Genomic DNA, 140,899 nt, shown 5'->3' with positions numbered 1-140,899 from the left:
ACTCTGATGTGTTTAGGATGCATTGTCGTGCTGGTCATTCGCCACCAAACACCCTTCAACGTTTATTTCCCGAGTCCGAGTCCGTTAGTTCTTTTCAGTATTAGACTTGTCGGTTTAGTAAACATCATAGGGTTTCTTTTCCTTCTCGTATTCGTAGTCGAGTATCAAGTCCATTTGAGTTGGTTCACTCCAATGTTTGGGATCCGTGTCGTGTTTCTGATATTTCTGATTTCAGATATTTTGTTACATTCATGGATGATTTTTCCCGAATGACTTGGTTATTCTTAATAAAAGATCGTCTTGAGATTTTTCACTACTTTCGCCTGTTCTATTTTGAAGTACTGAACCAAGATCATACTCCTATTAAAACTTTACGCTCAGATAATGCCAAAGAGTATCTTGCTATCACTTCGGGTTTTCAGTTTTTTCTTGATTCTCATGGTATTATCCATCGGACTTTTTGTTCATACACTCCTCGGCAAAATGGTATTGCCGAGCGTAAAAATCGCCATCTTCTTGATGTTGTGAATTGCCTCATGTTTCACATGCATCTACCTAAAACCTTTTGGGGACATGCTGTTCTTACGGCATGTTTTTTAATTAATCGACTTCCTACTTCTGTTCTTCAAGGGGAGACACCATTCTCTATATTACATCCAAATCGTTCTCCTTTTGCATTACCTCTACGTGTTTTTGGTTGTGTTTGTTTTGTGCAAAATCTTACTCCGGATCTTGATAAGTTGGATCCTCATGCGGACAAATGTATCTTTGTAGGATACTCTCAAACTCGGAAGGGCTACAAATGTTAGTCCTAAACGTCGTCGTGTGCTCGTGTCGGTAGAGGTAACATTCTTTGAAGATCAGCTATATTATAATACTCAGATGGAACCTATAGCGACTCCTAAGAGTAGCCAATATGTCTTATCGACACTTCCCCCACTCTCACTTCCTTCAAAACCATCTACGGGATTTCAATTTGCTGATCGCACATATCATCGGCGTGGTGCAGCCCCTACTACAGTGGTACAGACTTCACCAACACATGATTCCTCTGTTCCCTCATCAATCACTGCACCATCCTCTAATCTTGATGTGCCCATAGCTACTCTAAAAAGTACACGTTCTTGTGTTGGTCGTCTTGTGGTTTGTTATGCTCCTTATTACGGTCTTTCTGATTGTCTTCGCACTCGTCATCCTATTTCAAATTTCTTGTCATATAACTGTTTATCTCCTCGTTTGACCACATTTCTCTCATCCTTGTCCTCTGCTTTTGTGCCTAGCGGTGTTGCTGAAGCTCTTGCCCATCCTGGATGGCGGCAAGCAATGGAAGATGAAATGAAGGCGCTCATTGAGAACCGTACTTGGAAACTCACTTCATTACTCGCGGAGAAACAACCTGTTGGTTGTCGTTGGGTATTCACTATTGAGGTTCATCCCGATAGCACAATTGATCGATTGAAGGCTCGGTTGCAAAGGGATATACTCGGACATACGGTGTTGATTATGACGACTCTTTTTCACCCGTTGCCAAAATTCCATCTCTTCGTGTCTTTATTTCCCTTGCAGCACATTTTGGTTGGCTTTTTCATCAGCTGGATGTGAAAAAAGCCTTCCTTCATAGTGACTTGTCCGTGAAAGCATACATGGAGCAACCACCGGGGTTTTTTGCTCGGGGGAGAATTTGGTATGCCGCTTACATAAAGCTTTGTATGGACTCAAGCAATCTCCTCATGATTGGTTTGGCAAATTTAGTAACGCCGTTATCGGGTTCGGATTAAAACGGTGTCAAGTAGATCATTCGGTTTTTAGTTGTCTCCCTAGCTAGTTGTATTCTTCCGGTGGTATATGTGGATGATATTATCATTACTAGTAGTGATTCGGATGGTATCCAACGGCTTAAGCGGTTTCTGCACACGTAATTTAATACCAAGGGTTTGGGACGTCTACGATATTTTCGTGGTATTGAAGTTGCATATTCAGAGGTAGCTATCAATTTATCACAGCAAAAATATGTACTTGACATTCTTGATGAGGTTGGATTTCTTGGAGCAAAACCAATGGATACTCCTATGAAACCCAATGTGAAACTTGATCTAGAACATGGAGAATTGTTACATGATCCAGGAAGTATAGAAGATTAGTGGGAAAGTTGAACTATCTTACTGTCATAAGGCTTGACATATCATTTGCTGTCGGTGTAGTCGATCAATTTGTTCATGAGTTCTCCCCGTACTACTCACCGGGATGCTATACTTAGAATTCTTAGAATTATCAAGTACTTGAAGAGAGCGCCAGGTAAAGGGCTACTTTTCAAGAATTACGGACATCCGGATACTATAGCTTTCTTTGATGCAAACTAGGCTAGATGTCCTACTGAAAGGAGATTGACATCGGGTTCTTGTGTGTTTCTTGGAGGTAATTTAGTTGCCTGGAAAAGTAAGAAACATGTGGTTTCCCGATCAAGTCTTTGACGAGAATATAAAGCTATGACACATATGACGTGTAAATTGCTCTGGTTGAGGATGTTATTATCAAAAAATGATTTGCCAAAATCAGATCCATCGGTAGTATATTGTGATAATCAATCGCTTATTCACATTGCAAATAATCCTGTCTTCCATGAGCGAACTAAATATATTGAGGTTGATTGTCACTTTGTACGAGAGAAAGTTTAGAAAGGGGAGATTATTCTTCAACATGCAAGGACGGAGAATCGGCTTGCAAATGTCTTTACTAAATCTCTTAGGGGGAGTAGAGTGAGTTTTTTATGTAACAAGTTGGGATTATTTGATATTTACATCCCAACTTGAGGGGGAGTGTTATGATAAGGGTAAAATAGTCATTTGATGTTGAGAGTCTTTTATTTATAAGTGTAATCCTTTGTTAATGAAATAACAATGATCTTTCTCTAAAACTAAACGAGAGGAGAAGTGCTAAGAATTTGGTATATATACCATGTTAAACCTCTTCCAAACAACTTATTCATTTGGGCAAAACAATTGTTTAAAATCTTCAGTAGCTTCTGTGTAGTGCTCTTTTATTCAGCTTTGGACATCTTGTTCTGACCCCGTATAGACTTGTGATGTTTTCTTCTTCTATTTTTCCCTTTTCTCTGTTTTTCATTTTCTAACTTTCTATACTAGTATATTTCTGGTGTACTAGTCTTTTATTTATAAGTGTAATCCTTTGTTAATGAAATAACAATGATCTTTCTCTAAAACTAAACGAGAGGAGAAGTGCTAAGAATTTGGTATATATACCATGTTAAACCTCTTCCAAACAACTTATTCATTTGGGCAAAACAATTGTTTAAAATCTTCAGTAGCTTCTGTGTAGTGCTCTTTTATTCAGCTTTGGACATCTTGTTCTGACCCCGTATAGACTTGTGATGTTTTCTTCTTCTATTTTTCCCTTTTCTCTGTTTTTCATTTTCTAACTTTCTATACTAGTATATTTCTGGTGTACTAGACTTATACTTACATAAAATCTTCTAGTAACTATTAAAAAAATTGTATGAAAGGCAAAAAGATCTTGAATCACAACCTCTTTCCTCCATCTGTAGATTTTTCTTCTTTATGGATCTTGGGCATCTATAAAATTAGCGCATGCACCCCACATGTATACGGTTTCTACACTTAACATTTTATTCATCATATAGTTCTGTGTGAGGGAGAGCGTCAAAAAGTAAAATGCATTCCACACTGTTCTCTAGCCGCTTAAACTTATAGAACAAAAACCATTGAGCACAACTTCAAATAGTTGCAAAGGAAGGAAAAGTAAGAGAAATGAGAGACAAGAAAAGAAAACCACTGGGAGAATATATCTGTCTGCCATAGCTACTTAGGTGTAAGTTATCAAAAAGGAAACGAAGGATGGTGCAGGAATTGATTCCAAGGGCGGGCAAGAGGAGAAATGGGAAGAAAAATTTCAATCTCTTTTGCCAATTGTATGCAATCAAAATGAAGAGAAAGTAACAAAGTAGCATTGAAACTCGTTAATACTGTGTTCACAGAGTTGGTAGTTCGCTGCAAGTAGTGTTAATAGTTTTTATCAGCTACTGTTCTCCCCCTTTAAAATGATACACAAGCCCTGCAATGCAAAAAATCTTTTTGTTCTCTTGCATTTATCTCGCATCCATTTCTCAATAATGGTATATCTGAAAAAAAAAATGTTCGGTCCCTTTCACATAAAAAAAGCACTAGAGAAAGCCAACATTAACCAAGAACAGGAAGAGTTAGTAATGCATGCTTTGTCCTTGATATTTCTCGTTCCCCTCCACTTCATCCAACTTTTATAAGGACATATAAACCTATGAGGGAAATTCTCAAGATCTTCCACATTTACTTCCTGAAAAGTTTCTTGATTACAGCAGAGCTTAAACAACATGACGGGTCCTTTGACATTCAAAAAAGCAACAAATAAAGACAGTTCACAATGAAAACTCGAGTTGAAGAGCGCGTAATTGATTATTCAATACTACGGCAAAAGATTTTCTAGTTGTAGTCACTATAGGTGAAAGATTTTTCTTTTTGGGCTGACTAATGTTATCTTATCCATCTGCAATTGATAATTACGTCGAAACGACATCTTTTCCAACAGACAAATTCACATTTACTACAAACAAGACATTTTACATGTGGTATGATTAGTTAGACTGCATGTTAAAAGGGCCCACTTATGACCTGAGGTGTTGTGTTTTGATGACCAAATGGCGAGAGCCAATGATGAGGAATCTCACTGTCATCAGAAAATCACATCTTGCAAGGCAACATTCTAGCATTTTTACTTATGTTTTTTCTGATTATTTGATCATTATTTCATGTAGGAGCTTATATGCTCTTGTATCAGGGATTGGAAACTCAACACAACGACTTCTTCCTAGTCTTTCTTCTCTCTCACGTTTTCTCTTCTACATCCTCTTACACCTTGCTCTACTTATAACTTATCTGCTGATCTTCCGCTTCTAAAAACTGTCTTAATCTTTATTCTTCTCTCCTTTTCTCCACTCTAATCCTATCAAGTTCTGAAGACACCCCCCACGCCAATAAAACTCCATAGAACAACACCAAAGCCCGCTAGCACTGCCAGGACTCGAGACACTACCGTCACTAGAACATCGGAAATTCACACGCAGTCACCAAGTTCATCATCAGAGAAAACAAGTGTCGGAATTCAATTGCAACCACCGATACCTTCTCTCCAGAACTCTCTGGGCTTGAGCTTGAGCAACCGAGACAACTCTCTGTTCAGAAGATCCACCACCCGCTGCGACTCCACCGGATCCAACCCTCCCTCCCCGGCACCGAGCCCGCTAGCCACGGCCTCATCCTGAGGCAAGTAATTCACGAAACTGCCACCCCGAGCCCCCGACGGAACCCACTCTCCGCCCTCGCCGGACCGAACCCTGCCGCCGTCGGAAGCATCCTCCGATTGATCCGAAGCCGGTCGGTCCCGGAGCGAGCTCGAGAGCGTGGCGACGGAGCTCGCGGCCCTGGGGGCATCGTCCTGCGACGATTTGGGGACGAACCGCTTCGGCGACCTGGCGGGAGGCCTGGTGCCAGTTTCGTGCCTGTTTTGAGCGTGCGAGTGACGATTCGACATTGGTTTTCTGGGCTTGAATGAAGAGGATTCGTGGGCTACGGAGGAGATGGGGACTCGGGGAAGGAAGAAGACGAGCGAATGCTTGGAGAAGTCGAAAAGACTGAGAGAGTCTGCGAGTGATTTAGCCGCGCGTCCACTTGAGTGTGCGTGATGCGCAAGGAGATGGTGGTAGACGATTTTTTTATAGTTTTCTTTTTCAGCTTTTTATTTAGAATATGTTTATTTCACAAAAAATAATCCATGCCATCAACAATAATAAAAAAAAAACATATTTTCATCTTTCACAAAATATTTAACTAAAAATTATTATCGATAATAAAAGGAATATATTCATTAATTATTTTAAAAAATCATATTTTTTAAATCGTTCATTTCTTACACACCAATTGCCAATCGGATTGGTCTTATTTTAATTCCTTTTCTACCAAAAAGTTCTTTCATTTAGGCTACGTTTTTTTTAATGGAATATAACTTGCAAGAAATTTTTTTTTTTAATTTTTCAATGTTTGACTCATGAAAAATAAACTAATCAAGAAAAATATTTTCCGCCAATGAAAAAAAAAACACCTCAAAGAGTACAAAAACGATTTTCTCTTTTTTGAAGAGAAGAAATCATTTTCCTTCATCTTTCTTTCACTTAAACCAAACACGTTCTCTTCTGTGCGCTCCTTTTAATTATTTTTTTCTTTTTCATTTTCATTTTATCTTTTATTTTCATCTTAAAAATTTAAACTTTTAATAAATTTTTTTTCTTTTCTTTTTCTTTTCATCTTACCAGACATTGTGGCAATAGGTGACAAACGAGCTCGACGACCTCAAGAGAGCTTGAAGCTCACCGATCTAAGACTCGCCGGCCTATGGCGAGGTTGAGTCTCCCTTGAGGCTAGCAAGCTCATCACTCGACTGTCGCTAGGCAAAAAAAAAAAAGGAAAAAAAAAAAGAAAGAGAAAGAATAAAAAAAATTGATTTATTTTATAAAAAATAAAAATAAATGAAAAAGTAATTAAAATGAGTGCATGAATGAAAATCAAATCAGATTTTTTTTATACCAAACGGCAAAAAATATTTTCTAATTCATTTTTAGATTTCAAAAAAGCACCACAAAATATTATAATTTTCCTAAAAAGTGAGTTCCCAAAAAATATTTTTAAAAAATATCATATTTTTTAAAAATATTTTTTGGGAACTCACTTTTTAGGAAAATTATATCATATTTTTTATGAAACAAATAGACCTATCGTGAGTATGAGACATATTTGGCAAATATATTCCATAAAAGCCATTTTTCAAGGAAATGACAATATTTCTCAACATTTGGCTAAAATTTGAAAATGAATAGAAAAATCTTTTGATATGAAAAATCTTCCTGAAGAAAATTACCAAAACAATGAACCTTGTATTTTAATGATTTTTAAAATTTTTTTTTTTATCTCACCTATTCCTCTGCCGGTCGCTGGTAAAATTAGACGTTTGCCTTGACATAGCAATTTGCATGTACAAACATGTTTCAAGTGTTTGACAGCCAACAAAAGTTAGATTTCAAAGACTTTATGATAAACGATGAAGATCAAAACAAAAAGTCATGTCATATTGCATAAACTCGTGAAATATTAGAATTGAGCTCGTGCCACACGAGATCGAACGCAACGCCTTTGAATATAGCAATTGTCATGGATTAATTGCCTGATACGCATAAGAATTTTCTGACCGCTAGCTTAAGCCATAAATTGAACGGCGATACAAACTGTGACAGAACCGCATAAGGAATTATAGGCATACCCCACTTACCGATTCAGCATCCCACAACTTCTAGGACAAGCAAGTGACGACACGAGTTCGTAGATTTACAGAGAGGGGGCGAGTGAAAGCGTTTCTGCTTCATCGACTCGCATGTTCTCATCCATCGAGCACGGTCTCCAACTTAACAGAAAAAGAAAGGGTCAGATTGATTTCCATGCTAAAGATATGAACAATGGCAATACAGACATAATACTAAATCGAGAAAAGATCTAGTCTGAGACACCTTCTATAAGAACTTGAACTTGATCTAGATAAAAGTACAAACAACTCCCTCCATTAGAACTTCTCTTTTCCATCCGCGTCACACGAGCAAAACATCTTGCAGCCAGAATGAATGCGATAGTGATTTCGCCAGGTCAAAAGAACAGGGAAGGATCAGTTAAAGACTTTCTTCTTCGACTGTGGGCAGCCTTCCATTCTCCCAAACATGCCGGGCCACAATAGAGACTGCTGTACCAGGGCCTTTTCAGTTCTCAATCTTCACAACATTTACAAGTGAGTACAGAAGGAAGGAAATACAATGTAACTACAAGGACATAGAATCTGAAACACTTCTATTTCTTTGTTAAGGAAACCTGACACAAGAAGTCATTCCACGTAAGAGGGAACCATAATCCTCGGAGGTAGGTAGACAAGAAGAACCCATCTTATGACCTTAAAATCCATTCATGCTGGGTATACCATCGCTTCCTTCTATTTTCCTATTCCTCAAGGGAAAGATCCAATTTTTCTTTGCAACAGTTCCTCAAGAATAATGTAAATCAACTCATATCACAGTGTTAAAATCAAAATGCAAACACGCATCAACAAAAATCTGTTCATCCATCAAAATCATGTTGCCTAAGAAAAAAACAATGTACTCAGGAAGAAAAGAGCCAACGAAGTCCACTAAATTACTATGTGCATGTACCAGACTGTTAAAACATGTGGTATATAGCACAAAAAGATTGGTGGTCATCGATAGTCTCTGCTGCACGACACGGCCACAATACTAAATCTCTTCTGCCAATTGTCAGTGGGCACTAATCCTTCTTAGTCAGAGGATCCACATGGGATATCACAAAGCAAACCTCAAAGGGCAACTATCAGCCCGGTAGCTAGATAAGAAGCCATATATATCTAAGTCTTAAAGGAAGATTCAAAACTTCTATTTCAAAAGAAAGCAGATGGTTCTTCACGTAAAAGCAGATTGCAAATATTGCCCCATTAAGTCAAACATTAACTCTTACCTCCAGCCACAGTAATGCTAGACAGTTTGCAAGCCTCAAGTATATTTTACTTTAATCAACTAGAAAAGTTCAAAAGTGTGCCATCAGATCCTGAGGACCTGAAAGCTCCCCATAAACTTAAACAGCAAGCAATCTTTAAGTTCCAGGAGTACCTGCTGATACCAGGAAGCAAAATTTTTTTCATGATGGTTGCTGTACAAGGTACAATGTACACAGAACTGGTTAAACTAATTCCCCCCACATGCTGTCGAGCATCATTGGAGCCGGATCTTATCCCTCATTCACAATGGCACAGACGATTGCCAATCCAACAGAATTTACTTTTCTGGGTAGCGCCTTTCCTCATTACAAGTCACACAAAAATGTGAAGCAACCATCTGCAAGGCATTAATGTACATGCTCTCAAACTGCCAATAACTTAATAAGATCACACCCACTCAAAGTTCGTTTCTTTCGGCAAAACCAACACAAGAAGGCAGTCGACCGGATTAGGAGCGATTGAGAGCAGAGAACAAATGTCCTGTGAATAAGGAAGAATAAACAGGAGCCTTGCCCATATAGAATTTACGGCAGGAATTTTAATAACTCCGGCACAGTCCCTCTGCTTCAAGTATGATATAAAATCCTGAAACTGAAAAACACATTGGTAAGACCTCAAGCAAATGCTTCACAAAGGGGGCACATCCATGATCAATATGGATTTCGACCACTATGTGAGGAGACACAAATAAAATGAAGGCTTGTCATCAACGAAAGGCGATGAAAGCTGAAAGACACAAATGAAATGTTAAGGATTTGCGAGAACTCGCCTATAATTGTCCAAACCACCACTTTTCAACGCTTCAAATCAGGTTTTATCTAGAGTACATTTAATTTCTCTTTTGATCAGTACAATGGATTAATTTTTCATTTTTCAGAATAGCCTAGAACAACCTGAACATGTCACTGTTAAGCAAAAAAGCTTTCAATCATTATTTAATTGTCCCTTGCTGATTTGTCATAAACAAATAGATTCTTAGGCCAGGTCCCACACCATCTTTTGTCAAAATCATATATTCACATCTGGTGATTCTAATCAGGGAAGCAGTTGAACTTCAGTGAACAGGCAAAATTACGACGGACCTACAAGCCAATAAATTTGTACCATAAAAAGGGGGTATGGATAAAAAGTTCAGTTGGTTTTCACATTTTGATCAGTTGTTAGCTACACCACTAATGAGAATATGATAAAGACAAGTGATCGACTTACGCCTTTATGGTCAGCTGCAGAAGACGGAATCAGCTGGCACACTTCTCTCTGCATCACAGGGAAACCAATGAGAATACCATTAAGAGTTTTGAAACAACCATTACAGATGTAGAAAGAAATTTCTCTTCTCTTGAACCTAATAATATGAAGGATTTTGGTAACAAGTATTGTACACTAATTATGAGGAAAGCTTGCAGTTTATAAGATATTGCTTTTTACCAAGATATCTGTAGACAATGCTTTGGAAATTGAAAACTACCTTAATAAGTATACTTAACCAGAGCACTTAAGGAACTCAAATACCTAACCCTGATAATAATATGGCCAAGTCTTAAGCAAACATCACAAAAAATCCAAAATAAGGTACCAATGCAATGATTAACTGCCCAAAGGAGAGGTTAATAAAGCACTTCCATACAAACACATCAACAATCTTAACCAGCAGCAGATCAAAACATCAAATCTCCGAGCAATACCCATTTGTGACAAACCAAATTCACCGATTAAGCTGCACAGTGGAAAACTGAAGCGCAACAGGTTTTATGAAAAAATCAAGAGCAAAAGTTGATGCTGTATATATCCTCCTTAACCCAAGGCTTCAAAATGTTCAGGGTAAATAGCCATTCAAGGAACATCAGCCACAGACAGAATTATCTAGAACAATGTCTCCCTAGCTTGGACCCAGACTTTCTGGCAACAAACTATAATTTATCCTAGCATAAGATCAGTGTACAATTCCGATCCTGAAGTGGCACTTTGTCAAACTTAAGTTTCACAGTCCAAACTACCCAGGCCTAATTATATACTCGCAGACAGTTTTGCTTATCTTGTAAGCATCATTAGAAAAACAACACTAACTAAAAATCTCCCATACTTCAAGGATTTTTCTGGCTCTATACCAAACTCGGAAAGCTCTCTACAGTCTACAATCAAAATCCAGAAGTAGCGGTTTGACAAACAAAGAAATCGCAGTTCGAACCACACAGGTGCAATTGTATACACACAATTTCTATTCCTCAACATTGAAAGCACTAAAAAATTACCCCCAAATAACTAGTAAATCCAATCTTCAAGGATTTTTTTTTTACTTTACTTTGTTCCACACTTTGTGTGATCGCAAAATCCCTCTTAGGCTAAAAGGAAAATTTTATAGAACGGCAATAAAGCCTGCAATGCTATATGGAGCCGAATGTTGGCCAGCACAGAGGCAACATGAGCATAAAATGGGAGTAGCGGAAATGAGGATGTTAAGATGGATGTGTGGTCATACAAGGATGGACAAGATCAGAAATGAAAATATTCGACGAAAAGTTGAAGTAGCACCGGTGGCAGAAAAGATGAGAGAACATAGATTGAAATGGTTTGGGCATATTCTTCGAAGATCCCTAGATGCTCCGGTAAGAACAGAAGTTTGTTATCGAGAGCATGACAAGAAGAAAGGAAGAGGTCGGCCAAAACTTACTTGGGAGAAAGTAGTAAAACAAGATTTAATGAAGTGGGAAATAGATTGGCATACGGTTTGTCTTAGGGCGGAGTGAAGGAAAGCTATTAGCATAGTGGAGAGGCAGAATTCCTATGTTCCAAACTGTCCTTTTTAGTCTTTTTTCCCTAAACGTATTTATCTATTTATATATTTTTATTTTTTATTTTTATATATTTATTTTTGTTTTTATATATTTGTTTATTTTCCCTCAATCGGTCTTGCTTTTATTTTATTTATTTTTGGGTTCATCGACCGCCAACCCCAACTAGTTTGGGATAAAGGTGATGTTGATGTTGATGTTGATGCGTTTGTTCCACACTTTCAAATCTACCCTTAGCTTTTACATCTACAATTTTAATATTTACCACATATACAAATAGATATACACAGATCTGGAACCACTAACTAAAACTGGCCAAGGATGAACCATATGATTACCAATTACTCTTGCCTTTGTTTCTTTCTTCTAGTTGATGAGGCATTTCATTTTTATGTATTTTAATGACACAATAACTACTTATTAGAGGTCACATTGTCAGAATGACCAATTATTTAAAAAAGGGATACAATTGAAACTGACAGCAAAGTCAAGGGTGAATTCAAACTTTTTGAACTTCAAGGTATTTAGGGTGGGTGGAACCATGAAAACACAGGATTTCCGAGGTAGGCCAGACAACAAGATCAGAAGTAAGATAGCAAATGAAAGAACACTCACCCTATGTGGCGGAGTACTGGTAAATGTCGTCCTTACATGCCGAAAATCAGTACGTTTTGTCATATCTAGTTTGACAGGCCACCTGCATGAAATATCAGCAAGAAAACAGCCTTAATGATAAGTTCACCCCAGAAGTTGATGTAAAATAATGATGACATTCTTACTCAGTAGGTTCAGAGAGGCCATTTGAATATTTGCACGTATTTGAATCCACTCTGAATGCATGAATTGTGCAGTAATGAACCCCACTTTTAGATAATTTTCCCAGCCACTTGTACTGAGGATCATGTCCTGACCTTTTCTCATTGGAGGATTCTCCAACAGGGGGAGGAGGCGGAGGAGGGGGAGGAGAATTTGGTGGAGGGGGGGCTGAAGGTGGTTGCGATTGAGGTAAAGGAGGGGGAGATGGAGGTAACGGAGGTGGCATATCAGGCTGAGGTGGCTGGGATGTCAAAGGCACAGGAGGGATAAAAGTTTGGTCATTCCTACCCAAGTTTCCCTGTATCTGCGCCAGAGGGGTCACAGAAGGAGGAAGATAAGGGGCAGCAACAGCGTTGGTTTGAAAATTACTTTGCACTGACCCTGTTATTGGATTCAAAGGCATGTGGTGACTAGAACCTCGTACATCCCATGGATTGGGCGGGGCAAAATACATGGGTCTCATGTATGGAGATGCCGGAATTTGCTGAGGCGGAAGAACAGGTCCTTGCACTGTGATTGGCATGCATGATATACTCCCAGGAGCTGACTGCTGTTCTGCTTCAGGCTTGTTGTACATCCATGCTCCTTCATTAGTACAAGAAACCAAAGGTGGACCTGCAAGATTGTGAGTCAATACACAGCTCCTACTTATAAATGGGAGATGAGCTAGTGCACATAAATAAGTACCACACTGTGAAGAATCGACCACCGTGTTCTGCTCAGCACCACCAGAAGCATCCCAGCGCGCAGCTTGTACAGCGGTTCCATTGTTTTCAGGTCTCAACCTTGGGGAGACTAAACCCATTGAACTACTCTCTGGATTTAATGAGACAGGAGGGACTTGTTGCTTTTCCAATTGACTGTTCAGAAATCCAGAAAAATAAGTTCGAAAGGTAGGGAATTTCCCAAAAAGCTGATATGGAAGAATTAAAAGCAGATTTTCTCATTCCAAAAGCACAAGCAGATAACAAACTGCCTCAGAAACAGATTTTCAGAAAGCATACTCAACTTGCGAGCACTTGTAACAGATTTATCCTCAAGAGATGCAAAAGTATGGTTAGCTTCTGAAACAAAAGCTACCACATTTGGACTATTTCTTTCATTTTCATCAAGTGACAGATGGAGAGACATTTAAAGACAACAGCAGCAAAGACAACAATTATAAAGATGAAGGAAAGTAGATTCAATCAGAAGAATCCAATAACACAGCTCAAACCTGAATTCAATCTGAAGGAACATCTGAGGACAGGCCTGAAGATTTCTCAAAACAGAAATAGCAGCATCAACGCTGCTGCACTCAACCACCCAGCCACATCCCACATGCGTATTATTGCGGGTTACCTGAATGATGGAGCCTACATTGCCAATAGCAAGTTTGCAAATGGCCAATATTTCATCATCCACAATGTAGGAGTTGGCATTCGGAGGATGCTGTATCCAAAGAGTGCTTGATGGCATTTTATTTTCTCCTCTCAAGGTTGCAGATTGCCAGTTTCCTACATTATATTTCGAACGCAATGAAGAGAGTAGAGAAAGTAGCCGAGACATCATAGAGCTGCCAGCAGGGCTCTGAGGCACTGTCTGAGACTGAGGTGAGCCACCGTTATTGTTAGAAAAGCTTGCATAGTTATTGCTTCTCGAAGATCCAGGAGTATCCACGGGAGATATCCTAAAATTACTTGGGCCGGGTGGCAGGCATTTGATCATTTCCATTCGATACTGTCTTAGATGAGTCATCACAGCAGAAGCTTCCTCGGGAGTTTCAAACTCCAGTAGCATCGCACCTTCATTGCCTAAATCTGTAACTGTATAAGGGCCTTTGTAAAGTGCTTTCCTTGATTCATTCAATAACTCGTCCTTCATCCACGGGCCCAAAACATTCCCAATATAAACAAAATTGCTATAACCAACTGCTACACCATTTACAGATCCACGAGTTCCTAGTCCTATATCCAAAAATTTAATGCACCATGGAAGATGTCTTCGCATATGATTCCGAGCCCTAATAGAATCCATGATATTTCTGTACTCAACCAGTGCAAACCGTTTTCTAGGATAGAAAAATAAATGTTCGACAGGACCAAATTTATCTGCCTCAAATCTCACGTGAGCTTCAGATACATCAGGACCCAAAGCACCCACCCACAGCTGCTTAGAAGCAGAGTATACATCCATAGCTGCCGGTTCACCATCTGAGAACCAAACTATTTGACTCGGAAAGGCACTTGGTGCTGCATAATTACCTTTAGGGGATGTCAACCTATTTGGTGCACTTCCTGCAGATGGTCTCATGTGAGGTGAGGCTGCCTCTGCTTTAGGGACGTGATTAGAGTCAATATTAGAGAAGTCATTCCTGCCTTTAAATGAATTAGTCCTGAAGTATAACGGGGTTCTGCTACCAGGTGAAAGCAAGTGGCGCTCGGGCACATCTCTGGGTGTGCAAGAAGATATACTACCCGAAAATTCACCATTTTCTACAATCTCAAGGCCCAAGGATTGGGATCCTGAGCGACCACGATCGCCAATCTTAAAATGATGATCCGTCTCTAGAGGAACTGCGCAAGCCTGAGGCTCTAAACGTCGATTAGGGAATTTATTGGTAATATCTTCACCGCACAATCCATTATGAGATCTTACATTGTCATCTTCCCAAGATGATTTGCTGGGGATATCACACTGATTAGAAAACCTGCGCCTCGAATAATGTCCATTAAACGATGTGGATGGATCAGAATCATCTTCATCACTCTCTGCTAGACTCTCTTCTAAGTTGACCAGTTCGCTCAGAGATTCTAAGCAGGCTTCAAAGGCAGATAATGTTTCTGACATAGCTTTAGAAGATGCCAATCTTTTTAATTTTTTGCACATCTTGACAATCCAACTCCTCAAGGATGAATCCTTGGCGATAGCCTGCATTAAGAAGCTAGTCAAGAGACGCTACCATTGAGAAGCCATAAAAAGATAATCAGCAGGCACATCATCAACTCATGTGCAAAAGATCACAACTTCATCAAACATTTGGCATATTCAACAAAAAGTTACCCTTCTCTCCAATATCTTAATATGGGGAAGTTCAATTTGAATCCGGTCTGGTTATACAATTTGCATCTTCATAAAAATATGGGTTGGACCACATTGTACAGCCAACTGAGTCAAGTGAACAGGCCAGCCGAACCTCACAGTTCCGTACTTTACATGATTTCAACCAGGATACCTTACTACAGTCCTCAGTTTTTTTAAAAAAAAAAGTTTAAGATTTTTTGGTGTTTCAAGGACTCTCTAGTCCCTGTCTAGCACGTAGCTACAAGCCCTCACTACTAGAACATTGAATTACCTTGACGACATTTATTGACCTAATCCCTTCTAACTTATTGTCGACTTCAGTTTGAACACATGCGCATTCACCTTTTGATCAAATCATATTGCTAAACCAAGATACATGCATGATCCTAACGAGATCATCCATCCTTTCGAGACAATTGTGAGATGCTGTGAACAGAGACCAGCAAGGCCTTTACAGTTATAAAAGATTTGAGCAAAATACCCATTAGTTAGCTGCAGAACGACATTAATGTGACATCATAAAAGAACCACAACATAGAACATTAACTGCATGGTGTGAACAACTTTTTATTACAGTAAGTAGCAGAATCCAGAAATTGATAGTTCTGAAGGGGCAAGACAATCATCTTTATTACCATCAAACGAAATTATGGGACATTTAAAAGTTGTAACTTGTAAGCAAGTAGCACACCCCAGACAAGGTAAAGCATTACCTATAAACACTTCGAACAAAAAGCTGCCACCAGCAAAATACAGTGAAGAGCAAGAACAAATGCTGATATAAAAGATAATGACAGGATGAACATAAAAGATCCAAGTATTACCAGTTCTAACAAGCAATTCTTTGGAACTAAAGATCCATTCATAGAAAAACTTTCGCCATCTAATGGTAGGTCCGCACTCACAACCTCATTCGTGTCTCTGCTGGTTCTAACAGAACCTGTACATGACTTAGCTTCATCACTTGAGTTATCCATAAGGCAAGCCACATCATCAGCATCAAGCCTGCTCGTTACCTGATTTAGGAAATAAAATCCTCCATTTTGAGTTCCTTCCATTATAGAGGAGTTAAGGAGCTCAAAACATGCCTCGAGCAAGTTCTTAGTACAAGCAAAGAAGATCCGAAGAGTACTCAGTGCACGAAGCTTAGACAATCTAATAAGTGGAGAATCATCTCCTTCTAAACATGTTAGCTTGAGCTCAGAAAAAATTTCATCGGAATCTGGCATCTTCAAATTTTGTTTACCGATGATCTGGATAATACTACTTCCCCCAAAAGAGGATATGAAAAAGCTGAGCACATTGTTGAAAACGGCTGTGCATATGCCTCGGATAACAGATGATGTTGATGCTGATGAAGAAGCTGCGCGGCAAACATCAACTAGACCAAGAATGCAGGCTTCAGTAGTCTGAAATGCAATTCCATCAGCATCCTCTCCCTTGGTTATAATTGTAAGGTTCCAATTGCACATGTTGACTAAGACTTTTGCTGCGGCTTCAAGAGCAGTTGGACAGTATGACGCATATCGTGGAATAAGATCAACCACAATCCGTTGCACACTCGAACAACCTGTGTAGAGGAAAAGGAGTGAAGCATTCCCCTCAACTCATCTGCCTTTAGATAGAGCAGAAAACGAAAAGGAACGATAACAACACATGACAAGGTAAGTGCATCTTCCAGGATACACACATAGATTTAATGCACCCACACTAGATCGATAAGATGGATCACTCAGAGCGCAAAAACCATAGCAACTCAGAAAATGCAAACTTGCGCAGGTTTGAGTTCTAGCAAAGAAAAATAAGATCCTCAAACAACAAAAACAACAGCCAACTAGAGGTTGAAATGAAACGAAAGTTCTTGTGACCACCAGATAAGAAACCACGACTAAACTTCCAGCCTATTAAAAGACACCGTTTTCTAAGAAATAAGTTCATAAGGGATCCAGACAAATGAATTTTGGGAAGTTTTTCATCATGTAAGAAGCTACATATATATCAAAAATTTACCAAGAATGATGTCTTGGTCATCATATTTAATTTGGATCCAGAATAGTGAGGATGTTCAACAAAACTTGCAAGAAACACAAACGTAACCTCGCTTTAAATGGTTGAGGTCATCCACATAGACCAAACTACATTTAAATTAACCCCATATATAGTTAATACAAATTACAAACCCAGTAAACTACTACCAATACTAAATTTCAAGTGATACTCACTAAAAGCCGGTCAATTTGGTCTGAATATTGAAACTTCAGATTCTATCATGATTCAAATAAGAAAGGTAACAAAGGACCCAATTGAGTTCTTTAAACGAATCAAACTGGTGAATTTCCAGCACATCTTTCAGCCAAAAACGTGTTTCCACATCTTCACAGTGGCAACATCTGTCTGCAGTGTACCAAGTTCCTGTTTATATGTTCTCTTTTTGGGTTATGACGACTGCCGTGTTACTTTCTTTGGAAAAAAATTTTCTGGACCCTTTCTAAATGAACGTACTCGGAGAAAGTTCCCATATCTATGTCTATTTTACAAAAGGATTGGCTTTTCTTACCAATTGATCCTCCAAAGGCAGCAGCTAGTTCCAACAGACAAGTCAATACAAATGTCTTGGATTTTGAAAATCAAACGACTTCTGTCCTCTTATTAGGGCGAACAAAATCAACATTATCCCTAGAGAATTTTCAACCCATGGAGAGTACGCTGATCATTCAACATAAAGTGAGAAAACAGCAGAGCGTGGATCAGAGATAGCTTAGAAGAACCATTTTTGCTAAATCAATAAGATCAAATTTTATCTAGGAGAAAGGACAAAAGAGCACATACAAATAGGATCATCACTACCTACCTCGACAACCAAACGCATAACACAATCTTCTCACTCCGACCAGTCACTACACAAACTAGAATCAATCGTAACAAACGAAGATAATTGAGAAAAGGAAATCACTCTCACCTTGCGCAGCAGTAATGATGGACAGATAAGCCTGTTCCAAGTCGGGCGCGAGGCGCGGCTCCTTCTGACCAATGCAAAACCTAATCCGCTTGTAGGCCTCGTACACGCCTCGGACCTCTTCCCTGTTCCTCCTCCTCACGATGATTTCCTCCTGAGACGGCGGTCCCGGGGGTGCAGGAGGAGCAGGAGGCGGCCGAGCGAGGTCGGGGTGAGCTAGGGTTTGGGGCGGGGGCTGCGGCGGCTGGTGGGGCGGGGGCGGCGGCGTCGAGGGCGGTTCTGGTTGGGGCTCGTAGAGCTTCCGCTTCTTCAGGGGCTGCTCGGACGCGGCCATGGCTGCAACGAGTGGTTCGGCGCACGCGCTCCGTCTTCCTTTTGTGGGAATGGAGACACTGGCGAAATTATTTCTCCGAGTTGGAGTGAAAACCGATATTGTGAAAGGACGCATATGCCCCTGAAGTTAGCCCACTGCACGTCTTGCTTGGGCTTTCGTCCCAAGACAAGACCCTACCCTATTTTGAGGAGGCCCATCTCCACATCCCAAACTTTTGCTCTCTTTTTTCCTTTCATTTTTTGTTTGGATGAGCTAAGTAGGGAAGAGCATGGTTTTAGGACCGGACCAATGGAAAATTTGTCCAGTTTCGGGGTCAAAGGTAAGTATGGTAGGTTTTAGGTTCTAAAAATTAAGGAATCTATTCTGACAGGCGGGTTCCAGCCTGTAACAAGTTTTTGTGTTTTTCTTAGTATATGTCTTCGCACGAGTATTTTATGGTGTCCGGTTATGAGTGTGTGATCCGGAACCACTAGTCTAAGCTTCCATTTCTAGTTATATTTATGATCAATATTTTTACTTTATTAATGTTTCATATTTATTCATGTATCGAAATATAAGTTATGGTCAGTGGATAATAGCAACAAATGTTAGTAATTAAAAGTAATGGTTTACTATAATAGTTCAATTAAGTATACATGTGGAATCTAGGTAGACCCCGAAACAGACCTTGAAATTATGACAGGTTAAGTTCTAGGTTACAAGTATGCATGGTAGGTTTCGAATTCCAAAAAATGAGAAACATGCTCTCATTGGTAGATTTCAAGTGAAACTTGCATGGAACCCGAAATTGCTCATCTCTAAAGCCTAGCACATACGCGTAAACACCTGTCACAAGGCCCGTGAAATATCTTGCACATCCAAAAAATCGTTTGAGTTCAACCTTTAACTTGTGCAAATGGGGGCGCCTTTTTTTTTTTTTTTTCCATTTCAGGTCGATTTCGGAAGATATTATTGCAACCGTTAAAGTTGCATCGGAAAAAAAAAATAACAATAATACGCAAATTGCAGCCATTTTTTTTGGGGGGGTCGGAATTGCAGCAAGGTTGAAATATCGCATTTACATGTAGAACATTGGAGGTGAAGTTTCGATGCGGGGCCCGCAAGGTTCTTTGTCCTCCCAAATAATTTGGATCATCTAACATTGAGATTTCCATGACATGCTTACCATTACTCAAATCAGGCCGTTTAAATGAAAATGGACAGCCAAGAATGGGTCACGTCATTTGTTGAGGGGGAGGGAAAAAATTTGGGCATAAATTTTTTTGGGATTTAAAAAATTTTGAATCCCAACCCTCTCTCAAATCAGGCCGTCCATTTTCATTTGGATGGCCTGATTTGAGTAATGGTAAGCATGTCATGAAAACCCCAATGTTAGGCGATCCAGATCCCTCAAACACTAGAAGAAACTGAAGGGAAAATGGTGTAAGTGGAGCCAATTTGACACAATTGCCCTCACGTTCCCAATTCTCCAATGTTGCGCAATCCCCGCTCTCGCGTCTCTCTTTATCTTCTTTTTCATTTATTTTAAAGTCTCATATTTCTCTCGGCCGAATTTCCTAAAAAAACTCAAACTTTAGGTCCAATCTCAATTGTACTCCAAACATTTTTTGTCTTGAAAAAAAAAAACTCTCAAACTTTAGGTCCAATCCCAAATCTACCCGAACTTTTTTTTTGTTTCAAAGAAAACCCCAAACATTAGGTCCAATTCCCAAATTAAGCCTGAGCTTCTTCTGTTTTCTATCTAAGAGAAAAATCATTAATTTTTACTGTAATCTCAAATCTGCCTCCATTAGCCCTTTGTTCAAAAATCATCATTAGTCATCTTAATTTTCATATCCTAGAATGGTTTCATTTTGAAGAGTTTCAATAATTTTTAGTGGGATATTTTTATTATCCATGTTGGTCCATACCTATGGATTCTTTTCAACGAGAAAATGACATGTCAAATTGGGATTGGACCCTAAGGTGGATTTGGGAATAGATTGAAAGTGTGTGACTCTTTTTTAGAGAAAACAAAATTGGGGGCAGTTTGGACTAGACCTAAAGTTTGGAATTTTTTTTAGACAAAAAAGTTCATGGTAGATTTGAGATTGGACCTAAAGTTGGAGGATTTTTTCCGAAAAACAATTGTTCATATTGTTTGAAATAATTAGTTAATGAATTTTTTTTTTATTATTGATAACAATTTATGTCTAAATATTTCGTAGACAAGAAAAATATTTTTTGCTCATTTATTTTTGTAGGTGATATAAGCTATTGTTTTGAAGAAAATATTTTCCAGATCATTGATTTTTCGCGAAACAAACGGAATTGAGACTCGGATTACTTTGAATGTACCGGTTTCACCGGCGGCTCAATTGATGAATTAACGAACCGACCCATTACTTTGGATCGAATTGGCCAGGTTTGCCACTGCATTGAAGGTTCGATAGACCATTTGGTTCTGAAGTTGGACTGTCACTTAGCTAGCCCACCAACAGGTTAGAAACAAATTTATAAGAACCTTGTGAAGATGAGATTCAAAATTTTTCTGTCTTTTAATAATTAAAGCTTGTAAGATTTTTTTCATGTGAGCTTTGTTAATTAGTAATGCAATAAATTAATTGATATAGGAGATAAGATTTCTTAGCGATAAGGTTTGTTAATTAGTCCAATATGGGACTGGATAGTGTGGGTCGAGTTAAACCTCATCCGTAATGAGAGGGTCGGATCACAAGAGCTCAAGTCTCTCCTCTAATCCTTATGCATAAATAACCTCACATAAAGAGCCGTTTCAAGAAGCGATACGTGAGTGGCAATCTCATTGAAGCATTCATAGGGTTATAGAGGAGAAACTCTTGAGCGACAATTCATCAATATTCCCCATCAAAAAGGCACTGCTTAAGTTATAATTGCAGAATATAGAGCTTACTATGTCGAATAAACAATTCTGAATTAAGAAATATAATTATTCTTTTTTTCTTTATCAAGAATGAACGAGCTACTATTATTAGTGCTAACTACTTGATTTTATTTGGACTATATAACTTAAGAGCGTAAGTATCGTGAACCAATAAAATAAACAAAATAAATAACTACCATATAAACATGACACGTTGTTTAGTGAAGATGATGATGTTAAATGAACCGTATTACTTGGTACAAGCTAATATTGTCTACAATTAAGAAACAAATGAAAACGAGCTAAAGAGATTTTTTGTTCATAAATGATAATAAATGTATCTAAATGGTACTAACACTCTTAAAATATTATTTTAGAGAAGCCATCATTGAGGAAAATGACAGTACTTTCGTTGTGACAAAAAAAAAAATTGATTTTTTTAAAAAAATCCCAAACCCTAGCACCTTTCTCTTCTTAGGATGTGCATGGCAATACTTCTACTTCATAAATCAATTTCTGATCAAAAGTTGATTTTTCTACTTATGCTCTAGAAGTTGATTTTTTTTTTTTTTGCTCAAGAAGTTGATTTCTAATTAGAGAAATTCATTTAGTAATTGTTGAAAATTTCTATTTTTGGAATATTATTAATACAAAATCTTCTACGACGAATTATTGTTAGCGGCTGAAAAATTTCTACTTCATTTTTAATTTTCTTTAAAAAATTATTTTCAAAAAATATTATTTACTTTTTAAAATTAAAACAAAGGTTTTTATTTTTTGCTCCGGCAGCCGAAGATGGCGACTTGGCATCGGCGGCGATGGCGGCAATGGTCCATGGTGGGCAATGGTCGGCGAGAGAGTGGTGGTTAGCGGGAGGGCGATGGTCGGCGGCTATCGGCGGAGGTCGGGGGCAAGGGGGTGGGGCGGCGGTGGGCGATGTTGGTAGGCTGGGGCGGCGGTGGTCCACGGTTGGCGGTGATGGGTAGCGATTAATGGTGGATGGTGAGCGGTGGTAGTGGGGGGTAGAGGTCGGCGGCTGGCGGCGGTGCGCTCCGATGATGGAGGCGTGGTTAGGCGAGAGAGGGGCAATGAAAAGAGGGTGAGGCGAGAAATACCTTTTGAGTTGAGAAACTTTTTTTTTTTAACTTCTCAAATTGGAGAAAAACCAACTTCAAAAGTAAAAATTCACTTCAAAAGTAAAAATTTCTGTTAGAAGTAAAAATTATTACCAAACGGATTTACGCTCCCGAAACACTTCTGAACCGGAAATCCACTTTTAGAAGTATTATCATTCGCACCCTTAATACCCTCCCCTCTCTCCCTCTTGTTCCAATTTTCTCTTTCACTCCAAGCTCCCTCAACTGGTAAATAACTATTATGAGTCGAGGGAAGCTTCATCTTCTCAACTCGAGTTGAAATTATCTCTCCAAATCTAATCCAAGAGTTTTTATTTGCTTTCATCTTTTTTTTTTTTTTGCTTTTTTCTTTGCTCGATGATGATGCTCGTCTTCGTTCGTTTGACGTATTTTCCTCTTTCATCATTAGGAATCAATTTGTTGCTTCAGATCCTCCAAATCAAGAAGCTCGATAGAATTGAAGAGGAATACGATGAGTTCACGATACATCGGAAGTGCTTATATAACTTCTTTGAGTTTTGGAAGTTCTCATCTTCTGATCTCGGTCTAGAGGGAAAATTTCAATTAAGGGCACGAAGAGTCCTTATTTTATTAAATAAGGGCATAAAGTGATATTTGTTTCAAATAAGTGCATGAAGTATCCTATTTGTTTCAAATAAAGGCCTAAAGTGGCTATATCAATATCAAAAAAGGGTTTCTCACCAGTTAGTTAGGGGTATTTTCATCAATATTTATTTTTTATTTATTCTTTAGTTATTTCTCTTTCTATTTTCTAAAAATTAAAAGAAAAAGTAAAAATAATAAACATTGGCAGCCCCTCCCTCCTGTGTTTCCTCTGTTTTGAGGTTCAAAACAAAACAAATTTTCAACAATAAAGTAGTACAACAAAGTACAAACTGCTGTAAAAAGCACAACCTCATTTCATAAGAATGGATATGTCTTAGCATTAATACAGAATGAAAGGTGACCAATGACCAAATCATGCATCGTCATCAGTAATGAGCACACACTGTCCTTCTCCAAGAGTTACAGCTTGCCTACTAAGCGGTGCGCGCCTACATTCAGCGTTCTCAACACAATTACCATACAAAGCGACCAAAATAGGTCGAACAAGCTCCCAAAATCTAACTCGAAAGAGGTAGGACGAGCACCGAAACAGATAAGAAACTTCCAAATCTAGATCCAATTTGACAAAAAATAAGAGCGTGAAACTTTCAAAAATTTCCATGAAGGGAAATATGTTGAGATGTAAACGCAATGCATGTTATTTCATCGAATTTCGAGTAAAATACTAGCTTAAATTTTTTTTGTGGTAAATATTTTTATCTGTTGTACGTAATTCCTTTTTTTCGTATGGTTGAAATCACCGCCCTAATTGGAAAAAAAAAAAAAGTCTCTAGTTTACATTTATACGTTATATAAGATCGAAGCTACTTATTTAGGTGACAGAATCTTTTTTTTTTATGAAGGAAAAGTTGAAAAAGAGGAGGGTCTGGCATAAAGTTACTTCTTAAATAACTGACAATATCCACGCTATGAAGAAGTCTCACAATTATAGCACTAACAAAATCAAAGAAAAGTCATATGAGTCATATTTCATATGGCGACAATGGTAAATGAGCTATATTAGTGGTTAGGGAAAATTATAAAGAAAATCATAAATCTAATGTAAGAATTTAATTCTTAACATTTTGATTTGACAAATTTAGTCATAAACCTATTAACGATTTGTTAATATAGTTCTTCCGGACAACTTTGATCTTATTCGCTAACGTGGATGTCAACTATCCTATGTGGCATGGTTTACGCTGGCATGGAAAATTTTTGCAATTCTTCTAAATTTTCTGAAATTTTTATTATTTTTATCTATTTTTTCTTTTTTCATTAGGGCCGATGAGGGCTTCGTGAGGTGTTGCAAGACCTCATCGGCCACAATGAAAAGAAAAAGAAAATAAAGATTAATCGAAAAATCAAAAAGTTCAGAAATTTTTTATTGCAAAGTTATTCACGTCAATGATTTTCAATCAAAATTAATCAAAAAAACAATATAGACAAATGGTCAAAAGGATTAGTTCTGAATTGGCTAAATCAAAAGATTTATGACTGAATTAAAATCCGTACAATAAGTTTCGAACTTTTTGGTAATTATCCCTTGATGATTATCTCATCCCTTGCTTACAAAATTCTCGACCCATAGTTTTGATAGATTTGCACTCTTTGCCATGAATGTTTTTCCAATTTTCTCGTTCTTCACTGGAAAGTCAAATGCAGATCCAATGGCAACTTCATCAAAACCAACGATTTGATCGTTGTGGATCCATCCATCGAAGTCATTCCAACACATTATCATATTTATCATAGTTACTCGTACATCGCCTTTTATGAGACCCTATTTTCTTTTTCTTTTCCAAAAACACAATAGACCAAGTTGTCTTCGATGCCTTCATCAACTCACCAGAATCATCGTCTATATGAAAAGGTGAGGGTTGTCAACTTCCATAATTTGTTGTGTATATATCTAAATCACTTAGCAAAGTTTCAAGGGGTCATGTCTTTTAGGAGTGAGCGGTTCCGGGATTTCTCTAGATTTATTAGGAACCTGGACCTACCTATCAGAACTGGTTCTCCAAATTTGGAACTTGATTCTTATCCCGTATAGCTTGAAACTTGTAACCTACACTATCATAGGTTTTGGGGTCAGTCTAAAGTTTACGTTGATTCTACCTGTATTTTTAATTGAATTGTTGGAGTGAATCATCACATCTATTGACTACCATTTGCTGCTACAGTTTACTTGTCACAATTTATATTTAGACACACGAAATATATGAAACATTAACAAAGTCAATGTCTCAATCACGAATATTGCAAAAAATGGAAGCTCGGACTAGTGGTTCCAGATTACACACTCATCATTAAAGGCCCTAAAATACCATTGGACAGCACGAAAACATAAAACAAGAAAAACACAGAAACTTGTCTCAAGTTCCAAGTCCTGGAATGCTACTGGAACCTGGAACCTATCATGTATGCTTTAGAACTTGGAACTAGACAGGTGAGAACCAGTCCAGTTCATCGGTACCCGGTTCTACCTTGGAAAATGCTCACTCATAATGTCTTTTCTAATCACTAATGCCATCTTCCCGTACATATATATCATCTTATCAAATACTTTACATGAGGAGGATGGACCAAACAATGCAAATAAGTTAACTAAAAATAAAGAAAAATTGCTTGAGTCGTAATCGCAGCATTACATGTCTGTTAGAATAAAGGAAACATTTGACTGGAGAAGTGATAATGCATGCTTTGAAAGGCAATAAAGCAAAAGCAATAAAATCTCATTTTATAGAGCAGTTAAGAATTAATGACTAACTCAGACCAAGCAAAAGAAAGACTATGTTTTGACAATCATTAAACATGAAGGGCAAGCTAAGTATGGGTGATACCTCCAGGTATATTCCATTCCTGTTCGAAAACATCGAACCATATGACGCCTGCCAATTCAAAAGATTGGAATCGGAAACCCGCACATTTTATATTTTGGGCTAAAGTCTCGAAACGAAATAAAACTTGCACCATTTCGCTACAAAAACATTTGTTGGTCAGGTAGTTTTGTCGTTATTTCTTCAATTCTTGATTGGTGCAAAAGGTTTATCTCCTTTCTTTAAAAAGGCTTCAAAATCTATTCCCTCATTGTGGGCCCTATCTAGGTTCAAGGAATCGGGAACCAAATTGATTCCCGAATTGAATTGGACTTAGGGCCTGTATGGCTACGATTCTAGTTCTCCGATTCTGTTTTCCGGAATAAAAAAGGATAAGAATCATGTTTGGCAATGTAAATAATTCTGATTCTATTCTCGGGAACAATTTTGGAGCAAAAAAAAAAAAAAAAAGAAATTTGTTCTAGAAAAAAGAATCGCTTTTGAGAATAAAAAAATAGAATGAAATCCTACATCTCTCACTTTTCTCTTTCAATTCTCTCATCACTTTTCCCTCTACCTAAGACAGAATGAGGTCTCATTTTCAAAGAAAAATATATAAAATAATAAAAAATAAAATAAAAAATTGGAAAAAATTCTAAAAATAAGAAAAAATTCAAAAAATTCCTAAAAATAGAATGTGCTTAGATTAGGCTAGTTTGACCTCATTTTCATAAATTTGGGCCTAGATTTCATAGATTTTGTTCTTTTTTAGGAAAATCATAAACACATTTGAAATTAAATCAGAATCACATTTCTTTAGGCCCTTAGGGCTTCATTAGGATTTTATGGTGCAATTTATCGTTGTCATGATTCCTTGATTGTACACTTGTTTTCATTAGTTGTGATTTGCCTTTAGATACTTTAGACTTAGTCTAGCTTTAGAAAATTTAGAAAAAGACAAAAACAACCTAAGTGAACACTTAGAATTGGTTTACCTTACAGGTTTAAAAATAAATTGAAAATTTGCATGAAACACGTTTAGAAAACACTCAACTTCTATACCGAAAGGGCATTGATGGAAACACTAACGTAATCAAGTTTCCAGTACCTAGATTTTGCTGGTTGTGCGGAATTGAACTGTTTCTCCCGACCGTTTGATAATGTTTCCAATTTACCTTCTTCAAAGACTGGTGACGGCTCTATTTGCATGTACACATATACATGCCACCGATCACATTAAGATCAAATTTGATATTCCCTCGTTGCGATTTGGTATAGGCCTGGGAGAGCTCGAGCTAATCTGAAATCACACGCTAACCCAATATGGTCTCTCCTTTTTTAAGCTTAAAATGACTCGTTATGACATAACAATTAAACATAATAGTACGAAAAATTTTATATGCAATATGTTATAAAAGAAAATCAATATGAATTAATCTTCAAGTAATTCGAAATGTATGATGAAATTTCACAAAGTAAATACGTAATTATTTGACTTAAATGACAAACATTGGGAAGATGAATAATTTCCGGGAATAAAAATTTTGTGCAATTACCAAACGCATTTTTATTCCAAGAACAGAAATCTTGTGCAGTTACCAAACACGTTTTGATTCTCTAAAACTCATCTAGGAAACAAAATAAAAAAAAATTAATTCTTATTAGAATCTCTTTTGCGGATTAGAATCGTTGTCATGCAGACCCTTAATCATAATGCATTAATGATTTAGCATGACATGATCACAATTTAGAATAAATTGACAGCAATAATGACAATGCTCACAGTGACCGAATAAAAAGCACCACCAGCTAGCCTGAACAAAAGGACAAAGACCAACAACTATGATATGAATTAGTCCTCAACAGAGAACATCCATTAGCAACAAAAACTGAGGGCCAATACGAGCTTTGCTCAAACTTCAAACGCTAGAAAATGACAACTTGATTCTCACCCAAGACAAAACAGAACATGAGAATTGTTATGTAGCTTTACAAAATGATCTTCATAGAAGAAACTCTTTGCTTTATCTTCAGCCTGTGTATTTATATGTTACTGTATTGGAACCGAAATCATCGATGTACTCATAAATTGTTTTCATTTTGATCCTAAAAGAATTTCACAAAAATTAAACATCTAGTTAAGGGTCATAGTTCATTTAACCGGAAGAAGTTTCGAATATAAGATAATTGAAGCTCCAATTGGATCAAATGTTTGATTTTACAATATCTGAAAATGGCGCTTATACGTTCAATTTGAGCTTACGAGTATTCAAATTTTAGGAGAGTCAAGCCTATTCTGACTCTGTAGCTCTGCCCGACATGATCACTCAGGCATAGTCTCTAGACTTTGTTTGAATTGTTCTCTCGAAATTCTTCTTTGGTGTCACATAGTGGGTTTCCAATCTATCAGCTGTTGCTTATGTATCCCTTGCCTTCGAAGCAAGTTTCTAACAGGATCGCCCAAACTGGAAATGGCCTGACCTCCGTTGCTACTATTTTTTTTTTTACTGTGCCCATTACCGAATTGGAAATGGCCCGAACTGGTTTCCCTTTTCGTCTTTCATTATCCACACATGTATATCACACGTCTTGCAATGGGCTTGCTCATTCACCCGTTACCTCAACATTTTCCATTTTTGCTTCACAGATCATGCATGAACGACCCAATTTCTCTAGTCACATGAGAATGTGATGTCCCTCCGTGAGAGGAAGTTGGGTAACGACAAGCACGGAAACAATGCAAAATGTGTGTTTTGTTCTTCATGCTTTTCGGTTTCAGGAAGTAAGTTGATTGTGTGGGTTGACCAGGCCCATTAGAAGGCCCCAAACATCAATAGAGCAAACCATCCGACAATCTTACAATCTACGCTAACGTTTCGTTTGTTAGTTTCGCAGGCAATAAATGATTTGAAAATATTTTATTTTAAAATGACCGTTTATATCGTTCACGAATATGAAAGAACGAAAAAAAAAAAATTCATCATTCATGAAAAATATTTATACAAGAATTGTTGATAATAATGAAAATATTTTTTGTTGACTAATTTTTCAAGCAATTGTTTTCAAAAGATATTTTTCAAACCATCTATTTGCGTAAAACAAACGGAGTCCACTGCTTGGTTTACGAAAGACGAATGGTTTGGAAAATATTTTACTAAAAACAATCACTTACATCACTTACAAAGATGAATGACAGAAAAATTTCTTCTTCGATTTAGACATAAATTGGTGTCGATAATGAAAACTTTTCCCATTGACTAATTATGTCAAGTGACATGAGCAATTAACTTTAGAGAAAATATTTTTCAAATCATTCATGTTTAGTGAAATAAACGGAGCTTAAGAAATGAAATTTGCCAATTATCAAACCTCACATATCTTGACCACAAATCAAATGCCTAAAGAAGGCCTCCGGATAACTCTGGCTTTTATGTAGTTTCCTCCAAGTACATGCTATCATTTTTAGGCTGAGACAATTATAAAAAAAAAGATATTTCCTTGTTCGAAAATATTTTATATTTGCCTTGAATAATTGGGTTCAGGCATTACTTCGGTGATTTTTAATCGTTTCAAAATGGCAGCAACATATCCTTTTTTCTGATTCTTTGCCATCAAAGAATCATAAACGGTTCATTCCCCCACGATACACTTTGGATCAAAAGAACTTCACTAATTCCAACAAATTTTCCTTTTCGGATTCGAAACTTGCTAACAACGCAGATTGAATTCTGCAGCAACAGATAACAGCGAAGCCATGCCACACCAAAATCATGGGATTCTTCACACACATTACAGTACACAAGGAGGAGGCACATGGTTGTCAGATCACGCGCATTTGGAGATGCTTCTACTTTTGAGTAGTTACTTCAACACTTATTGCATGCATGAGAGGACCAGGCACACCAGATCCTATAAATTTGGGACTCAGCTTATTGTTTTTTCCACAAAGCTCTCTTTCTCGCTCACTAGCCTCTTTTTAACTTGGCCATTTTGATTCTAGAAATCGACCGCAAGTTTCAGGCCAACTTGATTTCGGGCATCTTCGTGAGTGAGGAAGTGTCGATGGCAATTGTGCTCACTTGATGGTGGATGATCACGAGAAACCTGCATATATTGCACCATCCGTCCATATCGTAAAATCCTCCATGGATAGCAACGCCATTTTCATCGACACCAACATCATTTCATTTTCATTGACATTGGCCAATCCCAATTTTTTTTTTGTCAAATAGTTGGTTAGAATTTAATGTATTTCCTTTAGAATAATCTTCACAAGGGCTTAGGCCGTAATTCATTTTTAAGAAAAGAAAATCAAATTCTAACCAACTAGTTACTAAAAAAGCTAGGACCCTCCAAATGGCTATGGTAAATGAAAACTTTGTTGATGTCGATGAAAATGATGTAGCTATTTACGATGTGACGGGTGGTGCAATACATACAAGCTTCGATACGGGATCATCATCCACCATCAAATTAGCCACCATAAGAGTGTATGTATTGTTGCTTCAAGCATGGTGGCGATCAGTGCTTCCTTACTTGCGAGAACAACTGTAAGCGTGAAATGCATTACAAAGTTCTCTAAAGAGGGATATTTAATAATATCGACAATATATGTTGATTGTAAATAGATGTAGCTTATAATTCAATGTTATTCAATATCCCTCCACCTATTATAATTTGGATTATTTTCTTCTTTTCTTAAAGTTGCTGTTCCTAACACATCGTCCTGCATTGTAATTTTGGTGAATCGCAACTCTTTATTATCAAAAGCCTAATTTTTTATGGAAATCCTGAAATATAGTGAGTTATAGAGATTCTTAATGATGTCGGTGTATTGTAGTTCCCAATCTATTGCACCTACATATGATTGTTCCTTTTATTTTTTGGTTTGTTCATTTAACAATAAGGAAAATTTGGTCACTGGAAACTTTTTTTGCTCATGGAAAATGCATCCTTGTATTTTTTTTAGAACAGCATGCATTTATGCGAATAAAGGGCACTGTGAAAATAGTCCTTATCTTGTTTCCCAATCTTCACTTTAATCATTGAATTGCAATTTATTTCAATCTGATCCATATACTGTTTTACTTGACTCGATTTAGCAATTCTAGTCGATTTGATCTATTGCACATGTTAATGAAATCATAATCAAAATACAAAAAAATAAAAATGAAATAGAATGGAGGGGAAGGGAGGGTGGAGAGCCACCTGCCTTTCCTGGGACCTCGGCTAGGGCTAATAATCTAGCTTTTCTTTTGCTCTAATACCCTAAAAAATCTTCAACTTTAACTCTAGTCCTCATTCTACATTTTGTCTCATAAAACATCCTACAATTTTAGGTGTAGTCTGTATTATATCCTAAACTTTTTTTGTTCCATAAAAAACTCAACTTTAGGTGAAGTGTCAATCCCTAAACTTTTTTTCTTTTGGTCTCATAAAAAAACCCTTAGGTCCATTATCAATTCTACCATAAACTTTTTTTGTCACATATAAAAATCCCAGCTTTAGGTCCAGTTTCAATTTTACTCAAATTGTTTTGTCTCATAATAGATCGCCAACTTTTACTTGAGTCATAAATCTGCTTCTACTAACCCTCTGTCAAAATCACCCGTAGTAGTTTTGCGTTCAGTCTTCGATCTCTCGTTCTTAGGAATGCTCCATCTCTAGTGGTCGGAGAGCTCACGCTAGGATGCTCGAATAGCTCGTGCTTGGGAGTTCTCCATTGCTCGCTCGTCCACGAGAAATTTTGGAAGTGGGGTTAATGGGGCCGGATGTGTGACACAAGTAATAGCTTGTGGTATTTTATGAGACCGTAAAGATCTTAGGGTAAAATTGGGATTGAACGCTAAAATTGGGACAAGACCTAAAGTCGGGAGTTCTTCGTAGGACAAAAAAAAGTAAAGGGTAGGATTGGGATATGACCTAAGTGGAGGGTTTTTTATGGTACATAAAAAAGTTTAGAATAGAATTGGGACTGGACCTAAAGTTGAAAGTTTTTTATGAGACAAAAGATAGAATTAAGACAAGTGCTAAAGTTGGAGGTTTTTTAAGGGTATTAATGCCATTTTCTTTTATATGAACTTACACGAATATAGTCATTAACATGTATAGTCACGTCAGTTAGAAATGACATCCACAGCTAAGTTAGATTGTCACTACATACGTTAACTAAACCAAAATAAGTAGATGGCACTAAATTGGTTCAATTCAAAGAGTACATGAACCAAATTAATGTTTAAGTACGAAATTGAGTATTGACATGCCATGTGCCGTTGAATTTGCCTTACGTTTCCCTCTATGGGGCTTAAGGTTATGTTGCTGTCTGTCATTTTCTTTGAGCTGATTGTCTTTCTCATCTTATTTGAAGATTTCAATTTCATGGATTGCAATTGTTGTTTCCTAGTTTTGCAACATTCGTATGCATCCCTAGCACATACCATGGTCCAAAAGACATCGCCTTGTGGTACTTCTAAGAGTGTTGGAGAAATAGATTATATGAGTGGACTTGCAGCATCGTCGCTTGAATGACTGGAGTTCTTTGGAGTTAGGCAATGTTTTTCGTTTGGAGTGCTTTTGTTTTGCCTTCCCATTTTCCTTTTCTTTGGTGCAATGACATGCAATGTATACGCTTGCTTGTCCAGATTCTTAATGTTAATTCAATATATATATATATATATATATATATATATCAGGCTAATTGTCTTCTTGGTTTCCTCTTAAATAACTCATGATTCTCTCGTTGACTCAAGCTCTAGCCCTTGGATTAGAAAATGTACGGAAATATTCACTCCAAGAGTGGGAAATTTGTTTAAGTATATGACAGATGTGTATTCATTCAATGAATGTGCCCTTTAAATGCAGTTGGAACTCTCAAGTTATATGAATCCTTCGTGAGAACATCACCTGCAAATTAAATAAGATGCCTTTCTTCAGAACCCAATCAATATATAAAAGAACTCAAAGAGATGTGGAGATGGAAGAACATTTAATGTAGTTCCACGAACAAGACCATCTTCTCTGTGATCACCAGCTATTTGATAAGCATGTGTTTGATGTAATTTAAGCTGTTATTTATTCAGAACAAGACGTATATTAGACATGACTAAGAAAAAAATTGGTATGTGGTCGACATGTTTCGAAATGGGTGCCTAACTTTGCACCCGGAGAAGAGGTTAGAAATTTTTATGTATAATGAATCCTCGACAAATCTGCATCGCGGCGACGTCATAGTTGAGGAAAAAGAATTCTGTCCAGGCCAATGTCTTTGCCATTGTAGGCAATAGGAGCATACATCCACAGATTATCAGAGCTCAAGAGCTGGAATCAAAAGAAAAGGTCGGAAATATTAAGATTAGTCTGATGCAGAACATGCCATATCTGCAATCCAAAATGATCATGAACAGTTATTGTGATTCACGTTTCAAGAAACTCTCCACAAACCTTAATTTGGAGCTGCAGAAACTTCACATATTGCACTGCTTCTTCAAGCATTGTACTGATGTCAACCTGCCACATCAAACACAATATTGTTGTTATTGATTGGTACTAAATCATGCGCTGCTTATTTGATTTTTCCTTTGCAAGTTTTTGTTGCAATGGACGAGAGATCTTTCAGACCGAGCATGCTAGTTACCTTGGTTCCATTAGGAATGAGGTTCTGCAAGATCTTCAGTCTTTCATTAATCCTCTCGCGCCTTTTCTGCAAAGGATTCAAGAAAGAAGAAGATCATGATAATGACACCAACTAAAATTGGATCAACGAGTGCACTATCTACATCGAGTGGAAATACATAGAGATTATTTACCCTTGCATAGAGGCTCTGAGGATCAGTGGCAGCTCCTCTACTAGCTCTTGTTTTTGCATCGGAGCTGAGAGATTCGCTGGCCTTTGAATCTTTGAGGTCGTGAGAAGAGACATCATCCTCGGAGCTGCAAGTACTGGAGCTCTGTCCGTCTTCCTTGACATTCCTCTCCTCATTGTCGTCATCGAGGGAAGTGAGCTTCTGGTTCCTTTTCAATGGAGTATTCTTCTTTCGGGTTTTCTGCACCTGCCATTTTTACGTGCTTTTTAGAAAATACTCGCTGGACTCAACCACTTAAATGTCTGTGTAAAATCCCATGCAGCGTCAGAGTTGGTCTAGAGGACACCAAAACTGTTGATGCGAAAAACCTGCATTTTGCGCCGGGAAAGATGCTTACTGTTTATGCATGTATGCATGTATGACTCAGAAAAAAAAAAAAAAAAAACCTCGATCCAGACAGCTTCCATAAGCATATTCACTTATTTAGTATTTTGGATCGAATCCGCTATTTGGGAAAAACAAGAAAGAAGAGTATGCTATAGATTCAAGATTATTCTCAAGGAAGGAGGTTTTCCGTGTAATTTACTGCAAAGCAGAGGGTTTCATTGTTTTTCTGAAGACGATGAATAACTTAGTATCGATATCAACTAAACAATCACTTCTATGTACTTACATCTGACGAAAGGCGCGGTTTTTTCTTTGGCTTCTCGGGCATTTCAATGTCTGTTTTATCACTCCTTGAGGCTATCTTGCCTGACCTGGAAGGCTTCCTTTTCAGTGGCAATGCCTCGACGGGAACAGAAACTTCTTGAGACTGAACATTGTCGCTGTCCTTGAATTTGGCCTCGCCGATCATGTTCTCTCTTAAGCACAGAGTCTCTTGATCTGTGACCAAGGAGTCATTTTTCCCTCCATTCCCACAAACATCCATGAACATGCAGACTTGATCACTAGGGACTGACACATAATTAGAGTTGCCATAGTTCTCGAGGCCAGGAATGGGAACATTAAGAAAACTGTTGCTGCAAGCACTAGAAAAGCTGCTCTCTTGAGAGAAGCATTGCAGATTAAAAGAATCAAGATCAGAGACTGAAGAACAATACAAACTCTCATGAACTCCTCCAAGGTAATCCATGCCCGATAAGGCTTTATCGGGATTGTCAACAAGAGTCGACGGGATCTGAAGGTTCGGTCTATCTTCAAGGATGCTACTAGCAAAAGGGTACTGATCAGGCTCATCGTTGGAGAACAATATTCTCAGTAAGTCCAGTTCTCCATCAGCAAAGACTCCCAAGCTCTCCATTGTCTGACCTCTCTTTGCTTAATTGAGAAAAAACAGAAATTCCGTAGGGGTTGTTTAGTGGAGAAGCCACTTGCTTGAGAACTGAACAATAGATGTTCAAGACATATTTATACCCATTTAGTCATTGCCCACCAAGCACCACCCCTCAAGGAATGGTATTGAGGGATTGACTTCATTTGTAAAATGAATTCTCTTGTTCATTTCTTGTTTAATGATTTAATTGGAATGAAGGGATGGTCCTAATTCATGAAACTAACCCCCCCTCATCAGGAGTCCACTGTGGGACCGAGTACCAGGCAAAAGACAACTCAGAGATAGCCAAGTTCTTCCAATTATGCAGTTAAAATAGTGGAGAAATTCAATGACTTTTCAGCCATCTTAGACTTGCTAAGCATAAATTATATATAATGAAAAGGGTCTAATGGCAATCATTAGGAGGTGACTGAGCAAAGCTGATAATGTTGACAATGCCTGGAAAAAGAGGAGAGAAAGCATTTAAAACTTACATGATTCAGTTGATGTTTTGTGTCTTCAAAGAGAAGGCCCTTTTGAAAGAATAAGCCGAGTTTAGAGTTGAAAAAAAAAAATTTGTGTATCAAAATTAAGAGGTTTCAGTTTAAAGCATTTGTTACTGTTTCTGTGGACAGCTGGTATAGATAGGTTAAGACCAATGTGCATGGAGTGAAACCCTAATGAACTAGCATCCGTAGCCCGGCATACATAAGAAGAAGACTCAAACTCTAGCTCACTTGAACCTATTTGGTCCAAATCCAAAAATGAAATGACCTATATGGATAAGAAATCATGACTGCAATCGATGAAATAAATGCACAGATTTACACTGTCCAGACAATATGTAATATGCGACTACAAGTAACTTTACAAGGTTTCAGCTTGGTTGTTTTCTTTCTTTTTTTAACTTGGATCGAGTTTTGAAATTGAGCCAAGACCCAAAATATGTCGAAATAATGGGCGCAAGTATTTCCTTGAGAGACTAGAATTCTTTGGGGGAAACTTACTATACTCAACATGTACATCTGTATTGGTGTATGCTTGCATAACCATTGAACTGTAACTCCAGATTCGAAGACAGTTCACCACTTGCTATCATTAGTGCTAACCAACACCATTTCATCATGCAGAATTAGAGACAAAGCACGCGGGGGAGGAGACAAAAGTGTCTGCATTGGAATTTTGAGAACGTGTGAGATACTTGAATATAATACTGAAGAGATAGAGAGAGAAACAGAGGGAGAGAGAGAGATTAAAGAAGAGGGAGATTGAGGGACGGCAAGATCGTGTGAGTGAGTCGGTATTCTATAAAGAGTACTTGAAGCCCGACAGAGAGCGCAAACAACTCGCTCAATGTCGTCCCAGGATGGCTTCATCTGACAGGTTCTGATCATTCACCAGATCGATCCAAGGTTATAAAAGATCTGTCCATAGAATGCAAGAATCATAATGAAGCCACGCGTGTTCAATGAAGCAACCTTACCTTATCATCCTGACAAGTTGGTCTTGAACTCGCAATAAAGAGGGCAGTTTTATCTCCTTCATCAAAAGAAAAAACTCTCAACTCGTGCCATGTCGTATATGAAATGCGATGGATATCATTAACAAAAGAATTATTAGACTCGGAAGTCGGCCATGGCTTTAAAATTCCTAGAAAGGTTTTTAATAAGGGCACGTGTCGCATTAAAATGGGAATTCGAATTGATTTCGCATGCAGGTTATTTCTAAAAGTTAAACAAAGATGTACTGATCTTGTGTATATAATGCATGACTCTGGAAAAGAATTCATGGAGTTCAAAACGAACTTCCCAAGCTATATCGATAATCATATAAGTCTCGGCAAAGATTAGGACAAAACTTCATAAAAATGTGACTAATTAAGTATACAGAAATGCTTGTTTTCATAAGATCAGTCCTCTTAATCTTCAAAATGAAGAACTATTTCTATACCGTACTTCCACACATAAAGAGACATTAACCATTTTCCTCCTATTAGTACACGACGTGCGTGTGAATTCTCAAGTCGACAATGTTGATGTTGGCAACAAGGAAGGAGATTAATGAGCTAGGGTGACAATGTGTAACAATTCATAGGAGTGACTGTAGAATTATTTGTTCCAAACATTTTGCAAACCAAGAAAGGATATTGACAGCAAGAAAGCTAAGGTTTAGAGAATGTTGTGAGAGCAACAGACTCAATTATATAATTAGAACACTTCTCAACAGAGTCTCAAGATCGGTTGCGCCCCTTTAACTCAATCTTTTACGATCATTAAAAGGAAATAAACTTCTCATGAATTCGCTAATCCCGTCGATATACGGTAGTTTTCCCTTGATGAAGCTCCAGAAATGGGCTTACTCCATGAGCAAAGCTAGTTCGTTTGGCTTACTGCAACAATAATAATAATCATAACACTATAGTATTAGCAGTAACAATATATCGCAGAAGACAAATGATTTGTAATGGTTGCACTAGGCTTTTATAGAAGAGAATGACGTCTACCGGGTGACTTGATCGATTGACTAATCTTATCAACCTTACCACAATGTCCGACGATACTCTTTGTTAAATCCCGCTTTAGGTACATACATTTTACTTCCTATAAGGGAAGATAAAAGTAACATTTTCGTAAGTAGGAACAAGGCGATGTACCATATGTTTTATATGATCCAGGTGATAGATTTTCTTTATAATCAGAAATTGTTCCCACAATGCTCATTAAAACATTGACATTATGCTCAATATAAAAACCCCTTTGATTGATGACTCCAAATGCACCTCAGATCAAAAGGCCATTGATAGATATTCTTGGTCCCAAGACAGCATCTTCTCTAAATCTTAAACCTAGCTGTTAAATCTCCCTCATTAAGACTAAACCCTAGTCATAAGAATGTTATCTCACCTCATATCAAAAGGCCGTTGATAGATATTCTTGGTCCCAAGACAGCATCTTCCCTAAATCTTAAAACTAGCTGTGAAATCTCTCTCATTAACATTAAACCCTAGTTATAAGAACCCTACAAATAATCTTCTCTCTCTCTCTCTCTCTCTCTCAAGAACACACACTGCAGATACGATCCCTCAAGACAGAAACTCCCAAACAAGTCTGCAAAAACAACTGTCCCCTTTCTCTCTCTCTCCCAAGATTCCGGCGGTTTTCAAGCTCTTGTCAGTTCCACGCGTCTCGGAGAGACCTCGTCTCATTTAATTTTCTCGATTCTCTATTTTTGTAATAAGTCCCGGTTCTTCTCTTGGAGGAACTGTTCGATGAGATCTTCTTTGCTTCGTTTGTTCTTGGAAACCGCACCCCATAGGACCCACCATTGTATTCCCGTGTAATAAATGTGGAGTACCAACTTCAATGCTGTATATAACGCATATAAATAGTGCTAGGGTGGAGCAAGTATTGTATAAGTTACTTGTCCGATCAAATCACATTTTGAGAATAAGTGAGATTCATGCTAACTCTCTATTAGAAACACGAGACTCTCATGATTGATTTTGTCCACCATATCACTTTTAGGTTAAACCTATGTAAAATCAGTTTATTTGTTTTCATCCAACTCCCGAGACAAATGCTGAGATTCTTTTAGTAAAATTAGTCAATTATATGATGTGATATGCTCTTATTGAGGGCTTCAATATGACACACTCATTCGAAAACTCATACATATAGTTTACCACATCATTTATCAAATTTAATGTCGTTTAACCGGTCAAAATAGGTACAATATTCAGCGAATAATTGTCCAAATAAACCTCAATGCATTACTCATCAAATCATATTTTCAGGAATATGGAGGCACTCGTTAGATGTAGATGCATAAAATTTCAATTTATCCGTATATTGTTTAAACATAATATGGGAAAAGCCAATTTGTTGATTATGAAAGGTGTAAGCAAATATGACAGACACAAAATGTTTATAGCTGGTCACCCACCTTGATGAGTATTGCATTAACCTAATTGTACACGTCTGAATATTTTCAAATGGATTAAGAGTGTCATCCCGGGTATATACGAAAACAGGTTGATGAGGTTCATCGAAACCTTACATACATGTGGTCTTCCTCCACCCAATAACGTAAGTTTTTGAGTTGGACTTTCTAACTATATTGTTAGCTTGATATATGTCAAAAGGTTGACCTAATCCCAAGTTCAAGTACACTTAATTGCATATGTTATACATATGCGTGTAGCGATAGGTTGTGTCAATCAATACCACTGAGCAATGTAGCTCAACAATAAAGAGCTCACATTGTCTTAACTGAGATCGCAAGTTTGAGCCAAATTGTAAGCCAACCTCAAGCCAACCTGTGATTTAGACATTTGCTATATCATGTGAACAGAATTCCTGACTTTTCGCATGTCAATGGGACTATGTTGACGAGTTTTATACACATTCGGGTACTTGAACAATCGTAGCTCGGACATTCATAGTGGTAGTCCGGTGATAAAGAGGCCACATTGTCTCTATGAGATCACAAATTCGAGCTATACACGAGCAAAGTTCTAACCAATTCGAGTTTTAGTCATTTATTACCTCATGTGAAGAGATTTCATGACTTTTCGAACTCCAGCAGGACCATAACGGCAAGATAATAACCTGAAAATACTCTAGTAGTTATAACCAAAATTGAACACTCTAAAACATGTGTAAAACTCTCGCAATAATGTCCACAAACATAATTGTGCTGATCACCCTAACCAATTAATAAAGAAAGGCTAATCATTCATTCAAGGCCAACCCTATGAACCGCCCATGGCACGAGCACGACCTTTGGAACTGCAACTCAATTCAGGTGATGAGAAACTGGAGGTTTTGATAAAGATCACAGACAAGGCGAATAAAATCTAGAGAAGGCAATGCCAGAGAGTCGAGATTGAAAACTTTTAAAATACGGACAAAAATGAAAATCAGATTTTATTCCTCGCGGCCTGCACGATTCATTAGAGATCGCGTGTTTTTTTTTTCAGGGTTTTGTTGTCTTGTCTGTCCCCAAAAGCTGTCGCTTCGCTTCGTGTACCATTGTTGTCTTCCCCACGTTAAGCTTTACAAATAAAGAAAAAGAAACCCTAACGAGTCACAGCCTTTTTGGTGGACTCTGAGAATTTCATAGTTTTCAACCATCAACAGCAAAAAATATAATCCTGTCTTTCCACCCAACGCATGCCACGTTGCCCATCTCTTGTTTTGCCACGCCTTCTCCCTTCGGTTCTCTCTTTCGGGTGTGGGTTGAGTTGATCAAAAGAATGTTCTTAGACGGGAGTTTGTTTTTTTATTTTATTTTTATAACCGAAGTTTTTCACGTGCAATGGACTATTTCTCGGAATGGTAGGGGCCTGCCAATGCCACCGGGTAAGTTCTCAAGACGTGATCATTGGGCGTCGAACCTAGAACCTCATCGGTTTAACTGTCTAAGGCCCAAAAAACTTAACCAACTCATCCAACGTCCCATTGACGTTCTTAAACATGAGTTGTTACTTGCTTTGTTAAAGAAAGAACATAAGGAAAATGAAGTAGGAAATTTATGAGTTCAAAGTTAGGTCGGAAAGGTCATATTCACGAAAAAACGTTATTGTCATGTTGAGGAAAAATTCTTCTAAAAGTTTCAAAGTTAGTGTACAACGGTCAACTTAGTCATAAACATTTCAACAGTGACAATTTAGTTATAAACTTATTGTACGGTGATCAATTAAGTCATAAGCCATTCAATTGTATACATTTAGTTCTAAACTATACATTCTAGGGTTTCCTCTCCCCCCAAACCGCCTTCCAAACCCCCTCCTTCTATAGCGACTTCTCCGAGGGCCTCCTCCTTCCTCTCTCCCTCTCTGTTTCCCCATCTCTTTATATCATGATCTTCTTTAAGACTTTTATGTTGATTTTGCAGACAAGCTCATCAACTTCCTCCATGTGGATAGTTTTGTCTGGTGAGTTTAGAAGTTCGAAGAGCAAGCGCCTCGGATAAATCTGTTATTCTGAATCTACTTGCTCACTCCGGCTCCATTGCTTGCTCCATGCGGTTAAGCGCAACTCCTCTCTTGTTTCAGCAATCAACTTATCCGAAAGTGATTTTATGATCAACTGGTATAGTTTTTGCAGGTCTTTTCTTCCAATCTAGAGTTGGAAATAGATATGGGATTTACAATGCGTTTTCTATGCTTCTTCAACCTGTTGGTATTGTTGTTTTCTCTATACGGTAATGGTGCTTCGGACGCCGTATCTATGTGCACACTGCCTTTTAGCAAAACCGTAGTTCTTGGAGAGGAAAATTTTGGTGTGTACTTATCATTGATGTTGATGTAAGATTCGGTGATCGGCTGCCGGTTGTGTTTTAATGCTATGACAGATCCGTCTTTGTGGATCGAATGCGTCTTTACAGGCCATATCAAATTGATTTATCTTTCAAATTTACTTGTTTTGTTTGATTTGCATCTTTATTTTGAATGTACCTATCTTTCAAGTGAAATGAAAATTTTCCTTTTGATTAAAACAAACACAAACTTAACGTTCAGCAGCAAATTTAATCATAAACTTATTATACGACAGTCAATTTAGTTCTAAACCTTACAATTATGTCAATTTAGTCTTACACCTTTAATGATTTGTACCTTTTAACAAATTGCAAGCGTAGTCCTTCAACAATTTTCTACCAAAATTACTTGGAATAACTACATTGATAAATCGTTAAAAGGTTTAGACTAAAATGACAATTGATTTAAGACTAAATTTGCACAAATGAAAGGTTTGGGTTATGAATTTAATCCTAAAAATTTCAATTATGTCAATTTAGTTCTAAAACTTTTGATGATTTGCCAATTTAATACTAAACATTTTGATGATTTGTCAATTTAGTTTTTCCGGTCAATTTTAATATGAAATCGCTGATGTAGACAATTTTTTATTTATTTTCTTCTTTTTTTTCTTTTCTTTCCTAACCATAGGCTAGTGTTGATCCTTGCTTGTCACATGCGAGGGCTAACAACCCACACCTAGTTGAAACGAGAACGTCACGGATCTTGTGGTACCCGGGCAAGGGCTTCAGCATCCTCACTAAATATGAGCGAGGGCATCGTAGCCCTCGCGTACACCCTCGCCCAAATCAAGCAAGGATTGCCGGTCTTACCCCAAGTTAGTAAAAAAAGGGAAATAAAATAGAAAAAGGAAAAAAAAATCAGTAAAATTTTAAAAAAATTGCCAATGTCGGCAATTTTGATGAAAATTAGCTAGAAAGATTAAATTGGTAACCATAAAAAAATTTAGAACTAAATTGGCAAATGGTCAAAGTATTTAGGACTTTAGGACTATATTTGTCAAAGCTTTAAAAGTTATTCAAGCTCGAAATTTTGGTATACAACTGTGATCTTACGACTACCGTTTTGTAAGCTAGGGTTATTGTTGGGTGAGCTGATAGCTAAGATATTTTATAGTAAAAAAAAAAGGCAATCTGATTGTTTTGCTCATGAGAATTTGTGAGAGGATACAAAGTGGTTTGTGAAATAGAGAACGAAAAGTAATATCGAGGCCAAATGTAAGGAGGGTATTGATATTTTCTCTTCCAAAAGTTAACGGGATCATGTTAATCCAATCCCGAAACCTCGAATCACCTCCTCACATCTTGTGATTCTCTTGCTACGATTAGCATGATCTTAATAAATTCATGAAGTCTATTCATATCATAACACGTATGTAAAATCCTCGGAGGAAAAATTATCCAAAAAGTCTTAAACCTATTACAATTATGTCAATCTAATCCTAAATTTTTTTTAGCTAATCGAGTCCTAAACCTTTTCAAATTGTGTTATTTGAGTTCATCCAATCAATTTTACCCCGAAATTGATGACATAGATGCCAGCCATCATATGTGGCACCGATAGTGCTAACAAGAATTTTTTTTCCTGAATTTCTTATTAGTTTTTTAGTCTTTTTTCTTTTTATTGTTAAGAGCGAGGGCTTCTCACCGGACGCCGCGAGGCCCTCTCACTTCGCTGGGACTTCGGGACTCGCGGCAAGGGATTGCTAGCTGAGTGCAAAGGCCACGAGCCCTCAACCAATGGCCGAAGGAGATTGCTTGCTCTCCGCCAGCCCTTAACAAAAAAAAAAGACAAAAAAGTCAATTAAAAAAACTATAGCAACGTTGGTACTGCCATGTACGACTGTAGTGGATGGCCAGCGTCTATGTTATCAATTTCTAATCAAAATTTGCCAGATTGACTCAATTGATAAAATTTGAAAAGATGTAGCACTAAATTGATAAATAAAAGAAGAAGAAGTTTAGGACTGAATCGGCATAATTATAAAAAAAAATTAGGACTTTTTGTAGTAATTTTCCCATCATCGATCGATCAATCATTCGTTTAGACATTATTCTTCAATAAGTGTTGATTTTGGCTGGGGCTTCATTCGATCTAATATCGAAACTTGAACCAAACTAATAAGTGGGCTTTAAATGGTTAAAATATTGGTCAAATTTAATTCTTATTTTAATAAGCAATCAACTTGGTTTTTTTTTTTTTTTTAAGAAAAATTTTCATTTCATATTAAAGAGACATACATCACTTCAAAATAAAAATGAAAATCTCACAAAACAAGTAAATCAACTCGGTATGATGAGAAATTCGGTGATCGGCTGCCGATTGTGTTTGGATGCAATGTCAGATCTGTCCTCGAAGAGCAATCAACTTGGTCACTTCTCTGCAGTTCACGTTCTTTCTCAATCCACTTTTCTACGAATTTGTAGCCGTTTCGACAAAAATAATTGCTTAAATTGTGTAAGAAAGGTGTAACGATGCGCGTGAATGGATTTTAGTTTATGCACTAAAAGCAAATTGAGGAGTTTATAACTAAGTTATTTGCATCTACCTAAGGATAGATAAAGTCAGTCGCGCCTACAAAAATTTATGGGTCACAGCTGCATTTCCCACGTTTGAAGATGTATATGTTAGAACAAAACCATGTACATGTAAATTTTGACAAAAAATGTATACGAATATCACACAATTTTTCTGGACTTTCCAATAAGATACAAACAATATATGTACATGGGTTAGGGAAAAGTACCAAAAGTTTTCTAAGCATATTTTATTGGTGCCAATTTAATCATAAACCTTTCAGTTTGACTAATTTAATCCTAAAGCTATTCACATTGGTACTAATTCAGTTCATCCGGCCAACTTACGCCGAAATTGATAACGTGGACAATGGTCGTCCTAGGGGAACGGTTGCCACTAACATGAACAAAATTTTTTTTAATTTTTAAATAATTTGTCCAATTTTCATTATTTTTTCCTTTTATCTTCTTTTGATTTTGGTTTTCACTGCGGTTGGCCATGGACAAAGGCAGGCTCGCCCACAGCTAGAGAGGCCATGGCCGCTTCATCCATGGCTCGCGAGACCGGCTTTGCTCGCGCCCGCCTTGTCTCACCTTACCCCGACCATCCCCGGGTTGTCGCGAGTGAGGCTACCTAGTCTAGTGGCCAGCGAGCTTGTCGAAGTTCAATAGAAAAAAGAAAGAAAAGAAAAAAATAATAATAATAAAATTAAAATTTTATTAAAAAAAAATCACATACAATGGCTAGCGTCCATGTCAGCAATTAAATTGGCCGGATGGACTTAATGGATTTTAATATGAAAAGGTTTAGTTTGAAATTTGTATAATTAAAACTTTTAAAACTGAATTGGTACCAATATAATAGGTATTAGACTTTTTTGATATTTTTCCCGTATGTATTATATAGCAACTTTGGACATCAAACATAATAAAATTCCTATAAGAAAGTAAAGAAACTTATAGCACCGGGCCATATTATTATTATTATTATTATTATTATTATGAAAGGAAGGACATATATATCAAGTTCAATTACTCGCATCCCATCATCTTATAAAATTCCTATAAGAAAGTAAAGAAACTTATAGCACCGGGCAAGGCCCAGATCACCAAAATGTCGGTGAATGAAGTCGTCCTGCGACGAGAACACCTCGAGATTTTTTAGGCTTTAGATCATCAATACGAGTTCCGAAACAAGGTTTTATGCTCTTTGGAGCAAACGATGCTGCATAATTCTTAAGTTTGTCCTTCCATATACGATCAAATATGACTAATCTAAATGAACAACAATATCTCTGATTTTATATAACCATCAATATCATTACTAGATTGATAAATTAAGTCCCTCTTCATGTTAGATCGCACCAAATATACGATACTCTGAAAAATCAGTGGCGAACTTGTAACATCGGTCCAAAATTACGCGACGAGCGAGCGAGCACAGCACATAGGCAAAGCTAGAAATGGCTAAAGACTTTCCTAATATGAAATTCTCAAAGAATACATGGTGGCAAATTTTAAAACAAAAAAAGCAAAAATAGGAGAAAATTAATGTCAAACTTGAAATTAAAAAAACTCCTTCGCGTTACTATGTTCAATGGATGTCTATGATGCATAATTATTGAGGCAGAAATCATGTTAACCACACCCTACTGCTTGTTCTTCCCCATTGGCTGCAAAGTAAAATTATATTGTTTGAACCTTGAGTTGGTATTGGGAATGGGAATTGAGTATTTAGTCTAGAACGGAATATTTGATGTAGACCCCAGGGCTAAGTGAAAGTCAGACCAACGTAGTCATCGATTAGTGATAATGACGGTTTATAATAACGCTTTAAACGGTCGTGACTCATGTCCCACGAGATTCTTGATCGTGTCGAAGTGGATACTTGTCTCAATGTCTCCGTGCCACGGCCGCCCATTTTTAATTTGTCCTAAGTTTCGGGTGAAAATATGACCTTTTCTTAGTTTCTAGGGCATAAGTTCGAAATCAACGTTTTAATTGGAGGTGTTGAAATGGATCGAAGATCCGTTTTTTAACTTATATTTAGTCAACTTAATGGTATCCTGGCGAGTTCGAATGTAGAGAATGAGTTGTTATGAGTTTAGAATAACAAACCTAATTAGATAGCGGTTCCAATGGGTCTAGGTTATACCCATCTATAGTTCATGTTAATCAAAGAAAAAACAAGTTTGAAGACTTGAAAATAAAAAATAAATAAGAATCCGGGGGGGCCGCCAAAGGAACATAGGTGAGGTCTGAATGATGTGGATCACTAAAATTGTAAAGCATATGCACGGATCAATTTGGATAGGACCTATTTTTGATGGGTTAATTCTCTAAAAAAGCACCAACTTTAGATTTAATGACGATTTTGGCCCATACTTGTTTTTGTCTCATAAAAAACTACAAACTGTAACTTGAGTTCCATATCTGGCCCGAACTTTTTTTGTCTCATAAAAAATCACCAAATTTAACTGGAGTTCCAAATCTGGCTCTTGTTAATTTGGAGCCATTAGTTGTCTAATATGGCAATTTTACTTAATCATTAAATCTACGTGGCTTGCTAACGTGGATTTAAGGCACAATTTATTGTCTTCTTAGCAAGGAATCCTAAGTTGTTCATCCGTTTCACCTTGGTCACAACTTGATGGACGACAATCAAGTTATTTATCGTCTCCTTCATTTCACACGCAAGTCTCTGCCGTTTCACTGGAATATGAAGCTGTGTATTATCACCCACAGAGAGATATCATGGACGAGATCCACCAAGCTCACATTTAGAGCTTTTTTTTTTTTTAAACAAGCCCAAGCCCTCCCCTAAAGCTTCGAAATAATAACCAAGTTTTCACATTTTATTTTGTTTATTTACTTCCGTCACTATTCATCATTGTTGTGGCCAAAACAACATCGGCGCTTAGCCACAGTTTCCTAAAAAAAATATCTTTGAAAAAAATATTAACTTATTGTTTCAAAGATTCGAGGAGTGGGGGTGGCGACTTGTTAAAAAAAAAAAAAAAGCTCAGTCGTGAGTTTGGCGAATTTACTGTCTCACTAGAATCCGAAGCTGTGTATTACCACCCATCCTTAATAGTAGTCCTTCAAACTGTGACCGATGTAAAGCGGATGAACAACTTGAGATTCCGCGCTAATAAGACATGAAGAGTGCATTGAATCCAGGTCAGCAAGCTACGTGGATTTATTGATAATGTGGAATCGGCACATTGGGTAGTTAATTGTTCCAAATTAAGGGGGCCATATTTGGGACTCGAGTTAAAGTTGGTATTTTTTATGAGATAACAAATTTGGGACTTGAGTTAAAGTGAGTGATTGTTTATGAGATAAAAAAAAGATTGGGCCAGAACGAGACACAAAAAAAGTCCGAGCTAGAATTATCATTAGACTTGAAGTTGGTGCTTTTTTTAGGGAATTAGTCATATTTTCGATCCACCCAAACCTGACCCATTACGCCCTTTTGACTTTGTCTAGTTTTAATGCATCCTAAAATTAGAAGTTCCTTTCCTAGCAACATCAAATGGAATAATGAAACACGGAAGATGGCTTCAATTAGGGGTAAGGAAGTCGGACCGATCGAACCGGGTCCGATTCCCGGTTCTATAGAGCGGCGGTCTGGTTTTCGGTCCTTAAAATTGGAACCGGTGTCTGGGCGGTACGGTTCTCGATTCTAGGGCTACAGGACCGGACTGAAAGATTTTAATTTTATTTTTTGTAATTTCTTAACCATAACCCTTACGTTTCTGTAGATTTTATTTGGTGGATGATAAGTGGCATTAGCTTTCATGGAATGAGAAAAACATAAGCATCTGCGTAGTTCTTTGGGCTGCATGGTGACTTACACGACTTCTCACTTTGGTCCAGTTAGGGTGCGCATGAAAACACTTCTCCATGAGAAATCAACTTCTGATCAGAAGTTGATTTCTCTACTTTTCCTCAAAAGTAGAAGTTGATTTCTCTACTGCAGTTCCAGATTGACTTCTAATCAGAAAAATTTGTTTGATAACAGTTGAAAATTTCTACTTTTGAAACATTATTAACAAAATCTTCGGCGGTGATGGTCGATGGTGGCGGTGGTCGGTAGCGGCGGCCGGCGATGGTCGGCGGCGAAGGTCGGCGGGGGTCGGTGGCGGTAATTAGCGGCGGCGGTGGCGGTCGGCGACAACCAGCCGCGGCGATGGCAGCCGTGGTCGGTGGCCGCGATCACAAAGAACGATGGTCGACGAGGGCGGGTGTGATGCAAGAAGTCATTCTGGAGCCGAGAAGTTAAAATTTTTTACTTCTCAAAATTGGCCAAAAATCCTATCAGAAGTGAAAAATCTTGCCAGAAGTGAAAAATCCTACCATAAATCAATTTTTTTACTAAACGGATTTCTACTTCGATCAGATTTTTATCAAACACATTTCTGCGCGGGATGGGCTTACGGCAGAGAAATGGAATTTCTGAAGTGTTACCACGTGCGCCCTTACCCACCAATTATCATCCTCCTAAGACATGAGGAAATTTGCTGAGAAAGAAGATCTAGCCACGGTACAGAACCATTCAATCTGGTACCCAGGTCCCTGGTTTAATGCAGTGCTAGGGAGCACGAGCCTGTCATGGCCAATGCCCACGTTATTACCACGAAAGTGTCCAAATCCAGTGTTCTGGGGTGAAACCTCCAGATGAAAAGGTTGAATTTTGACCTATGCTATGGAGTACAGATTCCATGGCGCTATTGCTCCGTCTCTGGTATTGGAGAGGCACCGGTGTTTTTCGCATTATGGAACATTATGACTCTGTTATGCTCTTTTTTCTTTGTTGTATTGTTTCAGGATATCACAAGACATTGAACAATTTACCAATTCCATTGGACCACCTGAAAACCGGACCGGACCGAGAACCATTAGTCCGATCTTCGATTCCCAAAAATGAGAACCGAGACCACCAGTCCGATTTCCAGTTTTTGAAAAGGAACCGGATCGAACCGAAAACCGATCACCCTTAATTTAAATACTCTTTAATCTTTAATAGATGGCTAGACTACGTTTCATGGCAAATTTTGAGAACTAGACCGGGGATTTATCATCTTGACACATGGACTTACATCATCAACCAATCACTCAATTTGCTCCTACTATTTCTCTTCATCGATTTTCATTAAGCATTGGCAGGCTATGTTACACCGACACGACACACGATACGCCGACACGTGAATTCTCGGGATTTTGACTCGACGATTCAGACATTTTGAAAGGACATGGACGTATTACAATCTCACGACATTCAGCTGGTTCATCGATTTTGCTAGCGGAGTAATACAACATGCAATAATATGAGGCATGTTCTCATCTGTAGCAGAGAGATGCAGATCATGATCTAATTAAATTTCATTTGAACAGTTATTTGAAAAGGAAGAAGCTCACATCTTCAAGTTCACATAATAATTCAATCGCAAACAGAGTACAGCTGTTTAAATCGAAAGGCGAGTTTAGACCACACAATCAGACACAAATTTTGGTCATCTCCCTGGGGACTCTTGTGCATGTCCCAGGTTCCAACCTTGAGCTTCCCACAAGCTCTCATGGGAGAAAGCAAAGAGGAAAGAACAATCTGGAAAACAGAAAAGAAGGGAAAACTAGCCAAACCATACCTCCTTGCCAAAAGGTAAAGTAAAGTCTTATTACCGGCAAAACATCCACTGGATCTAGCGATCTTTAATAATCTCCAGCTCAAGAGCAGCACCAGCAATGGTTCACTGATCTGAATGTAAGTCGGTTTTTCACTGCTACCACATTCTAAATATCTGAACTTACCAGAACAAATAGTGGTTTGTTACCCAACCGATCTCGGCCCTGAAGCAAAAACAGAAGAAAAATAAAAAGAAAAACCAATACGAACAATAAACTTTGACCCTGTGTTAGGAATCATTTAAAATAAGGTTCAAAATTAGAGGGCACCCATTTGACGGCCCTAGTTGTCACTTACTTGTGACTTACAGATATTCTTTTGGTCCTTCATCTTTGCCCCTGACATTATTTCCTTGGTTCTTTTCATTATTAGAAAAGCATACAGCCAAAGAGCAACTTTTTGTTTGGGTACTTTACTAATGTGTGTGCGTGACTTATCGATACATCAAGCTTAAGGAAATATAGTTCAAAGTGGTTTCTTTTTCCTGCAGATACTGAATGTTCGAAAGGACAGGACAAATCTCCTGCATATATTGATAAGCTCTCAAACCACAGTAATGTTTTCGTTGGTTGCAGTACTACGTTCCGATTTCAAAGACCTAAATGTTCTCGCAAACTTCTAGATATAATCAATCATTAGATATTGATCAACCGTATCCTTCCCTTTTTCTTTTTTACCCAATAACCTACTAACCATATCCTTCTGTTATATGTACAAGAAAACTGCCCCCTATTTTGACAAATCTAATATAGTACGCCAAACTCCAAACGTAGAGATGAAAGATTTTTAGACTCTCTCTAAGAATTACCTTTCTGCTCAGGACCTAAAATTCTACCCCACAATCTCTCTTCATTCAGTTGCAGCAATGAGCTCCATTGCACTAAGCTAGGAATATCAACCTTTTATCAAGACATTCTGCCAGGGATGTAAAGGCATACCTTTAGCTCCGGTAATTCAATCATGCATGCACATTCAACCACGTTCGCCCCAACACGCTCTGCAAGAAAACCTCCCAGGATGAGTGCACAGACTCTCTGAAGAGAGGACAAGATTGCAAATATGCAGAAGGATACGTAAAGATACTTGGAAATTCAAGAGTATAATATGGCAGAAAACAGTGTGCATGTGAGAGTGTGCATGTGAGAGTGTGCCAAAGTTCCGGCAATTATCGTCCGCTCTCAGTAATTGGAGTAAAGACCCCCTTTCCATTCGACAAAATCAAACAAGGATAACAAAGTTCCGGCAAATATCGTCTGTGTCGATTAAAGAACAATAGAGCCAAAGGATAATACCAAGAAGCTTGATTGCTGCACACAATGTTCCACCAGTTGCTATAAGATCGTCCACTACCAAGGCGCGGTCCCCTGGTTGCACAGCTCCTACATGCATCTCCATCGTGTCTGTTCCATATTCCAATGAGTACTCCTCTGAGATGACCTCCCCTGAAGTTACCAACCAAGATACCATAAGGGAATGCCCCATTTGATGATAAATTCCGAAAAGGACAAACAATGGGATCAGCTTAGACATAAAACACAGTATGTGGTATTACACAGTGTAATGGTCCCAGATAGGTATGTCATTTTGTTGCAGTATGACTAAACATTATCCTACCACAAGGCACCAAGGCAGCAGACAAACTATGATGCCAGCACTGTTGAGGCATATTGATCAAGTAGCTTCAGAGGACAGTTTAAGGTGCGTCACAATGACCCTTGAAGCTTAAAGAGGCAATGGGGATTCTAATCAGAAGGAGAAAAGCCCATCTACATGTAACTACAAGATTGGATTCCCTCCTCATCAGAAGAAGCAGGTTCTGTAACAGTTGCTGTACACTGCCCTACGTGAAACCGATGTTATGTTTTCACTAGAAAAACTGGCAAGAACTAAAGAATATTAATGTACACGATATCCTTACCATGACCAGTCATGGTCAAACAATTTGCCAGTACATGCAGTTCCTACAGCAACGAAATTCATATTTGCATTCAACAATTTTCCAATTACTGAATTCATGACCATGCTGTAAGATGACCAATCATGAGGCATGTTCCTCCATCAAATAAAGAGCAATTGCCAACTACCAACTACTCGCAACATATGCCATTCATTTGTGAAAGCAGTTCAGTCAACGAAATATACCAGGTAATTTGTTGGGTTTTCTCATTGGGACAAATTTTGCACCAATAGCCAATGCAATGGGAGGGCCAAAAATAAATCCTCTTGCTTCAACACCTGCAGCATGTCATTCTATATAATAAAGTACTCGCATATTATCTGTAGACATTATTAACCAGCACGTAGTAGTTAATTACTCTAAATCCTAAAATGTTATACAATAACTCGATTTGTGTTAAATATAAATACAATTTAACATCACTGATGGAATCTGAGAAAGCTCAAGACATGTAAACCATCCTTGGCACAAGTGAGAGAACAGTTAAATCCATGACATGGAAACAAGGAAATTATATTCATGAAGTGCAAGGAAGCGAATATTTGAGCTGATCTGCTTCTGGAAAAATGTTAAAGAGCGCATAGCCAACCACTCCGAAAGTTCTAAGCTACGACAAAGATACCAGATTTATTCAGCTTGTCCACCTTCCATTAATTTCTTACTCCACTATGGACAAGCATGGATCAGATTTATGCTTATGCAACTAACTAATCTCCATATCTTTTCTTTGGATATGCACCACCTAATCTCCATGATTAGCCAAACAACTTTAGAGTGCTGCATCCTCCTTTTCCTCGAATTTTAGCTTTCACAGAGCATAAAGAAACTTGACGGCAGAAGCAATAATGGACATAGGCTATTTTATTGACCAAAGGAGAAGCCCTCTTTTGATGCACTCCAGCTTCACTAGAGGCAACGAGTTAGATTGACAACTCTCTCATGCATCTTTCCATTCACTAGCAATTCTGCTAATTTAAGTACATGCCCTTCTTCTACTTTCAATCAAGAAATTGATAGCAGCCATTCGAGAATTGGTAACACAAGAGAAGGACAAGAATCTCACTCGTATTATCACCTCATCAAGCAATGTTGCAATCATTTCACAATAGTGAAATAACTCATAATCATCATATATATGTTTCTGGTTTCTACTTTAATATTCCTACAATCTGTCTACGTTCCAATGCGTGAACTGGCAAAAGCTAATTGAAAGTTTGAGCGCTTAAGTACAGAAAATTTGAGATGCAAAATGGTAAACCAGCAGATCCCTTAAAGAATTCTCATCGGATGTTGCAATTGGAAGTGATCATGGGACAATGGCACTAACAGATTTCGATATGAGTGAGGCTACTATTGACTTTGCACAGCATCTGAACTGGTCTTGGTTTATTTATTAAAATGACGCAACTGGGCCTAAATTTTCTCATAGATGGAAATTCTGACTGCCCAAAAGCCCCTAGAATGGTAAACAACAATGCTCTGGAGATTATTGAAAATGTTTTACTAGACAGAGACGCGAAATGTCACAGCGGCGAAGGCAGCCCGATGTGTATCTGTAGCAGAAGTTGAACCCCGAGGCCGTCCTCTACATACTTGACTTGTGAAGCTGATATAGGTGGCGCTCGTTTTCGCTGCTTAGCAGTTGTATGCGTTTGACTCTCGACTAGAAAGAAATCAATGGTAAACGAGCACAAACATAACCTTTAATTACCTGCAACAACAGAGATATTTTTCTCTCTGTACCTCTCAACAAACAGATCAATAGTGTCCTTAAACGCCTCTGGATCAAGAAGCAAAGTCGTTATATCCTGAAACATAATCCCTGCCAAAAAGGAACCCGATCATCACAACTATGTCTTCAGACAACCTCAAGTACATTCGCCAGATTCACCGTCTTTTCCAGGTGAAAAGGCAAGTGGCCTTCTCGAGACATCAACGTTAAGAGTTCAAAAACGGAAAAAGAAAACCAAGGTCAAACGGAATAAAGGAAGAGACCAAGACCACCCATTTGCAACAAAGCTCGGCCCGTTGCGGATCATCACCAGCGAAACCACGGAATATCCAAAGTCCTTGCACATTAGAGGCCTAACCTGGCTTGGGGAAATCTGGGATGACGCGAATCGAAGACGCGATCTTGGCGAGACGAGGGTCTGGACCGCCGTCGGATTCCATGTGTTGATCTCGCGCTGGTTCGATGCAGAGAGAGACCAAAAGCAGCAGAAGAAATTAGGTTGTCAGCGACACGAAGAGAGAGAGAGAGAGAGAGAGAGAGAGAGAGTTGCTCTGTCGTCGACTGACGGCACTATTGAGTTCAAACACTAAAAACTAGAAGAGTTCGGCAGGAATTTGATCCCCCCAACGTCAATGGCAGCCATTAGGACATCTCCATTTTCCATGCCGTCTAAAAGTCAAAAAACGACGAAGCGAAAGGAAAATTACACTTGACAACCACGATGCTTGCTTTTTCCTTCGGCCAATATTTAAATTAACCTCACGAAAAATCTCAAATTGATATATTTATAATAAATTTACTTTAATTTATTTTTTATCACTAAAAATTCAAAACCAATAAATTTATTCTAAATAATTTTTTATCACAAAAAATATCAACCTGTTACATTTATTACACCTTAAAAAAAATTGAAAAATTTACTCTCTTAATTTCCGTTAAATTAAGTTAACACCGCAAAAACTCTAAATTGATACACATATGACAAATAAATGATAAAAAACCATAACTGGCATACCAATGACGGTAAATTTAAACGGAAACTCACGAAAGGTAAATTTGTTAATTTAGAATTCTTTGTTATCAAAAAATTAATTTAAAGTAAATTTATCACAGATGTAATAACTTGAAATTTTTCGTGATATTAGCCTCGATTTATACAAAGGGAACATATCAAACATTACAATAAAATATCATGCGGGAAGACCAAATTACTGTTCCTTACGGACTCATTTTTTCCTTTCCCGATTAAACATTTTGCTTAGGACTTGAGTAAATTGCTCGAATGTTTTGGGTAGGTGCGAGAATTGGGATTTAAAAACTAGTACTTTTAGAAGAAAACGACATTTCAGAAGAATAAAATGAAATTATAGGTTAACATCGTTTGAATCGTGTCGAATTCTAGTTATTTGAAAGGGGGAATTGTATTGGTTTAATCTAATTTAAGGCAATTTTCGATTCACATTTTGGCATATGTTTTCAAAAGTTAAATTTGACGTCCAAAACGGGGTATTTACTTATCCGGACCCGAGCTGTGTGAATCGCCCGATCCAGTGGATCCGGGTCCGGGAGAAGAAATTCCCGCCGGCTACCCAGTGGCCTGGCCTCGACCGTGCCAACTCAGTGAGGGGACCCGCGACTCATTTGACTCGCCGCCAAACCAGAACCAAAAGAGCCTAAAACTTACCGGCCTCGGCCCCTTTCTTCGCGCCGTTACTGCGCTCGAAGCTCGTCGCCATCCAGGAGCTCAAACTCAGCTCGCGATTCGCGAAGCGCCGGCGGCGATCGGCGGCGGTGCTGAAACAGCGCGGGGGAGGGAGTCGGGTTCTGCCGCGGGCTTCGATTATCGGCGGCGGAGGAGCGGAGAGACTCGCGAGCTTTTGAAGAGCCTGCTGCATTTTTCTCTTCTGGGAAGTGATCCGAGACGAAGAATCGGAATCGGGAACAGAGGGAATGAACCCCCGCGTGGGAACTTCGAAAATGATAAATTAATCGGAGCTTTTTTTTTTCTTTTTTTTTTTGGTTCAATTAAAAGGACTTTTGAGCGAATTTCCGGCTATTATTTTGTGTTCTTTCCATAGAATAATTATGAGTTATTGACAGAAAAATCCTAAAAATACCCTGAATTAAAGTGAAAATTACAGAAGTATCCTCGAGATTTGATTTTGTTTTAAATAATCTCCGCAATGCTCACCTTTATTGCAAGTAACCTCGGTTGCTATTTTTTTTTCGACGAAAGGAAGATAGAGATACATCGCATCAAAATAAAAATAAAAATAAAAATCCTACAAAGCAAACAAATTTGAAAAAAGCGAATCAATTTGGTACAATCTGGAGAAATTCGCTCATTTTTAAGGACGGATCCGTCGTGGCATCAAAGTAAAACCTACGGCCGATTGTTGAATCTCGCATCTTCGTCGGTGATGAGTACATATCGAGAAATCTCTCTTCAGTAGCTACGATTTTATCAAAAGGCAATACATCTCTGGATTAGGCGCCCCAACACTATCACCATACAAAAATAACCCTTAAGTTATGTCTGGAGTTTAATCTATTTACGAAACCGACTCATCGGAAGATTTTGTGTTTTTTTCAAAATTTGGTGGGCCTCCAAGCTTGCCCGTGAAAAATGCTAAGCCACTAAAATACAAAAGGAAGGGGCACATATTATATAATTTTTATTTTTTTTATCTTTTGTGGGGGGCAAAAAATTGTCTTTCTATATAAAGAAACAAAAACCTAAATCTGATGTTTTTTTTTTCCACTCTCCAAGTCTTGACATGACCACTCACCGCTTGAAGTCAAGCAGCCGTGGGTTACTTCAGTTCTAAGGTGTCAGCCGGCAGCCGCCGCACAGTGGAGGCCGAACAAAGACTCTTTCTTGGACGCACTTTCTCCACGAAGGAGCTTGTTTGTCGGCCACGCATAGGAGGAAGAACACACGAAAAATGATACGTGCTACGATTTTGGTTTTACATTAAATGAGTAATTTGCCTGATTCTCGGATTATGTTGAATTATTTGCTGCTAGCTCTTTTCGTGAATATAAGTTTCGACATTCGGATTGAAACATGTAAAATTTTGGTGCCCTTCATTAGTTGTCATTTATTTTGTCTAGCAAGACCCTTGTTAGGATTTTCGGGGTCGATTAATTACAATAATAACAGCACAGGCAGGTTAAAAAAGCACATAAAGCGCCTTATAAATTTCATATCTAGATCGAGATAGAAGGGTATTCAAATCTAGTTTCAATTCTAAATCGAGAGAGAATAGCCACAAAAAAAAAAAATACTAGTTAATTGTAAAATCACTCTTAGATAAGCCGATTACTAAAGATAGGAAAAGAAGTTTCGAAAACATGCGAAGCGCTTGACAATCTGAAGCAAGCACTCGAAGCAAGCGACCATATACGAAAAAAGGAAGATTATTTCGACGCACTTGCCCTTCAATCTTCAGAGCTCACTTTCTTAGAAAATATCGATAATTCGTCCACAAAATCAGCAAAGGGACAGAGAGAGATCTAAAAGAAGAGGGAGGAGAGGGAGAGAGTCTCTCCCTCAAGAACGAAGAAGCTGCGGGGAAAAAAAAGGGGGGGGCGGCGGCTTACCCTATGGGACAAGAGGAGCAAGAGCCAAGGAACCTCAGTTCATCGACGGCGAAAATGTTGACCGGGCGGCGAACACAAGCAAGTCAAGCTTGTGTTTTGCGCACATTGCTAAGGCTTTTTAGTTAGGAAAAATATGAGCTTTTTACACCGTACGTGTTCGATTACGAACACGTGTCTTGTTAGCAGTGTCGTGATGCGCTGTTGACCATGTCAATTGGTTGATGTTTCCATATTTAATGTGTTTATCACATGTAACACAAGATAGATGTTGAATTGAAAACGACAATCTTCTCATGTTAGTCCACGAGAAAGTGCCTTTTGTTGACGAAATCCACATGAGAAAATGTCTCCTCGCGTGCACATCAGTCCAAGATGTTCTTCCCTCTTTTGATTTTTCTTTTTTTTTAGGGATTTTGACCTAATTGCACATGATTCGGGTGCATTTAAACCGAGCATCATATTTTTCTTTTTTTGGGAAAATTTCAAGTAAGTGTTTGAGGTGGGGCTCCTCTCTCAAAAGATGGGTCAGAATGGGTATTATTTCAAATGAGGATTGAGAGATGAGTCTCATCAAGGCATGATGCGACCAAATGAGTCTCAAATAAGGTTGAGCTTGCCTGCCGCCGAGCACTTGTTTTTTTTGGCCATCGGCATAAGGTTCTTTAGTCCAATAGAAGTTATGAATATCACAAAAAATTCCGAACTTATAAACTTGAGACAAATTTATCATAGGTCGGTTTAAGTTAAATTTTACCGTCAGATTGTTGAGTTAGATAATACGTGATAGTTGACAAGTGTATCGTTTTGAGGTTTTTACCTTCCGTTTGTTATATGTGTACCGGTTTGGAGTTATTCGTGGTATCGATCCAACTTAACGGAAACTAACATATGGCAAATTTGTCACGAGTATACCAATTTGGGATTTTTGGAGGTCACAAAATTAATTTGAGTAAATTTGCTACAAGTGTATGAGTTTGGGGTTTTTTGTGATCAAAGATTAGTTTGGGGTAAATTTATGATAAATATATCAGTTTAAGATTTTTCGTGATATTAATCCAAAAGAAAAACTTTAAAAAAACAAAAAAAGAAAAGAAAAATCAAACAAGAGAAGAGAGAGAGATTGCATTTGGTTGGAGGTGCGTGCCACTGTCGTTCAGACTTCGCCGGTGACTGCTGTTAACCCCCCACTGATGATCGGCCGACGCTCGACGTCGTGACGAAGCTCGACTTCAAATTTGGCGTGGTCGAGCTCAATGCCAAGCCTTTGTGCACTCTTCAAGCTCTCTCCCTCTCTCCGACTCCTTCCTCACCAGCGGCTGCAACTTTGCCGGCGAGTGCGACCGCCTCGACGCCGCCCCACCAGCCTCCCTCGTTGAGTTCACCCCAAGCTCTGGCACCCCGGAGTTCTACCACGTGAGCATCGTTGACGGGTAAACCCCCAAAAATTAGAACCTTGAAATTAATATCTTCTCTCTTTTTCAAGTACGACTTGACGATTGAAGCTTGAAGTGGAAATGTATTGCGGTTCCGAGGGGAAGATGGAGTGAAGAATAGAGGTCAAGCTGAATGTTTTTGAATCTTTATCTTGGTTTTATTTTGGACAGAGATGTCTTGCTCCCACCGCTGGAAAAATGAAGCGCCCACCGATGGACGAAAATTTGGCCGATTGGCGAGTTTAGACCTTTATTTCAGAATAAATTGGTTACTCCACGTCATTATTTGCAAAAATGTTTACTTCAGACCTTCTTTTGACAAAGTAATCTCACTTTAGACCGTTATTTCAAATTTTCTTTATATTTTTGGACTAAGAAGCCTTTGGAATGCGCGCGGAACGCATGTGTCTACTATGGCTATGGAGAGAAAGAGAGTTGCTTCGACCACGGGAGAGTTGCTTAGTTGTTTCAGTCGGTGACGTTGGCGATCTCAATTCACTGATTGGTTGGAATTCGATTCATTCCATTTCGATGTTGGCCGACTTTGCTATGATTCACGCTGCACAAGTGGGTTGAGTTGCAGTACAGTCAGTTGAGCAACCAGCTAGAAAGGTCGTTCCTCTTAACTGTTCGGGATCAGAGTTCGTGGTGCTGACGACGACCTAACCATCATCTCATAGACCCAAAACGGGGTCGGATTCGAAGCATCCGGTTTTCGGGTCGGTCAGGCCCACCAAAGTGAACGTAGGTTTCTCCTGTCGTGTCAAACAGAGGATTAGCGATTTCCTTGGGGAATTGATCCCGATACATTCACAACCTTTCCATTTGGGTCGTCGATGAAAGCCGATTTTGCGAGTTTGGACCCACCCAACTTAGAGCACATGTATACTTTAATTTACTCGCTCATATCAATGCATATCGAGAACTGGATCTGAACTAGATAAATTTTCTCATTTTGAGTTTATAAATTTGAATAACAATGATTTGCCAGTAGTTAATTCATTCATTCGTAATAAATCTTATTAGTTCTTGGCGAACTTTTTCGTTCCAATTGATGGTACTTGAATAATAGTGTCATCTAGACATGGTCAAAATGAAATCGGGGCCCGGAACCGGCCTGGAACCGGCCCGTTGACCGGGCCCATGGTTCCTACTCATTTTTTTTTTTTAAAAGGGAGGTCCGAGGGAAAAGAGTCGTTGGGCTCGGGAACCGGCGGTTCCGAACCGAAACTGGAATCGGCCCGGAATCGCCGGTTCCACCTTTTCGTGGAACCGGAACCGGCGATTCAGTCGAACCGGCCATCTCTAGTGTCATCATATATTTCTTGGCAAAAAAAAAAGCATAAGCGGTCTCTAAACTTTGACCCAATGTGCAATATAGTTCTCGAACTTTTAATTTGATCAATATGGTCCATGAACTTTAATCCAATGTACAATGTGATTCACGAATTTTTAATTTGATCAATATAGTTCTCGAATTTTTGGAAAATGTTAAACTTAATCCCCGAACTTGAATCAATTGAATGAATACATTGAACATTTTTCTATAGTTCATAGATTAAGTTGGACATATTCCAATAATTTAGGGACCATATTTGTCAAATTAAAAGTTCGAGGATCATATTGTACATTGATTTAAAGTTCATGGACTATATTGATCAAATTAAAAGTTCAGGGACTATATTGTATATTGAGTTAAAGTTCATGGACTATTTATATCATTATCCATAAATATATTAACAATGGATTATCTTTAATAAAAAAGAATAAAAAAAGGTCCAGATGGGAAAAGGTTATTGAGGAGCGGCGCAACCACTAGCCACCATTGTCAACGGGTTTAGGATTTTTTTTAACAAATTTTCCCAATTCGAATATACACGCATGAACATAAATTGTTAGAATATGCCGGACACACGAATGGCATTGATGAATGATCGATCACACCATCATTTTGCAAATTAAATTGTTACTCATGAACTAGCTTGTAGCTACCTTAGTCCCAAGAAAGCCCCGGTTTATCAACAAAAGAACAGTGGGCCGTCGACAGATTGTGGTTTCAGCTCCGGCCATTGTTGGCGTCCATCTTGTTTTGGCAACTTTGATTGCCGAATCTGCTTACTCGGGTTCGGTCGGTCGGTCGGTCGGTCGGTCCGCGCTCTTGCAATCTTTCACATTCAAATTTTAGTAAAATTGGGTGAATTTGGCTCGCTTGAAGCACAAGTTTGCAGCCCACTTCGTATCCGGCCGAAAAAAGCAAGTGGGGCAGGCTTGGCCACCTGGTGTTTGGATTGGAAACTTCAAGCCACGTTCATGAACAGTTGAACACCTTTCGTTTCCTTCTACAAAAAAAAAAGGGTTTTAAACCTATTGGATGGATGCCACTTCCATCATAATTTTTTTAATTTGATCAATTTAGATCCGAATCTTTCGATAATTTTTCAATTTAGTTAGTCTGGACAATTTTGGCAAATTTGGGTGTCGATGTCATCAATTCTTCTTTCTCTCACTTCTGTAGAGCGCGAGAAATCGAACCCCACACCTATAATATTAGCGTCCTCACTTCCCAATCTTTTTATCAGTAGGGTCGTATGTCTATTGGCTAATTTGTCATTGAATACTATTCATTTGTAGTCGTTAATAGATGTATGTGAAATAACTTCAAGTTATTGTTTCTTCGTTTAAAAACTATTTTGCATTGAAATGATACGCCAGCAAGAACCTTAAAGCTAGTTAAGAATTCAAGAAAGCTTAGAGGCATCGCGCATGCAAACAAATCTCAAGAACCCATATTAGCATCCATTGAGTATGGTATTGACGCGCGGTGCATGTATCATGGAACGTGTAAATGAACGAATACCTTATGCTGTCCTTGGCTACCCAAATTCGATCGATCGATTTTGACGACATGATTAAACTCGAAAGATAATTGGCCACATAGTCTAAAATATATTGTAGGGCAAATGATTCGATGCTAAATCTTTTGTGCCAATTTAGTTCTAAACTTTTCGTTGATTTGTCAATTTAGTCACAACTCACAAGCCTTTAAATTATGTCATTTCAGTCTTAATCTTTTGAAATTTTTCCAATTTAGTACTAAACATATTATTTGGATAATCGTTCGAAAAGACTAGATTAACAAATTGTTAAAATATTTAGGATTAAATTGACGCAAATAAAATATTTATTAATTGAAAAATAGTCAGAATATTTAACGCTAAATTAACACAATTGAAATCTTTATAATTGAATCGAACGATCGTACAATTGGTTTATGATTTCTTGGACAATTCTCCTCAAACTCGACGGTGAACAACTGACCATTAAATAGCTAACATGGTTTTCGCGATGCACCCAACTCATTAAATTCAGTTTTGGCATAGTGTAATGAGGGTACTCTCTTTCCTTCACGAGGTCTTTGAAAAGTGTCATGAATTAAGGTGGATAATCCTAAGCCTTGGATAATCTCCTCCGGGGTCATCCAAGTACGACCAAACCAAACCGGGGGGCTGCGGATGTCCCACGTCAGCACTTTACCACGTCTCCACGCCTGTCTCCCTTCGCTTCTCCTATTATTATTATTATTGGGATTCAATTTGAACACGTAGCCCTCACTTGCCGTCCACGTAGACGCTTTCCTTGCCACGTCACTGCTGACAGGTGGTAGTGTTCCACAGAAAAGAGCAGTATTATTTCGTCCACACGTGTTCTTCTCTTTCGGTCTGGAATTGTTTGTCGGTATGATAAGTATGAAAGTTCGATGTTGCGACAGAATCCTAAAACTCTTTGGAGTTGTTCATACTTTCCCCCCCTTCCTTCCCGGAACGCGTGGCGTCTTTGAATCAAAAGACTCAAAAGCGACGGCGTTGTGTTTGCGAGGAATGATAGCCATCTCCCCCTTGCTAACGTGTTCATTGTACACGTCATCATCCGTTAATTATATCGCATAACCGCATAAGCTCTTAACGACGTAAGTAAAAATCGGTGCATCTATGTGGTCCATCCGATAAACGGACATATCCTCGTCCCCACGAGTACAAATTAACGCGCTTTTGCTGTTCGTAGCTTTGGCCTTCGCACATGTGAAAAGGATCCATTGACACGTGTTTTTAGGTGTTAGTGATCTACATAGAAGCTCTTTCTTTATATTGTTACGCTTCTTGTGTTTTTTTTTTCCTTCTCCTCTAATTCCCTTTTCGATAGATCTAATACAGCTATGAATATCACCCACGTTTATTTTTAGAGAATTCGTCACGTGGGTTAGGGTTATGTCTCTAATATAATATATAACCCACCAACCATTAATCACGGAGTCTTCACAAATCGAAATCGTGCGAAGATTTCGACCTTTTCTCGCGACGGGGTAGGGTGTTTCTCACTCGAAATTGATTATGCGTTCTTGTAATTTAGATATACACATATAATATATGTTTAATATTGTTTTTTTTTTTTTTACCTTTCAAAAAGTAGACCAACGACCAAGGACGGCGACTGTGTTTGCTTTTCTTGTGGGGGTTGAAATCGCACGTGTAGATAAAGTGACTTTCCAGATACAATGGCGAATCTGTGCGATGTTCTTCTTCTTCTTCTTCTTCTTCGTCTTCTAGAGAGAGGTGAAATTTCAGCGGGAAGTTGGAACTGAACCCACGACTCCCCCCCGGCGGAGACGCGAAACCAAAACGCAACCTTTCTTTGTCGTTTTCGCCCCCTTTACTGGTGGCATATGACGCCGACTTCATAAGTCAATGGAAGAGAACCGGTCAACTTTGCTTACCCTCCTCCAAGCCGAGTCAACTGCTTGACCTTTGACTTTTTACAGTCGCCACGGAACGAGAAGAAAAGTAAGACCGGCCGGGTGAGTTCATCGAATCCTCCCTCCCCTTCTCCCTCTCATGCTCTGCTGATTAGCATAAACTAATCATGGTTCATATACTCTAGTTGCGTGGGGACCATTTACAAAATGTGTAACAAGACCCTTAAACTTTTGATAAATTCTCGATCTAGTCTTCAAATTAACTAAAACATCCAAATTTATCGTTCCATTCATTCATATTCAATGACAACATTGAATATTTTTACATGGCGGGGAGTAAATTGAAGATGCACTAAAAATTCAAGGATCAAGTTACACATAAAGCTAAAGTTCGGGAGTCACATTAAACAAATTAAAAGTTAGAAACCACATTGCATATTTAATTAAACTTCGGGGATCACATTAAATAGCTTAAAATTTTAAGGACGGCATTATATATTTGATTAAAATTCGGGGTCTATTCGCGGCGTTTGTCCGGTTACGTAATCAGCCCGTAATAATTAGCGGGAATCCATTCACGTGGATTCCACGTAATTTTGAAGGGGCGGAGATGGATGTGCGGGCGGTGGTGGTGCCGGCGGCAGCTGCTGGGGAATCTTCCGAACCGCGTGGGGGGGGGCGGGTGAGGTTGAGAGAATTGGTACGCCCTTGTTGACTTTGAACCGGTCTCTCCCTCGCTCTTTGAAACTTGGAAACATACGGCAAGTGGTACTTCTCCCCCCCCTCCTTCGATCGATCGCACTCAATTATCACAATACTCCACCTAACATGAAAAAGGGTTACAAAAATGACGTAGTCATGAGGTGATCAATTTTTTGCCGGGCACTCCGACACGGAGTAAATTTATAGCATGTCGCCGGCGGTGCAAAAACGTTGTTGTTTACGGTGGATTCGGAGACTTTTTGTTAACAAATCTGCTCTCTCTCTCACTGAACCTCGAATCGACGGTGGATGATACGCCGGCAGCGTGCGCTCCGATTATTCCTTGTTAGTATGGGGAAAGCTTTTTCACCGTACACGTTTTGACCCGAAGAGAGAAGAAGAAGAAGCTCGGCATGGACTTTTTAGCAATTTCTGGTTATCCACCAAACTCAAATCCTCACCGCCTAAATTTCACCAACCTAAATCTCACCCATCTCACTTTTTTTTTTTTTTTTTATATATTATATAATAAATTTTTTTAATTTTATTTTCCAAAGGGGGAAAAGGGATGAAAAATGAAGAAAATGGGGTCCACTTGGGAAAACGCAAGCACAGCTCCTTGCCCACTTCACTCTCCTTCCCTCCACTTGTCACGCAACTTCCTCTCTCTCTTCCTCCTCTCGCTTTGTATAAGAATCCCTCCACAGCCTCACTTCACTCTTCACTCTCATCCTAGAAAACAAACCTTCTCTCTCTCTCTCTCTTTACCCTCCACAACCGCCGCCTCCACCGCCCAACTTCTCTCTCTTCTCGCCGCCATGGCTTTGGAAGCCCTCAGCTCCCCCACCACTCCCTCCCCGCCCTTCCACTTCATGAAGGACTCCTCCTCCTCCGCCTACGACCTCCACTTCGCCGAGCCCTGGGCCAAGCGCAAGCGCTCCAAGCGCACCCACAACCCTCCCACCGAGGAGGAGTACCTCGCCCTCTGCCTCGTCATGCTCGCCCGCAGCCGCCCCGTCAGGAACTCCTCCTCCTCCACCACCACCTCCGCAGCCGGCCACCCGCCTCCTCTCCCCTCCGAGCCCAAGGCGACCTACAAGTGCCCCGTCTGCGACAAGGCCTTCTCCTCTTACCAGGCCCTGGGCGGCCACAAGGCCAGCCACCGCAAGCTCGCGTCCCCGGCCAACGGCGTCGTATGCGGGAGCGGGGACGAGCAGCCGACCACCTCGACCTCCACGGCCACGACCTCCTCCGGGAAGACCCACGAGTGCTCGATCTGCCACAAGAGCTTCCCCTCCGGCCAGGCCCTCGGCGGGCACAAGCGATGCCACTACGAGGCCCCCGCCCGCCCCCTCGCCCCCGCCCCCGCCCCCGCCCCGGCCACCAGCGGGGTGAGCGTCTCGGAGGGCGTGGGTTCCACGCACACGCTGAGCCAGGGGCACCGCGAGTTCGATCTGAACATCCCGGCGCTGCCGGAGTTCTCCCCAAGGTTCGTGGTCTCCGGCGCCGACGACGAGGTGGAGAGCCCGCACCCTTCCAAGAAGGCCCGGTTCTTGGCGCAGCCGGTGAAGATGGAAGCGGCGTGAAATGGGTCGAATCGGAAACCCACGGAAAACAGAAAACCGGATCGGCAAAACGGAATTCGATAGATTTTCAGATAGAATTTACGGAATTTACTAGAAACGATTTGTTTGTTTTTTTTTTTTTAATGGTTCGTCTTTTCTTGTTGGTTGTGTGATGGGGAGAGAGTTCTTGGTGGGTGGGAGGTGTACATAGTACATACAGCTTCCACCACGGGGGAGTTGCTTAGTTGTTTCAGTCGGTGACGTAGGCGATGTCAATTCATTGATTGGTTGGAATTCAATTCATTCGATTTCTTTCTATATTATTCTCGCCCACTTTACTTCCACGTTTTGATTTTCGCATTAGTATAAGTATATATGGTGATCCAATTCGCTACGTATCTGAAGAAAAGTACGAAACTTCCCGAGTTGAGTTCCGTCCAGTAGCTGATCGATCAATCGACGGTTCAAGCAAAAAAGGGAGACGTGTGAATCTGACCATCCCGCGGAGAGGCTGGCGTGCTTTTGCTGCTCCGCGACGCTCTCCGGCGGTCACCAGTCAGCGAATCTCGGCAGCCGGGAAGGCGGCTTGAAGTCGCTTACGGGCACCCGATTACATCAATTTGATTGGATGAATTGTAGTTCATTCCCATTTCGATCTTTGCCGACTTAGGAGCTTTACGCGTTTTGATTTTCCGGTATTAGAGCATGGCAGCAAAGTAATTCATGCAAGCACGAGCGGGCTGAGTTGTGGTACAATCAGTTGAGCAACCGGATGAAAAGTCGTTGCTATTTAACGGTTCAAGCAAAACGGGGCGTGTGAGAGTTTGGACCCGGTCGTCCCCCCACCCGGGACGCGCATGCGGCATTGCATGGGACGGTTCCGGATCAGATCTCGTGGTGCTGACGACGACCCAACCATCTTCTCGTAGACCCAAAAAGGGGGTCGGGTTCGAAGCATCTGATTTTCTGGTCGGTCAGGCCCACCAAAGCGAACGTGGGTTTTTTCCTTGCCGCGTCAAGCGGAGAATTAGCGATTTCCGTCTTAAATTAATCCCATTCTCAAACTTGTGACCCCGGGTCATCGAAGAGAGATGGGTACTCGCAAGTTGGATCCGCCCACCTCAAAGCACACGTATACTTAAATTCCCTCGCTCACATCATGACATAGAGGGGAATAGACAACACGACCTTTGTTAAATCTTGTCATTACGAGTAAGTGAACTTGAATAACAATGACCTATTTGTAGTAAATTTTTATTCATTCATAATTAACCTTATTTATTCATGGTGAATTTTTTCCATTCCAATTTATGTTACTTGAATAAACGTTTTATCAAATATTTATATTTCATGATTGTATTGGATCATTTTCAATAATAAAAAAGAAAAGAAAAGAAAAGTGAAGATGAGGAAAGGTTAATGAGCGGTGGTGCAACCACTGGCCGCCACCGCCGGAGCAGTGGCGAGGGGTGCTTGAGAGTACGGCGAGATCCTCTCCAACCGCGGGCGAGGTCGTACGCTACCCTTGGCACAAATCAGACAAAGGTTACAAGACCCTCCTCACCAAGAAGGGCCGCGACACCCTTCCTTGCTCTCGGCAACCATGTTGCCACTCTTGCCAAATATGTGGCCATGGTCGCTTGCTCCCCTTGCCTCGACTACGATGGGTTCCTTCCTCGTTCCTAGTCGCAACTCACCACATAATTTTTTTAAATTATTTTTAAAATCAACAAATTATTTCTTAAAATATTTAAGAATTCTTTTAGGGTGCGTTTATTTCACGAAAAAATTTATGATAAACGAAAACACTTTTCGGGAAATTATTTTTCAGGAAAATGGTTAGTTTGTCTTTATTTGGTGAAATGCGGTTGAAAATGTTTTCTGGTGTTTGTATCTCATTTAGAAAATGATTTCAACTTCTTGACTTTATCTAGGGCAAAAAAAAAAAAAAAAATTCATATTTTTAAATTACTTTTTAATTTTTGAACTTCTTTATTTTTTTCTCCCTTCTTCCTCAGCTAATTGCCGGGCCTCATATGGCAGCGAGCTCGAGGCTTGCTAGATCCCAACGAGCTCGAGTCAGATCAATCTCGGCAAGCCTCTAGCTAGAGGCCGGCGATCAAGGCCAAATCCAGCAAGTTCGCCTGGCCGCGCCAATGGCCGGTCACCGTCGATCCGTGAGGGCCTGCGACCGGCCAAGGGAAAAGATGAAAAATAGAAAAATAAAAATAAACATAATACTATAAAATATCAATATTAAGTTTCTTTTGAAATCAACTTCAAATCAAGTCAAGCTTGAGCTACTCGAGTATCTTGCCGACTCGTACTCGAGTTTGTCGATTTTTAGCTCGACAGGCTTGCAAGCGTAACGGAGTTTTCGTTGTTTTTTCCAAAATATAAACACGCACCCACACTATTTGAACTTTTGTAAGATCAAGGTCAAGCTCGAGTTCCTTCACGATTTATTGTAATTGAGACGAACTCGACCATAAATTTTAATACTCATTCTAGTTCGAACCAAGTTTTGAGCATCGAGCTTGCAAGCCCAGTCGAGCTCGGCTGTCCGGGCTCGACTCAACTCAAGTACATATCTAATCTCAACAAGCACATTACTCGTTACATCTTGTCTACTCACGAGAGGGAAAATTATCTTTCATACCAGCATTCTCTCCACCACGATTCAAACATCATAAGAAGAAGCTCGTGCCGCCGCACCCGAAACTCATCTCGCCGCCCTAATCGCGTTTCATCCGCGCGCGACGATGCCCCCACACCGAAATAGGAAAAAAATTGGCCTAGCTAATCAGACATAGTACAGAAGATAGCGAGAGCCATGAGCAAACGCATGATCTAGGTGGGCTCCCAGCCTGTGTACATTTACACATGGGGAGGACACACAAAACAAATTTCCCACTTAAACGCACGTATTTGCCGGTCGCCCACATGTGCTCATCCGGATTTTTTCGATTCTTGACCACGAAACGACACTGGGAAAAGGCGCCTCAAATGAACGCGTAATCGCAGAAAGTTTCTCCTCTCTTTCCCCAGATAAGCTCTCCCACTTTTTCCAGCTCAAATGAACAAAACGACCCCACGTTTTCAGTGGCCAAAGACTGGACATGTGTGGCTGCTGGCACTGAATCAAAGTGCTGAGCTTCAGTGGCGCAATTTGGCCGACAGAAGAAACCTCGGCGGCATGAATTTGTATTATATTTATATTCGCTTGGTCGGCCGAGGAAAGAGGGAAAAAACCAGCCGTCCCCCTAGGAGGAAGTCGGCAATTTTGGGTTGGCTTTGGTAGGCCACAGGACATCGAATTGAAAAGTGAGGAGACGGTTCATGTGACCAAATCCTTTTCCGTTCTTCTTATCATCTTTTGAGATCACGTAGTAGTGTGTCTTGAACTTTTTAAAGCCGCCGATTCTGTCCCGAACTTTAGCAATTGTATTTGGACTTCCGAATTAGACGAGTACGGTGCGATTTGCTGACCGCATGAGTGGCCTATTTAGAAGCGGAAGGCACCCGGACAATTATTGTCATTCTTTTCCTTTTTAATTTGACGTGATAAACTATTATTTCATTTTTATGGGCAGGCAGGGGCAAGTTAGGATGCCCCGTCTTCGTTCAAAAGTTACTGTTGGTATGGGCTTACGGCCTTTTAATACGGATTAGGAGTTGATTTATTGATCACGTGAAAACCATAAAGAGGACCGTTAAAGTTTAACTAATTTGGCGAGTCGGTTTCTTTTGAGATACCCCGATAATAACAAAAATTAATCGAAACATATTTGACGGAACTCTTTCTCCTCCTCCTCCTTTTGACAACCTCTTATTTCTACTGTGCGAAGGTGCGGCTCCATATATGGAAAACGGCAAGAGATTCCTTTTACGCTTAGGAACCTTCTCAGTGATCAGATCCGGGCCAAGTTCTCTGTACCCTTTGACCGTACGGCGACGTCAAGACTTGACTGGCACCTCCCTTCTGGTTTGGCGGGCGGAACGCACGTTTTCCACGTCAAAAAATACACACACACACATCCACATATTAATTTCATAGTAATCTGCAAAAAAAAAAAAAAAAATTACATTTTGAGCACGTGCCAAAAACGTGGAAAACATCCCCGCTCTTTCAGAAACCTAATTCTATTTTAGAGCGGCTTCTATTTTATTCTGCCTTTTTCGTGAATTTGATTTTGATTTTCAAATGAAACACCGAAAGCTTTTGCAAATGTGCAATTAGTCACATATGCGAGCATATATTGATTTATCATATTATTTTGTTTCTAGTTTAGATGATATTTTTTAAGTTTTTGGAGGAAATTATATGTAAATTAGCTTCGAACCAAAAAAAAAAAATTCAAGTGCAAGAAGACTGTCAGCTGCTCTGTATAGTAGGACAAGAATAACATCAGGAATATCAGATGATTACCACTTTGTAAAATGGTACAACAAATTCCAAACGAGACTTGATCAAAACAACTTTATGGATTCATTTATGTTCTGTCTTCTCCAGCAAACTAAGGCCATTAAGCCTTGCAGGAGGTGTATCTTATCATCGGTCCAGAGGGCACCTTTCCTTAGTCGGCTTTACACGAGGTTGACCTCGTGAAATGTCAAATATATAGAAACGCCAGAAAGCAGACGCATCATGTAAAAACGACCCAAACCGGTAGCCAGAATTGACTGATGACCAAATGCATGCATCTGAGGGTATCGACCGGCGAAGATGTAGCATGCAAGATGTTACTCATGTCGATGGTTCTATGACATTCCAAAAGGCAATCAGAAAGGTTTTAAGGTAAATGAAAATCTATGGCCTCCGTCACGGCGAAACTACGAAGTGATTAGAACCGCTAATACAATTAGAGATTGCCTCCAAAGACTATAGGCACAACATGCTTATAGGATTGAAACTTCCCAATGGACTTACTATATATGCTTTACAAAACATGCCGAAGATCTATGAGGCAAGTTACACGAGAGAGCAGAAAAAGAAGCAACGGACTACAAGTCCGTACTTCTTCTCCATTCTTTTTCTGTTCCCATGCTGGCTCTAGAAAATGAAAGGAAACATCGCTTATATACACTTCCTTCTAACCTATAGATGATCCGTATAGAACCTAGACTAGATGTTCAAACCACTGTCCTTGCTTTGGCACGCTCATAATGCCCATCGCCACATGCCTTCTCCTTCCCAAGGATGATCCCAAAGAAAGACCAAAGTTACGCTCTTTGGTTTCAGAAGCCAAAACGGAATGTTCCATGCTGTTTTTACCCCCGAATTGCCAAATCGAAGCATAGTACTGTTATGAGATGTTAGCTTCAAAATGTATCAGCGTCACTTTTCTGCAGTAATGCTTGAGGTTGAGAGTGCACATTGTACTTGCAAAAGGTGTGTTCTGAGGCTACTTTCATTTACCTGGCAATTAACTCAATTAGTCAGTCTAGATACTGGCTAGTTTCAAAAATCAGGAAGAGGGCAAGGAGACCATAGGATTAACTCATGGTTAGTCTCTCTCTCTCTCTCTCTCTCTTTCTTCTCTTATTGTTATAATTACTCCTGCTGCGTACTATTATAAGTGCACTGGGGGGCTTGTGACATACCAATATGAGTCCAGCATCATCATCAATGTAGTTCAATTCCAAATTCCACATATAGGAAATAAAACAATTTCGACTAACATTACCTGCATGGCAGCAATCGTTGACAAGAGATCTCTACATTGATCCAACACCGCACGCTCTTGTGATGTAGCCCTCGCGAGTTCAGCCATAAGATTGTTAACATTCCCAACCTATCAACAATTTTATAATTAGACAAATGAGCACAAAAGAATAGAAAGTCATCTCATGAGTTGCTGAATGGTTGGTTTCACATGAACTTTATCTAAGCTGAAGGCCACTGCAGACGTCTGAGAAATAGCAATAGGAGAGAACCAGCCCATGACAGTGTGCGGGGCAAAATTCATTGAGCAGTTTTCATCAGCGAAGGTCCTCACAAATGTCTAGGTTATAAACAAAAATGAGAGGTCCCCTTTAAAGTGCGGGAAAGTTGAAGCTGCTTTTGGTGGAGTTGAAAGTAAGAATTGACTGTCCCTATAAGTGGATTAAGTTTTCCCAGGCACATGCAAGAGAAAAGCTCACCAAGTTTCTCAAGAGAGGTACTCAATCGGCTCAGCCAACACATAAGAGTAGATTAGCCATCCCTAACTATCAGAGATGATATATATTTTACCAAGAAGAGATCAATAAATAAGTGCTCAACTAAAGGAGCCAGAATTGATAAAATAGGTGAATTGGTATTGGTGGTCCTTCTAATTTTACCCAAAATTCAAAACCAACCTTCTATTTCTTTTTGCTCAAAATGGTCACTGTCCTATTTTAAAGTGCCATTCCTGTGACAGATTTCTTTTCTGACCCCTTAAAAACTAATACGTACTTTTCCATTTAAAAAAAAAGCTGACTTGGATTTGACCTAGATTTATGAACCACGTTTTTTCATTTCTGCGATAGCAAAAATAATAAAATAAATAGATATAAGAGCTGCATACGCCAGGCGATGCCACCATTGGTGTTGCTAGACGACCACTTCATAGTGGTCGCACAACTCAAGCTACCACCGATGCGGTGGTCTCCTCAGATTTCCGCTGGCTTTGTGCCCCCTTTTTCTGTGCGTGGCTGCTGGATTTGAGACCACTGTCACTGTGGTCGCCGTTGACAAGCGACAGGTGACACCACTATAGGTGTTGCTGGGTGACCGCGTCATAGTGGTCCCACAACTCAAGCGACCACCGTTAGGCTGGTCTCCTCAGAATTCCACCAGCTTTGTGCCCCACTTTTCTGTGCGTGGCTGCTGGACTTGAGACCACCATGGCAACACACCATGATGTTGGTCGGCCTTGACAGGCGACCACAGTTGCAATGACCGCATAGCAACCGAGATCCAGATCAAGGATCTTGATCTGCTGTGCTAGTGTCACCACTGAAACAGACGCGACAAGCACTGGCACAGTGGTCACCATGGACAGGCAACCAAGATGGTTGGCGGTCGCCGTTGGGTTGGCAGTACCAGGCTTGTCCACTGTACATGAACTTTTTTTTCACTTCTTAATTGTATGCCACATCAACAACAAACGTACCAATAAAAGCGCGACAAGTGTACTCAGATTGCCACCTCAGTTAGCTTTCCAACTGCCAGCACCCCGGTTGCCAAGTTTAATCGAGCACTAATGGTGACAATTTTTAGAAAGTAAGGGACCATTTTGAACCAGCAAAAAAATATAGCAATGCTTTAATTTGGAGCTAATGTAGAAGGACCACTGGTATCATTTCACCAATAAAAGCATGCTAATTTACCATTTCAAATAAATCACCCAATTGCACTTTACTCCACGCTACAGTGAGGAATGGAGAAAGCACTACTAATGCTGCAGTATTGAAGAAACATATTTTCTTTTCAGGTACAAAAAAAAAAGAGTCATCCTAAATTTATGCCTAGAAGTAAGCAGAATCCTCACTCTATTTATATACACTTGAACTAACCCCACCAACTAAAAGGGGGAACATGGCCAGAAGTAAGATATTACAACACAAAAACCACAATTTTGTTAAACCATAGTTGTGACAGTCATAATTTTCTAAAATGTCAACTAACTGCAGTTATGCTCTATTCTATGTTTTATGAAGAATTTGTTAATGAGTGTCCCAAATGCACTTGTTAAACAACCAATCATAGAAACTTACGGTTTCCAATGTATTATTTTTGCCTCGTGTTATGCACAATCAATGTCATGGAAAATAGAATTATTTCAAGTAAAGCATACTTTAACAAGACCGTATGTGAAATAGCAGAATGTTCAGAGGAACAAACTCCTATCACAAGAAGTTAGCAACTAAGCTAAGAAATAAGGAGAAGCATATCATGCCACTTCATATAGGAGTACTATAAGAACTAATAAGGAGGAGATCCCTCAGCACATGGACTCTCTCCCTCAGAGAGGTGAAGCACACAAACCCCAATAAATAAATCCTCATTCCGCACTAAGTACCATGTCCTCAAGATTTTCTTCTACTTCATACGAAAGCATCACCAAACAGAGACTTATATATCAAATTGGAACGCAAAATTACTTATTTTTATAAGGAACGAAAGATCACCTCTGATGAAAATAAGCAGATGGAGGACGCCATGGCCTGCATCACCTCAACTGCTGAAGAAATAGCATTCTTCACTTTCTGGATGTCAACCTGAATATCAAAGAATGTCACTAACCTGTATCAATGCCCATTTAAAGCAATGATTCTGTGAGGAGTTAGTAACAAATTTTAGCACATACCCTTGCCCCACCAATGACGGGAAGGCGAAGAGTGCTAGCCCTCAAGGCTTCAGTGGCTCCTGACAAAGAATTTGAGTAGTCCTGATCTATTGAAGCCCACTCTTCTAGATATCTAATCTGTTCTCCAGGAGCGTAAACATCAAATTAGAACTTACAGGAGACGGAGGTAAATACCAGTAAACATATCTTCTTTCCGCTCAAGCATACACAAAAGTCATTCCGTAAGTTATGCAAGGAATAGGAAACTAATATGCTTTGACTATTTCATACTAATATTCAGTTCTTTATAAGATTTATTCAGTATCCAACTAAAAGTCAAGATTCAAACGCTAAAATAAAAAGTACGAGCTAAGAGTTAATCACATAAGCAAATTCAAACACCATTTAAAGTTCACAATACTCAGTTCACCCAATACATTTTTGAAATCTGCACTAATACAACTTCTCCAAGCTAGCCCCTCCACTTTCAAGCTTGATAAATGGATCCATGTGGGCTACATTGAACCACAACAGTTATTCTACAAGTGGATCTTACTTGTCCATGGACAACAGAGGTTAACTTCAGATTTTGCCTCTGCAACTGTAACTCGATTCTTTTGGTTTTAACAGATTCTCGCAGCTTGAAGATGCTCAGCCAGGCAGTGTAGATGCTTCTCTGGTAAAACACAACATGAAAGGGACATAAGTGCTTCCTCAGACATTGAACTGTTGAGAAAACCATGCATGGTTCTAACACAACTCATAATGAAGTTTAAGAATAGAGAAGCAAGGTATAACACAATTAGGCTAAACGGACGCAGTCATTGTTAGTAGATCATGTCTCAAGTACACAAGAGGCTGGAGGAATTGCACACCTTCCAGATTCCCTATTCCAAGGTGTGTTCAGGAGAACCAACGGATGCACCACACATGAATTTCTTTAAATTACTCAGTGTCATGCCATTACATACATTAATAATGTCTTAAGACAATGGGGGGTGGACGCACATTCGTGAAAGGGACAACAATAACTCTGATACCATGCTAGAAAATCCACCCCCAAAAGCTTATGCTAACAAGTAAAGGGAGACCACATGAATATAAATAGCATATAGGACCCGTTGTTAAGCGATGTGGGACAACTTTAACAAACATCTTAAAATGGATTCCTCATTCAATCTCGTGCCCCTAATAGTGATGCTCAATAGAGGCCTTTGTTTTGTTGATGAGACGACATCCATTAAGTGACCCTCAAACATTACATTTGTAGCCAGCTTATTTGCCTATATGTGTATGTGTGCCTGTATTGTCTAAACTACATAAACATATATAGATTCCCCAAATCTATCAGCAAGATATTGGCATTACATCCGTTTAAACTTCTAAATAAGCACCATGGACTCAATCCATGGAGCAATTTCATGGACGAATCACGCATACAAGCTCAAATACTAACCAGCAACCAGTTTGCCTCACATTTTCAGAAGCTCAATGCAACCATTATGATAGATCCACCATATATCCGAGTCACAAAGGGGCATTTTTCCATGGAGAATTACGCACAAACATAAAAGAACACGGGTTTGGCTTGGTGGAGATCCAGCCTGACCAAGATATAAATCTTAGGTTTGGCTATTGTCTTCCCCTTCCATCTTGATCTTAACTTCGAACAAAAGGGGGTTGTAGGGGCCAAAGCAATCCATACAAAAGCCATCTTGCATCATCAAGCACATAACATGCCATGTCCCCTGTTTCTTCAATTCATTTTCTTCAACCTCTCTCCATACATTGCTTCCATATAATAAGTATGAAGATCCAGAAACAAAATTCTGCCCCAATCAAATTCATTTGATGCATGTCTATGGACCCTACACTTCTTATGCATGACAATCAATTAAGTTCACTTTCGACATTGCTGATAAATAATCTGAAATGACCAATCCATTACACAAAATTCAGCATAAACCAATAGCTAAAAGTTTTTAGATGTACATAGCGCCCTTTTGATTGAACCTACTAAAACCACTTACAGATGATGAAATGCGGCATTTCAATGTGTAGCAGTCCATATTAATAATCTCACCCTTTCAGGAAAAAATTTGGCTTAAGTAGTCATACCTCTGCGTGTAATGTCTGGGCAGACAGTGCTTCATCTGCTCTGGCATTCACAAAACGCCATTGCAAAAGATGGTTGTGCAGCAGTCTCAGAACAAGTGCATCAACTATACGGTTCTGCCCAATCTTCCCTCTCCTAGCCTCAGCAACAAAACTCAAGATGGAAGGTATATTGCTCGCACTAACATCAAGAGGAGTTCCTGCTGATACTGCCAAATGAGTAAGTTTACTTGGCGATGCTGGTCGAACTGCCCCATGAACGGGAGATGCCTGTCCCCGGTAACTCAAAATCCCTTTCGGAGAAGAGACTGGGCTACCGAAACCAGGCTTCTTAGGCACGACAAGTTTTGGTGTTGAGCACATTTTTAGGACAGGGCCAGTCCACAGCGGCGTGCCATCCTCTGGCTGGGGTCGCATCCGGTTAATTGTCTCTTGCCAAAACCTTGCTGGTACCACAACTCCCCTAGGCCCATGCTGCCCTTGTCCACTTCCACATTCCTGAACCTCTGAAGTGCTACCAGAAGACAAACTCTCACTATCAGAAGAACTACAGTCGGTGCGTCCGTTGGTTTGCAAACCTGAATTTCTTTCCACGTCAACCTCGTTAGCTTTTCCCAGCACGTGATCACTTGAATCAGAGTCAGGCAATCGTCCATCACGAGAAGCCCGAACATCGACCATCATTGATGTCTGCAGTGCCCCAACTACATTCCCCCTAGATCCGCCCGTCCTCCTCCTATCATCACCGAAGTCCACACTCCTGCTCATGAAATTCCCTTGCCTCGACCTTCCTGGCCACCTCTGCTTCTCTACCGGCTTCGAATTCTCCAATTGTTTTCTCCGCGGAGTCGCTGCAGCCACGGGTTTCCGCCTCTCCGGAGTCCCTTTCCCCGTGCTGCTCGGAGCCGGCGAAGGCTTCGCTTTGCTGACTGTAAGCGAGTATGACTCTCCCTGGAACGACACGGACAAGTTCCGAGCGGAGGTGAGCAGCAATTTCTGCGCCGCGGTCAACTCACCGCCCTTCGCACCGCCACCACCCCTCAAACCATCCTTGTTCAGCCGGGGCGTCGCCGGCCGCCTTTCCGCCGACTGCGAGCGCTTAGCCGCCGCGGAGCTCGGCGTCATCGCCGCCGTCCTCGAAATCAGAGGCGACGGACACCCCCTGGACGAACAAGACGACGCGGAAGAGGACGTGGACGAAGCAGACGAAGACGTGGTAGAGGAAGCTGAGGACAAGTAGCGAGAAGTGACCTCTCGGCCCATAGGTCGGCGAGCGGCGAGCGCATTGTCCGGCTCGGAAGGCAACAGAGGAGGCCTCGAATGGTTCGCACGAGCGCCGCCGCCTCCTCCTCCTCGAGCCGTCGCCCTCCTCGTCGTCGCCGCCGGCGCCAGCGCCGCCGCTTTATTAGGGTTTACCGGGGCGGATACTGCAGCTACCATCGCGTGCGATCGAAGCCGGCCTCGGTCGGAATCACACGCGAAGAGAAACCACAATTTCCTGCAATTAAACCGCCATTAAAGGAGAGCTGAACCGACTCCAGCGCGAAAGCCAAAAGCCATTAACGCGAGGAATCCTGCCAGAATGTCGGTGTTGAAGAGAGGAATTTCCTCACGAGGATCGAGGTAAAATCGCGTTCTAGAGAGAGAAAGTGGAAGATCGGAGATGACCGTTACGACTGGCCGGGAGAGGGAGGGAGAGAGAGTGTGGAGTGAAGTGGTTTTTTAAGGCGAGATTTTGAGAGCACAACTGTCGAGTTTAAGGACCGAGATCATGCCGCGGGTGCTGCTGACGCACGGGAGCAGGGGCAAAAGGGGGAATTCAGGTTGGCGCCCGAGAGCGGCGAGGTGCGTAGGTAAGGGTAGTTTCGGGAAGTTAGGAAGAAGCCCGGGGGCAGAAGGACACGTGGCGAATAGTGTGTGGCTGCACGCTCGCGGAGGGAATGGGATGTCGTCGAGTCGTGTGAATCTTCGGAGAGACGTTACGCTATCGAGTAACGACAACCCCCATGTCTTTAAAGCACGATTCCTTTTTCTTTTTCTTTTTGAAAAAAGAGATTGATTTTCATCAATTTCCTTGATTTCATATATTAAAATAAATCATACAATTTAGACTTTAAAATAATTAACTGTGATCTTACAAAAACTCGTATAATATCAGAGCCGAAGATTAATAGTGGTTCCATAAAATCTATCACTATGCTAATAATTTTTTATTCATTTGATTTAAGTTTATGTTATGTATATATCCCGCAACGGAGTGTGAACTTTAAAAAAAAAGTAAAAACAAAAATATTCACGAGAAAACAGAAAGTCTAAATTCCGTTGCAAAATGAGATCAAGGGAGGGCTTTTTGCATAGATTGGACACCGACAAAAACGACCCAGCTTTTATCTTCTTTAGCTTGTCGTTTTGGGGGCATAGTAGATCCCAATTAAGCAATTTCATGAGATTTTGATCTTTCAGCATTTAGCTTTCGTCTTATTTTCAGAAAAAAAAATTATAAATATGCTAAATTTCTAGTTGCATTGGTTGAAGCTTGTGGCATCCTAATGGTGATTGGAATTATCAACACAGACATAATGAGATATGACAAAAGTGCCAACCTACAAAAGTGCTCGATGTATAGTCAATAATAGCTTCAATTTTATTTTCGTGGGTCAACACTAAATATTTTCCTTACGATGCATAATCAAAAGCCTTTTGAAGCCATTATAGCTTAAAGGTTCCGAATTTTTCGCTACCACCTCGGCCAAAAGGTAAGTTGGATAATATAGTAAAAGATACAATGGAAGATACGATCAAAACACAATTCTTATCGCTCGTAACTCGGTGGCACGATCGGAAAAATTACTAAATTCTTCGAGGATGGAATCTCGAATCCCATTAATAAAGCTGATATTGTCAAGATGAGGCTGCTGCTATGGATCATTTAATTGCTTGATTCCACATGATTATATTCTCTTGGAAAAACTACGAATTCTTAATGACAAAACCCAAGTTAGATTTAAAATTCGAAAAAGTTTCTAGCACCATTATGGAGCAAAGGCTCACAAACTTCTAATCTTAGTAAAGAGAAAAGGAAACCCAGGTAACGTGACAAAAAAAAAATAATTATTATGCTTATGCAAATGAGTAGCTCATTGACTATAATTAACTATCTCATTGCTCAATCCTCTATAGTTCCTTTTCTTCTAACAAAGATTGACAAGCACAACATTACTAAAAATATATATATAAAAAAAAATTGAATTCCACGCCGTAGATTAATATCTCATTTTCGGGATAAAATTGTCGCACTCTAAACTTCAAGTGGGTATCGGAACTGGAGATTTTCGCGTCCGAATCTTCGCACCCCCCGAATTTCGTAGTCAAAAACTCCATTAAAATCTAAGAATTGGGGGTCACTAGCATCCCCATTAAGCAAAGGGTGACAAAGTTATTGGATCTTAGGAAAGAGATAAAGGGGAGCCCTCCTTTGCCAATGATGAACGGTACCCGCCTTTAATAAGACCTCAAGTCACACTGATTGCTTTTGTGGGTTCAAAGGAAACTTTGGTGCTTAATCATGATTTAGTTGCAAAGTTTACCTCATTCCACACGTTTTGACTTTGATTAGATATCCATTGTTGACCAGACAGCAGTTGTGGAAGAGTAATTAGGAAAACAAATAAATGTGTGTGGTTTAGCAAGTAATGATGCCTTCACCAACCCAAGTCATTCTGCAGGGTAACTACTAACCACCTTCCGTCGTAGGTTGTTTGTTTTTCTAATGGAACATGGTAAGAAAAGTGGCTCTTAGTTTAGGGCTAAGATCGATATAATGAGATTATGTTTGTTGCACGACAAATAAATGATTCGAAAAAAAAAAAAATTTCTTAAGACAATCGCTTGTATCATTTAAAATAAATAGTCAGTGGAAATATATTCATTACTAACAACAGTTTATGTCTAAACATTTTCATGGATGACGAAAATGTTTTTCAGCTATTCATTTTCATAAGCGACCCAAGTTATCATTTTTAGGAAAGTATTGTTTAAATCATTTATTTTTCGCGAAACAAACGAACGCTAAAATAACGTACTAAATGACGTGACATAAATAGACAATAAGCGAGCCGTAATCCATATTAAATAAGAGAAATTATCGTGCCCCTTTAATATACCGATCTGGCGAACTAATTTTAGCGTAATTAGTGTTATTCTAATCTTTTTTTTTTAAGGTTGGCCGGGTTGTGCAACTTTTCCCAATAGCTTAAGAAATGCTGATTGAGACTCAAAATGGGTGGACAAGGCATAACATCAATTATATGGTAAAAGGTCTACATGTCAAAATCATTGAATCAAGCTCCACACTCAGATGCAAGACATGGTGAGATCATAAATGGAATGGCAGAAAAAGCATGCTCTTTCCTTCTTGGACACTCAAGGTGAGAAGAGAAGAAAGAAAGAAAAAATCTCAGAACCAAACACCCCATGTTTTTCCTTTAAAACTAAAGGAGGAAGAAAAAAAAAACCATGCTTTAAAACTCATTTCTTGATCAGGACAAGTTGTTAACTCCTTGCCTGCAGCAGAAGTAACCAAACCCCAAAGACCACACCTGACCAAAATTTTACAACTGACTGAGTTTTGGGAGCTTTGATTTGGTTGAACTGTAAACTAATCCCTGCATCCCCACCACATAACCAAACCGGATCAATTACAATCATTTCAATTCCAAGGCAAACCCTTCTGATTAAAGCAGCAATTGAGTGATCATCATTACCTGCCAAGTTGATTGAGAAAGCTGCCCATTTTTTCCTCCAAGCCCCTGAGATTTTGATCCCCACTGTTTTATTGCCAAAGAGGAAGGGATCAGCCATCCATCCAGCCCCACTCCTGACCATAAAGAGAGACCACGGGTCACCCACACCTCAGACCATCAATCTTTATTAAAGCTAAGCCATTAAAATAAGTGGAAACTGAAGTAAAAAAATTAGAGGAAAGGGCTTCTTTTTCTATGATGCTTCGCCCCCGTGCTGTCTCATTGTGTGCTCTTCTGGTGTACCCTTTTCTTTCTCGTGGCGACTTTATGCACATTGGGGTCCATTTTCCGAAGTCGGGTGGGCACGGTTTCGGGGCAGCGTCGAAAGATTCGTCGAGTTTGATCCTGTGCTGAGCAAGCTGAGTGAGAAGAAAAGTTGGATTCTTGCTTACGGAACGGTTCGTTCTGTGATGGGAAGCGTATCATAATCTTCTCCACCAAGTTGGTGATCAGTCGCGTATCGTTTTGTTAGTTAAAGGCTGGTTAAGCGATCTCAGTGGTTCACAAAATCTAACCAACATGAGTCACGGATACCTAATGATGCTATTTTTTGCTCTGTGCCCTAAAATTATTTGGTTAGTAACTCTTTAAGCACACGCGAGCTTTGAGCATTTAGAGTTCGTCGAGGGCAGTGCCTTATATTCTTGGTTGCTGCCTGCTGGTAATGTAGCAGGAAAAATTACCAAAAAAATCATAAATATGTTGAATTTATGTCAATTCAGTCTTAAAACTTTTAATTAAGCCGGTTTAGTCTTAAGCTTTTCAACAATTTGCTAATATAGTCCATCTCACTTATTTTGACAGGAATCACCGACGTGGACTCCGGTCGTCCTACGTGGCACTATTTAGCGTGGACAATTTTTGAAATTTTCTAAAAAGATTTTTAATTTTGTTAGTTTTTATTTCCTTCTTTTCTCTTTCCCTTTTTTTTTCTTTATTGTGGCGAGGGGGAGGGTCTGCAAGCCATATAGGAAAGTAAATCAAAGAAAAGTAATTCAAAAAAGGGAAATGCTTTCCTAATAGTACTGTTAGGAATTATATAATTTCAATCGTACATCCACACACTATCACCATGTGTTTTGCTTAAATCACTCATTGATTGAGAGATTATATGGTCAGAAATAACTAGCAATCTTGTCGGACTGTCGCGCTAGCAATACTGTCAGACTGTCAGGCTAGCGACTTCCTTGTAATATGAAACAAGAAGAAGCTGGGAGATAGGTTCCGTTGATGATCGGAAATTCTATGTGAAAAGCAAACATCTTAAGAAACCCAAATCTCATTCCCATGCGACCCAGGTGATTTTGCTAAGTAGGATCTAAACAAGACTAACGAGAAAAGAAAAAGGGATTTACATAGTCAAAACTTACTATTGTCCTTATTATTGAAACATATTCCAATTGACCAAAAGCAAATGCAATGGACATTAACTTTCGTTCCAGTGGCAACACCATATAGAAAAAAAAAAAAAAAGAGTCAAGCATGATACATTAATTATACAACAGAGCTTTCTGATTAAGTACTTATTTTATTACTATGATTATGGCACTCGATGATGTTTCTCCCTCCCCAAACAAAATAGCAATGATAATAGACAACCCAACCGAAAGAAAGACATCATTAAACAAGGGCTTACGCTTACCACTTTGTGCATTAACTGCAACTTAGATTATAGATTTGTTGTACTACGCTAATAACAAAATGTATCAATGGAAAGATGTATAAATTTTTTATCATGTGAAACAAAAGAGGAAAAAAAAAAAATCCACTCAAGGTGAACAAACCTCGGGGTGTGAAGTATCTCGCTAGTCCGGGAGACCGGATCAGGTACGAGGCAAACGTCGCATATATGCTCAAACTATAAAATTGTTCATGTGTTTATGTCATGCACTCAATCTGTAAACATAAATTAGTTTCTTGATTGTTAAATTAATCCCGAGTTTAGTTAGTTCTTGTTGCAACTGAAGTGCAGGTGCCGGTCATTAAAGCGAGTGATGACGTGTTTGGATATCCTTCTACTTTTTCACCATTTTCATAATCCAAATCGTGCTACGGACGCATTTCGACTTTTTCTCAACTCCTAACACCCGAAAAATATTTTCGATAACACGAAATTTTGACATGTAAATGCATACATAATTGTTGTTGAAGCATAAACAATACGCGAAAACAAGAGAAAAGACAGACTAAGGTGTACGTCGAAGAATTGTTGATTAATGGCATGGTACTTGATCAAGCTGATGTTATTTCATGAAAAGTGACGAGTTAGGAGTATTTATGAAAGTGTCCCACATAGGTCATGCTGATTTTAATACAGTGATGTGAAAGTAAACTGCAATATCTTTCTCTTTTTAGGTAATGCTAGTGACTAAACAAAAGTGGGGTAGTCTCATGTTGACAATATCATGTGAGATTCGAATTGAGCATGCATGCCCCCACTTTTAATTATTTATAAAATGTAAGTATTAGTTATCAAATAAAATACAGAAGTTTAGAGGCATACCCCAACATTATCAATAGAACTGATAATGCGAGAAGATGGAGATAGGAAGTAGCCAATACTACATTAGCGATAAGCCTAGAAAGGTCTGATGGTTTTGTAGAGTGAAGCTCTACCTCTAATAATTTTACACACCTTAGCCAAAATAATATGGATATCATTTGACTTGTTTTGAAAACATTTGCGGTTGCACTCCATCCAAATGCAATATGTTAGTTGATAACATTGATACCTTGAGGAGCCTTGCTGCCAAACCTTTACCCCTCGTAGCGTGATCATCCATTTGAGTTCATCATTGCATCCTCCGACAGAATGCCAAATCCCATGTTGTGCCAAGATACTACATTATATACTTCCAATCCAATTGCACTGGAGGAATGAATGTGTTCAGTTTTCTAAACGGTTCATATAGAAATTGAGCCGGATATCGACTAAAGGTAACCATCGTGATACGATCTCTGCTATTGGAAGCTATCTCTATGAAGAAGCCAACCGATAAAATTATGGTTGCTGATACCATCGGTCCAAATTAGGTTATGGCCACTCCACAATTGGTCCACTTGTCTAAGTTTGTCATAAATCTCTTTATAACAGTATCTAGAGCTAGATATGGCCGAAGTGAAAGCAGATTTCAACTTAAGAAAACCTTGCCAACTCCAGGCCGTGCTGCCCGTAATGTTGAGCTGCATAATTGGAGTTCATATGCATTTAGTACATGTGAACCCAATTAATCCATAGGAAAGATGATGGATAATTGATGAGATTGCAAACATGCTGCTTAGCAATACTTTGTTCCATATATTGAGATTGAGCACCCTCGTCCTCCCTCCCTTTTGAAAAAGAAAACTATTGCCAAACGAGTTTGTGGAATATTTGTATTTCTGTATTACCTGCCCATACGGTCCCCTTCTTTTCATTATTAGAAATCATTCTTATGTACATGTTGTCTAGGGTCTGGCTGTATTGTAGGTCAACACATGCACTAAAAGATTTATTTTTGTTATGTCCTGAAGTTTGTCTTCAATTACATTTCAATAGTCAATAATATATCTATATTTGTGTATTTAAAAACTGAAATTACGATTTTACCCTTAGCCTTCATTATTAAAGTTCAATGCCTTGAGTCACTCAAGTAAATGTTTTAGGAAAATTAAATTGTCAATGTCCGCACCACCAAAAGTCATCCATTTTCTTAATGATTTCAATGAGATTCTATTTTTCAATATGCCTTAAGCTCGGTTTGTTTTACAAAAAATAAACCACTTGAAAAATATTTTTCTAAAAATACCACTTTTATCGCTTGAAACAAGTAGCCAATTAATTTTTTTTATTGTCGACAAAAAATAATGTCTAAATATTTTCGTCAACGATGAAAAAAATTTCGTCCATTTATTTTTGTAAACAATATAAGTGATTAGTTTCTGAAAAAAGTTTTCTGAATTATTCATTTTTCGCGAAACAAATGGAGTTTAATTGAAAAATTTAGACCTCCAGCTACATTGGTAATCCGACACTTGCATGAGTGAAATTTACATAGAGTCCGATATTTTTTAAATGCAAAACAATCTACTGATATAATGTTATGGCATTCTTTTTTATTGATACTTGAATGTCATGTGGAAAAGACTACCTCCAATTGATGGGAAAATTGTCCAAAAATTCCTAAATATGTTGTACTTTTATCAATTCAATCCTAAATTTATTAATCTTATCAATTGAGTTCTAAACCTTTTTATCTTTTGCCAATTGAGTTTATTTGGCTAATCTTGACCCGAAATCAACGACGTGGATACGGGCCATTTTACGTGGCATGATCGATGCTAACGTAGATAATTTTTAATATTATTTTAATGTTCATATTTTTTTTTAATTTTGTTTTTTTTTCCTTTTTGGATCAAAGATCCGGCCACTAGTTGAGGACCGCAACCCATGCCAGCCCCTAGGGGAGTGACACGAAGCCCTCGCTGGCTGTAGGTGAGGGGTCGTGGCCCCTCACTAAGGCAAGCGATGCCGGATATGGTGAAGCGGCCCTCGTTATCCACAAGGAGGGCAAGCGAGTGGCCATAACGAGCACGACGATGGTTGTCGTGGTCACTCTGAAAGAATTTTTAGAAGAGACTGGGAAAAAATGTTACTTCATAGTCTCCTTCTTCTCTCTAAGTGAAACCTTTGACTACCGGTCTGACTTTAAACTTATAATTACTTCCTTTGGAGTTCTTTTTAGTCTTATACACCCATTTGCAGCCGATGACCTTATAACCCTCGGCAATTCAACGAGCTCCCAAACACCTTATGTTTCATAAACTATATCTCATCTTTTATCGCAGCCAACCACAGCTTTGATTGAGGACAAGAAACATCATCTGTATAAGTTAGTGGATTAACCACAAAACCAATATTATAGTTATGCTCTCCTAGATAGACTATATAGACCGGCAAGATAGTTGGTTTTTTATGCCCGATAGATCTTCTAAGTTGAGCTACTTCAACCTCATCCTGAATCTGTGAGGCTTGAGGAACTTCACTAGAATTTGTCTAAACATCATGATCTTGAACTCCAATAAGCTCAATCCGTGATGTGGCAGGCTCCATGATTACCTGTATGGGTAGAGAAAAAACGACACGCTTATCCCACCGTACCGTTAACCTCAATAGTTTGTAGCGAGATATCCTTTTCCGCCACATTAAATTTCAGAGACTTTGCTATCTGTGATTCCACAATTCTTGTACATCTATTGGGATTATACCAATACATCTTTAATGATCCGGGTGAAAATACAAGGTAATACTGAGTAGTTCCGGAGTCCAACTTACTTAATGTTGGGTAATATAACTTCATTTCTGTAGGACAATCCCAAATCTTTAGATGGTTTATCTAGATTTACGTTCAGTCCATAACTCGAAAGAGTCAATGGAACAGCTTTAGTGGGAATACAGTTTAGAAGATAAAGAGCAGCTTTGAAAGCTTCACCTATCAGAGAATCATGTAGGTTCGTTCTACTAATCATACTCCTCATCATATGCTTAATAGGGCGGTTACGCTTTTCGGTCACACTATTTTGTTCAGGACTCCTAAGTATAGTAAATTAAGTCTTTATCCCGGAATCCTTCAAGTATTTGGCAAATGGCCCTTTAAACTGTCCAGCTTCACCATGTCTACCATAATACTCACAACCTCGGTTTGATTTGACAAACTCTATGACTTTTCCCAACTGTTTCTCGACTTCAATCTGAAAAAATTTGAACTTGTCAAAAGTCTCGGACTTTTCCTTAATCAAGTACATATAAATATATCGGGAATAGTCATTAATAAATGTGTTGAAATAAAAAATTTCTACACAAGGTTTTCATATAGGGTCCACTAACATTAGTGTGAATGACCTCCAACAGGTCAAAACTTTGGACTGTAATTTTCTTTATTTTAGTCATCTTACCTCGAACAGTCTACGTAAGTCTCTATGTCACTTTTAAGAGCAGATAGGATGTTAGCCTTTATTAACCTCCTACTTTCTTCCTAGATATGTGGCCAAGTCGTTTATGCCACGACGCATAAGATTGTTCTTCAAGCAAAGATCTTTTGGAATCAACATTTTTAGTCGTCGAAGTGACATGTACCATAGGGAGTTAAACACGATCCGTATAATCGATTGGACATATTACAGCACCCAGCCTTATTTGACTTAAAAACACGGAAATACCGTTTTTCTTTATTTCAAAAGAGTAACCATAGATGCTCAAACTTGATGCGAAATAAAGTTCCGTCTAAAAGAAGGTACCATAAATGCGATTCTTAACATCAAATCAAAACCAGAATCTGGAATTAAAATGACATCTCTCACGAACTCAACGTCAACTTTATTGTTTTTTTCCTACGGTGAGCTTTGATTCATCTTGATTTGGCTTTTTACGATTTATGAATTTCTATATGGTAAGCACAACAAAATTGTTTGCACCAATATCTAGCCTCCACGAATTGGATGGGACTCCCGATATGTTGAATTCACAAACCAAAGCCAAAGAATCATTGCCCGCATGCTCACACTTAGACAACCAAGTTTTGTATTTGCTGCAATCTTTCTTTTTGTGACATTTCTTCTTCCAAAAGAAACTATGGTCACCATCCTTATTAAAGGATGTTATAACTACCAGGTTTCATGAATTCCTTTATGAGTATGATTTTTAGACCTCTTAATCTAGGTGTCCGCCATTCTTATGACATAATCTTTAATCCCACCAGAACCATCCAACCTCATATTGAACAGTCATTGCGGATGTATGACAATCTCGGTATTAGACGAGACATAGTTTCTAACTTCTAATGCTTCTATCATCTGTATAGTAGTGCGGTTAGTTGGCAAACCACTTTCCAAGTGGTACCGAATGGATCGCTTTAGAGATAATAAGCAAATCCGATTGCTCTTAACCCAGGCAACAAAATGTGCCTTCTCGGGTTTCAATCTGTCGACAATAAAATCTGTCGGCTTATCCTTATTAAGAGCATATGAACTTTTGCCGGTTTTGGCCAAACACAAAATCCTCTACCTATTTCTCAAAGTTTGAACTATATGAACCTCAATCTTAATGGAGTTACCGTTTACAGAGAATGTGACTAATTTAATAAGCAATGTATACAATTAGCATCATGTGAGTACTGTGTAACTTGGACCATATAAGTATACATCTTGAGGGTTAGATGCATTATCATGTAATCACCTTTGAGCAAAATACATAACATGCACTTTATACATGACATCCACTATGAGAGTATATTCCAACCTTCGTGAATCACCATCTTTGGGTGTACGAAGCATTAGGATTAGTCACTCCTCAAACCATCTGCTATACAAGTGACCCTTCAAGAACCAATATTGTGTAACTTGAAACCGCATAAGTACACATCCGGAAAGTTACATACATCATCACATAATCACATTTGGGCAAAATATATGACATACATTTGTAAACTCTTCTCATGACAACGGCTATGAAAATACATTCCAATCTTTGTGAATTACTACCTTTGGGTGTATGAATAACTAGAATCGATCAATCGTTAACCATATGTTGTACATGTATCCCTTTTGGAGTATGACCACGCATTAGAACAGGAAACATCTCACCATAATATGAGATCGATATTTCTCAAACTCAATCAAGTGTGCCACTTTGGTGGTTACAATTTAATTGAATCTTTGAAACATTATCATACTAGGAATATAAACTTTATGTCTCACATTTACAATATACATGTGATTTTAGACTTAATTATGGAGGCACTTTATCCTAAAATCATAGGTGACGCCAATAACATTGCTCCATTCATGATCTATGTTAAACCTTATACACGCTAACACTTAATAATATTGCACACATCCTATATGTGGTGGTTATATACATGTGAGTTAGCCTTAGTATTTCCAAAATTATATGGAAATACATGAAAAAAAAGGCCAACAATACCCCCGTAAATGCACATATGTAGGGTTTTTATGCATTTTTCAATCCTTAAAAGCTCCAAATATTTAAAATAAAAATACCACAATTTAGCGAATCTTCGTACAAGTGCAACGGTACCAAGAATGCCCTAAACGGAGATCGGACACGCACGTACACGCCAAAACAAATTACGTGCAGCAACTTAGCCAACCTATAGCCGGTTAGACCGGCCACCGGATCCAACCGTAGACTGGTCCAATCGGTCAACTGTCAACAGTCGGGTCAAAACCCTGTTCAAGTTAAACCGGGTTGGGTTGGGTCGGTTAACGGCCCAGGTTGACCCGCACCCTCCATAGATGACGTCATCTACCATATAGCGCGCTCGACCAAGGCGGCGATTGCCACGTAGCAGGCTGTAGCGAAGTGGTACCGCCTCAATGGAGGTGCCTCGTGGAGCTCTCGAACGCACGTGGGCGTGCGTAAGCTGCTCCTGTTGCCCCCGTGCGGGCGCGTGTGCTCGTGGTGCAACGCGCCGTCGCCCTTGCGGAGCGTACATACGCATGGGGCCGCATGTGGCCTCTTCCGAAGGCGCACCACCCACCGAAATGCTCGTTTCGTCGAGCCAATCCCACATATATGCTCAAAAACAATTTTCATCCGTTAAATTTTTCAAAAACGGGCAAAAATCAAAAGTTCCAAATCTAAACTATGGAAAGCTCTGATACCGCATGTAAGCCGCTGTAAACCTTACATTAACAATCCCAGGATCTACGTAGCTAGAACCTTGAAACATAATAATGATTTAAAGGAATTTGTGCACCTGATTTGGGATTCGTCGTTTGTTGATGCGGTTGAAATCCATCGTTACTTTAGGCGGAATCACAATGTTCTGATGCTCAAAATCTTCTTCTCTATGACTTTTTTTATCACCGACTTAATGAGATAACCCCTCAACGATGTCAATCTGTAGGTGTTCTTTATGAGAGGTTGTTATGAGTTCATTAATGCTAAATGAGGGACTAGAGCGCTATTTATAGAGTTTTCAGCTAGGCCCCTCTCATCACAGGCTTAGCTCAACTCGAACCACACAATGCCAGGTTCACATTAAACCGGTTAAGAATCCTTATATATTTCCTTATTAGATCAATCCCGTAAACGATAAATTAATCCTGTAAAACGGCAATTACAATCTCAATTAATATGAGCTCACATTAAGAAAACCTTACAAGATGGTCTCCTTGTGGCCTTCTCCCAGCGAGAGTCCGAATGCCAACATAAAAGAGCTTTTTTTTTTTTCTTCTTTTTTCTACCCTTTTGTGCTGCTTCCCTCCTTGCTAAGAGTAGAATAATCTAAGTTTTTCCTAGGGATTTGTGCGATTGCGCCACTTGACGCAATCGTCAGGTGTCATCATTTAGATGGCCGATCGATCCTTGAGGTTGAAATTTCTTCAATCGAATTCGAGATCTCCAAGTTTCATTGTCCCTAAATCAAACATCTAACAGAAAAAAAATTAAAAACTGATGATGCTCTAATTAATCGACCAAAAGTCAAATTCTTCGGATGGACAAAAAAAGCTAACCTTTGGTCATTTTTTTTTTATGAAAATTCAATATCTAAAGTCCTAATTGTACACACCAATATATATATATATATATATATATATATATATATATGAACTTAATGTACTAAGGATATTAAGATAAATTTTAGGTCAAGAAACGAAATTCTTTGCTATCAAAAATCTCAAATATCGTAAAATTCAGGTGTTAACAGCACATAAAATAGAGCTCCAAATGTTGGTACCATCTATCCGATCAAACACGAAAAGGATGTTCTTCGTTTCTAATCTCGCTCAAATTCTATACAAAACAGAGGACACGTTTCTTTTTTCATGTCTATGAAGTACATGGTCGCGAAATAGATTGGGGGCACTAAATGCCAAAATCATAGCGCAGAAATGACAGTCCTTTCTTGATGAATTGGAAGAATTCCAACTAGATATACATGGCAGAGCAGAGCAACGTATGTCGAAGTCATTGGACTCGGCATGGAGTGCATCCGATTGTAGGGGCAATTTCCCTCCACCACCCACCACCGAAGCATATGATGAAGGACAGAATAGTCCAATTTAGTGAAAGCAGGTTCTAATTTGTTTCTAAATTTTAATTCACCTTAACGAAGGAAATGACATGTCATTTCCTTTTCTACAGAATGAATTCAGATAAAATGTAAATCCATCAAACAAGCCTGACAGGGCAAATATGTCAAATCGCTCCTCCCCCATCAAGGGGAAATTTTTTTTTTTCTTTTTTTTTCTCTTGTTCTTCCTTCGACCGGCTGCCAAGCTTGGCGATCGGCCAGAAGGGAGGGCCGGCGCTGGGCGAGGTGGTGCCTTGCCCAAATCTAGCGAGGCCGACCTCATCCGACCACGGCAAGGTCACACCTCACCGGATCTAGATGAGGCTCGCCCTCGTTGATGGTCGGTGATCGGCGAGGGCAAGCTTCACCGACTCTCGCTTCGGGCCGGTCGCCAAGCTTAGCGGCCAATTGGAAGAAGAATAAGAAAATAAAAAGGAAAAATGAAATAAAAAATTTGAAAAAAATTAAATATAATTAAAAACCGGCCACGTCGGTGCCGGTCACGTCATGTCGATAATTTTTGGTCCATTTTGGCTGGAAGGACTAAATTGGCATAAATATAAATAGTTTAAAACTAAATTGGCAAAAATGTAAAAGATTTAGGACTGAATAGATTTAAAAAAAAAGGATTAAATTGACATAATTACAATAAGTTTAAAACTTTTTTTGGTAATTTCCCTCCACCAAATATAAATGACGGGCGAAGTTGCTAGAGATCCACTATGAAAGGGTGCATATCGTTTCTAAATTGAATCCACTTTAAGTTGGAAAATAACATGTCCCATTTCCTTTCGTGCATGTGATGAACGAGGCAGATCACCCAACGCGCAACAATTCTTACTCACACAGTTTATCTCCAATGAAATCTGCTTTCCAGTCCTACCCATGAAAAGCTTTTGGAAGCCTTGTGTGCCTACGTGCTTGGGACACTGATCATCTTTTCATGCGCTTATGTCGATTAGTTCCTTTGGTTAACACAAACTTGAAAGTGGAAGCCAAGTATCAATTCACGTGTTGAGAATTAAACCTCTTCGATCTGACCGAACATGCTGCTTTCTTGAAATCATTGTTATTATTTTTCAATCAAAAGTTTAAACCGTCAAGAGACGGGGTCGCGATGTATGTCAAGAACAGGTCGTGCTGGAGGCTCGCCGAGTGTCGTTAATTTTTTTTTCTTTTTCCTTTTCATGAGGACACAGACATAACCATGCTTAATCGGAAAGGGGGAGAGGAAAATGCAATTAGACCTGAGAGATCGACGGAGTTCAACTTGCCAAACAGTTGCGAAAATGCATGATTTGGACTGGTATTGGCATTGGCAATGAGATTGGCTTGAGTTCGAAGAGATCTCATGTTTGAAGCTTCTTGGTTTTTCTCAAACGAGTACCAGGACCAAGAATCAAATTCGAGAAAAAGGCCGTGACTAGACAAACAACAAGGCTTATATGGTTATCCCAGCTGATCTCTGTTACTCCTTTTCAAAAGTTAAGAGAGCATACGGGTCGATCGGTCACATATTGGCTTTACATTGCCTTGACTCGTCGCCGGACACAGGCGAGTCATGAGCTCTAGACACAAAATTCTTGACTCAATGCTGGACTTTGGCGAGTCATGAGCTCTAGACATGAAATTCTTGACTCAATGCGGTATTTTCTGGTATGACTGGGGCGAATAGGATTCAAAAGTTAGACAATGCTATTCGTTTGCTTTTCCCATCTATTAATTTGACAGTTCCACCTTTCGAAATTTGTTAGACAATGCAAATATAAACCGCAGAGTGACAAGAGTCAAGCCATGACAACGAGACATAAATCATCCAAACGGACAGGCGTCTCATTTCTCGTGTAAGTTACAGGAACTTAGTAACGATAAGTATGGTAATAGCACATGTATACTAGCGAAAACATGAACAAGTAGCTAGGCAGCGTCCCTAAAAAACAACCAAGTTGCGAGGCAGTGCACATCTAGATAAAAATGCATGAACAAGAACAAAGGGTGGGGCTAACGGACTAGCCACCATGCTGAGGCGGACCTGGAGGTGAAGGCTTTGGTATGTATGGCATAAAAGGAGCTCCATGCACGATTGGTCCCGGCTTTATGGAGGCCTTTGAGCTTGGAGCAGGGTCGACAGGTCGGTAATCCTCCAGACTCACACTTCCTTCCTCACTAAATTTCAACTCAGAGTTGAGACTATTTCCATTGCCCTGCAATTTCAAGGGAAGACTTAATCCATGAATGATGAGAAGCCTGAGATACAGGGTTTCAGAAAGAGATTAACTCGAAAATTTGTGACGCCTTTGGAGAAACTTCTGTGGCCAAATTCAACTGATTATGACTCTTAAACAACTTGTGTTCGTGTTAGATGTGGAGGCACAAACCTTGAACTTCCTGCCTGCGACTGTATTGACCATCGTATCAACGTGGTGGGTGGATGCAACATCTGAAGTTACTGAGCAAAGAAGAGGTAATCAGCATGGGAAGATTTTGCTCGTGTTAAATATAATTACGGATGATTATACGTCAAGAATCCATACACTTTAGCAACATAAATGGCTCTAAAAGCAGGTCCCATGCTAAGGGTTATAAATTAAATAGCTTAAGCAATTTTGATGTTCAATAGGTATCCTAGTGTCTAACACATTTAAGACGTGAAACAATTATTATGTCGGCACGACTGGCCAAGACTTAAACAATAGCGAGCGGAAAATGTGGCCAAACTGAGAAGAATAATGAGTCGCTACAGGATCCAATATCAAAATTGTGACATGATAGAGAATGCAAACTTAGCATTGGCTGCTCTTGCATCCTAAGGAAAAGATTGACTAAGATGAAAGAATTCAAACCTGAGGTACGTCACTTCAAATATCAGACCTTACGACATTAGCAGCAAAATCTTCCAGAAAGTTTATACTCTTTAATCTTATTTTTGAGCTAGTTCATAACTAGAATAGGGACGGAATTCTGTTCTCCAATCTGGCATTTGGTGCTCTTTGGTACAGCAAGCCCCTTCAATTTAACAATGAACCCTTGAAAGCTTCAACAGAAGATGATTTCTTCGGCTTTTGGCCTTCTCAGAGTAAGTCTCACTCCGATTCTAAAATGGCTATGTGAAGAAATATTTACGAATTCTTCCACAGGATGATTCAGAATTTTCAATCGAAAATGGACACGTGAACGTAAGTCCAACATAACAACTGGTAGAAGAGACAAGTATGAGCTATCGGTGCAATGCTATGCATAACCGGGCAATGCGACGTTCTCTAGCTACATCAAGCTACCACTTCAACATGACTTGATTCGAACCACTGCACTGAACTGGGCGTAAGTTGCAAGAAGAAACTGCTTGAAGTTCATGTACTCGGCTCATATTTTTCATGTATCATTTCTCCAAGCAATGTTACTATCTAAGATAATCCATGCCAAACCCAGAACAGCACGTTACTCCAGAGTTTGCCATGGAGCATTTTCACTAGTAGATATAATGAGACAGTATATCAAGGTCTCAACTTTTTTTAGCCCCAACAATTTGGCTTCCCCACAATGGAATGGAATCACATCAACTGATTGCACACCAACCAGGGATGTTCAACAACCAAATCAAACCGAACCAAAATGATACACGGGGTAAACAAACCATTTTTGTTTAGTTTAGCTCTCAATTTTCCTGAACTGATTAACCAGTGATATTAAATCTTTTGATATGGTATAAATCAAACAGTTGTTTACTTTTTATTTATTAGATTGTCTCTTTGTGTTTCTAGAAGTCTCTGCGATAAAAATGACTCGCCATAGCGTAGTCCACCGGGGATAAGCAGAACCAATCCAAGACAGACAGAAACTTTGTGAATCTGGTTGAATTTCTACCTTTTCTACAAGTGATTTAACTCAGATTTTCTTTTCCTCTTTTTGGCAAGATTTAACTTAGACCGACACCATGTAACAGTAGTCTGACCCTGAACTTCTACACTGCAACCAAACCAGGAACTTCTCTAACGCCAACAGGCGACAACAAATGGATCCAACCAACACACATCCATCATGCCCCAAAAGAACAAATTATTGAGATTGAGGCAGAGCATATACAACAAGAACAACAGAAAAGGGAAGACAAGAAGATCAAGCAAACCAAATTTCCAACACAGTTCATATCACAAGAACATTACTACGTAAAACAAACTTCCATACATATAAGAGAGCACTTGCCAGTAGCTGAGGAGCCAGTCTTGGCGTCCGAGAAGCCGAAGAGCAACACAGAAGTTGCTCCAACCATGCAGAGCACAACAAGCGGTGCCAAGATTTTCATGATTCCAGTGCATGCAAACACAGCAAAATCACTCAATGTCAAGAAACCCCAGATGAGATTTTTTTTTTTTTCCTCAGGACAATGCAGCTTCTCTCTTCAAAACGACACCCTCCTTTTTAAACCAATCGAAAAGCGAACTCAAGAATGAGGATCCCAGCTCACCGAACTGGAATTCTTTTTTCTTTTTTTCTGTTGTGGGAATTCCGTGCTGGAGCAGAAGTGGACCAGGAATAGCAAGAAATGCAGCTGCGCGTCCCCCTGCGTCACCCCCAGATTTAGAGGAGACGCACCAAAAAGTCTACCAGAAAATCTGGACAGATAAGGCAACGCCGGCACGTAAAATGAATGCCCATATCTCCAACCTCACATAAACTAAAGCACAGTTCTGTTGTACTCGTCTCTCTCCCCCGAAAGACTGAAACTTTTTTGAAAACGCGTGGCGAGTTTAAACTAAAAGAAGAAGAAGAAGAAGAGAAGAGTGCTTCAATGTCTTCCAGAGAGAGAGAGAGAGAGAGAGCATTGAATTTGTTTGCAGGAAAGGGGCAGGAGTGACATTAATGGTGGTGGGAATGCGGGATGGTGGGCACGTCTCTCTGGAGTTGCAGGACATAACCGGGGGAAATGAAAACCCGCGAACGCTTTCACTGCCTTTTGGGTGGACCAAGAATGTTTCTCTTTTCTCTTTAGGATTAATCGCGATGTAATAGAGGTTAATTAGCTTAAATGAATTGTACCAGACAAGACAAGGGGGTGTAGCTCATATGGTAGAGCGCTCGCTTCGCATGCGAGAGGCACGGGGTTCGATTCCCCGCACCTCCACCCCTGACATTCTTTTCTTTTTTTTCTCTCTCTCTCTCTTTTTTCTTTTTTTCCTAACGAGTATAGGATAGTTAAGAAATCATACAATACATTAAAAATGATAGAAGGACACTAAAAGTATTAAAAGTTGTGTACGACATCGACTTTAGTACAAAAAATTTCGACAGATTACTTAAGTATCAAATTTTTTGAAGACCGATCTTTTCATAGCCAACTCCAATTTGCTTGACCAGAAATCCAACATGGCTTTTTTTTTTTTACTAATATCTGAAACATATGTGACTTGCCAAAGGTCCACTCAGCAATTAAAAAAAAAAGCCAAAAGTTCAAGAAAAATATCAAAAAAATACAAACTTAATTTGATTTAACAAATTAAAAAACTAAAATTCAAAAAAGGAAGATATGATTACAAATTTTCTTTATATTAAATTACAAATAAGCTAAATTATATAAAAAAAATGATTGAGAACCAAGTGGCAAGTATCGCTACCCCACCATTGCGAGCGAGGGTGGGGGATGGCCGGCGGGGGTTCTTGAGCCCCGGTCGGTTGTCGACGACCCCGCCGGCCACAAGTCGAGGCCCTACGACCCTCACCAACAATGGTGGGGCGGAGGCGGTGAGGGCTGTGCATACCCTTGCCGCCTAGTTCCCACCCTTTTTTAGCCATTTATTAAATATAAATTCAGATAAATTTTGTATTAAGTTTGTATTATAAAAAATTTAATTTTTAGCTTATTTTATTTTTATTTTTATTTTTTCATTTTTTAGCTTAATTTTAAGCTTACAAGTTCACGTGGATTGAATTGTTTTGGAAAAATATGTTGCGTCATATTGAAAATTTAATTATAAATGTCACGTAATCAATTTGACAGAAATTTCTTGGATTAGGCATTTAGATGATCCGGCGAAAACTTTTGACACTAAAGTGAGAGCCATACAAAACTTTTGATACTCCTGATGTCCTTTTGCCCATTAAAAAATGACATGTTAGTACACTAATAAAACCAAAAATTTAATATTCCACAACTACACTTTGTCGGCCGGCGCGCGAACCTACCCCACACACCTTTCTTGATGGCAATTGTCTTCTTTATGCTGTCACAAAAGCCTCGTCTTGTTGTTTGGATTATACCCAAGAGACTGTTTGGACACCACACAACGGACTATGTCACATATGCCAATGCCTCTTTCTCTCGGTTGGTTGCCCAACTGAGGTACATTGACCTTCAAATCTGTCATGTGTTGTCTGGATGGATTGCTTAATGTGAAGACTGTAAAAATTTCTGATCTTGGGAATGTCAATTTGCGATTATGACATGTGAATGTCTCGTCCAAAATTTGTGCTCTATATACTGAGTAGGTGGATTTCCTTCCATGCACCGTCTACATTAAATTTCAACCATTGGTTTGACGAAGGAATTCAAGTGTTGACAGGACGATGATGATGGAACTCACCAATGGAAGTGGTAGCTGCAGCTCTTCTTTTAGCATACAAAGCTTCTCAATCCCTCAACATCCACATAACGGTCTTTAAAAGTGATTCAAGGTGCTAATTGATGCTATTCAACAAAGAGGCCTTTGCCCTTAGTGTATTCAGCATTTTGTCTCAAACTATCGTCTCCTACTTAGGAACAATTAGGGGTGAGCAGTTCAAAATTCCTTACAAGTTTTAAGTTTTTATTTGGAACCTAACCGTCGGAATTAGTTCTCTATTTTTTTGGACCTAGAACCTACTCTACAAATTCTAGACCCCGCAACCTCCCATGTTCTTGGTTCTAGGGTCGGTTTTAAAGTCTATCTAAGTTCACATATATTATTAATTGAATGATCACATTAAATTAAGAATATCGCACGATTGCGTGAATACATAGAACAAGAAAAGCACAAAGACTTATTCTAGGTTCTAGAACCGTGGAACGTACTCATCGAAATCGCTTCCCCAATATTTAAAATCTAAAATCTACCCCGGGTATCCTAAAACTTGAAACCTACCAAGTTTCCACTTGTTTGGTTCTTCGGTTCTCGGTTTTACCTCGAAATCCTACTCATCCTAGGGACAATCTAGGACGGAATTTGAAGCGGGCTAATACAACCAGTAATACTGTTCATGAGCTTGCAAATTGTGCTATTCTTTTCTTTTTGATGATCTCCCATCTAGAGGTAAACTATATTGTTAGTAGAGTTTTCTTTTATTTGTAATCTTAATGTAGACTCTAGTTCCTTGTTATATTTGGACTGCTTTGGTAGAACGGAGAGTTTGTTCTCTAGAGAAAAAAAAAAGGTGGATTTCTTTTTTCTCTAATCATGGAATCATCGCCACTGCTGGTCGAAGACTATACTTTTTACTTCTAAATATGAAGAATCAATGAAAAATCAATCGAGGAAAATGAATGATATCAATTAACTAAGAATAAAATACGCTTTCAATTTGAAAAAAAAGAATTGAATAAAAGAAAAAATGCCCCAATAAGGGTTAAAAACAAATCACAAGCAATAGAATGTTGAGTTCAATGATTTAACATCAACATCAACATCACCTTTATTCCAAACTAATTGGGTCGACAGCCTATGAACCCAAAAATAAATAAAATGAAAGCAAGACCGATTGAGGAAAAAAATCGAGAAGTTTCGGCCGACCATTTATATAAAAATAAATATATAAATACATATAGGGAAAAAGACTAAAAAGAACAATCCGGAACATAAAAATTTTGCCTTTCCATAATACTAAGAGCTTTCCTCCGTTCCGTCCTAAGACAAACCGTACACCAATCTATTGCCCACTACATTAAATCTTGTTTTACTACTTTTTCCCGGATAAGTTTCAGCCGACCTCTTCCTTTCTTCATGTCATACTATCGGTAACAAACTTCTCTTCTTATCGGAGCATCTAGGGATCTTTGAAAAATATACCAAAACCATCTCACTCTATGTTCTCTCATCTTTTTTGCCATCGGTGTTACTCCACCTTTTCGGCGAGTTCAATGGTTTAAATGGAATGGAAATCTAAGAGAGGTCAGATTTGAGGAAACCATTAAAAGTTGGTTGCTTTTATGTGATAAACAAAAGTTTGGGGAAAATTCAGGTTAGACCTAAAATTGAAGGTTCTTTTAGTGAAATTAGGCCCTCAATCATTATAATTAACTCGCACGGATCAGGTGGCACCGAGGTAATCACTTTGCTATCCTATGATAGAGTTATGCAAAGATTCACTTACAGCTCACAGGTTTCTTCAGAAAACAAGTGACGAAATTGGAGCAATGGCACCTTCGAGAGTAACAAGAGGATACAGGAATGTTGTCGCTCCATACGTGATCGCGTGATGATGAACGTCCTTCCGCCACTCTAACTAGGGTAGAAGACAATCGGGACAATCGGCTTACAGTTTGAAGAATCAAAATCACGAGTGGACATTTATTGGTGCGCTAGGTTTCGGATCACCAGCAAAGGCTTCGTCCCTTCAATCTGGCACATACCAAAGCTATTCTCCGTTTATGCTTTGAGTTAATTTGGTGGTCTGAAACATGGTCAACTACGCAATGTAGGGTCTCCTGAGCTTCTCTCTCCCACCATCAGGCGTTGCCTCCTCATATCTGACTTCAAAAAATTCCTAACGAGGCAAGGCAAAGCAACCAAATGGATGGCTTGACCCACGCGGATCAAGCAATGTCACAATCGCTAGCAGCAATAACGCAATAGATAGGCGTGGAGACAACACAGCAGAGGAAAGACAAAATAGAAGTACAACTTAGAAAATAGACTCATCCCCATGACAGCTCTTCCTTTCCATGAAAAGCCATCCACATAGGACATAAACCGTTTCAATAGACGGTGAAGTGAATCTAGTATCCGATATCTCCATCAAGCCTGGGCACTCAGTCAACGATATGTACTCGGTTTGCCCATGCAGACGATTCGACGAATCGCAAAATCAGCGTCAATGTCTGGATCCAGCAGGAAATGAATCTATCACAATGCTAGCAACTACTGAGACAGAATTAGAACCCATATTCACAGTCCGAATTCCAAAATAAGAATGCAGACACATGTTTCCTGGAACATTTATTGATATGCCAATTTAATCTAGACAAGTCTCGTGGTTAAGAAGAAAATAACATCAGTGTCTGACCCTGACCACACTGGAGATGTCTGTGAAGAGTGCGGGTGGGGGTGGAGGTAGAAGAAAACCACACAAAGGTTGGATAATCAGTTGCAGACAAATTACTAGCATAACCGAGCCAATTATCTTAAATCTCTCGAGAGGTACTCGTGCTGATTTCGTTTTTGGTCAAATAAACCGTGTTGATGCACCCCTCGCCTAGACCAGGGCAGAACAGCGTTCAAAGGGCAACAGCCAACAAAACATATCCAAATGAATTCTCAGAAACACCTAACTTGGAGCATGAAAATCAAAGAAGTTCGCCATTACACATCCAGACAAAACTTTTAGCATAATCTCCTCCAAGTGCCGCTAACATGACCCCCCCATTAATCAGCGGTACTGCAAGAAAAAAAATCATAACATAAAACTTCTCTCCAGAGGGAAAAGACGTAACAAAAATCAGAACTCAAAAGGTTCTCCCCACAATAATGTGAGAAACTAGATTTTCTTCCACAAATTGTGGCCACGCAAGCCCATTCGGAAAGATATCGAATAATCACTGCCTAGCTATATAATTATACAAGACATAAGAATCCATGAGAGAAATTCAACGAGCTGGTGTGAGAAGGGGCTTCGATAGAGAGTCAACAGAAGTTTACCTTGATGAAGCCAATTTCCTTAGCGTTGCTGCGGAAGCACTGCCTACAGCACATCAGTCCATACTTCCGGATCAAACCATGAGGGTTTCCACATACCCGGCTGCCAATAAAACAGAAACGATCGTTGAGAACGAATGCCCACATTGAAAGGAGAGAAGAAAAGCAAGCACTTTCTCCTTTTTCTATACTTCCTAGAAAACGAACAATTAACTTGACAGATAAAAGAAAGTGAAGAACCCTCAGAGTTTAAATCTGCAGAACACGATTTGGGCTGCGTAGGTCTTCGGTCAACAAAAACATACGAAAACAAAACAAATCACAAAGTACAGTCTCATTGTAAAACTTCATAGACAGCATAAACTGATATCGAGCCGTTTAGCTTCGAGAGGGTGCCGTCGCTCTGCTCCTAGGTATTCTTCACCGACCGGCCTGGGTTTGCAAGCACACAAACTAAATCTTGCTACAAAAATCCTAAAAGGCACAATAACAATGGGAGCTATTACATCAACCAGCTATTACACCAGCGCTGTAAGCAATTAGCTGATCACCCGAAGCGAGTGAAGCGATAAGCAGCCGAGATCACACATGGACAACAATCGAAAGTGTGAGAACCGACCAAATTGTCACCAAGTTCGAAGCTTTATGATCGATTTGACCAAGCCCAAAACGTGATTGCACAGGGGAACGCGAAACAACGATGGAAGGTCGAAGCGAAGTGCGTACCAGGCACGAGAACCAGGGCCGTAGTTCTTGGGATGAGAGCTCCACACGTTGGAGTGACCCATCTTCTCTTCCTCGGGCGGAAAATCCTTGAGCTCACCGCGCAGTTCGATCGCTTCCGCTCTTGTCAGGAAAGCTGAGGGAAACCCTAAAAGCTCTTTTATACGCTCCACGTCCCAAAACGCCGCGTTTTCGGTGTGCATGGACTTCCGGCAGAAGCCGGCTCCCCAGAGTCTCGCAAGCCTTCTTTAGCAAGCCCATGAAAGTTAGCTGAGGCCATTGGGCTTGAAAATCTGGCCCATTTCCTTATCAAAGCGATGTCTTTTTGGGCCGAAAAGCAATCTCAGCGCATTTCACTTTCAAGCTAGTGAAGAAGACGGGGGGGATCAAAGTCACCAATTCAAATGCGAGCACAAACACTTGCTTCTCCACGAACTAAACTAAACTAAACTGTAAATCTTGTAATCCCTTCTGATCAGCAACCGCCTCATCTAGGGCTTTTGCATGCTATTCGGCCACTTCTTAGGAATGGCTGATGATGGGGACAACAAATCTGGTACAGATGGAGACAGCGGAGAAAGGACCGACATAATCGGTCAGGCATACTGAGGTAGAGGTTCTTTTTGGCTGGTACCGTATTTGGCTTCGTAGTCAGCAAGGTGCGGTTGTACATACCAAGAAAATGATGGGAGCTTTTTATCCATGTTGAACATAAAATCATCCCTTTCCATCTACCGTCGTTTCTGATGGCTGACCGATTGTTTGAGCAAGCTTTTGGCTTTCCCATTACCAGACAAGTGTTCTAATTGCTTCCCTAAGGCAAAGAGAAAAGCTCTTTATCTGAAATACAGCACACCTTATATACATGTCGTCCGAGCCGACAAGCTGTAACTGCTCTGCTAAAATATGTTGATCCATCTTAGTCGGTATGTATTTCATCACATAGTTAGCCAGCAGCTATGAAACATTTATTAGCAAGATGAAAAAAGGGACATGCTTCATTTCGAAAAGCACATGGCATCTTTTCCATATAAGAACACATTTTTATAACCTCGAACACACTTCCCATCACCTCACCAACTAAAATACAATCCAAATAACATCCATGGAATTTCATTATACTCGATCTGATTCCCATTATCCATCAGAATTAAATCAGAAATATTCAGGGTGGTTCACAGCTATTGAGTTTCATGCAACTAAGCATGCAGAAAACCGAAAACAACCACACAGCCTCAGAAACTTAATATCAGGAGCCTCACTCAAATGACTAAGAACTTGGCTTCAACCATCTCTGGTGAGAGAGTAATCAATACACCAAAGGCGTAGTTGAGGTCACACGAAAATGAAAAGTAAAAATAAAAAGTACAGAAACCTCTAGTTGCTGCAACTGTTCTGTGCTACTCTGGACACGCTTCATCATCCTTATCGATCAGTCCAGAGGGAAACAAGCTAAATGTTGTTCATACCATCAGAGACCATGGTTATCAAAGGCCACAGAACTAATGAATGCTTGATTCTTGATGATAACAATGATACAACAGCTCTTCAAATTTGAAAAGTTTGGATGACGAAACTTAGCAAAATTTTCTTTCTAAACTGATAAGAGAATATGACATGGCATGATTAAATGAATCCTACACCCCAACCATTCATGGAGATTGATTGCGCTGTCGACAAGGATTGAACTTGGGACAAACTAATCTTTTGCATTCTTCACTTCCCCAAGTTTGGAGGTAAACAATGTATGCAGTTGGAGTTTGCAAATCCCATCTTCAGTCAGAACTCGCTTTTTTCAAGCTCGCCATGTATGTTAAATAAATGGTCCACACATATGAACAAGAACTGTTCGCCAATGGCTGCCAACAATACGACAAGAAGTGTTAATAGCTCACTCTCCCCTCGGCCATTGCCATCATCAGAACACAAGAGTGAAAAGAATTAATATGTTATTTATTATTAGTAACTTCTCCCAACAATCCAATCAGGTCCAGCTAAAATTTAATGAGTACCCTACGAGTGACATTAGTTGAAGAAGTTTATTTTCTTCGTATGTCAACAATGTAAACTTCTGGCATGCTTAAAGCAACCAAAAATACCTGTAAATGCACAGGGATGAACTTGAATGTGAAAAAATCGCAAATAGGCCAAAATAAAACGCCGTTTCTTATGGTCGGCAGCAGATCTCTCCTCAATCTGCCAACAATATCACCAAAAGTTTCACCTGCATCAGTCAGAAATTAAGTTCACTAATAAAAATGCATTTCCTGCTTGGGAACATTATCTCACAGGAAATTTGACGTCACTTGATACATCCAATGAAGATATATATATGTCAATTAGTACCACGACTGAGAACTACAAGCTGAATCATCAGGGCAAAATCGTACAATGAATGCAGAATTTAAACACAGGCATGAGCGTACAAGCAGGGACGTGTGCAAGCACACAGAAAGAGAGGTTCAAACTAATGCTAATTAACCAATAGCTGCAGAGGAAAGGGTCACTCAAACTTTTAATTGACATTGTGAAATAGGAAGAAACTAAAGATAACATAAGCCATAGCCTCTCAGCAGCATAACCGGAACCATATGACATCCCCATCAAATCAAGAAATTTAGCTAAGGTAACACCCTTGACAAAACACTCATATGCAAATCAGTCCCATAAATCTTTTTTCTTCAATAGATTATGCAATACTAGGATACTTAGTGATAAGTGATGATCATCAATACCAACCACTATTGGGATCTTCTCAAAGAGCTATTATTCATTAGTAGTCTTACAATATCATGGCAAAGAACTCCAGGGCAGAAGTTAATGATTCTTGACCATGCCCATCAGTCAAATAGAGCAGAATGTCCGAAGTACATTAAGACCATCACAATCCACCAGCCTATTAAGACTTGTGCATTTGACAAAGAGCTAGCATCAACATTATAATCTATTGTACATGAGCGGTTTAACCCACTTTTCCTATAAGGAATAGATGAATACTTTGCCACAACAGAGAAATTGACTCGGGTGTGTTAAGATAGGATATTGCATGCAATTAACAACTTGAAAAGCTAAAATTTAAAAAATGAACCAGAAATAAGTCCCTCAATCATCCAGAAGAGACATATTAAATGTGAAAAGAATGAGGAATAGGCTTTGCGGCAAGTCAACTATCCAACCAATTAGTTGGCTTTACCTCAGAAAAGAGAACACCAAAGAACTATCTCTTACCTTCACAGATATCTATTAGTTTTTTGTTGTGATGGATTTAGTTAAATTTCTTGGCTTAGAAGTGAATAAAACTTGTCAATAGTTTGCAATACAATCACTCATCGGGAACGGTATAAAGGAAGAATTACCATTACAGTTGTGGTATGCGATAGACAAAGGGCTTGTGAGAAGAAAAAAGATCGCTATAGCATCTCATCACCTTGTAGACCCGCATTGTATGAGAAGAAGACCGTGGTGATGCAAGGTCCATATATTGCCTGCCCCATGAATATTTTCTTCAGAGTAGTAACCACATCTCGCTGTGGTAGGACTCTCGACGCAGAGTTGAACCACATGTGCTGGCTAGGACCCAATATAACCAATCCATACGCGGTCATACGCAGCGTTCTTATCAGGTCCAAAGAACCGGAAGGCGGCAATGTAACCATCTAAAAGAATCGATAAACAGCTGTCAGCAAATTCATATTAGCCGAAGAAATCAGAATACAGAAGTTGGGCAGCACAGAAAATTAACAGTTCGTTACAATACCGAAGGAACAAAAAATATTTTCATTGGCTATAATAAACTTTTGTTCTTAACGAATGCGAGCGATGTTTTCGGAAAATATTTTCCCAATCATTCGTTTTTCCCGTAATAAAATTGGCAAAATTTATGCTAACATTTTGAGCGGATATTTTCCCAAGCCCCGCCAAATGAATCATTCACCTCACAGCAATCTCTTACCAGACACTAGCTAGAATCAGAAGCAAGTTCAACTCCAACGCTCCGAAAATTCAAGCCCTCCGGACCATCAAAACTAGGGTATTTCGTGCAGAAAACACGCATAAAGTTTCAACCGGCATTGTTTCAGCACTTACCTGGGAAGTCAGATCAGAGGCGGCGTAAATGAGCGAGGACGTGACGCACTTGGTGACGAGAGGCCGAGCCTCGAGCATGCCCAGGTACCAGGCGAGGAATCCATTCTTTCTCGGCCGACAATGAGGAGCGGAGCGAGCGAGAGAGGGCTCGGAGGAAGGGATCGAGCTTTTGGCGCCTCCACCGCTGCGAGTTCCGTTCCGCGAGCTAGTGTAGGCCCTGTGCCGCTGTGAGCTCGCGAGCGACGGAGCTTCGAAGAAGGCGGCAAGATCAGCGGGCGAGACCAAGAGCTTCGTCGAACGCCTGCGGAGCTGCTTCAACACGGAGCCCGTCGCCATTTTCTTTCCCCTTGAGTTTTGGGGGGGGCCTTTCTGGTAGGCAGGCGCGTGTTTATGGCATAAACTTTAGTAAAAATTTCAAATAAGTATATCAGGTGCCTTTATTTGGCCCCGATTTTCTCATATAAAAATCTAAAATAAATTTTATTTCAAATAAAAGTGTATAAAGTGTCCTTTTAAAAAAAAATAAAGACCCAAAGTGATCATTATTATTTCAAATAAAGGCATGATGACTGGCCGATTAAGGGTATTTTCGTCAAAATATGATTTTGACATAATTTTTATTTAAATTATATAAAAAATAAAAAAACTAAAAATGAAAAAAAACTGTGGAATACATGTAGAAGGGCAGCCTCTTGACTATGGAAGCTGCCCCACCATTGGTGGCCGTCGAGGTCCCGGCTCCTCATCGGGGGCCGGCGACCACGCCGACTAACGACGAGGGCCTGCTGGCCCTCGCCGAAGTGGGAGAGGGCTGCGACCCCCTCCCGCATCTTTGGGAGTGCCACGACCCTCAACGGGACTTGGGCGAGGGTCGTTGCCCTTGACTTGACCCAGGTGAGAGTCGGCGATCTTGATGCTAGTCGGACCGAGGGCCGCGACCCTTCCTCCGACATGTGCGAGGCCCCGTTGGCCCTCGCCGCTAGTCGGTGAGGTCGCCGACTTGATGGCCACCAATGCCGCCCCACCGGCGTTAGGGTGGCTTCCATAGGCGGGAGGGCGACCACCCGCCTATTGTTCCTTTTTTCAGTTTTTTTTAAATTTTTATAAAACAAAAGAGGCAGAAAAAAAAAAGGTAGAAAAATAATAAAAAAAGGATAAATGACGAAAGTGCCCATAAATAATTAGTGAGAGGCCCTTTTTTTATATTAATATGGTCACTTCAGACCTTTATTTAAAACAATATCCACTTAAGGCCTTTATTTGAAATAATGAACGCACTTTAAACCCCTATTTAAAACAAAATTTACTTTAAACCCTTATTTGAAAAAATCGGGGCACTTGGAGCCCTTATTTAAAATTTTTCCTAAACTTTATGCGGGGTTTAGCGAAAGAACCAAACTCAAACCGAATCCAAATAGCACCGGGCCAATCTTAAGCATTCAGGCCTATTTTAAGGGGCAATTTTCTAAAATATGTTCAAAAAAAAATTACCGATTTAGGTGATTTTGAAAAAAAATTACCTATTTAGGGCATGTCCGCCTCCCAAAGAGGTGCACATGCCCTATGCGCCTCCACACCATTATGCGCCTACACACCCCTTTAAATTTTTTTTACTTTCTTTTTATTTTTGTAGCTGCACATTTTATATATTTTTCTATATTTATAATAACGTTTATTTCTAACGTTTATATTTATACAACTTTATAAATATAACATTTTTTTCTTTTTAAACCTTCTTTTTATAACGTAATTATTAATAATTAATTTAAATTTATTAAGACATATAATTAATAAATAATTTAATATTCATGTAATTAATTTCTTTAGTATATGAAAAATTAATAGATATAGATAAAATTGCTAAAAAAATAAAAATAAAAATGCATAAAATAAATTGGTAAGATACATAAAGATGAAATAACTAGATTAAAAGAAAATGCAATAATAGATAACAATCCATGAACTAAAAAAAAATTTAGCAAATAAATAGTGTAATAATCGATAACAATCAACAACTCAAAAGCATCACTAATGATGATGTCGTCCTCTTACATGGCCTTCTATTCCTCAATCCGGTTGTCTCCGTTATTCAGTAGGTCTAGTGTTATACCGAGGACAAAGACGAGGTTCTTGATGAATAGGAAGTGTAGATCACGATGACATGTCTTGTGATGGGAAGCGTGGGTGTGATGTGGATACATCATCAAAATGGAAAAATAGTCCCCGAGAAGGTATATATCCTACTTTAAAAGGACTTGGGTAAAAAGAAGAGAAATCCAATGACATATCTTGTCCATAAAAACTCTACGACTCATCAGACGCTCCTCGAGTAGAGAAACTATTTTGAGTTGAAGTCCGGGACTGTCGATTGTCAAGGAAGCCAACAGGGGATCCCTCATAAAATTGGCTAACAAACTAGCCAAAGCTTGGAGTGAAATTTGTCATGCTATTGGGGACTGTAAAATTTGATTGTGTATGATAGGCCACGGGGTAGATGACAACATTATAGGCTGGATGAGCTCGAGTGGTCTTCCGGATTAACTAAACCGTCTCGGGTGGGTCATTCCCATGCATCACGACCCAATGATATTCATGATGCACGGGACATTCCTTTCTTTCTAATACGGTTTGCGTCTAGCACAAATTTGCCTATTGTATCCGCAACATCTCATTACGTATCCAAGTCGTCCATTGGGCCGCATGAGGATGACCCACATGAGATGGTTCAGTAGACTCGAAGGACCACTCGACTTCACCCAGTTGATAATGCCGTCCCCTATCCCATGGCCTATCATACACAATCAAATTTCACGGTTTCCAGTAGCACGACAGATTTCACTTTAGGGTTTGGCCAATTTGCCAACCAATTTTATGAGGGATCCCCTTTTGGCTTCCATGACAATCGACAGTCCCAGAGTCCCCCTCAAAATATTTTCTCTATTCGAGGAGCGTTTGATGAGTCACGGGGTTCCTATGGACAAGATATGTCATTGGATTTCTCTCCTTTTTACCCAGGTCCTTCTACAATAGGATATGTACCGCCTTAGGGACTATTTTCCTATTTTTATGATGTATCCACATCATAGCCACGCTTCTCATTACAGGATATGTCATCGTCATCTACACTTCCTACTCATCCGGAATCTCATTCTCGTCCTCGGTACCTGACGAATGACGGAGACAATTCGGTTGTGGAACAGGAAGCCATGTAGGAGGACAACATCATCAATAATACTTTTGGGTTATGGATTGTTATATATTATTACACTGTTTATTTGCCGGATTTTTTTTTTTTTAGTTCATGAATTGTTGTCTATTATAGCACTTTCTTTTTATCTGGATATTTCATCTTTATGTATCTTACCAATTTATTTTATGCATTTTGCTTTTTATTTTTTTAGCAATTTTATCTATATCTATTAATTATTCACATACCAAATAAATTAATTACATAAATATTAAATTATTTATTAATTATATGTCTTAATAAATTTTAAATTAATTATTAATAATTATGTTATAAAAAGAAGGTTTGAAAAGAAAAAAATGTTAAATTTATAAAGTTGTATAAATATAAATGTTATAAATAAACGATATTATAAATAAAAAAATATAAAATATGCGGCTATAAAAATAAAAAGAAAGTAAAAAAAAAAATTAAGGGACATGGAAGCCCACAAGCCGTGTGCGCCTTTATGGCAGGTAATTTTTTTTTTTTAAAATCACGTAAATCTGTAATTTTTTTTTAACCATATTTTGGAAAATTGCACTATTTTAAGCCCCCTTTCTCCTTCCCTCCCTCTCTCTCTCTCTCTCTCTCTCCGTCTCCGTCTCGGTCGCTCTCTTGCTCTCGTTAAAAGCTTCGACACTTTCCTTTCATGGCCGAGCTCTTCTTGTTGCACACTCTGTGTCTCTGTTTCTCTCGGAAGCTAGGGGCTTTCTGAAGCGTTGGCGGCATTTGCTCCAGTGGCAATGCCATCAAATCAAGAATAGACGGAGCTGGGAGGCTGCTGTTGCTTGCGATCGAGGATCACGCGAGGAATGGAGCTTCGCAGTCTCTATTAAGAAGCTTAAGGTTAGGGTTTTACTGGTTTTCTTCCTCGGGCAATCGAATAGTTTGTTCGCGGGAACGTTCCGAGGCACACATCGTCATTACACTGATTTGTGTCGACAGCTTTCTTGGTTTGCTCTTTGGCTGCTGAATTTTAGTTGATAACAAGGGGAGATGCTCGCGACTGTCTAATAGTCGACTTCGACCTCAAGCATAAAAAGAATTAGTTCTTATGACCGTCTGCGACCCGCTACTTGTTCGATTGAGAAGTTTTCTCTGCAAAAGACAGGGTGTTTCGGTTCGGTGGTCATTGAAATTGGGCAAACGAACTCACTGAAGGAGTGCTGGACGCTATGGATCCTTCGATAATGAAGCTCCTGGAAGAAGATGAGGTCTTTGTTGTTTTGTTTACTTTACCGTATTCTTATGGAAAAATTCTGCTCTCGCCATGGATTTTGGGTGGGGATTTCTTATTTTGTTACTTTTATGTCTACAGGACGAAAGCATGCACTTGGGGGCTGACGTGGAGGCTTTCCAGGCTGCCCTTAATCGGGATATTGGAGGTGATACGTCGACTTCTCAACCATCATCATCCGATAAAGGTATTGTTGGCATTAAGTTATTGCTTTCTAGGAATCAAGGATTTTTCCTGGTAGTTTTGGTGCAAACTGTTAGGTTATCAGTATGATGTTTTACATCGTATTTATGTGATGACGACTAGCTTATGGGGTTTTGTGTAATGAAGTTAGTGCAGAGATGATACATGGTACTTTTTATCCTGTTACAACACATTGATAGTAGCTAGCCTTGAATTTAACAAGTCTAGTACAGCACCTTTGTTGGATCAGAATAGCATGAAGATGTGTCATGTCTTTCAAGTTCACTGCTTTGTGTCACCTTAGTTTAAGAAATGTTGATGTCATTATAGCTAAATGTTTGGGCTTAATATGCCTTGTTTGACTTAGCTGGGGCTTTAGATTAAACTTTGAACGTTAAGTCGAGCGACATCATTGAACCCGCAGTCTCTAAGTTGATTCCTGAGAACTACTGTTGACCTGTTGATCGAGTAACTGGATCCCTGGTCACAACTATTGAGTTTATGTGGGACTAGCGTCAGGCCTCTCAGATGTTGGGTGTGCGGATAAGATAGAAGCAAGTGATTTTCAGTCTGATGGGCTAGTTCTGGTTAATTTCATTTGTGTTGTAGAATAGTGGTAAATCAGTGGTGACTTCAAATCTTGCATGACTGGAGAAATCATAGATTATGAATTACTGACCATGAGATTGAAGGAAAATCAGGCTGGGGAAGATTCTGATGGATCCAACCTTGTTTGTCTCAAGCTGTGATTTTTCTTGATTGAGAAATTAAAAAAGGGGATAAAATATTTAAATCCCCAATTTAAATTTGGCCTATATTAATAGTTCAAATTTGTTGGGGATGCATTAGTTCAAGTATCTGTGAACTTACTTTAGAGCTGATGTGATATAATTATTTACTAGCATGTGAGGATGAGATGGTGAGACGTTCTTTGGTTTCTTTGTCTTATTTGCGAATTTGGATTTCCTTGATGAAGCCATAAACACGAGCCTCTTATAAACGGGGACTGAATTTATGTGGGAGAAATTTTCTGTGACCAGGAGGATCAGTAGGTAGGTATTTGATATCGTGACTAAGAGATTGTTCAGGGGGTGCCTACCTCTCTGCTTCTCATCCAATCTGCATCCAGCATCAAAAGCCAACTTATAAAAGGCAGAAGTCATGCCGCAAGCAAAAGTTGTCCCCTGCCGACTCCAGCTTCTGAAATCCGAGACCCAGGAAGGGCATTCAAAACATTTTGTAGATTCCTTTTGATCTAAAAGAAGGATGACAAAAGAACAAAATAAGACTTTTGACCTCCTCCTTTCTCCCAAGACCACAAAAATTGGAAAGCAACAGAAGTTAAACAGCAAATAGTGGATGGAACCATTAAATGTCTGAAAGGGATGAGAAGCGAATTTGTTAACACGTATAATATGGTTACAGAGGAAAAAAGTTATTTGTCCTTCCTAAGCTTGTGGTGTAGTTTTGGATAATACTTTTAGCCAGTGCTGTGCAAATGCAGTGCTTAGCCAAAAAAAGTCCCTTATACTGGTTTGCTACTTGACATACGTGGGAGATTTAACACCTTTATTTGCTTGGTATGTGCTCCTTGTTTTGAAGTTATGTTTGGAAGAATGCAAAACAAAAGTAGAATCTTGGTCAATATGCATACTGGTGAGCAGCTTAGAAGTAGTATAAAGAAACTTGCTTCCTAATATCTAGGTCACCTCGACATTCCTTTCTTTTCTCTCTCATTTTTGGCTGCTGATCTTATATCTCTTGCTTCAAAGGGTCTTACTTTTGAGGTAACTATAATAATTCAGGTGTCTCACAAGGAGATATTAGTATGCCCGGCCAATCATATCCAGGTTGGAAACCGACTAACCAGGCTGCAAATGTAAATTCTCATACTCACCAAGAGCAAAAAATTTCAGAACATCAAGAACAGATTTTGGCACAGATGCAACTGCAGCAACATGAATCTCTTGCTGATCCCCAAAAAAGTAACACCTTGGAGAAAGTCAATCACCCGCAATTGAAGCAGAAACAAGTACAAGATGGTCACCCACTTGGGCAGGGAGAACAAAATTCTATCCAGATCATGCAATCTCCTGGGATGCAATTGTCAGAAAAGAATTCCGTCTCTACGAGTGAGCTAGGTAGAGTGCATACCCTTGACAGTGAATCTCAGTACTTAAAGTTACAGCAAATGAGCATTCAACAGGCAAAGGTTCCCAAGCAAGCACCAAATAGGCCAAACCATCTTAAACAAGTGCCATTTGCATTGTTGCTCCCAGTGATTCTTCCCCAGCTTGATAAGGACAGAGCCATGCAACTACAAACCCTCTATGCCAAATTGAAGGTGAGTCTTTGGTAAAGCTCTTTCTGAATCTTACTTTTTGAGGGAAATGAGGTTTGTCAGTCACTTGTTTGGTCTCGCTGCTGTAGAAAAATGATATTCCCAAGGAAGGGTTTGTGCGGATCATGAGAGGAATTGTTGGAGATCAGATGCTGAAGTTGGCAGTTATGAAAATGCAAACACAGGTGTGTTTAGCATGATTGATGTTGTACACGGGATTATGGATGCCATGTTGTTACTAAGCTCCATAGTCTCTCCCTTGCAGCCTCCCCCACAGTTGCATATTCAAGGTTCGACTTCAGCTCTACAGCCGCAACCTAGAATGCAGCCTGCTAGCGTTTCAAAGTTCAATGACTCATCTCCGCCAGGCCAAGTCCCAATGAATAGAACTGGTCCAAAGTCTGGAGAAGTGGAGCAGAAACCAGAGTCTCGATTAGTGCAGCAGCAGCAGCATTTTCAGAACATGCAGACATTTCCTAAGTATGGAGGTCCTGGCGGAGTTCATCCATTCAGCGGGAAGAATGTAAACTGTGCTGCTCCTTCTGTCAAAACAGAACCTAATGATTTACAAATGAAGCAGATTCCAATTCATCAAAATTTGGGTTCAATTCAGCCAGGAGGGGCAGCTCAGACAATGAGCCTGGTAACTGCACCAAAATTCAATCAGCAGCATCCTAACAATGATAACAAGATAGGGCAATCTTCTGCTCTCCCACCATTTGCAAGTAATGTACCACTCCAACAAAATTCGGTTCCTTGGAAGTTGTCTACTGCTAAAGACCAAAGTTCGGGTGCCGCCTCATCATCAGCCTTTGTAAAACATGAACCTGTTGATCATTCCAGCAATCAACAGAAACCACAGTTGTCTTCCCTTAACGGACTGTCCTCAGTTTCAGCTGGACATCTAGAGCAAAGAGTTTCCATACCAGAAACCTCAAGGGACAATTCACTTGAGCAGCAGTCCCCAGGAACGGGTTTCTTGGCTCCTGCTATTACTGGGACTTCGCATCAGGGTTCTCTTTCCACAACGCCAGCTCAGGATTCTAATATCCAGGTGGTCCTTTAAATTCAACCATGCTTCTATCTTGCAATTTAATCCACTTAATTTCTTTGAATGCATTTATTTCCTTCATATGCATGTGGGAATAGAAAATATGGATAGCAACCCCTGGATTAAACAATTAATCACATTAAATGCCATGGCTAGGAGATGTTTGCTGTTGGGAGGTTTATCTCCATGCTTTAGGTGGTAAAACTACTTGATAGCCATTCCTCTTCATTTGCTTGATTGAAGAGGTTTGAAAATACTGTTTATCACTAGGCAGCAAAACAGCAGCTAACAGACCTCATACTGGACTGGGCTTCTATCTGGAAGCATAAAAAGTTAATGAGGTAAAAAATTTGGAAGAATGACATGTTACAAGAGCATATTTACTAGTTAAATACGACCCTACTCAGGAAAGGAATTCTTTTGTGACATTGTCACTAGGGTTGATAAATATCACATTATTTATTGGACACGACGTTGCAGCTACAACTGCGAATATAGAGGAGATGCTTAGTGCACAAACTTCTGCTCTCATTTATCCTGCGTACATGTTTTAGACACATTGGAATTGACTGCACAATTTGCATTATCCCCCTACAGGAGTAGTGATATTGTAGAAATTTACTTCTGAAGCATTGTTTTTTTGTTCCTTTTGCTCTATGTTTTGAAACAAAACTGGCAGCTCTTTTTGGGATAATAAGTGCAAAAGTTCACTCCTTGATGATATCAGACAAAGATTTGACTGCAAGTAAGCCCTTTTTGAAAGACGTTATTCGCCTTGAATCTATCAGCTAGGCTCCCGAACAGCATCTGCACCAGCTGGGTATAATGCAAGGACACCTTCTAAAAAAACTTCTGTTGGCCAGAAGAAGCCTCTTGAAACGCTTGGTTCTTCGCCTCCTCCCTCAAGGTGGTCTGGCTTCGATTGATTATACCTATCTTGATCAGTTGAGTATGAAATTTTACTTTTAATATTAACATTTGTCAATTTAATGTTGTCTACCGAATCTGTACAGTAAGAAGCAAAAGGTATCTGGGACCTTTGCAGATCAAAGCATTGAACAACTCATTGATGTCACTGCTGTTAGTGGGGTCAATCTCAGGGTAGGAATTGACCTGACAATTCTGTATATTTTGTCCTTTTAACTATTATTAAATTTCTGGTAATTGGTTTTTTATCTGTGAAAATGTGATCGGAACAAGGAAGAAGAAGAACAGCTGTTTTCTGGGCCTAAGGAAGACAGTCGAGTCTCAGAAGCATCCCGGAGAGTTGTCCTAGAGGAAGAAGAAAATCTGATATTGCAGCGGGCTCCCCTGCAGAAAAAATTGGCGGAGATCAGTTTATTCCTCTCTTCCTTCTTCATCTATGGAATTTTTTGATTCTCTTCTTTTATGCCCCAATACTCTTTGGTAAAGATATTCAACTCTATGCTTGTGCCAGTGGTCCAATGTGGTGTGAAGAATATAAGCAATGACGTGGAGAGGTGTCTCTCGTTGGTGAGATGTAGCTTCTCTGCTCTTTAATGTTTCCTGTTTAGTGTCTTAACCAACTCATTTTCCAGAGTGTGGAGGAAAGGTTGCGTGGCCTACTGTGCAATTTAATTAGAGTCTCAAAGCAGGTGAGCGTTTTTCCCCCTTCCACTAACTTGGTTCAAGTATATTAGTCTCTCCTTATTAAGTTATTTTTTATAGCGGGTTGATGTTGAGAGGCCCAGACATCGGACCATTGTCACTTCAGATGCCCAGCAGCACCTTATGATTTTGAACCACAGAGCTAAGGAAGAATGGGATAAGAAACAGGCTGAAGCAGAAAAGCTAAGGAAACAAAGTGAGGCAAGTTTTTGCCATTTCACCTAGCTGACGTGGCTTTTACCACTAGGAAACTTATGCTGGAGTATGGGCATGTTCTCAGATCTAACAAATATGTCTATGTAGACAAATATGTTTGAATAGTCGATCTCTTTCCCTCTTTTCTTCACCTCCCTTTCTGGTTCTCTGTTTAATGCTTATTTGTCTACATCATTGCAGCCTGAGGGCAGTCAAGGAGTTGATGGTGATAAAGAAAAGGACGAAGGCCGTGGAAAATCCGTGAAGGTAATATTGGATCTCTTTTTGGATGCGATATACGTTGCTAGGCAGGGGCCTCCCTGCCCTTGAAATCCCTAGTTTTAGTGGTTGAAATGAGGATTGAATTCCAATGTTCATCAATCAAGTGATTGTACTAGCTAAGCTTGCTCACATCACACCTCATGGATCCAGCCCGATCATATTTTGTTATGTTTTTTTTTTTTTTTGGTAAGGATATTTTGCTATGTTTTATCTATACTTAGGCAAACAAAGAGGAAGACGACAAGATGAGGGCGACTGCTGCAAATGTTGCTGCCCGAGCTGCTGTGGGAGGAGATGACATGTTGTCCAAGTGGCAGCTTATGGCTGAACGAGCGCGTCAAAAACGTGAGGGAGGATTGGAGGCGGCATCTCAGGTCGGTCAAGATAGCCGAAAATCTTCAATTTCTGGAAGAAACAATAAAGACAATCAAGAAGCAGGAAAAAGGGGACAAGCTGCATCTGGTATGTCATGGAATCATTGCTAATTAGCTGTGTTGGAGTTCTGGTTTTGATAGCATAAACAGTGGCCAAAAATAACTCTTCATTGTAAAATCTAATGCTGGACAGAGAGCAAGTACTTGATTCAACAAACTAACCATGCAAAAAAACCACTGTGTTTGGGTGTTATTGTAATCTCCCTATCTCTGATGTGTGGTGCCTCGTCCTACTCAGTCCTCTTACCCAGATTTTGTGCTTTACAGGGGCCAATAGAAAATTAGGAAGGAACCAAGCTATTGCATCACAACCGAAGGTAGCTCGTACAATTTCTGTCAAGGATGTGATTGCTGTTCTGGAAAGGGAACCTCAGATGGCGAAGTCTAGTCTCATCTACCGCCTTCACAATAAAGTTCATTCTGAAACTCGCCACGAATAATTGAAGTGGCAATCTTGGTCTCAGCCATTTTTAATTCCTAATCCAGCTACCTTTTCAAATCATTCAATGAAGTGCAAAAAGCTGTTGATCCAGATCGAGTCTCGCCAGTGTACTCATTCGTGACGGGGAAAACAGGCATCCTTTTTTGGTTGCGGTAGACACTAATCTTACTTCAGCCTCTTTGAAGTTAGGGGTGTTTAGTGCATTTTCCTGGTATATCATCTGAATCATAGCTTTTCGTCTTTTGATTTTGTACGTACTTAGCAGAAATCGCTCTGCCATATATATATATATATGCAGTAGTGGGTTTCCTCGTACATATCTGGTATATCTCTGTTGTTGTAGTGGCTTCTTAGGATTTTCATTGCCAACTCGCAGTAATATTTCATTGAGAGTAAATTGTTGGGAATTAGGTGAATGAGAAGGTTCTCTATAGTCTATACGCGTATTTTGGAGGCTACATCAACTTGCTAAAAGGAATATGGTCCTATGTAGCCTCGAATAAAACCACCGGCCTTTTTCTTCTTCAGAATTTCATCGCTTGGACTCTCATCTTCCTGTTCAATCTGTGTTTGCATCTTTTTGTAAGCGAAACATCTGAGTTATTAGGTGAATTAGACTCCAAGGTGGCAGGCAGATTAATGACATAGCATCTTCCATTGCTCCAATTTACTCTGAGATGATGGAGGCATGTCTATATGTACTTTTTGTTTTACAGTTATCAGCGTGAGCTCTCACCATGATTTCCAAAGGTGCTACAGGCTGCAGAGGATTCTCTGATAAGATCGTTATGGCACTCTGTCAGAGTTTGACATGTTCATCGTATTGTCAAGATAGCATACTATTACCGTTAAAAATTATTGAGGATTACATTGTACGGTTAGATTTATCTGCTCACAGTTGCGGTGAAGGACATAGCAGTAGACTACCATGGGGATTAGACGAAATATATGTTGGGCAACACTAATGGTCATCCTTATTTCTCCGCTAAAAGTAAAAATCTAAGTGGAATCAGTACTTTTTGCCGGGACCTCCAAAAGGGCCTCCTCCATTGCCTTCACCGGAGCCATACCCGGGTCCATATCCTCCGTCGGGCCCATAACCTCCGACCGTACCTCCTCCTCCACTGAATCCGCCGATGCCTCCACCACTTCCATATCCCGAGCTGTAGCCCGATCCATAACCACTGCCCCAACCAGATCCTCCCCCAAAGCCACCACCCCCTCCACCACCAGAACCATACCCGCCTCCACTTCCGCCCCCGTAGCCATATCCGCCATTGTTGTAGCTGGATCCTCCGCCACCTCCGAAGCCGCCACCACTTCCTCCACCCATGCCAACCCCCCAACCCCCTGTTCCACTTCCACCACCGTAGCCTTTGACCATACCACCACCTGACCCGTAACCTCCGTCTCCCTTGCCTATTCCCCAGCCACCACCGTAGCCGCTGCCCATACCACCACCTGACCCATAACCTCCACCTCCCTTGCCTATCCCCCAGCCACCACCAAAACCGCTGCCGCCTCCTCCTAATCTGCCAGCTATCACCGCTCTGTAGGCATCGTCTTCCTGATCCTGAACCCTCCTTTGCAACTCTTTGGCCATGTCATAATCGTCATCTTTGCTCAGAAACCTCTTCCCTCTACTACCTTCCACTACTAGGAACCCCAGGATGAACCAGATGAGGATGAATCTCCGTGCAACCTCATTCTGCTTTCCCATGACACCCTCTCGCCTATGATGCATATCACACTATCCAAATTAACAGATAAGATGTAATTTGTAGCCTTTCTTAACAACATCTTTATATGTTCTTTTTCCAGAAAAATAATAATAACAAAAAAGAGCAGTAGGAAACAACTAGTGGACGAAAAAATATCGAAACTTCTGTCCTGATCTATGTATTCGCGAGTCTCTCACCTCTCTATTTGTCGTCCCCGGTGCGGCTGGTTAATATAGTAGGGAGATTGTTAAGAGGCACGCCCAAGAAGCAATGTCCGAGAGCTTAAGGACCACGAGCATGTAGCTCGTGCATGCAAGACTTTGCTTAAAATGGATGTGGGGAGATACCCGTCGTCCTTGTGCACATATATACGAATAGAGTGGACTTGAGTGGATGGGCAATGCATTGTGCAGGGGGAGCAGTGTGCCTTCTGAGAGCCAAAAGCGTGCAAGATGGTTCTGGTGGCGAAAGCAATTCGCATGACGATGAAGGTGCGAATCGAGTGATCTCTGCACGCATGGAGGAAACGGAATGCCTCTGAGAAGAGATGATGATGACACGATCGCTTTAATGTCATGTTTGGTTCGTCAAACAAAATAAGAAAAGGGTAGAACGACTATATATTCATAACAGGGATCGACGTGTTCGGTTTCGACGTCTGTTTCCTTTGCAATGAGGCCTCGTATACAAAATAGCCACTAAACGGACAAGGGTTTGTGGTGAGCACTTGGAGTCCAAGGCTTTTCTTTACAACAAATTGGTGCAGCTGGTTCCCATTGAGACGTGAACATGTAGATGTGTTCATAGCAATTGTGATTTTTGCGAACATGCTTTGTTTTTTATGGTACTTGACAACCCATCAAAAGCCACGACCCTTAAGGAAGTTGGCTGTATAAGTTTACAGGTGCTTTAGGAACTGCAGCTTTAAGAGCTCTTTAGACCCTTTTCATAACAAAATTGCTTCGTCATTTACTGCAAGATTCTCCATAGTTTTGTTTGGAGGTCAGCCACAATACCTTTGGTATGTGTATGTACGAAACACCTCAATAGAAGTTTTTACTTCTCCTAGAGGATCAGGTCATCAAATCCACCCTTACAAAATAGTGTCTTGACGTGCCTATCCTTTCAAAGGCTATCCTGCTTACAAAGATTGTCTGAAAGGCGACATCATATAATCCTATCCTGCTTTATGAAAGATCCTCACATCTATTTGTTAAGAATGTGTTAGACAACGGTCTAACTTGGTACATATACACATCAAAGGTGTCTCCCCTTTCAAAGGCTATCACAAAGCTTGTGCAATAGACAACATCATTTAAGCCTCTCCTACTTTATGAGTGGTGGCAGGGAATGTCCTCTAAGTGCTTCACGTCTAAGGGATCTCGAGATCCGAACAAGGCCTCAGATGAAGCAGTTTAAGGACTTACTTAGGTCCGAGAGACTATTGATCAAATCTACATCAATCTTTTTTAGTATGTAAGACAACGGTCTCACATCAGAAAACGGTGTGATGTGGAACAGTTAATATGACCTAATTGATCAATAAATCTTCGATTCAAGCTTTTAAGCGACAGTAAATTTAACTGAATTTATTGACGGACTTTAATTTAGGCTCCTTATTAGTGATTTCCCATGATGGATAGTTCTTGCACGTTATTGCGCCATGTGACATCATCATGTTTGAGCTTTACCTATTTAAATCTATTTCATTGTTACTTTAGCCAATTCTACTAAGCTAGCTAGAATAAATATACATGAAGATGATGAATGTTCCATTTCACATTTCTCCAGCCCCTTTTCCCCTTTTTTCGTTTTTCGTTTTTCGTTTTTCGTTTCTTTTGCCAAATTAATTCGTTTTCTTCTTCTTCTTCTTCTTCTTCTTTCCTCTCAACAAACATATCCACTATTTCCTTTCTTTTGGTTCCTTCTTTATTTTATTTTATTTTATCTATTCAAAGATAAATTTATCTTTGCTTTTCTATGTTTCTCAACCTATCGTTTGAGGGGAAAAGTACCAAAAAAGTTCTAAACCTAGTGCATCGATACCAATTCAATCATAAACCTTTTTAATTAAATCAATTTAGTCATAAACATTCTAGCACTGGTACCAATTGAATCCATCCGGCTAATTTTGGGTGAAAATCACTAACGTTGATGCCGACCGTTCTACATGGTATGGTCGGTCTTGACATGGATATTTTTTTAGTATTTTTTTAATTTTTTAATAATTTTTTGGATTTTCTCTTTTCTTTTCTTTTCTTCACTCTTTTTTTTTTTTTTCAGTTGAGGGTGTGCGAGGGCTTCCGTGGCTCCTTGCCCAGACCCGCGAGGGCCACAACGCCCTTGTCGGTCTTGAGCAAGGGCGTTGCAGCTAGTGGCCCTCGCTGGCCCTTAGCCAAAAGAAATTAAACATCAGAAAAGAAAACAGAATGATAAAAAAATTAAAAATGTCCACATCAGAGTCACCCATGCCACGTAGGACGGCCGAGCCAAAATTGATCAAATGAGCTCAATTGGTATTAATGCAAAAAGGTTTAAAACTAAATCGGTGTAATTTCATCCAAAAAAAATTTAGTGTAATTAAAAAGTTTAGGATTGAATTGATACTATGCAGTAAGTTTAAGGCTTTTTTTTGTACTTTTCCATTTTTTGAGCATAAGGTTGTAGTTACATATTTCCAAATCAAATCACCCATGTATTTTTTATGAGTTTATGTTTTTTTCTATTTTTTTATTTGTTGATAGATGTCTAAATATATTTTGCAATTAACTCAAAACACGAAAATTTTGTTTCATCTTTTTTGAATCTATTTGTTAATCAATAATAAAATTTAGACATAACCAAAAATAAAATATTTCGATATTATCTTTACCCAAAAAATACTTCAATATTATTTTCAAATGATGTAGCCAATATCAATAATTTTATCCTAATTGATCTGTACGTCACGAACATGTTTGTCTAAAATGGGCCACCACTTGCTGTATCACGTCTCAATCTTTCATTTGTCCTAGCACTACTAACAGTGAATTTTATGTCTGCCTGTTCTTACTATTTGTTTTTTAAATACTAAGATAATGCTCATATTTTTCTCAGGAGTCAGTTTTATTTTTGTGAAATTATCTTTTTCTCATCAAAGTGACCCATTTAATAAATTAAACAAAGAGTTAGTCAGACAAAATGATTTCATTTGTTTTTCCTCATCGTTCCATAAAAATGACTTATTTCATGAAGATGTGTGTTTGAAATGGGCAGCCTCAAATTGTGCCACGTGTGAACTCTAATTTTCCCTAGCACTAGCAGTGAAGTTTTATATGTGCTACTAATTTTTTTAGCATTTTCTCTACGTAAGAAAACAATGATCATATTTTCTTGGTAGTTTTATTTTAATAGTTTTATTTATTTTTAATCAAAGTAGTTCATTTTATTGACTTACAATACAACAAGATTAATGTGGCATGACATGTGTGCATACATATATATTTGACCTTTGATAAAACAGATTTTCTCATAGTAATACAAGACAAAGCAATATCAAATTTGGGGCAATAAAGTGCATTTTGTTCTTAATAACATTGCCCATACAGCAGATGAGTATTAAATGAGTGTTCCCCAGAATCCTTTGTTCTTCTCTCCATTTCTTTGTAGGATATATAGCGTGGCACTGCATCAAACATGGCCGAATAGATCGGTCTTAACCATTTTCAAAGTAACATGACCAGACACCATCCTTAGTAAGTGCTAATCTCGAATGATCATTTCTCTGTGTGTCAAAGGACTGGAGTTAAGTAAGCTTGGCATTAAGAAAATTACAGATATGTAGAGAAAGAAGGGGCGCATTAACACTAACATGAGACAAAAAGTTCAGACAGATGAAGTCCTGAACTATGAAGGCTTGAACTTACCATGCGAAAATCTTCTTCATTATCGTCATGTCCTTCCTCTTCAGATCACAATTTTCATCCTCAACATCTTGCTCCTATCACCGCCGACCTTGACCCGGCAAACAGCCACGCGGCCTCCATCTGCTTGCTGATCATGCGGGCCGCGTAGTAGGGTATCTTCGCGCGCTTGCCCGTCTTCTTCTCAGACCTCGTGCACCCATCGACGAACATCAAGCAGTCCATCAAGCTCTCTCTGCTCAGCCCTTTCATATCGTAAGCCTGCGATCTCCTCCACAAGCTCTTGTGGTGACCATTCGTGGGACTCGACAAGCACAGAGCTCTTGTCGTGTCTCTGATGGCAGAATCTGCATCTCCGAGCAAGAGATGACACTGGCCTCGGTTGCTGTAAATCACCATCCTGTCCTTCCTCAGCATCAATGGGCAAATCTCTAGTGCCTCGTTATACTTCAGCATGGCCTCTTCTATGTGACCTGCCCAAAACATGCTTTTCGCTTGTTGTTTTATGAGATCCACTAAGACCCTCTTTTCTTTAACTTTTTCTTGGGTCAAAAGTCTCTCCTTTTTCCTTTTCTCAACCTTTAGGATCCATAATTCATCTAATGCATCTAGGACTTTTGGGTTGTTCTTGAATCTTGATCTTATCATCTTGCTGTGGTCTTGAAGAAGGGTTCTCGAAATGGCTTCTCCTATGTGGATCCTTGTTTTCCCAAGATCATTGAGTTCTATCAAATCTACGAGACAAAAAATGGCAATCTCAATGACTTTGTACCGAGTGTCTTGGTCTCTAAGAAGTAAGAGAAGACAATCAATGCCCATATACTGCCAATCATCTGAAGATCTTGAGAGATTACAGAGATACTGTACGACTTCTTCACAATCAGCAATCCTCTCTCTTCCAATTTTGGTGTAACACAAGATTCTAATAAGCCCAACACCACCAGGATTAGAGTGGTTGACAAGTCCACCCCACATCTCGCACAAGTCCTTCAAGAACTCTTCCCTGCAAATCAAATCCAAACTCCTTCCCTTGCATGCAAAGCAATTGAGAAGATAGAGAGACCAGCATTGGAGCTGGCTCGCCCACTCTTCCGCCTTTCGGTCTTCCAAATCGGTCCTTCCGATACCGCGCGTGAGCAAATCGCATTGGTACTTCGACCTCTTCATTCCATTTAGCGCTATGAATTGGCAATACACGGCCTTGAGGCAAGTGCTTGCTATTTGCATGGCTGAATCCACCACTTCTTGTTCGTAGGCCAAAACTGCTTTGAAAGTTATCTCGTAGCTTGCGAGGTGGCCTAGCGCTCGGACTGCGACTCTTTGCTCGACCCAACTTAACTCGCCTCTCAGGAGCTCGATCAATGGTAGTATCACTCCGGACTCCACTGCCTTTTCAGCAAACTCGGCCTTGTTCATGGTGTAGGAGCCAATAATGTGGGCTGCGTAGTATGGCACGTATATGTTTTGATCCCTAAGAAGCCAATCTTTGTCACTAATACCTTTCGTGATCAAGTTGCTCAAGAGGTCGAAGATTCCAAGGGACGGGTATTCGGGATCGTCGGTGTGAGTCATGGCAACGTGCCACAATCCACTCAGGATGAGAACTAGCTCTTGGTTTTCCCTATGAAGCATCTCCTTGAAGCATCTTGTAATACCAGCTCTTCTGAGTGATGGATCTGGTTCTTCCATTATGCAAAAGAAACAACTTGATGATAGGCTTGTGCTGATTGTGGTAGTTGTGGGGTTTATCTCCTTCTTCCTTTTCTCATGTTTTGGGAAAAACTCCATGGGATTGCAGAGAGAGAGAGAGAGAGAGAGAGAGAGAGATTAGGGTTTGGGAAGTTCAAGTGTTCATTGGGATTTAATCTATTGAGATCACTTGGCAATTAATGGAAGACTTGTGGGGAAGTAAGTGGACTGAACCAAGTAAAAGTGACACATGGAGTGACTGGCTAGGGCTAAAAAGATTGCAAAACCTAGTGCCTTGGAAGCAGCTTCCATTGTTGACTTGTTAGGAGTAAATAAGGAAAAGGTTTGTGTATATAGTGTTTTTATTTTTTTGGCTGAAGTTGTCTGTCTGAGTTCATAGTTCTTGCCTGTTTTCAGTGATTGCTTTATTCTGAGTATAGAAACCAAAATAACAGTAAGCATGCACTGAGCATAGTAACAAGTATTTTTTCGGTCATCATCATATTAAACAGAGCCACCATTTTCTCGTATCGTCATCACATGCATTTTGGACAAATCGACGAAGTACTCTCAAGTGATCTTTTATTAGAGTACCCAAATGTCATCAGTTCATCTTAAATCATTCCTGTTTGATTTTAACCTCAATTTTTTGCACCAAATTCTTTAACAGCCCTACATCTCACCTCCGGTATATTCTTTACTTGAGCATAGCAACTGAAAACCTCAGTTCCCTCCAAATGCATGGATAAAGTTGCTGCTTCCTGTCATTTGTCTGATTCTTGGTAATTTGTTTATTGGACAGAAGTTTTTTTCTTGAAGATAATTTCATCCCAAACGTCGGAACTTGATCGTTGCCTGGAGACGATAGCCAGATTGAGTCTGATGTTAAAGAACAAGTTCATATGAGAATATAGTGTTTTTGAACTATATAGTCAGGCTCATGTAATTTGATATTTTCAACTCAACTTTACACCATAATGCCCTTAAAAAGCAGACGGTTGCTCCATCCTTGTAGCTTAGTGCTTCCAACGTCAGAAAAGCAACTACAGTGGTCCTTCCCCTGCATAGAGTTTAAACAAATTCCAAGTTGAAGCCTGGTTTTGGTATAGAATATGACCATCATCATCAATTTTCATGTTGCAACTTCTTCCCTTTTGGTCCAAAAAGCTCTTTTGTCTTATGCAGCATAAAGTTTGTGGGCAACAGAACAAATCTTCCAAATCTAATGAAGCTCAAGCTTTAATTTATTCAGAAGAAAACTCCTCAAATTCTCTTGTGCGCTTCCATCATGATGTTGTCTGGAATGTAGATTCTCTCACAATAAAAGAGGTTATCGCTGCTTTATTATATATATCGGGATAGTTGAAAATAACTTTCAGATTTAGACTCATTCTATAGCGAACTAGTAGAATCTGAAGGATACAATTTTCAGAGGGAAGTGAAATCCATTTCAAATAAGCTTTCGAGTTTTGATAGTGTTAGATAAGTTGATTTACACTCAACAACATATGAGCAATAGTCTCTTGCAAGCCTAATTTGACCACCAGCTTCCAGTACAACATAAAGACAGCTAATTCCAAACCCTCTAGCCTTGCTAAGTGCCAACTACCAAAACCCTAATTGTCTTTTTATAGTATCTTACTCCCTTTGGCAAGCAGCAATTGAACCAACTCAGAATTTTTGTGGGAAGAAATTACAGATATCAGCAAGAGGAAGGAACCCTCAGTATAATGACACAAAATTCTGAAGCTGTGATGTACAGTGACTGATATGAGAGAGAGAGAGAGAGAGAGAGAGAGCGAGCGAGCTAGCATTAATTCTTTTGCAGATAATCCTCCTGATTCATCCACTTTATGAGTTCTGTTGAGAATGGGAGTGCACAAAAAGCTTATGAGGGACCACACCTCAAAATCAGGATTGCCATTGCATTTTTCAAACATGGTGTTTGTGGTCCCTTGACATTATTCCTCGGTTGCTCCTCCAGACAAGTATTTTCTCCCACACCTGCAAGTTCCCAAGTACAGAAGCTTATTAGAACTTTAGTAGGAATGTTGGTGGTCTCAAGAATATGCAGTCACTACATGTAAAGCACATAGAGTACTGGAATGACGAGCCTAAAGAATGAGAAGAAATCCGAATCAGTCTCTAGGAATGTGGTTCACAACAGTAATTAAATATGCGGCCCGTGTCGAGGACTCGTGTTGCATATCAAAGTATATAATCATGACTTTTAGGACGAGTAGGAGGGAATTCTGGGCGTTTTAGGATGTCCTTATCTGGCTTTGGTCCGTAAATGCCGCGAACATCCAACAGGGAAAAGGTTTTGCTGCTTTCAAAGTCCCTGATCATGGAAAAAATCAAAATTGCACAGTTAGTCATGGTAGATGATGCAAATATGCAGAAAGAGTGTTCCCTCCTACTCTTATTCAGATTTTGCTTCTTTGTAATTAATTTAATCAACCTCGGGTAGTAAATGAAGTTTCTACTCGGTCTTGGTAAATATACATTCCAGTGTAATTTCTTTGTCAGTCAGAGTTCCTAATAGAGGCATGCCAAGCTGCAGATAGGCGAATAGATGATCAGTCAGCCATGATTCTTTTGTCTACCGTAAAATGCAGTCAAACTATGTGGAGGTACAGGTCATGATAAATCATGGTTTCAAAAGCAATTTACTACTCTTGCTCATCATCTTGGGTTGCAACTGATGTGATTGAAACAAGGACCAACACGGGAAAATGACATATCGGAGCTAGGCAAGCTATATAGACTGATTGTATGGTTACCAGGTAAGGAATTATGCTCTTTCTGCATTGACAAATATTATGCGCAGACAAGAAAAAACAGACATCTGAATTGCAGTGTGAAATAAGAATTTTCAAGGCTGGTAAAATAATTTAGAAGCCCTCCTAGTTAATCCTAGGAGAGGTTCAAATTCAGTAATTGGATTTTTAGATTTTGATTTAAAGCGAAGCAGCAAAATGGCGGCGTAAGGACTTAAGCAGCAGGATTTAAAAACACCCATATGCCATCTACATTCAGTTTTGCTGCTGCAATTAGACCAACAGGGACAACAATCAGACCGGCAGAGCAGATGTAGAAACAAAGAGGCATATGAGGTCAACCTAAGATGGTTGATGTCTCGGAAGATCATGCTTGAAGTTGTACAAGCTCAAGCATTAGGACAAGCTAGAAAGTGACAGAGAGAACTCTGTTCTCCATCATTTTCTAAGTTTGGTGTGATGGTAATGCACTCAAACACCTAGTGCTCATCGAGGATAATGTGCATTTTGACTAAAACTGGTATGTAAGTATGACAAACATCAACTAAGACCGAAGAATCTGGGAAACTTCACCGCATTAAAGCATTGAGCGTTTTATGAAAATAAACGAGAAAAGTGTCGTTAAGACAGTTGGAAGATGGCATCAGCAAATTTACTCAGTTTTCAGCTATTTTGGTGCATCGGCATATTGTAGGTTTTTAATGTTCAGTCATCCTTCATTACATTCCGAAGAGTTTTTTGACTGTTCAAGATCAAACTTGAGGGAGAGAAATCTCTACATCTGTCCATGTTTGCATTGTCCGAATGGCTGTGCTTATGCTATACCCTCCAGGCCACAGACATATGCTCATTTGTCTAGCCATTTAACCGAAATCTTCACCGCCTATTTCTTCAGTACATTTTAATCCCAAGCCGACTGCATAGCCACTATGCTCAGAAGGCATTACTTGACAGAAGCATAAAATGTGCATTCGGCAAGAGCACGACAAACACGGATTCATGGATATCCAAGTTGAGATCTTTGAATAATGCAACAAATGATATGGCAAATATATTCCTAACCCGCAAAATTTTTCACGTAGCCTCTTCTGAGCCCATCTTGCTCATGGCCTATCATAGTAATAAGGACAGAGCAGGGGGGCATTTTCTGAGCAAATCTGGATGACTTGGGGCGAGTAGCTCCATAAAAGAATTTCGAAACCTGTGATGTCCAGTGGCTCTGGCCATGACCAGTGTGAAGGGCCACCGAAGCATTCAATTAATACAGATTCTAACCATCAACGGTTAAAGGGAAAAGTAGACATGCCCACTTTCTTTCTTTTTTTGGGTTTTTAGACATGCCCATTTTGAAGAGTGGGATTTCCCCCCCTAGAACATTTGAAGAGATATAGGACAAGAATATAAAAGCTTCACACCTAAGGTACTAGACTGGTCGGACAACCAACTAAGTATTGCACTCCACGACTTCCATGGTGGGGCTACCATGATTTAGTTGCCTGAACCGAATGCAAAGAAACAGAGCAGTACAAGCTAAGAAACTCTAAGAACAAGTCATCTTCTTTCTATAGGCGCTCTAGTTGAATGTCATGTTGATGTTGTTCATTTGGCTGTGAGTGCTAACAATTACATTCACAAAAAGATAAACTCAGCGAGGAATTTAGGAAAATTTCGACTATGCAAATTGTTGAAGTTGCACGAGCTTTTACATATCGTTCTGATAATCTTTGAGTATATCGATTGGCTTGCGCTCAATGAGCAACTTCCCCAAGAACCACACTTCGAATGTGATTCCAGGATAACCTGATTTAATATTTGAACAAACGAGCTGATCTTGTTCTATAAGGGAAAGGGAAAAAGAAAACTCCACCAGCATATTGATCCATCAAAATCCTGCTTCCTCGCAGTCTGGCACCTCCCGCGACCTGTCGCGCCGTATTTACAGTTTGGATGTTTGATCAAGTGCTGACATTCAGACTACCTTCTAATGGTGGTTGGTAGCTACTCCACACTATTACACAGGGAAAAGATTGGCGGTGTCTTTCTGTTTTACGAGCATCCGTCTAAATGTAATTGCGGGTCACACTACCATGAGATCTGTCTAGTGAAGCAACTCTGGCGCGATGTACACTACTACTTAGATTAGCAGCCACATTCCTTGCTCTCTGACCATGAGGGAGTTCACAGGCTTCACTGATCGAGGATAATCTGATTTCCGCGGGAGGGATGAAGCAATCCAACGACAGTCCAGGTACATTGAAGGCCACTTCCTCGATGGTCCATGCTTCCTCCATCCTGGTCTTGGTATGGCTCATTGCAGTTTCTCCGAACCTGAAAAGGGTCACTACTGACCGCCCCGAATGTGCGATCATGATTCCCTCCACAGGCCTATAATCATCAAGGAAGGAGTTGATTGTGGTCTCCCAATACACAGCATCACCTCCGTTATTCTGGATCCGGGTCAAATGCGAGTCTTCCAAGTGAATGAGGAGCCCTGTTTTCTGGCTGAAGTACCCAAACAGGACGTGCCGTATGATTTCAGCTGGTCCTTCGCTCCTGGCCTTCAGGGTAACAGGGTCTGCGCAAAGCTTAAGAATGAAACAATCCTCTAAGTTGACCTTCTTCTCCCCGATACACCGAGCATTCGTAAACATGCTTGCCGTGGTTCTTGGATCAAGACCCTGGTGCACAACCAAATAACAGAATTGAATTAAGACATGCAAACGGTACTCTTTTCCGACAAGTATGTCTAGATCATTATCCTGCTAATTGTGTCCAGCTAGCTGCTAAGTATCAGACGCCAGATAATTCAAAATTTCAATCATTTCGATTCCTCTTGTTAATAGTCGGTGCCGAGAACGGAGAAATATTCACCTGGAGTGCCCGACGGAGAGGCCTAACGGGTCCCTTCGCTGCATGCGCGCCGAGCCAGGGCGTGTGCCTCCATACAATCTTCCCATTGCAGCCAGCGTGAACTTTGCTGCCTCCAAGCGCCAGCTCGACATACCACATGTCAGGATTCATCTGCCAGAGGACGAAGCCACCCGACTCGGCGGCCTTGGAGGAATTCTTGTTCTTGATGACTTTGTTCGGCGTCTCGAATTCGGAGGCTATCATCCGGACCTTTCCCATGGCGTACGCGTTGTTAATGAAGTTCTGGAGCTTCTGTCCTCCAGACGCTGCCATGTACTGCTGCAGTATGTACTGCGCGGACGAGGATTCCTGCAAAATCGCCCGAAAACAAAATCAAAAGGAACATTCTGACTAGGTTCTTTCAATCGAAGGTTTTTTTTCCAACATAAATCTACTTAGCGAGGGGACATATGCTGTGCTGTATACTACTCTCACCAGATGCAGTTTACTACATCACATTTCATGGGAGAAACGCGGAGAAAACACATGCATTGGCCATACAATTTGACCATTGTTAGAAGATGCCCAGAAGCAGAGCATGCACAGTTTCATCACCTCCACCATGACTCACTCAAAGAAAGAACAAAAGCCAAAAGGCTGAACCCGAAGTCGCTAAAAATGTTTCGAAACTTCATAACACTACGAATTAGTCAACTTATTAAACATTTCAGTAATTTGGCGCAATAACTTTCCCAGAAATATACCAACCCATTACAGGGATCTAGAGAGAGAGAGAGAGAGAGAGAGAGAGAGAGAGAGAGAACTAACAATGGGGATGTTCTTGATACTGAGGTGAGGGAGGGGATCGGAGGCGGCCACGTGCACGGGAGCGAGCGGCGCGCCAAGCACGCCGAGCAGAAGCCTCAGATCCGACTGCTTGCTAGCTGCGGCGGCGGCGGAGGAGGAGGAAGAAGAGACGGATGGCGCTCGCATCCAGTGGCCCCGCCTGGAATCCCCGCATTCCGCGCCGTCCTGATCGGGGCCTTCCATCAACGGGGAGAGAGCCTCGACGGGCCTCACCAAGGTGCCGGATCTCGACATCAGCAGCTCGGGCGGCGCCACTTGTCCCCCCTTCCTCCTCCTAAAGAGGCCGGCCATGGGTGACGCGCTCCTGCGGGGGCTCTTGGCCCTGGAGCGGGGCCGGGACCGCGACGGGGAGAGGCCGCGCACCACCTCGTCCTTGAGAGCCGAGAAGAACCCCTGCTTCTTCTCCATATCACGAAATCTGCCACCGAGCGTCCACACGCGCGCGCAGAGACAGAGAGAAACAGAGCGAGCTTCAGCGAGAAGTAGCAGCTGGCAGAGAGAGTGAGGAAAAGCAAAAGAAGAGAGAGAATGATGGTGTCGAGTTTGAGGTGGAGAGCGAAATGGGAATGATGGTGGTTCTTCTTCTTATTGGGTCTTGGCGGTTTTCTTTTTGGAATGCATAGCCGCGAGACAAAAGCCCTCTCTCACCTCACTGTGCAAGAATCTGACGATGGGGTCGTAGTTTCTCTCTCTCTTACTCACTCTCTCTCTCTCTCTCTAGAAAAGATGTAAACTTTAATCATGCTCAACCAAGGCCGCCCCCCCCCCTCTTCTTCTTCGTCTACTTCTTTACGTGCGTCTCATCTCTCCTCCTCCCATCATTACCGAAATACTTTTTGGGGTGTAGCTTATTTAGACGCTTCGTCTTCTTCTTCTTCTTCTTCTTCTTCTTCTTGCGGAAGAGAGAGAGAGAGAGTTAAAGCTTAAAAGACAGGGAGAGGAAAGAACATGTGGGGTGGGACTGACAGTTGAGAGAGACAGAGGGTGGGAGACATCTATTGTGCTTCGTTCTCGTGGAACACGGAGGCAAATTGTGGGGTTTGGCGCCGCTCGTAACGGTCAAAGATTAGGGTTTCCCGTGCGTCTGGTCAAACTGATGTGGTGAGTGACTTTTGAAGTGAAATTTGGAAACCACATCCCAAAAATCAAACCGGGAAAAACCATTTTTTTTCCAAAGTAAAATGCCACGTAAGACCAGGATTAAGAACCGATTAGATTAAAAACAGATTTCGCGTCCAAATTAAAATGAGAAATCGTGAGCTTGAATGTTCGAGCCATGCATATATTCGGAATCGAACATCGAGCGGTTCGCAAATCATGCTCGGTAGAGTAACATTCAATCATTCCGAAATTCCTTGAACTTGTCGAATATATGTGTCATAAATAGTATAATGCCCGACCAATGCCCAAGGGCTGATTAGAAGAGACGTGGAATGATGTGTGTAGTGCAGATGCTCTAACACATCAAGGTACGAGAAAAAGAACAGCGATCGATGAAATGATTTCCGGCTTTGGTGGGTACGCGGTGAGTTAGAAGGGATTTGGAATTTCATCCCATGTACACGCACAACCATTGCGCGCCTTATTAATACAACCTAGCTTAGCTAGCATTTGATTGTCATGTGCTTTCATCTGATTGTTGTTTCTAAACACCATTATTTTAACGCTTAATGCGACATTTATGGAGTAAATAATTTTAGATATTATCCGTTTTGACTCATCACATATCGAGTCTCATGTTCTTCATCATTTGGCATGCATGCAGACGTTTTCTCAAAATGTGACCCATTCCAAAATCGTTCTCTTCTTGTTCGGTGCACAGCTCAATTCATTCATGCCCTTTTCGTCATCCTAAAAGCCTGTCAAAAATCTCTCCTTATCCTAAGCCCTCATGCTCCGACGATTAGTCCCCGCCTTCGTCGGACCGCGTCGTTATCTTAACGTTTTTTTTTTAGGTGAACGTTGGACGACGTGGAGCAAGACAACATTAAATACGTCGAGGCTTGGGTTGTGAGCTACCCAAAGCAAATAATTCTTCGGGGCAACGCAAGTGGGGTCTCATCTCATTCACTTTTTGGGCCAAAGCAAATATCCCAATCACTCCTAGGATAAGCTCTTATCTTATTATCCTATATTATATTGTATTTATTAACGAGAGCCCCCCATGACGTGGAAGGAGGGGGCCCACTCGGCGTCGAGGATTGACCCAAGACTCCATAGCCCAACAAGAAAACATAGCCAATTAGGCACATAGCTCCGAGCCTTGTCTTCCCCGAGTCTAGTGGCCGCCACTCGCTCTTAGGTACTCTCCTCTTGATTAGGCCACGTGGCAGCATCTGAACCGGGAGAGGAGTGTTGGTATTGGTAAAAGGGGGAGCGCCGGTGGAGCAGGTGCGGCTAGCGTCGCCCCGCTTTGTCGTCATCCGCACCACCGTCGAACCGGGACAAAGGAGACCGGTAAGCGAAAAGGAGCAGCCTTCCCGCCCTTTCTCTTTCCGAAAGAGACGACACAATTGGCTTCCACTTCCCTCCTCTGTCGCGTCGCCAATCACGGAGAAATTAAACAAATTATTCAGCCTTTCTATTTCATTTCTTTCTCAAATGCCATTAGCAAGCGCGACACACACGCTTTTTAACACTTTGACATAACTTGCAATTCGATTCATGAAATTCCAATTCGTTCAATATTATTTTTAAACTTTTAATCCAGCATGCAATGTTGTCCCCGAACTTTCAATTTGTTCAATATAATTTCTGAACTTTTGATACATATTCAAATTAGTCCATAGATTAGGCGAAAATGTTTCATGTCGACCCTAAACTTCACGAAACATTTTTCAATATAATTTGAGTTGAGCATGTACCCAAAAGCATAGAGACCACACCGAACAAATTAAAAATTTAGGGACAACGTCGTATGTCGAGTTAAAGTTCAAGGGTCATGTTGAACACGTTAGATCAAAATTCATGGATTATTTGTGTCGTTATCTCTTACGTGAGAAGACACGCGTAGAATTCGACGAAAGGAACGAATACATACTCAATATAAAGTGAAACAAAAATCGAATGGGGCTATATTCGAAAGTTCAACTCAAAAGCTAGGACCCACGAGACAAACGAAAGAAATGGGAAAAGCTGGTCTCGTCTTTTGGAGGGCAAAAACATTATCGCGTTTTCAAAAATAAGAAAAACGAATGCAAGCTTCCACTTCGTCCAATGGAAAGGATCAAAAGAGGCTCGAGCTCACTGTGGAATTGCCCAATTATTATCGAGTTTCTTCTCTCTTCTTTTTTTCCTTATATATATTTTCTTTTGTGTGGTTTTTCAGTTTGAGCAATTGTCCGAAAGAAAAATTATCGGAAGCGCAAGTCGCGCTCAATTAGTCACGAGGAACATGAAATTACGTGTAATATTATTACAATCCAACCAGCGGAACCAAGTCAAAAGATTCCAACCGAACCAAATAGCTTCAAAAACACATGAAAAGAAAAAAAAATATCTCGATATCTTAAAATAAAAACCAAATTTAAATCTCGAAGTCAATTTTTTTATTCATTTTCTATTTTTCATTCCCATCGAAGATCATGCAGAGATTGGTTCGTGGAAAAAGTCAAAAAGGGACAAGACAAGGGCTTTAGGGCTCGGGCCCACTGGTCCTCAATCTTCTTCATGATTTGGTTCATGCTGTCAAAATTCAGTATCTCTTTATTCCTTCCTAAGATGGCACATGAAGAAATCCTCGTATCACATCACACGATACTGTTGACCATCTTTGCTTACCAGAACTAAAATAGTTTTGTCAGTACAGCGATCTTACAGAAATTTTAAAAGAATTCTCTTTCACCTTATTAATATAATCAACATGTCAAAAAGTATCATAGATTCAATGCAATGTCGAGACGAAATGGGTATTGTTGACACCGAAAAATGACTTAATCTAGTTATCGATGTATGCCTGCTTGGCACATGATCGAAGAGACCGCATAAGCGGCACGGAGCGATGAACAATCACGTGTCTTGTACATGAGCGCCGTTATACACACACCACTTCGTCGATGAGAACAAAAATAGACATGCGTTGAATGACGATGGCATTCCACAATTTGACGTATTCAGTTGTCGGAATATGATGACCGATGGTGGAGACCGCCATTATGAATATTGGCGATACATGGTCATTGAAATGTTATTTGAAACACGAAAATCATCAAGGCAATTAGAGATAGGAATACATATTTTAAAGGAAACGGTTATTGTTTTGAAACACACTCACAGGGCAACGATCGACGGTTATAAAACAATCCGTGCACAATAAAGACAACATCTTAGAGATGTGGGGAGAAATTGACTGATGATCCAAAAATGTAGACACGATCGATGAAAGTTATAGGGATGCAACCGTTCAAAACCGTCGGGGGACGATTATCATGCCACCAGTATAAATACCACCAGTCGTCCAACAAGAAGCCCTTGAACAAACCAAATGTTATCTTTCAATTATCTTTACATTTCCTGTATTGCACTCTAAATTTAGCTAATCGTAACTTTTAGATTCTTGTCATCGAGTCAAATTATAATGTTTATCTTGATCCTTAGTGTCCTGTCGTTGAGCCAAACTCCGATGTAATGCTACTGTATTCTCAAGCTTTGTCGTTGAGTCAAACTTCCGTTGAATTTTATTTACATTGGTTCGTGTGTAAGAGACATACATTTGAAGCCTTTTCGTCGAGTCTAACTCCGGTTCGATTTCCGTTTCATTTGAATTATTCCTATTCGAAATTACCATAGAATCCTTTAACATATTTAAAGGCTAAAGAATTACTTCCAGTGAAAGATACTTTGTTGCGGGAACAATTCCGACAAAACAAGTATACATTGTATATTTTGAAAGAGATCACTAGTGGCTAATATCTTTTAGGAAACGGAGCCATGTAGATGGGCAACAAGGTCAACAAAGAGTGCAACTTGGTGGGAACGTGCGTAGAAGAAAAAGCCCGAGAGCCTAATCTCCAATCTATTAGGTGAGCGGGAAAAAAAAAATTGGAATTGGGTATAGAGAAAGTTGGTGCTTGCTTACAATTCCAAATGGACCGGCTTGGTCGAAGAACAATTATTTCTTTTTTTTTTGAATTTTTGGAATCGAGCATAGATGAATTGGAAGGCCCACTTAGCAATGCATCCACTATGGGGATAAAGGTTTCATAAACAATATTGAGGTGTCTAGGCCATTCTATCCGTAGTACAACAGGGCTATCGACAAATTAAAGATTTACGAAATAGTATCACAAATTCAACGTAAAGCAGTATCACGTTATCTTAAGTCATGCAACTATTTTTGTACAAACACGCATTACGAAAGGTTGCACTTGTCCCAATAAAAAAGTTGCAATAAAAGTCCTAAACATTTTGATCGTCAATCAATTTAACTCCACCAATCACATTCTATCTGTAATTGGTATCCTTGTGATCGGTTTAATAGGAATTTTTTTTTAAGGTTCATACCCGGGTTGGCCACCGATCATGAATTTGTTGGCAAAGAATCATATGAGAGGTGGATATGAGAGAGGAGCATGATGAATGTATAATCTCTTGCCATGTGGATTAATCATTTTTAAGAATGACACAGGTTCTGTTTTTAACTTTTTCCTTTTGCCACGTGGGATTTCTTTGAAGCACTTTGAACCCTTTTTTTTTCACTTTTTTTTTTATACTGGAGGCAAAATGGATATTGAATGAGTGACTTCCTGGTCAAGCAAGGTATTAGGATCCTAATGGCCAATGGAAGCTTTTGTTGCAATGTTCTTAGTTCCATTGAAGACACTAGACAAGTCCTTTGGGATCATTTTCAATACTCTTTTTTTTTTTTACGAACTCAAACTCTCGTGAGATAGGGGATTGTGGCGATCTGCGAAATTAATCGAGCGCTCCACAAAGTCCGGATCTCGATAGAGCTTTTTTAAACTTTTTTTTTCGGGAAGTTGATTTGACATTAGGCCTAATATTGTCTAACACTTTGACAGTTCCTTGTCATTCATTAAACTGGATTAACTATTCAGGAAGCTGACACCAGGATTATAGTGGAGTTCATTAAACTGGATTAACTATTCGGTTCAATTTGTGACATGGATTAGGTGGGTTGGGGGGGTGGTGGGGCCATGTGTTGCCACTAGCCAGTCATTATTGTCCAAAATTGGCACCTAAATTTGGAAATTTGGGTCTTCATTGATGTGATCAGTGAGAAAAAGGTGGTCATACATTCGGTCGCAATGGAATATGACTTTAAGTAAGCTTTGTCTGTTGATAAGCCTAAGTCCTCGACCGGTCAATTTATGTTCCTCTTTGGTAACAGCATCCCATAAGGTTGCTTCACATGAAATATTCATGTGTCACGAGAATGCTTTTTATGAGGAATAATCCTCGAGAAAGCAAATGTCTCTTCGCGTGAAGCTTCTTTGCGGACAGCCTTTTAGCCATTGAATAAAATCGTGTGAAGAAGGAAAACGAATGAATGAAGCTCCGGCCGTTGGTTAGGGGATCGAGGGATTTCAAGTTCGGGAGTTGAAGGTCGCTTGTTCGAACCCCACCCTATTACCTATGACCCTCTTGGAGATGTTATCGGCTGGGAAATCGAACTAGGGCTACCTGCAAGGCCTAAAGATCCAAACTTATTCGGTTTATGGAATTTGAAGAGAGTTCTATGATCCTCTATGATTCTCCATGTCGAAGTCAAAGATCTTTCTTAATGAATGGGCCTTGCTCGTAGCCCGAATGTGACAAAGCGCCCAATCCTCGTCAATGACGGCAGCAATGAAGGAGGTAAAGCCCAATACAGCAGCCCAGCCCTACCAACAAAGAGCAAGACCCTCTTATCTTTGCATGAAAGAAAATCCCGCGTCTCTTTTCCTAAGAAACTTAGGGGCTATTTAGCAACGATTCTAATTCTCTGATTCTGTTTTTTGAAAGATAAAAGGATGAGAAATATATTTGATAACAAAAAATGATTATCATTCTGATTCTATTCCGAGAAACAGTTTTAGAGTAGAAACAAGAATGAAAAAAAAGTTGATTATGGAAAAAAGAATGAAGTCTCAGCTCTCTCACTTTTCCTTTGACTAACCTTTGGTCCTCTTACTTTTCCCTCGACCTAAAAAAAAACCAAGTCTTAGTTCTGTCGCTCATTAGTTGCTTCCGTGACCTGCCAGCTCCACTACCACCATTCGCCACCCTCGTCACAAAACTCCGGTGAGTTTCGTTTCATCGTTCACTTTTCTCACGTCTCGTCTCTCTTTCCCAAGGGTCTAGCTTGGGGCGGCCCTTGCCGATCTAGGCAAGGGCCCCCTCGTTGGCCTCGAGCTAGGGTTGCCCTCGCTGATCTGGGCAAGGGCCGCCCTAGTCAAACAAGAGTGAGGGTCACCCTCGCTGATCTTATATTGTCTCAAAAAAGAAGGGGAAAGACGATGGTGGTGCTTCAATTCCGATTGCCGTTCAGCTTTCATTTGATCGATGACTTTGCTGAGCCGTTCTTCTATTCCTATGCTCTTAGCTTTCACCATTCTGATTTCATCTTCCAGACAACGTACTCGCGACTCCTCTTCTCTGAGCTGCTGTTCCATGTGGCTCCATTCTTCTAGCAGTGTAGATGTTTGAGCCTTGATCTGATACTTTTCTAGAAAAATCTTCTCCTCTGCATCAGATACCGCAGTTTTCAATTCCCTAATTTCATGATTCCGGTCTGGTAAACTTGTTTTTAGTCTTAAAATTTTGTATCCTCTCATCCGTACTTACCCTGTCTTCAGCTTTCTCTTTGCTACATTAGCTTCATAAGCCAAAGCAATTTAGTGGCATGGGTAGAATCTTCGATTAATTCGAAATGTAAGAAATTTACATGAAATTTTACAAAGCAACTATTGAAATTGCACTGAACACTCAGTCTTGGGTTGGTCAATGACATTGGATGTCAATTATGTGTTAAGGTTTGAAGGTAAATAGTTGATAAAGGGCAAAATGACATTAGGAGTGCCAATATTTGTGTACGACGCTCACTTTAGTACCAATATTTTTTTGGATTACTTAGGTGCCAAATTGGAGAAAAAACGATCATGTAAGTACCAATTTCGGTAAAAAAAACAATCACTTTAGTGCCAATTCTGGCTAAACAAGACACGTGACCTTTTTTTTATTATTAATTTGTTAATATTATGTGGAATATTTTTTTTTAAAAAAGTCAGTCCATATGGCGTCCACGTGGCAATTTTAAAAAAAATCAGTCTACGTGGATGCCACATGTAATATCTTTCTACAAAATAAACAAAATTATTTTTAAAAAATTAAATTTAATTTAAAAATTAGCTAAATAACTTCAAAAAAGAAGAAGAGGAAGTTGATTTGTTGCAGTGGCGAGGGCTTGGAAGCCCTCGTCGCTCCTCGCCTCCCACCATCCCCAACAAAGCCCGGCGAGGATGGGGGATGACCAGCGACCCCCGTCAGCTAAAGGCGAGGCCTCGCCCGCAGATCTGGGCGAGGCTCAAACTCGCCCGGTTACGCAAGGTCCAGCCATGCGAGGGCGAGGGCGAGGCCTTGCTAGCCATTTGCCACCCTCGCCGGGCTTTGCCAACGATGGTGGGTAGCAATGGCGAGGGCTTTCAAGCCCTAGTCGCTACACACACACACATAGCTTTTTTTTTTAATTGCTAACTTGGACACTCTGACGAGTCACGTAGCTTTTTTTTTAATTGTTAACTTGGACGCTTTGACGAGTCACGTAAATGCCACGTCAGATTCCCGGCGAAGCTCACCGGAGATGGCACTAAAATAATCATTTTTTTAAAAAATTGGCACTTAAGTGATTCAAAAAAATATTGATACTAAAGTGAGCGCCGTACATAAATATTGGCACTCCTAATGTTCTTATGCCTTTGATAAAGTCTATAATGAATAGAGGGAGAGGTTGTTTGTGTCTTCATGCTCCATATAATAAATAAATAAATTACGGATAATGCATGACATGTATTTATTTTATTAGTGATGATATGTAGGTTGACTTTATAGTGACAAGACGTAATTATTTAATTTAAATAAAAAAAAATTGAGAAGAGAAATTATTTTCGGGAACAAAAATTTTGTGCTATTATCAAATGCATTAATGTTCTAGGAATAGAAATTTCATTCGGTTACTAAACGCGTTCTGATTCTCTAAAACTCATTAAGAGAACAGAGTGAAAAAAAATCAATTCTAATCATAATTATTTTCTAATTATTTAAAGTGATTTCTTTCTTGCTAGAAAACGAAATCATTTTCCCAAATCTAAGTTTGTTATTTTTCGTCCATGAAATATATATTTTGTAAATTGATTCATTTCCATCCCCAAACATTGGAAAGCCAGAAAAATTTTAGACAAATATTTCTTCTTCAGCCCCACGTACTAAGCTATTCCCATCTTTGTGGAAGCAGTGAAGCTTATCATTTCTCGATGAGAATTCAGGGTTGTCTATTTGGCAACGATTCTGATTTTTCGATTCTATTTTTCGAAACAGAAAAAGATGAGAAACCTATTTGATAACATAAATGATTTTGATTCTTAAATTTTCTGATTTTGTTCCCGGGAATAGATTTGGAGCAGAAACAAGAATAAAAAAAAGTTGATTCTTTATTTCAAAATCACTTTTGAGAACCAATGGGAGAATTGCTACATAAAGTCTTAAATCTATTGTAATTGTGCTAATTCAGTTCATTTGGCTAGTCGATGCTGACGTGATGCTGCCAGCACTGATGTGGTAATTTTTTAAATATTTTTTTACTTTTAATTATTCTTTTATTTTTAGATAATTTTTTCTATCTTGTGTTAATTCAATCCATTTGGCCGGCCGAGGAAGATGTAGCACCGCTGAGGCTAATGTGACAAATTTTTAGTAATGTATCAATAATTTTCAATTCTTTATAATATTTTAATTTTCAATTTTTAATTATTTTTGGTTTTTTAGTAATTTTTTTATATCTTGTGCCAATTTAGTCCATTTGGCCGACCGGCACTGATGTGGCGATTTTTTTTTATACTATTTCAATATTTTTAGATTTGTAATTATATTTTATTTTTTAATAAATGTTTTCTTTTTCTTTTTTTTTTTGGGGTTGGGCCCCGACCGCCGGCCCCTGGACAAGTGTCGTGAGCCCTAAAAAATAATTGAAAATGAAAAAATAATAAAATATTATTAAATAGACTAATTATTGATTATGCATTATTTGTATTCATTTTATTAGTGATGTTGTATAGGTTAACTTTATAATGACAATACGTAATTATTTGGCTTAAATGAAAAAATTGGGAAGAGAAATTGTTATCGGGAATAGAAAGTTGTGCAGTATTTCTATTCCAAGAATAAAAACTTTATATAGTTACCATATGCGTTTGGTTCTTTAAAATATCATCCAGGGAATAAAATCATAAAAAATCAATTCCGATCTATAGATTATCATTTCGAAACTTTCTTCACCTCAATTTTCGCACATTCTCTTAAGAGATTTGCTTGATTTAAGAATAATCGCGACACTATATCGTTTGCACCAAAAAATGACCGACTTTCAGTTATTAACGATAAGTGATAAACTTAGTCGATGA

The 140,899-nt window shown here is 39.7% G+C and overlaps 14 protein-coding genes, 1 long non-coding RNA gene and 1 other non-coding gene across 27 annotated transcripts in view; 5 read left to right on the top strand and 11 right to left on the bottom strand.

Annotated features, from left to right (window-relative positions):
* The window catches only part of LOC125313927, a 1,839-nt gene extending 1,526 nt beyond the window's left edge, over nt 1-313 (top strand). For both annotated transcript variants that reach the window (XM_048275191.1, XM_048275190.1), the window contains exon 2: nt 1-313. This exon is cut by the window's left edge and continues 100 nt beyond it. The gene's annotated coding sequence lies outside the window, so the exon portion shown is untranslated.
* Nucleotides 1-5,741, bottom strand: part of LOC115739587 (activating signal cointegrator 1 complex subunit 2) — a 15,036-nt gene extending 9,295 nt beyond the window's left edge. The window contains exon 1 of the mRNA XM_030672753.2: nt 5,193-5,741. Within this exon, the coding sequence (XP_030528613.1) occupies nt 5,193-5,601 (409 nt within the window). The 5' untranslated portion in view covers nt 5,602-5,741. The remainder of the gene's footprint in view (nt 1-5,192) is intronic.
* A 1,493-nt stretch (nt 5,742-7,234) lies between these two features.
* Nucleotides 7,235-18,705, bottom strand: LOC115739585. 4 transcript variants are annotated; one of them, XR_004015262.2, is made up of 9 exons: nt 18,301-18,705; nt 16,166-16,911; nt 13,495-15,188; nt 12,966-13,138; nt 12,242-12,893; nt 12,078-12,159; nt 9,880-9,927; nt 7,625-9,261; nt 7,235-7,521 (listed from the first exon to the last, which is right to left on the bottom strand). XR_004015262.2 is itself a non-coding variant. In XM_030672751.2 (8 exons), exons 1-8 carry the CDS (start codon nt 18,629-18,631, stop codon nt 9,058-9,060), a joined length of 3,930 nt encoding a protein of 1,309 aa, XP_030528611.1. In that variant the 5' UTR covers nt 18,632-18,705; the 3' UTR covers nt 7,235-9,057. The 4 variants fall into 4 exon arrangements, 1 of the variants encoding a protein (XP_030528611.1); XR_007197643.1 differs by having other exon boundaries at nt 7,235-7,851; nt 8,783-9,261; XR_004015263.2 differs by having other exon boundaries at nt 7,235-7,848; nt 8,783-9,261.
* A 14,592-nt stretch (nt 18,706-33,297) lies between these two features.
* On the bottom strand, nt 33,298-35,178 carry LOC115739485 (transcription factor bHLH84-like). Its single transcript, XM_030672592.1, has 5 exons — nt 34,549-35,178; nt 33,879-34,121; nt 33,707-33,772; nt 33,514-33,579; nt 33,298-33,390 (listed from the first exon to the last, which is right to left on the bottom strand). The coding sequence occupies exons 1-5, from the start codon at nt 35,176-35,178 to the stop codon at nt 33,298-33,300; spliced, it is 1,098 nt and encodes a 365-aa protein (XP_030528452.1).
* A 14,217-nt stretch (nt 35,179-49,395) lies between these two features.
* Nucleotides 49,396-55,347, bottom strand: LOC115739574 (adenine phosphoribosyltransferase 1-like). Its single transcript, XM_030672728.2, has 7 exons — nt 55,085-55,347; nt 53,759-53,854; nt 53,380-53,490; nt 51,854-51,946; nt 51,004-51,153; nt 50,650-50,708; nt 49,396-49,875 (listed from the first exon to the last, which is right to left on the bottom strand). The coding sequence occupies exons 1-7, from the start codon at nt 55,293-55,295 to the stop codon at nt 49,819-49,821; spliced, it is 777 nt and encodes a 258-aa protein (XP_030528588.1). The 5' UTR covers nt 55,296-55,347; the 3' UTR covers nt 49,396-49,818.
* Nucleotides 55,348-64,607: 9,260 nt separating this feature from the next.
* Nucleotides 64,608-65,766, top strand: LOC115739507 (zinc finger protein ZAT10-like). Its single transcript, XM_048273845.1, has one exon. The coding sequence runs from the start codon at nt 64,707-64,709 to the stop codon at nt 65,472-65,474; it is 768 nt and encodes a 255-aa protein (XP_048129802.1). The 5' UTR covers nt 64,608-64,706; the 3' UTR covers nt 65,475-65,766.
* A 4,589-nt stretch (nt 65,767-70,355) lies between these two features.
* On the bottom strand, nt 70,356-77,627 carry LOC115739486 (QWRF motif-containing protein 2-like). The gene is made up of 6 exons (XM_030672593.2): nt 75,887-77,627; nt 74,325-74,444; nt 73,790-73,906; nt 73,611-73,700; nt 71,141-71,248; nt 70,356-70,872 (listed from the first exon to the last, which is right to left on the bottom strand). The coding sequence occupies exons 1-6, from the start codon at nt 77,321-77,323 to the stop codon at nt 70,792-70,794; spliced, it is 1,953 nt and encodes a 650-aa protein (XP_030528453.2). The 5' UTR covers nt 77,324-77,627; the 3' UTR covers nt 70,356-70,791.
* On the top strand, nt 74,157-95,554 carry LOC125313763. Its single transcript, XR_007197346.1, has 3 exons — nt 74,157-74,278; nt 83,230-83,236; nt 95,544-95,554. It is a non-coding gene; the product is annotated as an uncharacterized LOC125313763 (long non-coding RNA).
* LOC115739576 lies at nt 92,469-95,603 on the bottom strand. Of its 2 annotated transcripts, none has more exons than XM_030672735.2 (3): nt 94,965-95,603; nt 93,140-93,201; nt 92,469-92,965 (listed from the first exon to the last, which is right to left on the bottom strand). In XM_030672735.2, the coding sequence occupies exons 1-3, from the start codon at nt 95,062-95,064 to the stop codon at nt 92,771-92,773; spliced, it is 357 nt and encodes a 118-aa protein (XP_030528595.1). In that variant the 5' UTR covers nt 95,065-95,603; the 3' UTR covers nt 92,469-92,770. The 2 variants fall into 2 exon arrangements, with proteins under 2 accessions (XP_030528595.1, XP_030528594.1); XM_030672734.2 differs by having other exon boundaries at nt 93,140-93,210; nt 94,965-95,602.
* Nucleotides 95,604-95,810: 207 nt separating this feature from the next.
* On the top strand, nt 95,811-95,883 carry TRNAA-CGC. Its single transcript has one exon. It is a non-coding gene; the product is annotated as a tRNA-Ala (tRNA).
* Nucleotides 95,884-100,108: 4,225 nt separating this feature from the next.
* Nucleotides 100,109-101,583, bottom strand: LOC115739645 (40S ribosomal protein S29). Its single transcript, XM_030672858.2, has 3 exons — nt 101,369-101,583; nt 100,646-100,745; nt 100,109-100,385 (listed from the first exon to the last, which is right to left on the bottom strand). Exons 1-3 carry the CDS (start codon nt 101,566-101,568, stop codon nt 100,377-100,379), a joined length of 309 nt encoding a protein of 102 aa, XP_030528718.2. The 5' UTR covers nt 101,569-101,583; the 3' UTR covers nt 100,109-100,376.
* An 893-nt stretch (nt 101,584-102,476) lies between these two features.
* Nucleotides 102,477-105,817, bottom strand: LOC115739629 (protein sym-1-like). Of its 2 annotated transcripts, none has more exons than XM_030672834.2 (4): nt 105,452-105,817; nt 104,793-105,021; nt 103,465-103,589; nt 102,477-103,224 (listed from the first exon to the last, which is right to left on the bottom strand). In XM_030672834.2, exons 1-4 carry the CDS (start codon nt 105,785-105,787, stop codon nt 103,141-103,143), a joined length of 774 nt encoding a protein of 257 aa, XP_030528694.1. In that variant the 5' UTR covers nt 105,788-105,817; the 3' UTR covers nt 102,477-103,140. The 2 variants fall into 2 exon arrangements, with proteins under 2 accessions (XP_030528694.1, XP_030528695.1); XM_030672835.2 differs by lacking the exon at nt 102,477-103,224 and adding an exon at nt 103,327-103,378.
* A 3,440-nt stretch (nt 105,818-109,257) lies between these two features.
* LOC115739556 (transcription initiation factor TFIID subunit 4b) lies at nt 109,258-116,662 on the top strand. 5 transcript variants are annotated; one of them, XM_030672704.2, is made up of 15 exons: nt 109,258-109,526; nt 109,792-109,894; nt 109,999-110,104; nt 111,906-112,444; nt 112,531-112,626; nt 112,707-113,495; nt 114,281-114,399; nt 114,506-114,593; nt 114,693-114,828; nt 114,931-114,986; nt 115,052-115,108; nt 115,182-115,322; nt 115,518-115,583; nt 115,820-116,060; nt 116,300-116,662. In XM_030672704.2, the coding sequence occupies exons 2-15, from the start codon at nt 109,856-109,858 to the stop codon at nt 116,470-116,472; spliced, it is 2,646 nt and encodes an 881-aa protein (XP_030528564.1). In that variant the 5' UTR covers nt 109,258-109,526; nt 109,792-109,855; the 3' UTR covers nt 116,473-116,662. The 5 variants fall into 5 exon arrangements, with proteins under 5 accessions (XP_030528564.1, XP_030528565.1, XP_030528566.1 ...); XM_030672705.2 differs by having other exon boundaries at nt 109,788-109,894; XM_030672706.2 differs by having other exon boundaries at nt 109,626-109,894; nt 109,999-110,065.
* A 620-nt stretch (nt 116,663-117,282) lies between these two features.
* Nucleotides 117,283-118,588, bottom strand: LOC115739487 (glycine-rich protein 5-like). 2 transcript variants are annotated; one of them, XM_030672595.2, is made up of 2 exons: nt 118,370-118,588; nt 117,283-118,207 (listed from the first exon to the last, which is right to left on the bottom strand). In XM_030672595.2, exon 2 carries the CDS (start codon nt 118,192-118,194, stop codon nt 117,484-117,486), a length of 711 nt encoding a protein of 236 aa, XP_030528455.1. In that variant the 5' UTR covers nt 118,195-118,207; nt 118,370-118,588; the 3' UTR covers nt 117,283-117,483. The 2 variants fall into 2 exon arrangements, with proteins under 2 accessions (XP_030528455.1, XP_048130662.1); XM_048274705.1 differs by having other exon boundaries at nt 118,393-118,566.
* Nucleotides 118,589-122,141: 3,553 nt separating this feature from the next.
* On the bottom strand, nt 122,142-123,924 carry LOC115739602. The gene has a single exon (XM_030672784.2). The coding sequence runs from the start codon at nt 123,883-123,885 to the stop codon at nt 122,161-122,163; it is 1,725 nt and encodes a 574-aa protein (XP_030528644.2). The 5' UTR covers nt 123,886-123,924; the 3' UTR covers nt 122,142-122,160.
* A 4,272-nt stretch (nt 123,925-128,196) lies between these two features.
* Nucleotides 128,197-131,250, bottom strand: LOC115739603. Its single transcript, XM_030672785.2, has 3 exons — nt 130,245-131,250; nt 129,438-129,785; nt 128,197-129,244 (listed from the first exon to the last, which is right to left on the bottom strand). The coding sequence occupies exons 1-3, from the start codon at nt 130,689-130,691 to the stop codon at nt 128,627-128,629; spliced, it is 1,413 nt and encodes a 470-aa protein (XP_030528645.1). The 5' UTR covers nt 130,692-131,250; the 3' UTR covers nt 128,197-128,626.
* Between the last annotated feature and the right edge of the window lie 9,649 nt (nt 131,251-140,899).

This window comes from Rhodamnia argentea, chromosome 2 (genome assembly GCF_020921035.1).
Source record: "Rhodamnia argentea isolate NSW1041297 chromosome 2, ASM2092103v1, whole genome shotgun sequence".
In the NCBI taxonomy this organism is placed as follows: domain Eukaryota; kingdom Viridiplantae; phylum Streptophyta; class Magnoliopsida; order Myrtales; family Myrtaceae; genus Rhodamnia; species Rhodamnia argentea.
This window is presented reverse-complemented; position numbering and strand designations above follow the sequence as displayed.

Excerpts from the sequence above, each read along its gene's own strand:
- LOC115739585 (XM_030672751.2), bottom strand. The coding sequence starts at position 18,631 with ATGGCCGCGTCCGAGCAGCCCCTGAAGAAGCGGAAGCTCTACGAGCCC. Across the intron at positions 15,189-16,165 it reads AGAATTGCTTGTTAGAACTG|GCTATCGCCAAGGATTCATC; the intron begins GTAATACTTGGA and ends TTCTTAATGCAG. Across the intron at positions 12,160-12,241 it reads GGCCTCTCTGAACCTACTGA|GTGGCCTGTCAAACTAGATA; the intron begins GTAAGAATGTCA and ends TATTTCATGCAG.
- LOC115739485 (XM_030672592.1), bottom strand. The coding sequence starts at position 35,178 with ATGGAGAGCTTGGGAGTCTTTGCTGATGGAGAACTGGACTTACTGAGA. Across the intron at positions 34,122-34,548 it reads AACCGCGCCTTTCGTCAGAT|GTGCAGAAAACCCGAAAGAA; the intron begins GTAAGTACATAG and ends TAAAAATGGCAG. Across the intron at positions 33,773-33,878 it reads CTCAGAGCCTCTATGCAAGG|AAAAGGCGCGAGAGGATTAA; the intron begins GTAAATAATCTC and ends AATCCTTTGCAG.
- LOC115739574 (XM_030672728.2), bottom strand. The coding sequence starts at position 55,295 with ATGCAGCAGGCTCTTCAAAAGCTCGCGAGTCTCTCCGCTCCTCCGCCG. Across the intron at positions 53,855-55,084 it reads GAAGAAAGGGGCCGAGGCCG|CGCGAGATCAACACATGGAA; the intron begins GTAAGTTTTAGG and ends GCATCGAACCAG. Across the intron at positions 53,491-53,758 it reads CCCAGATTTCCCCAAGCCAG|GGATTATGTTTCAGGATATA; the intron begins GTTAGGCCTCTA and ends CCTTTTTGGCAG.
- LOC115739507 (XM_048273845.1), top strand. The coding sequence starts at position 64,707 with ATGGCTTTGGAAGCCCTCAGCTCCCCCACCACTCCCTCCCCGCCCTTC.
- LOC115739486 (XM_030672593.2), bottom strand. The coding sequence starts at position 77,323 with ATGGTAGCTGCAGTATCCGCCCCGGTAAACCCTAATAAAGCGGCGGCG. Across the intron at positions 73,701-73,789 it reads CCGTCATTGGTGGGGCAAGG|GTTGACATCCAGAAAGTGAA; the intron begins GTATGTGCTAAA and ends TTTGATATTCAG. Across the intron at positions 71,249-73,610 it reads TCTGCTTATTTTCATCAGAG|GTTGGGAATGTTAACAATCT; the intron begins GTGATCTTTCGT and ends AATTGTTGATAG.
- LOC115739576 (XM_030672734.2), bottom strand. The coding sequence starts at position 95,064 with ATGAAAATCTTGGCACCGCTTGTTGTGCTCTGCATGGTTGGAGCAACT. Across the intron at positions 93,211-94,964 it reads GACTGGCTCCTCAGCTACTG|TAACTTCAGATGTTGCATCC; the intron begins GCAAGTGCTCTC and ends TTCTTTGCTCAG. Across the intron at positions 92,966-93,139 it reads TCGCAGGCAGGAAGTTCAAG|GGCAATGGAAATAGTCTCAA; the intron begins GTTTGTGCCTCC and ends TTGAAATTGCAG.
- LOC115739645 (XM_030672858.2), bottom strand. The coding sequence starts at position 101,568 with ATGCACACCGAAAACGCGGCGTTTTGGGACGTGGAGCGTATAAAAGAG. Across the intron at positions 100,746-101,368 it reads GGCCCTGGTTCTCGTGCCTG|CCGGGTATGTGGAAACCCTC; the intron begins GTACGCACTTCG and ends TTTTATTGGCAG.
- LOC115739629 (XM_030672834.2), bottom strand. The coding sequence starts at position 105,787 with ATGGCGACGGGCTCCGTGTTGAAGCAGCTCCGCAGGCGTTCGACGAAG. Across the intron at positions 103,590-104,792 it reads ATACAATGCGGGTCTACAAG|GTGAAACTTTTGGTGATATT; the intron begins GTGATGAGATGC and ends TGACTGATGCAG. Across the intron at positions 103,225-103,464 it reads TCATCCCTGTGCATTTACAG|CCATTGGCGAACAGTTCTTG; the intron begins GTATTTTTGGTT and ends TATTGTTGGCAG.
- LOC115739556 (XM_030672704.2), top strand. The coding sequence starts at position 109,856 with ATGGATCCTTCGATAATGAAGCTCCTGGAAGAAGATGAG. Across the intron at positions 114,829-114,930 it reads GAAAAAATTGGCGGAGATCA|TGGTCCAATGTGGTGTGAAG; the intron begins GTTTATTCCTCT and ends TGCTTGTGCCAG. Across the intron at positions 115,109-115,181 it reads TAATTAGAGTCTCAAAGCAG|CGGGTTGATGTTGAGAGGCC; the intron begins GTGAGCGTTTTT and ends TATTTTTTATAG.
- LOC115739487 (XM_030672595.2), bottom strand. The coding sequence starts at position 118,194 with ATGGGAAAGCAGAATGAGGTTGCACGGAGATTCATCCTCATCTGGTTC.
- LOC115739602 (XM_030672784.2), bottom strand. The coding sequence starts at position 123,885 with ATGGAGTTTTTCCCAAAACATGAGAAAAGGAAGAAGGAGATAAACCCC.
- LOC115739603 (XM_030672785.2), bottom strand. The coding sequence starts at position 130,691 with ATGGAGAAGAAGCAGGGGTTCTTCTCGGCTCTCAAGGACGAGGTGGTG. Across the intron at positions 129,786-130,244 it reads GTATCAAGAACATCCCCATT|GAATCCTCGTCCGCGCAGTA; the intron begins GTTAGTTCTCTC and ends GCGATTTTGCAG. Across the intron at positions 129,245-129,437 it reads CTCTCCGTCGGGCACTCCAG|GGTCTTGATCCAAGAACCAC; the intron begins GTGAATATTTCT and ends GTTGTGCACCAG.